General features: G+C 41.8%; 1 protein-coding gene across 1 annotated transcript; it reads left to right on the forward strand.

The window, feature by feature from the left end:
• The first annotated feature begins 39,218 nt into the window (after positions 1-39,218).
• On the forward strand, positions 39,219-117,367 carry NOTCH1 (notch receptor 1). The gene is made up of 34 exons (XM_003339653.4): positions 39,219-39,583; positions 42,460-42,541; positions 73,960-74,222; positions 75,523-75,861; positions 81,169-81,291; positions 82,304-82,537; positions 83,288-83,443; positions 83,727-83,912; positions 84,684-84,797; positions 87,118-87,231; positions 90,035-90,268; positions 90,612-90,722; positions 92,320-92,512; positions 92,869-93,014; positions 94,065-94,178; positions 96,725-96,844; positions 97,533-97,685; positions 98,697-98,925; positions 100,280-100,481; positions 101,262-101,415; positions 101,854-102,038; positions 103,390-103,522; positions 104,064-104,321; positions 104,441-104,553; positions 104,758-105,326; positions 105,723-106,151; positions 106,868-107,016; positions 107,852-108,068; positions 108,386-108,473; positions 108,644-108,809; positions 109,513-109,808; positions 111,925-112,072; positions 112,193-112,290; positions 113,894-117,367. The coding sequence occupies exons 1-34, from the start codon at positions 39,526-39,528 to the stop codon at positions 115,379-115,381; spliced, it is 7,662 nt and encodes a 2,553-aa protein (XP_003339701.3). The 5' UTR covers positions 39,219-39,525; the 3' UTR covers positions 115,382-117,367.
• Positions 117,368-144,179: the final 26,812 nt, after the last annotated feature.

Here is a 144,179-nt window from a genome sequence, read left to right on the forward strand (position 1 = left end):
TTAAAAAAAAATTTTTTTCATTAATTTGTTTGTTGGCTACATCAAAATTCCCAGTTTTCTCCCTACACCAAAGAAGGCATCACTTAATCAAAATAAATGTATATATAAACAATTTTTTAATGTTCCTTTTTATCAATTCTTTCTCTGGAACTAGATATTCACAAGTTATTCTTCAAACATTCATTCTGTAGCTGTATATAATGTTCTCTTGGTTCTATTCATTTCTCTTTTCATAATTTCATGTAGTTATTTCTATTTTTTTAAATTAACCCTCTTATCAATTCTTAAACCACAGTAGCATTCCATCACAATCATATGCTACAATTTGTTCAGCCATTTCCAAATTGATGGACATTCCTTAAACTTCCAGTTCTTTGCCACCACAAAGAGAGCTGCTATGAATATTTTAGAACATATGGGCTCTCCTCTTTTCCTGATCTCCTTGGGAACACAAGTCATCATTCAGAAGTGATCTCTCCCTCCAAATGTCCCTAGGGCACTTTATCCTTTCCTCCTCTCACATGATTACCTTAATCCATATTTGTTTCACAGAATCACAAAATTTATGTACATGCCATGCATCCACTCCCTCTATAAACTCCTTAAAAGCAGGGATTGTGTCTTTGTTCATTTTTGTAACCCCACTGCCAAGTCCAGTCTCTTGAACACTGTAAACCATTCATGTTCATTTATTAGAATCACTCATGTTCTCCTGGTTTCTGGGCTCACAAGCTGGGTTTCCTTAGGCATGATTGACAACTGAAGAAAGCAACATTCTGCATCTGAAAGATCTGGAGGGGCTCTAACGAGATTGGCTAGAGACCCTGAGAAAAGACATTCGAGATTTCTCTTGGCTTGGTCGTTGTTTCCCAAAAGGCCTTCCTAAATCCCAGCAAAACTAGGAAAGGATTATTGGACCTGACTGCAGGGTTCATTTGGGATTAAGACCTCAGAAGTCTGGATTGAGGAGAATTTTGAGCACTTCCCAAACTCCTTAAAGTGAAATTTTTAATTCACCTACACTTTAGTTTGACCCTACGCTAGAGCCATCCCAGGCCTCTGGGGGCTGTGCTTTTTGAGGTCCCTATAACAATATCTAATCGAGTACCAAACCCTGGAGTCCTATGCAACCATAAGAAGGGGTGGGAAAACTGAACAGCAGTTCAGTTTTGAATAAGACCTTGGACCATGGAATCAATGAGGGGGTGGGCAAAGAAGGAAGAGAGACACGTTAGCTTTATATATGCATGTAATAATAATTTTCAACATATGTTTTCCAAACTTATAAGATCCAAATTGTCTCCCCTCCTTTCTCTCTTCCCTCTTCCAGGAGATGGTAAGCAATTTGATCTGGGTTATGCATGTATCATCAGATAAGACATACTTCCATATTGGTCATTGTTGAAAGAGAATACTCATATCAAAAACCAAACCCTCCAAATAAAAGAGCAAATACACTAAATTGAAAAATAGTTTGCTTTTATCTGCATTCCAACTCCAAAAGTTCTTTCTCTGGAGGTGAATAGCATTTTTTGCCCTAAGTCCTTCAGAATTGTCGCAGATCATTGTATTGCTGAGAGTAGCTAAGTCTTTCGCTGCTGATCATAGTATAATATTGTTTTTACTTTGTACAGTGTTCTCCTGTTTCTATGTATTTCACTCTACATTAGTTCAGGTAGGTCTTTCCAGCTTTTTCTGAAATCATTTTGCTTATTATTTCTTTTGGGGGGAGGGGTTTCCAATATTATAATTTTGAATTTTAAATATATAAATTTTAGTCTTAGTATTGGTTCCAAGGCAGAAGAGCAGGCAGGGATAAGCAATGAAGTTAAGTGACTTGCCCAGGGTCACACATCAAGGAAGTGTCTAAGACCAGATTTGAACCTAGGACTTCTTATCTCTAGGCCTGACTCTCAATCCACTGAGCCACCTACCTGCCCCCTAAAAATATTTTTCCATGGTTACATGATTCATGTTCTCTCCCTCTCCTCTTCCCTCCCCATCCCAGAGCTGACAAGCAGTTTCACTGGGTTATACATGTATTATCACTCAAAACTTATTTATGTATTATTCATTTTTATAATAGAACAATCTTTTAAAACCAAACCCCAAATCACATACCCATATAAACAAGTGATAAATCATGTTTTCCTTCTGTGTTTCTACTCCCACAATTCTTTCTCTAGATGTGGATAGCATTCTTTTTCATAAGTCCCTCCAGATTGTCCTAGATCATTGCATTGCTATTAGTTTGCTCATCATTTCGTATAGCACAATAGTATTCCATCACCATCATATACTACAATTTGTTCAGCCATTCCCCATTTGATGGACAGCTCCTCAATTTCCAATTCTTAGCCACCACAAAAAGAATTGCTATAAATATTTTTGTATGAGCAAGTCTTTTCCCATTATTTTTTATCCCTTTGGAATACAGACCTAGTAGTGCTATTACTGGATCAAAGGGTATGCTCAGTTTTATAGCTCTTTGGGCATGGTTCCAAATTGCCCTCCAGAATGGGACACCTTAACATTAACAAAGATGTTGCCTGACACCTGAATGAACCTGGTATATTTGAAAGAAGAAAAGACTTAATTTTATAAGAGCTAGAGTTGAATCTCAGTGGCTAAAGGGAGAGGATGACATTGGAGTCTGATTACCCAGAAGGACAAAAAGAAGAAATCTGAGAAGCCGAATGATCTAAAGTTACCTTCCATCTACTACTCCATACTTGTCTTATGTTAACTCACTTATGTGTGTTTCTCTCTCCCAATAGAATGTAAGCTCCTTGAGGGCAGGGTCTATTTTTGCCTTTCTCTGTTCCTCCTGTACTTAGTACAATGGCTTTTTTTTAAATTAAGAGATGCAGAGTTCACCTCCATATAAACATCTTTAGTCCTCTTCACTCACCCTCTCCTCACCCCCATACTAGCAAATAGGGAATCACTTTACCCCATCTCTCTCTCCTTCCAAGGGCAAACTTGCATAGCCATTCTTTAGCCCAAGATTCTTAGGTAAGAACTAAAGGGGCCAAGGAAATAAAAGTCTTAGAGGATAATAACACCTAACTCACAGAATTGTTGGCTAAATCAGTCAACAAGGACTTACTATGTGCCAGGCATTGTGTATTTTAAGGATTCAATCTCATTCTCTCTTCCAGAGGCATCCAAATTCAGTGTCATGACAAAAGTCTAGTAACTGGTGGTGACCTGGGATGCAATGGACAACTGTGGTCTCTTCCATGTCTCACCAAACTCTAAATATCTGCTTTAGCCACCTTCTTGACTAGCCATTGGAATGAAATGTTCTCATCCACCCATTTCTAGTCTTTACATGCTCAGGGTAGACTTCCCCCTAACTCACCAATGAGTTCAAGACCTCAACTTGGGTTAGCCCATGCTACAGCTTCTTGGAGACACAAGTAAGAGTTGGGTGAAAGGTAGATGAGCAGCCCAGAAAGGCACAGCAAGTCCTCAAACCACAGGTGCTATTCCTTCCCGAATACTCCAAACACTCACCGTTGGGAGGGAGTGAAGAGAGAATAGTCTCAGAGGGAAGGCACTAGCAGTAGGGAGGGAAGACCCTCCTGAAGAAGATAAGATATGATTTGAGTCTTGAAGGAATCCAGGAGAGGGAGGTAAGAAGAGGGAGGGAAAAAACCAATCCTATCCTAGATGAGTTCACAATCTAATAGAAACAACATTTAAACAACTATGTGCAAGCAAACTATATATAGGATAAATTGGAAATAACCAATACTGGAAAGACACACATATTTAAGGAGAATCTAAAATGGCTTCCTGGAGAAGGTGGGGTTTTAGCTGGGACCTGAAGGAAGGCAGGGAAACCCAGAGGCAAAGATGAGGAGGGAAGAATATTCCACACAGTGGGAATCAGCCAAGATTTAAAGCCTGGTCCTCCCAACTCCAGGTCTGGCACTCTATCCACTGTGCTTCCTAGCTGCCCCAAAACTATTAAAACTTAGGAGTACATGGGGAATGGCTGAACTAATTGTGGTATCTGTTGGTGATGGAATACTATTGTGCTCAAAGGAATAATAAAGTGCAGGAATTCCATGGAGACTGGAACAACCTCCAGGAAGTGATGCAGAGTGAGCGGAGCAGAACCAGGAGAACATTGTACACAGAGACTGAGACATTGTGGTACAATCGAATGTAATGGACTTTTCCATTAGTGGCAATGCAGTGACTCTGAACAACTTGGAGGAACCTGCAAGAAAAACCACTATGCACATCCAGAGGAAACACAGTGGGAGTAAAAACACCAAAGAAAAACAACTGCTTGAATACATGGATCAAAGGGATATTGTTGGGGATATAGACTCTAAATGAACATCCTAGTGCAAACAACAACATAGAAATAGATTCTGATCAAGAACACAAGTAATACCCAATGAAATTGCCTGTTGGCTGCAGGAAGAGTGGGTGGAGGGGAGGGAGGGAAATAACGTGATTATTGTAACCAAGGAATAATGTTCTAAATTGACTAAATGAACTTCGTTGTTATTTTATCTTTTCTCCAAATCAAGTACCACCTCCCTCTAGGTGCCATTTTTTTCAATTATGTATAGAAACAACTTCTAACAATTGTTTCCTGATCCAATTTTGATCCTGATTCTGTTTTGCAATCCAAATTCTCTCCTTCACCAACTTCTGGAGGAAGAAAATAGTCAAATGCAGGTTATGCCAGTGCTGTCATGCCATCCATAGTTCCATATTCCTCAGGTGGTGAAAGTCATAGATCTCACATATAAGAAAAAAACTTATGAAGGCAATAAAGTGAAAAATGGTATGCTTCAGTCTGCATGCAGTCTCTGACAGCTCCTTCTACAGCTATGGATGGCCTTTTCCATCAGTGGGTCCCTTAGGGTTATCTTGGATCCTCAGGGTTCATATTAAACTTTGCTACTTCTTGAATTTGTTTGCCATTGCATGGACACTCTAAACCTAACTTTAAGGCATCTGTTTAAGAATCAAACCTTAGCTATTGTTTGGTGGTTATAGTAAAAATATTAACTGATAAAAGTTTGAACAGATGAAACAGATTAAAATTTAAAATCCTTGTGTAAAATATAAAGCACACAAAATACTCTTAGCATGCTAATTGAAACGGGATTTGTGATACAGCATTCCTGCCACAATTGGAAAAATACAATGAGGGACTTGAGCACTGGATCTGTGATGAGATATTTGATCAATTCTCTTGACTCATTGATTCAGTCAAAGAAGATTCTGCCACATTCTAGCAGTGTGATTAGCAAATTGATCCATTTCAATAAGTCTCAGTTTCCTCTTCTGTTAAAATCAGGACAAAAACTGGAATTTCCTTGGCAGTTGAGATTTCATAAAGGATTTTGTATATATTATCTCATTTGAATTTCACAGCATCCTTGGGAGGCAGATCCTCAGTTTGGAGTTGGATGGGAAGTAAAGCATGATCTAATCTGGAGCCAGCTCCAATTCACAGAATATAAAAGAATAACAATAGAATTGGGGGGGGGGGTGCAGCTGGATGGCTCAGTGGATTGAGAGTCAGGCCTAGAGACAGGAGGTCCTGGTTCAAATATGGCCTCAGATATTTCCTAGCTGTGTGACCCTGGGCAAGTCCTTTAACCCCCATTGTGTAGCCCTTACCACTCTTCTGCCTTAGAACCATTACACAGGATTGATTCCAAGATGGAAGGTAAGAGTTTAAAAAAAAGAATTGTAACCATTTCTATCTGAACTCTGTTTTTCTCTTCCATCCTAGACTTTTTTCATTACATGTTTCTTACACTTTTTCAAACCAAGAAAATGTTTGTATTGACTGTGCCATCTGTTATGTTTGGTTAATGCTTCTTGAATTATAAAATAAAGCTTTATTTGTCATTTAGGACCATTAAATATGCGGATTTGTGAAATAATTGTAATACTTTTATGTTCAGATACATAAATTCACAAAATACATCAAAATTCTTCAATGGAATTAAAATTTGAAAATATGTGAATATAATAAAATTCAGAATTTAAAAGGTAGAAAAGAAACATGAATATTGAAAAAAATGGCAAAGGGACAACAATGTAGCACAATGGATAGAATACCAGGTCTGAAGTCTAGAGGACCTCGTTTCAAATATAGCCTCAGATATTTCTTAGCTGTGTGACCTGGGTAAGTCACTTAACCCCAAATGGATATCCTTTCTAAGACAGAAGGTAAGGGAAAAGAAAAGGAAACTGATGAAAGAATAAGGAAGGTCTGTCTAGTGTATTTCATGAACCCCCATAGAACTTTGATGATAAACAATACACAGGATGGGTAGGCATGGATTGATGGGTTGAGTTCTACAGTGTTGGGAAAAACTTGCATTCTCTATATCCCAGGTTTGTTGTGAAGATTCTTTTAAGTTTGAAAGCATTACAGAAATATGAGCTATTCTACAGTTTGCTTCCTACTGCAATCCAATCCTTCTGTGAAGTCTACAATACCTCGTATATTTGGTTGGCCAAATTTACCATCTCTTGATGAGGAAAACAGTGGGCATTCCAACTCTGGCCATGGCATAATAAATCCAGAACTTGGGCTTGGAAAGAGGAAAACCTAAGTGCTTTAGACCCTTGTTTGCTGTGTGACCCTGAGCAAGTCATTTAACTTCCTCATCCTTAATTTCTTCATCTCTAAAATCTCCAAAACGATAGCACCAACCTCACAGGCTTATTGTAAAGATATGCATAGTGTGCTGCAAACTTTAAAATACTAAGTAAATACTAGCTATCATTGGGTAGAAAATAAAGGGTTAGGGTTTCAAATGATGTGAACTGTAGTGAGGCTGCTTACTCTTTACCACTCATAACGTAAGAACCAACTTCTCCAACCACAGATTTGTTTCTGAGTTCCAAGATTTGCAAAGCCCCGGGTGCTTCTCTGAAGTTCCTTATTTGTTATATGTTGTGGTCTTATAACCTCCATGGGTCTTTTCAGTGCCTTCTCTGTGGTATTTATTTTTAATTCTTCAGACACTGTAGTGCTCCATTACTCGAAGACATCAAAACAATTTGAATGACACAATGACTCCGACACTGAGGATGGAAAGAAAAACATGCTCAAAATGGAAACTGAATATAACAGAATTACACAAGCGAGGCTCCAAGGGAAAGAGATGAGGGTTCCTCCTCTCGATCTTCTTTTAAAACTTCCAAGAGTTCATTCCGGGCCTGACATCCTTTCACATTTTCCTTTGAGGCTTCAGACATTTTCATTTTTTCATTGCTGTCCCCTTCTCAGCTTGCATTTTGGTCATCTCTGTTGCTGAAATAGTTTTCTAGTGTCAGCCTTTTTCTTCGTCTTTTGTTCACTTGGGGAGGTTTTCCCCATCATTTTGCCCATATGTTGAAGCTTAGCTCTCTGTTCCTGGGGTAGAGGAAGTACTGTCCTGAATTTGTATTGTGGTCTATTCTAGTACTTGGGGTTAGCTAAGCCATCTCAGATTCCAGACAGTGCTTTGCAGAGGGTGCCTGGATGGCCTGCTGTGGGGCTGTTCTATCCAGATGCTGTTGCCCCAGATCAAACTAGGTTCTATCCTCTACCACCCCAGCCAAACTTGAGTGCAATTTTGGCCTTGGACTGCTGGACCAGGTTCTTCCCTCTCACCTCAGTGAGACGGATCCTCTTTACTGTTGTCCCTTCCCCCTGTTCTGGGCTGGAGCCCTGTGTTCCATTGGTTCTGCCAATCCAGGATTCATTTTGAGGATGTGTGTGTGCACATGCTCATCTAAAGATGGGTTTGGTGAGCTTCAAGTATTCCTTACTCTGCCATCTTAGCTCCTGGAAGCAAGTCTTTTCCTTATTTGTAGAACTAGAATACTCTGGGAATGGAATGTTGGACTTGGTGGATGTATTGGCTAGTTTTTCTGAGCTATTTTACCTTCTTCTTATACTTTGTGATAAGGGATGACTCTTAGGTAGGAAGCAAGATGAAGGATAAATTGGGAAATTAAGAAATGAAGTAAACATATTAAAAATCAACAAAAATAAAAACAATATTAAAAAGATGGGTCTTTTCTGAAGGACAGAGAACATTTGAGATCATTAAGAGAGCTCTGCAACTTTCTGAAAGCAATCCAGCCTGTTTCCATTCTCCTGTTCAGTGTTGGGCTCAATTTACTGTCCATTTGTGTTATCTAAAATGGACAACTTATAGTGGAATTGCTTGTCAGTTCCAGGATGGGGGAAAGAAGAGAGGTGGGAAAGATCTTGAAGCAAGTAACCATGGAAAAACATTCTAAATAGATTAATTAATTTAAATAATAATAATAATAATAATTAAAATGGACAGCTTGTATAATACAGACAAATAAGGTCTTTTGATTATATAGCTGCATGTCATCATTTGTAAAACAGATATTCTTTATCTGCTTGGTTTTTCATTTGGATAGCTTTTTTTTTTTTTAAGTAGTTCTACTTCCTTCACTTTGCATCATTTCATATAAATCTTACCAGGTTTTTTTTGTTTGTAGGCATCTTGTTTGTCATTTTTAAATAAATGATAGTATTCCATTATAGTCATATACTACAATTTGTTCCATCATTCCTCAATTGATGGACATCCTTTCAGTTTCCAGTTCTTTGCCATCACAAAAGAGCTGCTATGAATATTTTTGTATATATAGGTACTTTTCCTTTATCTCTGCTCTCTTTGGGAGATAGATCTATTAGTATATTTCTGGATCAAAAGATATGCACAGTTTTATGAAACTTTGGACCTGATTCCAAAATGCCCTCCAAAATGGTTGGATCCATTTTATTGCTCCACCTTTGGAGATGGCTATATCAAATTCAGAGCAGTTACAAACCTGTTCCAGGAGGCTCAATGATGTTCCAATGCTTGATGTGACCTGTACATTAAAATCTACAAATAGTAGCATGGGAGAGGATTTCCCCATCCTTAGTCAATGGTCAATAAACATTTATGAAATGCCTACTATGTGCCAGGCACTGTGCTAAGCATTGGACATACAAATAAGCCAAAGTCACTGACCTCAAGGAGCTTACAATTGGATGAGAGAAGGCAATACACAAAAGGTTTCCTTAGGAAATCCCTCTATAAACTCTTTCTCTGTTAGATGTCCAGTGGTAAACACCTTTGGTGAGAATTTTCATCCATCTCCATTTTGTAACTTGCTTGATATGAGTGAAAGAGTTCAGATCAAGCTATCTCTGTTAGATCTTTCAAGGCATTTGGCATTATTTTGATCAATGGATGGGGAGACACCTTATTGAAAGACTTTAAAGTACTGTTTTGTTGTGCCAAATCAAATGCTTATTTGTTTGAAATAATAGTCCACAAACAATAAGCCCAGTAGGAGCTTATGTTCTACCTCTTTCTGTCAATTGAAGTAGTCAGGTGGGGCAGTAGGTAGAAACCTATGCCTAAAGTCAGGAATTCATTTTTGGTTGTTTCAGTTGTGTCCAACTATTATTGACTTCATTTGGGGTTTTCTTGGCAAAGGTGCTAGAGTGGTTTGCCATTTCCTTCTCCAGCTCATTTTCCAGATGAGGAAACTGAGGCCAATAGGGATAAGTGATTTGTCCAGGGTCACTCATCTAGTATGTATCTATGTCCAAATTTGAATTCAGGCCTTCCTGACTCCAGGCCAGGAACTCTATTCATTGACTCATTTAGTTACCCAAAAGCCAGAAAGATCAGAGTTTAAATCCAGTCTCGAACACTTACTAGTCTCAGACACTTACTAGTTGGGTGACCTTTGGGAAGTCATTTAACTCAGTTGACCTCAGTTTCTTCATCTGTCAAATGATCTAGAGAAGGAAATGGCAAACCACTCCAGTATCTTTGCCAAGAAAATCCCAAATGGTGTCACAAAGAGTGGAAAACAATTAAACAAAAAGGTCCTTTCCAGCCCTGTAAAATGGAGATAATAATAACACCTACCTCCCAAAATTTGGGGGAAGATCAAAAGAGATTGTCTTTATAAAGTACTTATATAGTACCTGGCAAATAGTAGATACTATATAAATGCTATTACTATTATTAATCGTATCATAGTCAAGATGTAATCTACATGCCTGCTTATTGCTGATTAATACCTTTATTGAAGATATTCTTTATTTTATAGAAGATTCTTAAAATTTCATAGCAATAATAAAGGAGGCGCATGTCAGTAGCTCTTCATGCTCTCTTAGTTATCTCTTTTTTCAAAGGCAATTAGACCTGAAACTTTTTTCCTCCAGGACATTGGGATCTTCCCCTCCTTCAGATGTGAATTGATCTAAGAAGCTTTCACAGTTGTGTCTCCTCTAGACACAAATCTGGGTAGACCATGGGTCAGGTATGCCATAGGGGAAGGGCCAATGGGAATTCTTACCTCCAGGGTGTGTTGGTACTCAAGGTATGGACTTATAATAATCTACTTCTCCCATTTTGATTCTCTTTAGCATCATTATAAGGATATTTTGCTGTGATGTTAGACTTCAACTGTGGTTGCTATATTGTCCTGGGACAGGGAGAGGGGAAAGGAGTTCATTCTTCAAATCTTTACAAATACCATTTTTCTTCTATTTGCTGTCCTTCCATTTTCTTCCTTAAGTGCCTTTAGGAAGATTTTACTTAGTTGACTCTCTTACCATGTATTCTTTTTTTAAAGATTTTATTTAAAAAAAAAAAACTTATCTTCCTTTTCAGCATCAATACTATTGGTTCCAAGGCAGAAGAGCATTTAAGAACGAGGTATTTGGACCTAAGTGACTTGCCCAGGGACACCCAGCTAGGAACTATCCATACTTTCTTTAAACTGGTTTTTCCCTCTACTATCTTTTGGAAATGTTGCTTTCTCCAAAATATTTTATACATGAATTTATATTCTACATTGATGCTGCCTTCCTCTGCCATATCTTTCTGCATTGTAAGTCAAGTGTTTGCTGACTATATTGGTTTTTAGGCTCTTTTTGTCTTCTTGTTATGGAAATTGATTTCTATTGGTTAAATTGCTATATGAAATTATTCCATATTGTCCATAGCTTTTCTTCTGTTTACATCCCATTTTTGTTCATGAATAACTCATCTGAGTTGGTTAGAAAGGGCTTGTTTCTATTGCACCATATCTTTTTCTAGCTTTTTACTGATTTTGATCCATGTTCTAACAAGTTTATGTTCTGGGTGTACTCAGCTGATTCAAGAATGACTCCCATGTCATTAACAAGCCATTTCCTGTCTGTTAAAATATGATCAACTATTTTCTGTTATGTTATTCAAGTGATTGCTATATCTAGCACTTATTTATTCTTTTCTTGAAGAGAATATTCATATTGCATAGGCATGAGGCTTTGGGTCTTTTTTGGTACTTATGCATGAATTATACTTTCCACTATATTTCTCTCCACCCTTACCTACTCCTTCCCTTTACACTGAAATCACTCAATATTAATGCACAAGTTGGTTTAATTTGGGGGGGGGTCCTATGAAGAGCTTTGTAAAATTTCTCTCATTTTCCATCCCCTGCAATGGATGTTAGGGCATAATTATGCTGCAGGTATTTTGCAAATACAAGATGACCAAATGCTCCCTGAATTTATATTTTTGATTGTTTTGGGGAGTAGGTGCAGCTAGACCCATCAAGGACACCTTTGCTTTAGGCAGTCAGAAAAGGAAGGTTTAACAGAATTCAGAGGACAGAGACAGATTGCCTAAAGTCTGGGGAACGCCCTTCTCCTTAGATCCAGGCTCCCAGAGCATCTACAGTTTCTGCAGAGAGCTTTCCATCTTTCTCAAGCACTCCCAGACAGAACTGTCCCCAAAGGAAAAAAGATCATCCTAGGCTCATTCCTGCTTGTTTTCCAGGAGTGCTATTTGCCTCTCCTTTGGGGAGAGACCAATTCTAACCTGAGGTAAGGGGCTTTTTGAAAAGCAAGGGAGGGAAATGAATTAGCTATGGTGATTGGCCTCTCAATAGAGACTTGCTGCAGGGCCCAGGAGGTTGTAAACTGGTGGGAAGATCTCAAATTGTTTCACTTATTGGTTTGGCAGATGGTGAAGGAGTTTGGAAGGAGCCTGCAAGCAAGATTGTAAGGAGGTGTTAAAATAGCCAGGCAGAGCTAATTAAAGGAGTGAGTGAGTGTGTGTGTGTGTGTGTGTGTGTGTGTGTGTGTGTGTGTGTGTGTCCCACTGACAAATGTGAAGAAGGCAAAAGTATATTCTTACTAGGGCAGGGCCTCTGGCAGACAAAAGGGTCAGACCCTCCCTCAGGTATGTGAAATATCCAGATGGTCCATACCTTGACCCTCTCCTCCTATCATCTACTCTAGGAAAAAGTGCCACTGAGGTTCAGGGGTCAGAGGACTCACAGGGTAAGAATACATTACTCAGAAACCAGACTTTCCTGGAGGATCCCCCCACCATCCCACTCCACTTACCTTCCCCTTGTATTTGAAGCTGAGAATAAAGGAAGGAAGAAACTAAGCAACAGCTGGCTTTTCTAGTATCTGCCCTGAGGCAAAGACATTCTGAAGTTTGGTCTCTGTCTCTCTAGTTCTGTCCAGTGCAACCTCTATAACTACTAAAACCAGTAAAGTCCAAATCTTGGCCCTGATGCAGGGAATTTTAATTCAAGGCAGTTTAAATCTTGGTCACTTATTTAATCCCAATCAAATTCTAAGGATTTCCAAGTTTAACCTATATTTTTTACAGATGGGGAATCTGAGATCCAGGGAGAAAAATATCTTGTTCCAGGTTGCCCAGTGAAATTAGTTTCTGGACCTACTCTTGATTCCCAATCCAGGACTCCATCGGACTGGAGTTATTATTAACTTTGCCTGAGAAATGAAAAGTGTAGATAATTTAATGTTTGATTACTATTCCAAAACTCATATTAGCACTTCCAAGGAGAAGGACAACAGTTTCTAACTCCTTATCTTCTGGTAAATAGAGGTCCTATACTTGATATTTAAGGCATTATCTACCCCCAAAGTCCCTATGTTTTCTTGTCAAGATTAACCCTTCTGCTAGTGATCTTGATCCCATCTCTCCCTATCTCCTCCAGGAGTTTACTCCTTCAATCAATCTCTGTTTCTAATCTTTAATATTCCTTTGGTTCCTTTTCTGTTGACAACCAAAACGCCCATATTTTCCTTATGTTAACAAAACTTTTACTTGGTCCTACTATCCCCTCCATATGTCATCCTATATCTTTCCCCCTTTCTCTGCCAGACACCTAAAAATAGCATCTATCATTTATTTGTCTCCATCTCCATAAAGCCTACTAATTTCTCTGTCTCTTGCAATCTAATATAGCTTCCAAATCTACCACTCTCAACAAAGTTATTATCAATTTTTAAATTACTAAATCCAGTGGCCTTGTCTCAGTCCTCATCCTTCTTAATCTCTGGGTAGTGTTTGACACTGTTGATTACCCTGTTCCCCTCCAATACTCTCCCCTCCCTCAATTTTCATGAGAACTATCATCTGGTTCCCTTCTAATTGCTCCTCTCCAGGCTCTTTTCATGGGTCATTGTCTGTGTTCTGACCCTTATACCTGGGTGTACCTCAGTACTCTGTCTTGGATTCCCTTCTCTTCTCTTTCTAAATTCTCTCTCTTGGTGAAGTTTCATTTCCTTCCAGTCTTATGGAATCTTAATGAAGCCTGCTCCCAAATTTATGTCTTTTCTCCCTACCCTCAGTCTCTTTTGGGGGGACTAATCCTCTGCTCTCTACTTCTAGCTGGATGTCCCCTATGGGATATTAAACTCAACATTTCCAAAACAATCCATTCTATTTACTCCTAAACCCACCTCTTTTCTTAACTTCCCTGTGTCTATTAAAGATGCCAGAGGCTCAAGGTGTTAGGGATCATCCAATCAGTCAACAAGTCTTGTTAATTCTTCATCTACATTTTCCTTCTCTCTATTCACTTGACTAGTTTAGAAGATCATCTCTTCCCTGGACAATTGTAATAGCATCCTAAGTGATATTCCTGCATCCAGGCTCTCTTTACCCTTCATACATCTTCAGAATTGATATCGATAAAGCATAATGTGGTCAGAGCATGCACTCATCTGCTAAAGAAACATTAGTGTTTCCTGATTCTAATATCAAATACAACTGCCTCTATTTGTCATTTGGAACTCTTTACAATACAGCTGCAACCAGTCTTTCTAGACTGGTTTCACATGACTCTCCCTAGCACATTGTATAGTACATTCCAACCAACCTGGCCCACTTGTCATTTTCTCTGAAGGCAATATTGCATGTCCATGGCCCTGTGAATTTGTATGGACTTTCCCCCTGCTAGGAATATTGTCTCTCCTCACTTCTGCCTTTTGGAATTCCTAGCTTTCTTCAAGGCTCAGTTTAGATGCTTCCTACTTTAAAAAAAAAAAAAGTGCTTGATTCCTCAGTTGTAAATGCACACCTCCTCAAAAATATTCTATTTATTTTAGTTATATTTTAAACGTTTTCATCTGTGTACACAATGCTTTCCCCTAGTAAGAATATAATCTCTATAAAGGAAGGAGCAATTTTTAAACTTTTTTAATTTTAAAATATTTTTTCATGTTTCCATGATTTATTTTCGTCCCTCCCCCCTCCCAGAGCCAACATGAAATTCCACCAGGTTGTACAAATGTTATCACTTGACACCTATTTCCATATTATTCATTTTTACTATAGAGCGATTTTTAAAAACCTAAACCCCAAATCAAATACCCATATGTACATGTGATAAGGGACATCATATATTGGTTAGTTAGCATTCTTTCATAGAAGTCCTGGCTTGTTGCATTGCTACTAGAAGCAGAGTTGATTACATTGATTGTTCCATAATGTTTTACTTTCTGTGTACAATGTTCTGCTTATTTCACTCTGCATCAGTTCATTGAAGTTTTCCCAGTTCACATAGAATTCCTCCAGATCATCCTTCCTTACAGCACAATAGTATTCCATCACCATCAGATACCACAATTTGTTCAGCCATTCCCCAATCGAGAGACAACCCCTCATTTTCCAGTTTTTTGCCACCACAGAGTATGACTGTGAATATTTTTGTACAAGTATTTTTCCTTATTATCTCTTTGGGGTACAAACCTAATAGTGGTATTGCTGGATCAAAGAGTAAGCATTCTTTTAAAGCCCTTTGGGCATAATTCCATATTGGGAAGGAGCAATTTTTGCTGGGGTTCTTTTCCTCTTTTTCTTCTTAGTGCTGTGCCTAGCACATAGTAGACAATAATTGCTTACTGAATTTCATTCAGATGGATCCATTAGCTAACTAGTTCCTATAACCATGACCTAAATGCTTACTTGGAAGTGACCTTATTGAAAGTAGGACCCTGGCCTTAAGGTAGAGTCACTGTGATCAGAGAAAAGGAAAGGAAGAAAGTCTTAGGCATAACACAGCCTGGGATGGAAGAGAAAGAGAACTTGTGTGGAGAATCATGGGGGAAAGGAGCCTTAAAAGGTGAAGGAGGAGCCAAAGATAAACTGTTTAATTCAAAATCTATCTTGACTAAATCAGCTTTCTTTTGCTAACCATTCTTGCCTGGCATGAGCCTATCTAAAAGGAGGCTGATGGCTGTTTCATTCAGTATCACCAATACTCAGGAATTGTCTGAATTTTCCCACATTTTCAAATTAAAAGAAAAATGGAATTTTTATTATGTAGAGAAATGGAAAGGAGTGTTCTGGACTCCTCTTGCTCAATTTAAGTCTAGATTTCTGGGAAAGTTTGTTATCCCCCCCCCCCCACCCTTTTGTGTTCTTTAATCCCTTTCCCAAGTCAGGAAATGGATTGTCCCCAGCCCAGATGCTTGGACCAGCCTAGAGATGGATCTGTCCTGATGAGAAATGTAATCATATCAACTCAGCTCCTGGCCAAGTCGACAAAGGGAGAGCTTTTCTGGCTGCTTGTTGGAGCAGAGAGAGCCCCCAGGTCAGAGGTAACCTTTGAAGGGGTCAGATAGACACCTCTTTTGGTCCTGAAGCCATATTGAACAAGTGCAGGTGTGAAGCAAATAGCTGTGGGAACCGTGGCAGACCTTTCCCAGGGAAAAAAATAGCTTCTAGGTACTAGAACCTTAGAGGATGGTGATCTGTGGGACGATAGGGTTGGCAAACTCTCAGCGGTTCTGTACCAATCCTCAATTTTATATTGATAGAATTTTTTTGTTGTACTAGAATGGTTTGCCATTTCCTTCTCCAGCTCATTTTATAGATGAGGAAACTGAGGCCAATTGAATTAAGTGACTTACCCAGGATCACAATAGCCAGTAAATGTCTAAGACTGGATTGGAATTCTGGAAGATGAGTCTTCCTGAGAACTTCAGAGCCTTAAGAGACTTTTAGAGATTATCTAACCCATCTTTCTAGAGCAGAAATTTTTAACTTTTTCTTGTGTCATGGACCCCTTTGGCAATCTCAGGAAGCCTGAGGACTCCTCAGAATAATATTTTAAATGCATAAAATAAAATATATAAGATTACAAAGGAAACCAATTTTATTGAAGTACCATATCCTAACAATTTGAAAAACAACTTCACAAATTCCAGATTAAGAAATCCTTTTTGAAAGTCATAAGATCAGGCAGCTGGGTGGCTCAGTGGATTGAGAGCCAGGCCTAGAAACAGGAAGTCCTAGGTTCAAATCTGGTCTCAGACACTTCCCAGCTACGTGACCCTGGGCAAGTCACTTAACCCCCATTGCCTAGGCCTTACTGCTCTTCTGCCTTGGAACCAATACACAGTATCAATTCCAAGACTGAAGGTAAGGCTTTAAAAGAAAAAGAATTTAGAGATCATCTTGTCCAACACTCCTATTCTACAGATGAGGAAACTGAGGCCATGAGAGACAACAATTCCAGCACTTTTTCCACTATGTGAGACACCTGATTCAAATTCCCTGTGACTGGGCTTAAGGGTCAGGCTGTGGCTAGTTCCAGTTAAGTGCAATTCACATTTGAAGGCATAAAAATTATAAAGTAGAGTCTTCTACTTATCCCTAATAGAATCCTCTCACTGATCTTATGGAGGCCTCACTCATTTCAAGATAACAACGGCTCTTCTTTGACCACTCCTTGGCCATCTTCATGGCTAGACACATTGCTCCCTATCCAAAAGCATTTGTCAACTTCTTCCTGTCTACAGCAATGGAATCAAATGCCCATCCCTACAAGGCAAGTCAACGAATTGTCTGGAACTCTACACATAGTCCTTGTGATTTAGCCAACAAAATACCTCTCCTTGACCAGCATTCCCCTGTGGTTGTCTTTCCGCTATTAGAATAAGCTTCTTGGTTTTGCCCTTGGTATTAGATCCTTGGTACTTAACCTGGTGCCTGCCACACAGTAAATGCTTTTTCATTCATTCATTCTTTCATTCATTCACATAGATCAGTAGGTTTTCAGACATACATCTCCCCAATTCATTACCACTATAACTTCCCATAGTAGAATTAATGTTTTATTCTCCAGGACTGATTGACCCAGAGAACTTATGTTAGCATGGAGTGGAAGTAAGTGAGCAATCAAAGCCATCAGCGTCTGTTCTGTTTTGCTATTCTTATTTAGAATTAGAAAAAGAATAAAAACTACTAAAACCCTTTTTTTACTTAACATGTAAAACAGACATGACTGTAAGAGTACAGAAGAAGACCCAGGCTTTAAGGTGAAATCAGCAATCTTCTGGCCAAAGATGCCCATCTACTTCACCTGGAGCTCTGGACTTAGAGCTCAAAACACTAACAATGATGGTGAACTTTTCAGTGACTGAGTGCCCAAACTGTACCCTCATGCCACACGTGAGCTACCCCCTTACTCCAGACAGGGGAGGGAGGAAGTGCTCCCACTGGGCTGCTGGGTGGACGGGTGGGTCATGTGAGAAATGTCCTCAGGTGCATCATGTGCCATAGGTTCACCAAACAGCACTAGGACTTCCCACCTTGGGTTTTTTTAATTATCTTTATTTTTTTCCTCAATTAGATATAAATACAATTTTTAACATTTTTGGTTTTTTTGTAATTTTGGGTTCAGATCCAACCATTGTGGAGGGCAACTTGGAACTCTGCCCAAAAGAGCCATAAAATTGTATATACCCTTCAATCCTGTAATATCACTCCTGGGTCTGTATAACAAAAAAGGGGAAAGGACTTGTTAAAAAAAATTTCTATTTTTGCTCTTTCTTTGGGGGCAAAGAATTAGAAATTGAAAGGATGCCCATCATTTGAGGAATGCCTGAACAAATTGTGGTACATGTTGGTGAAGGAATACTATTGTGCTATAAGAAATGAAAAGCAATATGATTTCAGAAAAAAGCTGGAAAGACCTACATGAACTGATGCAGAGTGAAATAAGCAGAACCAGGACAATGTACACAGTAACAGCAGTATTGTCCAATGACCAGCTGTGAAAGACAGCTACTCTTATCAATGCCATGATCTAGAACATTTTTGAAGGACTTATGACAGGAAATGCTATCCACCTCTAGAGAAATAACTGGAGGAGTCTAATGCAGACCAAAGCAGACTATCCTTCATGTCAGTTTATTTATAATTTTATTTTGGGGTTTTGGTTTTGTAAAAGTATGTTCTTACAACAATGATCAATATGGAAGTGTTTTGCATGATAATAAATGTATGGCCCAGATCAAATTGCTTACCATATCTGGAGTGGGAAAAGAGAAGGAAGGTGGGGAAATGGTTTGGATCTTATAATTTTGGAAAACATGTTGAAAATTATTATTACATGTGTCAACATGGAATCTAGAAACCCCAAACTTGTGGCCTACAGGGATCTGGTGAACCCCAGGTTTTGGGACTAGCTTGTAGGTTGGAGACCCCAAAGTTTGTACTTGTTCCCTGTTCCCATGGGAATCCACCCTGAAGGAAATCCCAGGCTAGAAGTTTCAGACTGAGTGGTGGACCCTCAGGTGAATGACAATCCACTTCAGATGGTCAGATGGGAACTAAGCCCAAGCCCAAGCTGAGGGACTCTTTGGCACAGTAGGCAGCTTGTCAGTAGAGAAAGCTGAAGGTCCTGAGTTCAGAAGGAGTGTGTGACATACTGGGAAAGGCTTCTGAAGACAAGAAGAGTCACTTGGCTTGGGCTTGGGCTTAGTCCCTATCTGAAGTGGATTGTCATTCACCTGAGGGTCCACCACTCAGTCTGAAACTTCTAGCCTGGGATTCCCTTCAGGGTGGATTCCCTTGGGAACAGGGAACAAGTACAAACTTTGGGGTCTGCAACCTACAAGCTAGTCCCTAAACCTGGGGTTCACCAGATCCCACTATGCCACAAGTTTGGGGTTTCTAGATTTCATGTTGACACATGTAATTGGGAAAATAAAATATCTTTGAATAAAGAAAAAGGAGGCCAAAAATAAAACAAACTAAGAATTTGAGTTCCAAATACTCTCCCTTCCTCCTACCCCTCCTCCCTCCTTGAAAAGGCAGGCAATTTGCTATAGATTATACATGTGCAGTCAAGCAAAACATATTTCCATATTAGCCATATTGAAAAAGAAAACAGACCAAAAAAAAAAGAAAAAATAAAGAAAGTTGAAAGTGCCCTTTGATCTGTATTCAGCTTCCACCCGTTTTTTCTCTGGAGGTGGACATCCCACTTTGTCTGAGCTTCTCTCTATATTATATTTTTAAATTCCCATCATTTCCTGCCAGCTATATTTGATTTCAGCATAAAATATCTAAAAATATCTAGGGGAACTGAAGGCCATAGAGGTCACAATGACTTACCCAAAGCCACATAGACTTGGGGGAGAAGACTAAAGGTTTTTGGAACTGGGCTCCTGGTCTATAGCCCTCACTCAGTCTCCTTTTCCTTCCCTCATTTCATGGGAACCATCTTTCAACAGTCAGCCTGAAGCCAAAAAAAAGCTTTGAAATGTATTTTGTTCTGCTTGGTTCTAATTCATTCTCCAGTTGCCTAAGAATAATAATAATAATAATCCTCCTCTTCATTTGTAAAGTCTTTCCCCATCTATTATCTCATTTGAACTTCAATCACATCCTTGGGAGGCCTGCAGAATAGGTATTATTATCCCTATTTTATGAATAAAGAAACTGAAAGGCAGAGAAGAAAAATGATTTGTCCAAGATCAAACAGACTGGGCAGCTAGGTGACCCAGTGGATAGGGCAGCACTGGCCCTGGATTCAGGAAGACTCCCTTCCTGAGTTCAAATTTGGCCTCAGACACTTAACAGCTGTGTGAACCTGGGCAAGTGACTTAACCCTGTTTGCCTCAATTTTCTCATTTGTAAAATTAACTGGAAAAGGAAATAATAAACTACTACAGGATCCACGCCAACAAAACTCCAAATGGGGTCACAGAAAGTCAGACATGACTGAAAAATAACTGAACAGCAACAACAACAAAACAGACAGGAAGTCCAGAAATATATCTCCTAACTCCTGATTCTAGAATTTATTAATAATCAGTACTTTGAGGGGGCTGCTAGGTGACTCAGTGAATTGAGAGTCAGAGGCCTAGAGACAGGAGGTCCTAGGTTCAAATCTGACCTCAGACACTTTCTAGCTGTGTGACTCTAGACAAGTCACTTAACTCCCACTGCCCAGGCCTTGATGCTCTTCTGCCTTAGAACCAAGATGGAAGGTAAGGTTTTGGAAAATAATAATAATAACCAGTACTTTGTGCTAGTTATCAGAGATACAAAGACAAAAGAAAAGCAGTCCCTGCCCTTGAAGAACTTCGGTTCCTGAACACTAGTTGCCTCTGCTGTTTTAACTGTGGGAATGGCCTACAGTTCATGTAGATAACCCATTCCGAGTGTCTAATGGGGAGGGTTTTTTTTTTTAATGAAATGCATGTACAGTATTCCCTGACTCCTTTACAGGCCCTGCTCTGGGCCTGCAGAGCTTCTGGGAACTGGCGATGGAATCCCATTACAGTAGTATTTTGGCCCAGATCATTTTCACATTGCCTCCCCCGTCGGGAAATATTTTTATGCTTTCCTAGTTGCCTGGAGTGATCTACGAGGGGCTGGCTTGATTTATGTTCTTCAAAGTTCTTCAGTGGCTTAGGCTAAAGCATCCTTCCAGTGACAGGGAAGCTAAGATTTGAGAAACCACATGTCTCTACTGAGAAGGGAGGACCTCCGATCGCGGCCACATAAAAGTCTTTGGGTTTCAAAAAATAGATCACCCTAACATATTTATCTGAGAAAAATTGATAGTGATGATAAACTTGGAAGGGGTCAAGAAAAAAGGAGAAAGATTGCAAAAGAGCCCCTCCTTGGTCCACTCTGTAGTAATCGCTTCTCCATTTACAAGCATTTGCCCCTCAAGTGCCTGTTTTTATTTAAATGGCCCAGGGCAAATCTCTGACTAAACCAACATTCCCACGCCAACACTCTCCCGGGCCTCTGGTTTTTGGCAAATTTTTTCCTTAGCTGTCAAGGCAAAAATATAGAAGAATTCTGGTCTCACTTAAGGGCTGGGGTTTTTTTCCTCTCTCTCTCTCTCTCTCTTGCCCCTGGAGACATGAAAATAACTCACAGATGTGCTGTACCTGTTTATATTTGCACGAAGTTTTGCCTGGTGAACACAATTCCCTGTGCTCTCTGTAACGCAAACCTCAGTTTGCTAACCCATTTTTATTTTAACCAAAAGTTGGGGGAGGAAAGAAGGGAATGGGAACCCGGGGGTGGGGCGGAAGTTCTGAACAGGTTTAAATGTGTCTGAAGCAAAGGGAGGCAAAAATCCAGCTGGCTTCATGGAAGCCCTTTCTCAGGTTGCTAGGACTTCTACAAGCTTGGATGCCTAAGAGATTTGTAGAATACCTGAAGTCACACTGTCAGGGAAGCTAGTCACCAAAGTGATTCACACCATTCCTTTTAGATTAGGCTTTGTTGTTGTTTTTTCCCCATAGAAGTCCTCACCTTTGGAAAGAAAAGTTTGTATTGGACTATTTTCTAGGAAAAACAAAAAGGAATTTTTTTGTATTGAAAAAAACAGTTTCTGGGCCTTAACAAAAACAACAACATTTAATTTAAAATGTAAATTGGGAGGCAGCTGGGTAGCTCAATGAATTGAGAGCCAGACTAGGGGAAGTCCTAGGTTCAAATCTGAACTCAGACACTTTCTAGCTGCATGACCCTGGGCAAGTCACTTAACACACATGGCCTAGCCCTTACCACTCTTCTGCCTTGGAACTAATATACAGTATTGATCCTAAGATGGAAGGCAAGAATTTAAAAAAAAATTTTTAATTAAAGGAAAATTTTAATAAATTTTAATTTAACTCAATTTAAATTAATTAAATCAATGGGATAATATTTAAGGGAAGGAAGATTGGACATGTATCATATAATTCTTCTATTTTTAATTAAAAAACCCTTAATTTCAGTCTTAGAATCAATATTGGTTCCAAGGCAGAAGAGTGGTAAGGCCTGGGCAATGGGAGTCAAATGACTTGCCCAGGATCACACAGATAGAAAGTATTTGAGGTAAGATTTGAACAAAGGATCTCCCATCTCTAGTCCTGGCTCTCAATCCACTGAGACATCCAGCTGCCCCCTATATCATGTAATTCTAAAAGTATCAACCTTTTTTTATAAAATAAGGGTATGGTTATATAAAGGAAAAGAACAATAAAATGAACCTGAAGGTTAAGTAATTGTTATGAACAAGTTTGGCCCCTGTGGGGTAAAATGAGAGGGTACCTTACTCTAATTGGAGTAGTGGGAGACAATAGATAAGGAATGAATGAAAAAATTATTAAGCACTTACTAAGAATCAGAAAGGATTTTAAGTTCTGGAGATAGAACTAGGAAAGCTAGCCAGTTTTTGCCCTAGAAAAGCCTATATGGAAAGAAAATATATTTGTGAAAAGGAGAAGTGGGTAGGGAGGAGAGTGTGAGTTCAGGAAGTCCCTGGGATGCTGGGTGGGGTCAGGGTCCCTAAAGATGGCTGTGGCATCAGTATGTCATCTGAATTGGGGCAGAAAAAGTGAAGCCTCACCACAGAGGGCCTTTCAGAATGCTGCAGATGCTGTCAAGTTTTGTTGGTATGCCAGATGGGTCTCATTGATCTTTATTTTTTTAATGGTTCCAGTGGGGTGGCTAGGTGACTCAGCGTATCTCAGTGAGTGTCAGGCCTGGAGTTAGGAGGCCCTGGGTTCAAATCTTAGCTCAGACACTTTCTGGGACAAATCACTAGCGCCTGTTCCCTAGCTCTTCCTGTCCTTCTGCCTTGGAACCAATACTTGTATCAATTCTAAAACAGAAATTAGGGTTTAAAATAAATTGTTCCAAGGAAAATATCCACCCCAAATTCTGACGCACAATGTGATTGGATGAGTGGTACCAAAGTGCAATGTGTCATTTGAAAAAGAAAAGTCTCTATGGGCAGGAAAAGTGGTTAGATGAGGGAAGACTTTCAGGAGAAGTTGGCATTCCAGCTAGATACTGAAGAAAAGAGAGAAATTAAATAAGAATTGAGAACACAAGGTCTCTGTCTTTTGGGGAGGTGACATGTACATGAAATAATTAGAAGACAAAACATGACAGCATATGATCAAATGCTAAAGTTCAAGATTTCAAGGCAGTAACTACTAAATATACACACAGGCGTACCTTCACCCATGAACCACCACCAAAACATTATTTCATTAACATAAGTCAGAACTGACCTCAAAAGCCATCTAATCCATTATCCCTGTTTACCACACACCCCATTTTAAGTATTAGGAAACTGAGACCCAGAGTTTAAGCTATAGGAACACTCCTTATTCAAACAAGAAATTTGCTACTCACCTGCTTGTACAGGCTACCTGTCAGGATTTCTAGGAACATGTCTGGGCACATTATGCACAGTTTCTGTACAGGGCTCACAGCAAGACAAATGCCAGCTATGACCTGGGCCATAGATGGTATGTCAAATATGTATCCAAGTGTCTTCTCATAGATCAGTACTCTAGGTCTATACCTGTCAAAACAATTCTATTTTCTTTTTTTTTAACCCTTACCTTCCATCTTAGAATCAATACTATGTATTGGTTCCAAGGCAGAAGGACTAGGCAACGGGGGTTAAGTGACTGGCCCAGGGTCACACAGCTAGGAAGTGTCTGAGGCCATATTTGAACCCAGGACCTCCCATCTCTAGGCCTGGCTCTTAACCCACTGAGTTACCCAGGTGCTCCCGAAAACAATTCTATTTTCTCCCAAAGGCTATTCATGGTTTGCATGGAGAAGCCCAAAAGGAGCTTTCAAAAAACAACTACCATACCAATGTTAAGAATCTGGAACTCAAATTTTGACCCTGTCACCTGATATAAATCTAACTTTGCATTTGGGCTACTTACTTTCTCTCTTCAGAGTGCCACTAATGAAGACAAGATTGGGAAAGCCAGTTAGTCTGTTATTCAGAGTTTTCTATGAGCCAGCCCCAAACTACTTTCCTGAATCTAATTTTGTTTTTTAGCCAAACTAAACTATTAATCTTTCCTAAAACACTCATGATTTCCACCATTCTCTCAGTCACTAGACTCATTGTCTCATCCCTTTGTGTCCTCGATTTTCAATTTCTGCTGATTCTACCTCTGCTATACCCTTTCCCCCATCCTTTCACAACAGTCTTAGTTTAGACCCACATCTCCTCCTCTCTTAGTCTCCTAAGTGGTTTCTTTGTCTCCAGTCTTTCCTTTCTCTGATTCATCATCCTCACCACTCTCCAAATAGAATTCCTGATGCACTATCTATCATACATCATATAAACTCCTTATTTGATTGATTGTATCTCCTCTATTCAAAAATCTTCAATAGCTTCCAAATGCCTACTGAGGCAAGTATAACCCTTAGAAATGTAGCTTTCCAGCCTGATGTCACGCTTCATTCACTTTCTATTCCAATGGAACGAGATGCTCCTCTATTCCTTTTTTTTCCCCATCCTGCCATCTCTAGTATCCAATGTCAGGAATAGACTCCTTTTCCTTATCCATCTCTATCTATTGATGTGTCTTACTGCAAAACCACTCTCCTAAGAAGCCTTCTCTCTTTCTCCCAGCCAGATGAAACTAGTGTCTCAGGCTTCAAGCATCTCCTGGAACTGTTCCACAAATTCCCCTTTGCACGATTCTCATTCTGCTTTTATCAGTTACCTTGTTGTCATCCTCTCTCCCATGAAGCTGCTGGAAACTTTATGTCCTACAACTTTGTATCTACAGTGCTCCAGTACAGTAACAGCTTGGTGGTGCAGTGGATAGTGTGCCCCTGCCCCCACCCCAGTTGGGAAGGCTCATCTTCCTGATTTTAAACTTCAGACACCACTTACCTGTGTGACTCTGGGCAAGTCGCTTAACCTTGTTTGCCTCAGTTTCCTCATCTGCAAAATGAGCTAGAGAAAGAAATGGCAAACCATTCCAGTAGCTTTGCCAAGAAAACCCCTTTTTTGTTGAATTAAATTCCTACCTCTCTTCTTTTTCATGGTATTCCCTCTTCCACTAACCCCATTTTCCCATCTCTACCTGTCCAGATGATGCTCATCCTTCAAGGCTCTGCTCAGTTTTCAGTTTGTTCATTATGTCTACCCTAATCCTACCAGGCAGAAATCTTAATTTCTTCCTCAGGACTCTTATACCATGTTTGGATATTTACTTCTGGACTTTGTACTTGTTACACTCTGCCAAGTGTTGTCTTTATTTTTGTTTTCCTCATCTCTGTCTCCTACTAGACGCTGAGCAGGAATCTTGTCCTTGTCCTCAGTTTTTAGTTGTGTGTGTGTGTGTGTGTGTGTGTGTGTGTGTGTGTGTGTGTGTGCTTCCTTTATTAAACTGTAAGATCCCTGAAGTCTTATTCCGTCTTTGATTCTCTTTTTTTGTCCTGCTGTAGGGCCTCGTATTGGGCTGGGAACACAGGAGAAGAGTAATTGTTTACTAGACTTCACCCCTAACCCTAGCCAGCCCTCGTCCAGCTTGTATACCACTGATGACAAGGAGACAAGGGTGAGAGAGTAGCAGAGGCTCAGTAAGGCATCTCGGATGCCTGAGACTCGGCTCAGAGTCAAAGTCAGAGTCAGAGTGCTATTGCTGGGAGGTTAGGATTATCATCTGTGTACACAAAGGATTATGCTTTTTAAAGGAATTTGAATGAGATTCTCAGAGTTAGAAAGGAACTGGAGGTCTCCTCCTCTAACCCCTACCTGATCCTTCTCCAGCAGGGAGGGATTCTTAACCTTTTTTGTGTTCTGGTCCCTTTCTCAGTGTTTTAAAAATTCATACGCTAAGGAAAAGTTAACTTCAGCTAGAGGTTGGTGATAATGAATGGGGGGGGGGAGGGGTTCCCATCCAGGTTCACCAGTTCTTCCAATTGATCCACACTCCTGCCCTGCAAGTTAAGAACTTTTCTCCTACATTATCCCTGATAGCCAACCAGCCTCTGTGGCAGAGATTCTTTTTTTTTTTTCTTTAAAACCCTTACCTTCCATCTTAAAATCAGTACTGTGTATTGATTCCAAGGCAAAAGAGCAGTAAGGGCTAGGCAATGGGGGTTAAGTGACTTGCCCAGGGTCACACAGCTAGGAAATGTCTGAGGTCACATTTGAACCCAGGAACTCCTGTCTCTAGACCTGGCTCTCAATCCACTGAGCAACCCTGCTGCCAGCTATGAATTTATTTTTTAAAAATATTCCAACCTAATTTGTTTCCTTTGTAATTCTATGTATTTTACACATTTCAAAACATAATTTTGAGAAGTGGTCCCTAGGCTTTACCAGACTGCCAAAGTGGCTCATGACACAAGACAACCCATTAAGAACCCTTGCTCTCTAGTCTCTACTAAACACAGTCAGTGATTCAGAGCCTAGTGCCTCTTGCTAAGAAGTTCATTTCACTGATGAGAAGTTCTAATTCTTAGAAAGTGGTTGCTTAGGAGGCAGCTGGGTAGCTCAGTGGATTGAGAGCCAGGTCTAGAATTAGGAGGTCAAATTTGGCCTTGGACACTTCCTAGCTGTGTGACCCTGAGCAAGTCACTTGACCCCCATTGTCTAGCCCTTACATAGTATTGATTCCAAGATGGAAGGTAAGGGTTTAAAAAAAAAAGTGGTTGCTTACACTGAGGTGAAACTTGTTCACTGTGGAGCAGCTGGGTGGCTCAGTGGATTGAAAACCAGGCCTACAGACTTCAGGTCAAATGTGGCCTTAGATACTTCCTTGCTGTATGATCCTGGACAAGTCACTTAACCCCCCATTGCCTAGCCCTTATCACTCTTCTGCTTTGGAACCAATATATGGTATCAATTCCAAGATGGAAGGTAAGAGGGTTTTTTTGTGTTTTTTTTTTAAAGAAAGAAACTTGCTCATTACCCTTTGCAGAGAAAGAGATCACATTTAATTGTTAATCATCCTCCCTCTCAAATCTTACTTAGTACATGGTACTTTTCAAAGTCTCTACTTGTGATTTCATTGACTAAGAAACTATCAAAGGAGAATGCAGATATGTATCTGGTCTACAATTTATAGTCAATTATGTCTCTCACTTCTTTAAAGTGTTTAGAATATATATCAATATGGTATATTATATTTATGCATGATTTATTCTCCTTCTAGAATGTAAGCTCCAAGATGCAAGAACCATGTCTAAATTTTGTGCACAGTATTTAGATCATTGTGCTCTGAAACCTTCAGTGGATCCATGTCCATGATCTCATTTGATGGGGATGACCTTTTCTTTTTTTTCTCTTCTTTTCTTTTCATAACCCTTACCTTCTCTCTTAGCATGACCCTGAGTATTGATTCTAAGGCAGAATAGTGGTAAGGACTAGGCAGTTGGGATAAAATGACTTGCCCAGGATAGCACAGCTAGGAAGTATCTGAGGCCTGATTTGAACCTAGGACCTCCCATCTCTTGGCCTGATACTTTATGCTACCTAGCTGCCCCAGTATGGGTAATTTTCTAAAAGCATAGATATTACCTAGTCAACCTTCCATCCTATATCCTTATCTTACCATACATCTTCCCCAGGGAGTCCACCAAATGTGCCAGGGATGTTTCTCTAGCTCTTTAAACATTATTTGGGTTCTAGTGAAAATGCAAGTTGGCAGTCTGTGATACTTTTACTACATCCTCAGTCTAACTTTTTCCAGTAACTCTTCTCGTTGATGTCTTTTATGATCTTTTTGCATGCAATTATTAATATAGTAAAGCCATTTACATACATCAAATGTCTATCTCTCCATTGCCCTGGGAATGACTCAAATCTGATTCTTTGGAAATACAGTATCTCATGATTGCAGTCAGAAAATATAATTAGAAGAATATTGATGTAAAAAAAAAGATAGGTTTTTGTTTCAGAGGATTTGGGGCCTTTGAAAAGGCTGCACAATTTCTCAAATATCAGCTCTTTTTCTTCAGGTCATTTTGGTGCCTAGTTCATTGTTCATTTAAGGCATTCATAGTAACTTGTGCTTTGATTGATTAGCTTAAGGACTGTCTTTCCTGCTCATCATAACATGGGCACTAGTTATTCTCCTTCCATTTAAAAAATTATCTGTGTGAACTGTTAGGCCCCAAACTCTTGAGTGATTTTCTTTCTCTTCTTTTTATTTTCTTTTTGTGAGTGCTTTTCTGTCTCGATGAGGAGACTTTGCTATGCTCTGAGTTAAATGCCAGCAATAAAATGTCATTAGTAAACAGGAGCATCTGGAGGACCTCACTATGGACATCATCCAGTGCCGTGGCAAACATCTTTGGAGGGCAAGGATCTCCCAGTTTTATATCTCCCTTGATAATCAAAAGATCTAAGAATAAAGTTATGTCTCTTGCTGCATCCATCAAGGATTCTTGTATGATCTTAACATTCACAATAGAGACAACAAAGGAAGAAATCCTTTAAGGCTGCATTTTACTCAAAGGAATCAAATGTTTTTTTTGATGGTCAGCAAGCAATAAACATAGTGAGACCTTGTATTATTTATACATTTGTGCATTTCAGATATAGTTTACTACAGAATATCATTTACTGAAAGCCTTCCGGTTGTTCTTACATCTTTATCAAGGATGTCCTCCATTCATGTGTAGAGTAGTCAAGAGGTGTACGGAGGGAGGACCAGAACTCCAGTGTGAGGGCTTCTTGAGCCCTTTTCAAGTTTGCTTATCAGTGGACCTACCCCAGTAAAACTGTCTGGGAAGATGGGCTAAACCAGGCTGAGAGTAACCTACAGGTCTCAAACCTGTCAGCCACTTACTGGGATGTCTACCCCAGGCACGCGAAGACTTTCTCTGGCCGAATGGACAGATGAGAACAGTTTGTTCCAATGGCCATGATGGTGGCTGAAGCAGGGGTTGTGAACTTAGAACATGGTTAGATACCAAAGAAGCCCCAGGCATCTACAATCAGCATTGCATTCCAGGTCTTTGCTAGTCTTCTAGACTTTTGTCTTGCCACCAGACTGTGATCTCTTTGGAAGAAATGATGACTTTGTGCAATTCTGCCTCACTTAAATCCAATTCCCCTGCAGTAAGACATCACCTTGTGGTGTCCTGGGTCCTCTTTGAAAAGGACTATGGACCACAGGGCAAGAATACCACAGTGCAGAGTATCCACTTCAAAGTTGTCTAGAAGTAAGAGAGCACGCGCTGCAAACAGGAGGCACTCAATAAATAAAACTAGATGAATTTTTGTGAATCGACAGGCCTAGCTTGTTCCTTCCTGCGAAACACTCAGTCTGCCCCACATACACTGGAGCTGGTCTGAATTGATTCCTGCATTAGAAAGAGGCAATGGTCCCAAAGCTCCAGGCTGTCTTTGGTGTCCTTGGCTTATTTCATAGCCTCACAACATCTCCCTCCTACCCACCCACCCACAAGCCCAGCTCCTGGCAGGCAGAGGTGTTTATGTTAAAAAGCACCACTGAATGTTGCCTGCTTGTGTGTGTTTAAATTAAAACTGAGGTTCCACAAACCTGGTTGGAGGCTAAAGTATAAACAGTCTGGACAGAGTACAGGGTACTTTCTGAGTACCATCAAAATGTTCTCAGGTTACTTAAGAGCAAAGTTGTTTGTTATGGTCTTAGACAGGGTAGGGCTTCCATTTGATCTGGACAGAGCCTCAGAGGTCATTTAATCCCACCCCCTTACTGCACAAATGAAGAAACTGAGGCCCAAAGGGAGAAAGTGGATTGCCCAAGGTCATACAGTGGGTTGATGGGGGAGCCAGGACTAAAATCTAGGGCTCCTGACTCCTAGATCAATGCTCTTTCCATCATATTACAAAACACTGAAGGGCTATTTTCAAGTTTCATAGGGTAGTAGTCTTTTTTTTTCCCCCCTTAAGTAAGATATTTTGTTGCTCCTGAGCCCACCCAAAAAAAAAAGAGAAAGAAAAAAAGTGAGACACCTTTGGAAGATAATGAACTCACAAGCCTTTAGGGGATGATGATTTAGTTCAGGTCAGATTCCCCTTTCCAACCTTCAAAAGAGAAGGCTTTCTATTCTTTCTTATGCTGGCTGGAATCTTTACCTTTTGGCCCCATTCCTCTGGGACCAGGAATTAGAGAATGCCTTCCTCTTCTCTCTTTTTTCTCCCATCTCTCTGCTTATCTAGATCTTTCCCCATTCTAGAAGGTCCAGTTCAAGCCCCTTCTCCTCTGAGTCCTTCCCTGGCTACTCTTCCCTAGACAAATCTTCCCTTCTCTGATCTCCTTATAGTCTGTTCCTGATCCCTTGGATTTTTATTGTTATTTCTGTTTCCAGTAAATTCTGTGAGGGTAGAAGCAATGTCTAGTTCTAAAAAGCATCAAGTTACAGTAGACAGGAGATTCTAGAAACTTTCAAATCCAGACCAGTCTCACTGTTTGCATGACTTGGGGCAAGTAACTTCAATTCTTTGAACCTCAGTTTCCTCAGTCATGCAAAGAGTAGACTTGATGACTTTCTGTGGCCCCTCCCTTCTAACTTTAAGGCCATTCTCTGCCTCCCTCCCAGCCTAGGGCAGAGTGTTGGATAACTTGTAGGCACCTGGGAAATATTTGTTTTTGAATGGAATACAAATTGTTAATTGAAATAAATGAGCTGCAGTCCTGGGCTTGGAATTTTTTCTCATAAAAAAAAAAAAACTTTGTTCCCAGAGATTTTTTTGGTAACAGGGTATCATCTCTCCATTGGAATTGCTTATGATATAACTGCTAGGAGAAAAGGGTATTTAAAAAAAATAATAAATGCTCATAGAATCAATGGTTTATATTGGTTCCAAGGCAGAAGAGTGATAAGGGCTAGGCAATAGGGGTTAAGTGACTTGCCCAGGATCACATAGCTAGGAAGTGTCTGAAGTCAAATTTGAACCCAGGACCCCCCCCCCCAAGGCTCTAGGCCTGGCTCTCAACCCACTGACCCACCCAGCTACCCCCAAAAAAGGTATTTCAATAGTCCACTACTGCAAAATGTATAGTTTAATTCCCCAAGCCCCTGTGAGATTTAAAATGGTTAAGCCCATAAACTGTAGTGAGTTAAAATGGTGGAAGATATAAATTGTGATAGATATAAGAGAGGGTGAGTAAATTTGACCACAGAAATATAAGGTGGTCGCCAGGGAAATATTCCCAATTATTCAAATACCCAAGTCAATTGGGTTTTATAGAGATTTTAATTAACAATACAATGAGTAATCAAAGAAAGAGAGAGAGAGAGTAAGAAAGGAATAAGTATGAAGGGCCTCAAGCCAATATGGTCTAGACCTGAGTCTTAAGAGAGAAATCAGTCAGTTTTTTAACACTCACCACAAGGTCTGACTAAACAAGGATTCTAGTAACACCAGGCCAGCTCCATCTCAGCTGACTTCATCAGAGAGCCTTCCAGCGAGACCTCCTTAGAGATTGTCCTCCAAGAGCTTCCCTTCTCCAGAACCTCTCTCAAGAGATTCTTCCCAAGCAGTCCTCATCAGAGATCCTCTAAAAGGAATTCTCCAAAAGGATCTCTCCAAAAGGATATCCATCAAGAGATTCTGCTTTTTCTTATATAGGGGTTTTTCTCCCATGTCACCTCCCCTAAGTCCCTACATCTACCAATCACTGTAGACGCTTTCCAAAGGACTGCCCATCTGAATTCCTGCTAAGTCCACAAATCTCCTCAGTAAGTCTGAACCAGTGAAAGCACAGCTGAGTCAACTAATCTCATTAAGACAAAACTTGCCCTACCCTTTTAGGTACCTAGAATCTCATTGTATCAATTCTAAAAACAGGCCTGGCTCAAAGAACTCCTTGCCCCACCATAAGCATGGATCCAAGTACTTTCATTGTTTAGCAAGCAGTTTTTTTCCCCTAAAGCAGTCTTAAGTACGGTTGGAGTAGAGGTCCTCCCATTTCTGATCTCACATCAAAATGGGGAATGTTTCTCAGTAGGGAATTTGTTCCAATTAAGAATTCCCCAATGGGGAAATTTTTAACATTCACAAGTCTGAGAGATTTCAAGATTTACACCCCTCAGGCTAGTATCCTGAGTTCTGAAAAACTTTAATTCGTTCCCTGTCTTCCTTGAATGAGCTCTGCTGAGAACCAAAGTGTTTTCTTCCCAAATCTGTTTTCGGGATAAAACCTAGCAGTCCCCCTTTGTGCTCTTTGCTCATTACCTGTGCAGAAGCTGTCTATTGTAATTTCTTTCTTCTTTTTCTGTTGTTTGCTCGAGTTTACCCCTTCTTTGCTCCCCGTATTTGGCTGTGCTCTTGCTCCTCTCATTTTGTTTTGGTTTTGGGGCTGTCAGTCTCCCCTCTTGGAGCTTTGTCAGATCTCTTGGTACAGTCTCTAGGGGAGGAATGTTAGCTTCCCTGTCCTCTGGGGGCTTTTGATTGGATTGAGTTCAACTGGGTCGGGCTGTATGTGGTATGAAGCTCTGAGGCTCTGAAGACTCCTAGAAGGCTGGGCCGCCCAGGATCTCTCCAATTCTCTCCAGTTGCTTCTCCGCTGTCTGCCCGCCTCCCTAAACTCTGAGGAGTTCTGATGGAATTATATTCAACTGGATTGGTCTGGATGTGCCCCAAGGCAACAGTGAGGCTGGAGCCCAATGGAGGGACCCAGCCATGGCCCGTCTCTCCCTGGCTTCCTCCCCCCGTCCAAGCTGGATGTTCCGAGCCCAGCGCCCCGCTGCTCACAAGGTAGACCCTCCAAACCAGCACCTTTGCCCGCTCAGAGGTTCCCACGGCTGCTGGGGGCTCAGCCCTCTGGGTTGTGGGGGAGGGGTCCTGGGACCTTCTCTCTGCCTTCCCCTTAGCCCTGAGTATTCTCAGATTCTGGCTTTTGGGGGGCATACCTTTTGATTTGAGTCCAGAAAGAGGGTTCCCCGCTTCTGTCCTGTTGTTCAGCTTGAATTTCGGTGCCCTAGGAGCATTCAGTCTGTATCGGTAAGGAAGGGTCTTCCACGAGGTCTGAACTTTTGCTGCTTGCTAAGCTGCCATCTTGACTCCGCCTTCCAAAATGAACTTTTTTTAAAAACCCATCATCTTGCCTTAAAAGGCAGAAGAGAGGTAAGAACTAGGCATTTGGGGTTATGTGACTTGCCTGGGGTCACACAGCTAGGAAGTATCTGAGGCTAGATTTGAACATAGTTTCTCCCAACTCTAGCCCTGTGCTCTCTAGCTACCCCCTATACTTTTTTTTAACACTTATCTTCAGCCTTAGAATTAATACTTTGTATTGGTTCCAAGGCAGAAGAGCGGTAAGAACTAGGCAATGAGGGTTAAGTGACTTGTCTAGGGTCACACAGCTAAGAAGTGAGTGAGGCCAGATTTGAACCCAAGGACCTTCTGTCTCTAGATCTGGCTATCAATCCACTGAGCCACCCAGCTGCCCCTAGTCCATACTTCATAAAGGACACTGATAAACTGGAACACTTTCAGAGAGACATCGCAGAGAAATTACTGAACTGTGAATCAGAAAGACCTAGATTCAAATTCTACTTCAGAACCTATATGACTGAGTAAGTCACTCAGCCTCTTGGTGTCTTAATTTCCTCATTTGTAAAATAAAGGAGTATAAAATAATATATGATTTCTAAGCTCCTTTTCAGGTTTATTTTCCTCTCAAAGAGAAGCATTTACTTAAATGAAATAGTGGGTTCCGGAGCAATCAAACATCCATCTTCCCTATAAGTCTGGGAGTACATTGTCCCCCAAGTATACACAATACAAATGGGAAGCAGCTCTAAATATAAGATACTGAGCATCATCAGACAGGGTAAGCAGATGGTGAGGTCTATGCTAACTAGGATGGATGGAAGGAATTGGGGATCTTTACCCTGGAGAAAAAAGACTAGATGAATGGGGAGGACATGATTATTCTCTTCCAGTATGTTAAAGGCTATCTTCTGGAAAAGACATTGGACTCATTTTTCTTGGCCTCAACGACCAGAATGAGGAATAATGGGAAGCTGCTGAAAGGCAGGTTTTGGCTCTATGTGATGAAAAAAAACACCACCACCCTTTTCTAACAACTAGGGTTATCTAAAAGTGGAATGGACTGCCGAAGGAAGCTGTGAGTCTTGGAGGGCTTTGGGCAAAGACTGGGGCACTTGTTCACTTTTCAGGGACATTGTTAGGAAGATTCTTCTTTAGAAATGGGATGCATTGATTAAAACAGTTGCAAGTTTCCATTTTATTCCCGTTGATTTGGCAAAGATGACACAAAATGGAAAATAACAATTGTTGGAGTAGCTACAGGAAAACAAGTACTCTAATGAATGCATTATTGGGAGAGCTGTGAGTTGGTCCAATCATTCTGGAAAGCAATTTGAGACCATGCTCAAAAAAATCACTAAACTTTTCATATCCTTTGACCATCTGATACTGCTTCTGGATTATACCAGAGGTGAATAAAAGATTCAAAAAATAATTAATTTGTACAGAAATATTTAAAGCAGCACCTTGTGTTTTATTAAAGAACTACAAAGAAGGGGAGTACTTATCAGTTGGAGAATGGCTAAGTTTTGGTGTATGAAAGGGATGGATTCAGAGAAAGACTATACATATAGATGGAATACAGAGTGAAATAAATATAATCTGAGAAACTATTTAACAACTATAATATTGTAAAGGAAATTAACTTAAATTTTTTTTCTTAATTTTTAAAAAAACTTTTACCTTACCTTATCTTGGACCCAATATACACCAGGCAGAAGAGTGGTAAGGGATAGGTAATGGGGATTAAGTGACTTGCCCAAGGTCACACAGCTAGGAAGTGTCTGAGGTCAGATTTGAATAGGCTCTCAATCTACTGAACCACCTGTCTGCCCCTAGTAAAGTAACTTTGAGAGACTTATTTAAGCACTTAGATCAAGCAGGGAACCAACATGCCTCCAGAAGATTAATGGTGAATTATAACTCCCCCCTCTTGATAGACATAAAGGTTCAAAGTAAAACATACATTTTCTGAAATAACCAAAGAATAGATTTCTGTCCTGATTGACTACAGAAATTGTGGGGAGGGGAAGATGGAGAGGTCAAGAAGAAGAGGAATAGTAATAATTATGCCAAAATAAGGAGAAAAAAAAGATCAACATTGAAACATTAAATACACAGAAGAGATCAGAAGGAATTCAGAGAGATAGGCAAACAAGATATCAGAATTACCACGCTGAATTTACTATAGGTTTTAAAACAATAACAACCATAATTTCAGTAATTGAGATTTATGGTTTCATAAGCAATCCTTTTTTTTCCCTGTTCTTTGTATATGGAAACAAACAAGGAGAAAGATGTCACATTAATAAGAATAATTAAAACATTTAAAAAGCTTTTAAAAATATATTTAATTAGATAACCTAGTCTGAGAAAGACCTTCTACTTCCAACCAGGACAAGCAAATTCTGGGATCCATCCTATGATCTTGTGGGATAGAGTGGGTGGAAAGATGGTCACTCAGCTATGAAGCAGCAGTACTTAACATCTTTCTGCTAAAGTAATCTTAATGTCAGACTTTGGTTTCCTTTGATGAAATGATTTTCTAAACAAACAGACTCAAGAATCTAGGAGCCCTCTGCAAAATGCTTCAGAATATAGTTTGTTAACAACTTTGGGGAAATGTCTGTAATAAACTAGAGAAAGTCCTCAAAAACTCAATTTGTAAATGAAAAGGTAACCTGGCCTCTCTGATGAGGATAGTTGTGGTCTCCATATTCCTAAGAATAGGCATCTGCATAAGTTTGCTAAATTGATGGAAAGTGGAGAGGATAGATTAAAATTTTTATATAAATAAATGAATGAATGAATAAAATATCTCCCTAGCACCTGACAGTATATAGTAGATATTTAACAGATGATTGTTGAAAGGAAACAGAGCAAATACAGACCACATACCATGAGGTAAAGAGTTATAACATCTCAATTTATATATTTATTTTATTTAAAACCCTTAGCTTCCATCTTAGGATCAATCCTGAAGATTGGTTCCAAGGGAGAAGAGCTGTAAGGGCCAGACAGTGGAGGTTAAGTGCCCAGCTCAGCTAGGAAGTGTCTGAGGCTAGATTTGAACCCAGGACCTCCTATCTCTGAGCTTGCTCTCAATCCACTGAGTTATCTAGCTACCCCCACTTATTATTTTATTTCTGAGTGACCCTAGTGGCATAGGTTTAAAAAAAAAGAATAAAATATGTTTTTACACATCTCAAATAATTTTTGAAACTTTGTTGAGTCTTTAACACAGAGTCTATTTAGAAGGATACAGCCTCATTATCCTTTGCTCTCAATTGCCTAGCTCTTCATGATGGGCTGACAGGGCCATAAGTTTGGGATGTATAAAAGGCAAGAGTGGGGGATGGGGATAGAGGATGTTGATAATACTATATTCATTCTTTGCCTGCACTTCCTCTCACTTCTCAAATCCTTGCAATTTGGCCCCTGACCTCATTGCTCAAATGAAACTACTCTCCAAAGTTACCAATGATCTCTTCATTAGCCAAATCCAGTGTTGTTTTTTTTTTGTTTTGTTTTGTTTTTTGGGTTTTTTTTGGTCCTCATCCTTCTTGACCTCTCTTTAGAATTTGACATTGCTGACTACTCTCTGCTCTCATCTACCTTCTCCTTCTGGGTGTTCATGGTAGTGTTTTCATCCAATTCTCCACATGCTTATCTGGCCACTCTTTTATCAAGTCTGGGTCACAGTCCATAAGCCTACATTCTAACTGGGTATGCCCCAAGAGTCTGCCCTGTGATTTCTTTCCTTCTCTCTCTGAACCTGACACTCTACCATGACCTCATCAGTTCCCATGGGTTCAAATATCATCTTTTTGCCAATGATATCCAGATCTGCCCTCTTTCCTGACGACCTCTGGTCCATCATCAACTGACTATTGGACACCTCTCCCTGGCTATTTTATAAGGATCTCAAGCTCAACAAGTTCAAAGTGGGCAAAACTCACTGTCTTTTTCTCCAAACACATGCATCGTCCTCACTTCCCTTTTTCTACTGACACCACTACTCTCTCAATAACCCAAGTTGGAAATTGAAATTTTAAGTCATCCTTGAATTTTCCTTCATTGCCCCATTTGATTAGTTGCCAAATTTTCTTTGCTCCTACCCCCCCAAATTTCTGGAACCTGGCCCCTTCTCTCCACTCAAGCAGCTACCACTCTAGTCCAAGGCCTCATCATCTCTGGACTGGGCTAATGCAATGGTTTCTCAATTGGCCTCCTCTTCTCTCCAATACATCCTCCACAGTGCTGCCAAACTATGACCAGATCCTAAAGGCTGAAGATCTATCACTTCTCTGTTCAAAGAGCTCCAGTGGCTCCTTATTGCTTCTTGGATCAAATGCCATCTCCTTTGGTATTCAAAGCTTTTCACAATCTGGCTTCAAAGGACTTTTCCAGACTCCTTGCACATTATTCTACTTCATGCCTACCACATTCCTGCTATACTGGTCCCTTTGCTTCTCTCCCTATAGAACATTCCATCTACCGCTTGTGCACAGGCTTTCCCCCAGCTTGGTGTCCTTTGGCCCCTTCAAGACCCACCTAGGATATCTCATATATAGCCCTTTCTGATGATCCTTTCTTAACCTCCAGTGCCCCTCCCCCACCAATTTTTTTAATTTACTGGGTATGTATTTTGTGCTTATTTGTATATGTGGCTGTTTCCTCTACTGAATTTGTAAGCTTTTTGCTGGCAAAACTTTGGGTTTTGTCTTTGTATAGATCTATAGTGCCTAGTAGATAGTAGGTGCTTAATAAATAAATAAATATTTGCTGATTGCCTGGATTTGGACCAGGGTTCAAATCCTGCCTCTACTAATCATGACCCGCCTCTCTAGGACTTGGTTTCCTTGCTCTGTAAAATGAGAGGTTGGAATAGATGAACTCTGAGGCACCTGGAGCCCTATCTCCCCTAAGAGTCAAGTGCTTGCTGACGTCATGGCCAAAGGTGTTGAGTCCCAGACCGACTTCCAGTAGAAACGTCCAGACCCCTAGAAGGTCCCAGAGAAACAAGGGCCGAGAGAGTGTAGGGATGGGGGCCCAGGACGGGAACACTAGCTTGTCGGTGCTTCACCATTAATTCCTGCGCTGGGAAAAGGGAAAGATTTAGATCACCCACCAAGTCTTACCCCAATCCAACACCCACTCCTCAAGCAAAGCTTTCAGGGGTGGGGCCTGGGAGTACTCTTCCAAACCCAAGTCCCCTGGCCCAGTTCACTGCCTTTTAAGGCATTCAAATCAGTCTTTGAGTCTATCCCGGCTCTGCGTCCTGGATGTCTCTTCTACTTTCCCTATCTCCTTCACCTCTGCAAAACCGAAGCCCCTAGAGAGCAGCCTGCAGAGGGAGGCGGGAGACTAGGTCGGGGAGAAAGGAGGGAAGAGTTGCTGGGGCTAAGCACACTCTAAACACCAGCCTTCTAGCCCCCGGGCCCCCAGTACCAGCGGCTCCTCCATTGACATGCAAATGCGTAAAAGACTCAGCGAAGAACAGACACCTCGTAGCGAGAGCCAAGAATCCTTCCGCAAGCTCTTAACAAACTTTCGGTAGCTTCTGAAACTTTCAAACGAGAAGTAGTCCCTCGGCAAGAGACGCCCTTCCAGTCCCAGAAAAGTGCTTAGGAATCTTCAGAAAGAGTCTTGGACACCCCAGAAGTCATCCTTGGCCCTAGGCCTCTTCAGGGAACTCTTGAGACTGAACGAAGCGGGGCTCTACTGGAAGAGGGGTGGTGGAGGGGCAGCGGAAGGATTCGGGGAAGAGGGAGGTTCACAGCTGGTGGGGGGTGGCGGGGGAGGAGCAGGAGGAGTGGGAGAGGCGCCGGGCTCGTTGCCTCACTTAGTGTCTTGGCCGCTGTAGGTTACGCTGGGTTTAACCGGGCGCGGCGCAGAGAAGTCTTCTAGGGAGCGAGCGAGCGAGCTTTTAGACTCGGGCAGTGCATGCGCTCCCGCCCGCCTGAAGAGAAGGAGAAGGCTAGGGCGAGATTGGTTCTCTGTCCGGGGGATATTGCCTGGGACTCTTCCTGCCCGCCCTGAGACCTTATGTCACTCTGAGCCTTTCTGGGATTGCCCGAGCGAAGCGCCGCTGGGGGAGAGCTGGCCGCTGCGGGAGGCATGCGGCCGCTCCTAGTGCCCGTAGTCTGTCTGTCGCTGCTGCCGGTCCTCGCACGAGGTAGGATGTGGGGCTGCTCTAACGGAGATCGGACTGGGTGGGTCTGGGACTGGGGGACCATCGAGCTGGATGAGCAAGCAAGCCCACAAAGTTTGTTCGCCTTTAGAGAAAACTTTTTCCCCTCCGGAGGAGGGACGCGGCTGCTCCGGCCAGGATTGGGGAGAAGGGGAACAAGCATGAATAATTCTGGGGAGGAGGAAGCAATCTGATTTAGTCAGTACGGGGGGTTGTGTTGGTAGTGGTGGCCGCGGCGGAAAGGTGGGGGGATGTCAATACCTTCCTTGCTGGGATGAGACCCACAGGAGTCACTTTTTCCTAGCTTTGCGCCCCAGGCTACGTTTAGGATGTCACCCATCCCTAGTTTCCTCTCCTTTTTCTGGAGACTCCCTCTACTACTGTAAGAAAGGGCTGACCGAGCCCCCAGTTTGGGGTGGGGATTGAAATGGTGCAGGGAAAGGAAGGTCAGAAGTCAGGGTTGTGTGGTCCCAGCTGATGGGGGGAGGTCTAGGTCGTGGGGAATGCTCCTTCTTGAGCGGACCCTCTTCTCGGTCTGCTTTCTCTACCGCACCCTGCCAAACCTGCATCTCCCAACCGCGGCTAAACCCGCGTCCCCTACCACCTGAACTCGCCACCAAACCCGCATCCTCCCTCACCTCCCGCCCCCGCCCAACATGCACCCCCTCCCCCTCTCCTTGGGTTTCTTCTCCCGCTGGCTGAGACCTTTTTCTATTCGAACTTGAGTCAGGTTTCCTGTTCTCTCTGGCCTTTTCTTCCCCGTCTGCCCACTGCACTTTCGGGTCGAGGGCTGGGGGCGGATGTCAGTGGCGCGGGGTTTTCGGGCTCAGAGCAGTATTGAGCTTTTTGCTAGGAAACCGACGGAAGCCCGCTCCCGGGGCTGTGGGGGTGGCCTATGTGGCCCCACTCCCTGGGGCCACGGGGGCCCTGCACCCCGCCATTCTGCCGACCCTGGCCACCTGGTGAGATAGCTAACGGAGGGTTGCTTGAGGTTTGGGGAATGAATAACTTTTGGGCTGAAAAACCTAAAACTTTTAAGCATCTTCCCTGGAAAAAAGCAAAAAAAAAGTTTCGGAGAACATTTGGTGGCCCCTGTGCTCGCTCTCTCTTGCTCGCTCTTTCTCTTTCGCTCGCTCTCCTGTCGACTTCTCGCTCTATATATACATGCATGCATATATGTATATATATGATTTTCAGAGTTTCCTTTTACGCCTGGCTTTAAGGAATGACAGGACTCCCCGAGGACTGTGTGAACGTTTACTTGCAGGGGGTCCCCCATACGATTCCCTCCTCCTTTTCTGCCCGCCGAGCAGGGACGAGTCAGGCAGCCTGTGCCGGGTTTCCTTCACTCTACCTCCCGCCTCCTCTCTGCTTCCCACGCCTCGTGGGCGCCCCTTCCCGAGCGGTGCAAAGAATGACACTGCCCAATCCTAGTCGCCCTCCTTTGAAAAAAAAGTGTAAACGGGTCCACAACCTCTGGGCATAGCTCCCTCACCTCACTCCAAACTATTTGAGTTGACTGTCCCAGAGAGGAGGCCTCAGGCCAGGACCGATCCACTACTTTCTGTTGACTGATTTATGTAGCCCGAACCCTTAATTGGAGCCTTTGGGATTGAGGAAGCACTTTGCTTCTCTGCCCAGAAACGGAGCGAGCGACTGGGGGCGGAGGGGGGAGGGGTTGGGGGGATTCTGTGAATTGGTCCTGGGTTTGAGGGGTGGGGAGTGGGGGCGGGCCCATTGGTGCCGCTCAGATCTTCCCGGGAGCAGGTATTGAGTGTCCCGGGAGGTAAGGGTATTCAATCCCAGCCCTACAGTCAATAATGCAACAAGAGGTGTCTTTAAGCGAGCTACAATGGGCGGCTCTGATTCCCGCTTTGTTGGAGTTCAGGGGAAGCTGGGCCCCGCAGCTGTCGCATTTTCCCACGAGCCAGGAGGGGAGTGTGTGCGGCTTGCTTTGGGGCTATTCAGACTCCCCCTCCAGGACTGGCTAGATAAGTCACTTTACCATGGATGTTTGAACAGGCAGACAATTCACTGCATTTCTGAGCGCTCACTGTAGTCTCAGCTTCCCCCTCCCTCCTCCCTCTCCTCCCCCCTCCCTTTTCCTCTCCTTCACTTCCCTCCTGGTTGGAGAGATGTGGATCTCCCCTAAAGTATAGGCTTTGGGGTGGGTGGGTGGGAGAGGAGAGATCTACAGAAGCTGGGAGAGTTATGCTGGGGGAATTTTTGAGTACTTGAGTTGGTCCCATTGGCCTCTGGGTAACTGGCTCATCCTTTGCCAAGCTGTTGTGTAATTTAGAGCTAGTAGTCTGGGGTAGACCTTGGGTAGCTGGCATTACAGAAAGAGCCCAACCTTCTGCCTGCCATTCTTCCTACCTCCTTCATTAAGAATATCAAAGGAAGTCATTAGGAGGAGGTCCACCCCTAAGAAATCTGGTACCTCTGTGTGTGCATACACACACATACATGCACATAAATTAGTGGGTATTTAATATTTAGCAAATGTTTTGCATTTTTCTTCTAAAACTGATTCAATAATAATGAACATTTATTAAGTGTTTATGATGGTTTAAATCATAGGACTGTGCTAGATAGAACAGAGAAGATACAAAGTTGAAAACTCAAATAAGAATAAAAAAGATTGGACAAGATGATTTTTAAGGTTTCTTCCAACTAAGATTCTACAAGTTTTCCTGGGTGCAACATGGGAGGGGGATGAGGAAGAAGGGAGTTTTCTGGAAGTTTTAAAGGTTGGATCCTGACTCCTGAATTCTCCAGGGCTGTAACAGGTTGGTATATTAATTAATAGATTCAGACTCATAAATTTGAGCTTCCATGGGCTTCTTGTACATATCTTCTAGGCTTTCGGTGTTCACAACCTTCAGAGACCTGTCTGAATGGAGGCAAGTGTGAAATCCATGACAATGGAACAGAATCTTGCATGTAAGTATGCATGTACCTGAATGGTCTGAGAACCCATTCCTTCTGCTTTTGTGGGATCTTCAGTATATTAATCTTGGGTAGTCTTTACATTAAGTCATTGTCTTCCCTCTGAGATAATAATATAAGGATGAGAGATCATATGGTAGCTTTTATTACAGAAAAGTCTGGCAATCCCTTAGTAAGTACAAGTTACAACATTTGTGGTGGTTGTTTTGGTTTAAAGTTTTTCTTTTCATTTTGGGATAGAGGGACACTTTACAAAACTTTCTTTGTAGCATCCCAAGCATATTCACATCTATGAAATATAGATGACTGTATTATTAATGTGTCTCCGAACATGTTAATGGACTTGTATTGGGCAATAGGTCTCGTGATCAGGTCAAGGTTACCTTCACAAACCTTATCGGTAAAGCCTCATGCTTGGAGACACAGTAATAATACAGTCATCTATATTTCATAGATGTGAATATGCTTGGGATGCTACATTCTTCTTCCCATAAGTATTCCAATAGTTGATCTTCCAGTGGACATAGTTCAATTTTTTTAAGCCCTTATTCTCTGTCTTAGAATTGATAATAAGTATAGGTTCTAAGGCTAGGCAATTGGGGTCAAGTGAACTTGCCCAAGGTCACTCAGATAGGAAGTGTCTGAGGTCAGATTTGAACCTAGGTCCATCTCCAGGTTTGGTACAGTCCATCCACTAAACCATGTAGCTGCCCCAACATAGTTCAGTGTTCCTGAAAGGCATTCTGAGACACAAGTGGAATTGGTATTTAAATTCTAGCCCATCTGGCTCATAAATCTCATCCTAAAGAATGTAGTGACTAGAGCAATGTACCTGGAGTCAGTAAGACCTAAAGTCAGGATCCAGCTTCAGATATTACCCATGTGACTGGATAAATCATTGAACATCTATCAGTCTGCCTCAGTTAACTCAACTGTAAAATGGGGCTAATAATAGAACCTCCCTGGCTGGGTTATTATGAAAGGATCAAATGAGATAATATTAGTAATAGTGCCAGGTACATAGTAGGTGCTTAATAAATGCTTCTTTCTCCCCCCCCCCCCTTCCTTATGTATATAGATGAATTTCTTCTAGGATAAAGTCAGTTTCTATTGTTTTTAACATTTTATGATGTAAGTACCTGAGATTTAAAACATCTGGACTTCTAGTTCAAGGATTGGGTTCTAGAGAGACCTTCTATAATACTTTATTGACACTTTTGGAAAGAAAAACTTCCCCCTGGGGTGGGGGGAACCCCTGATTTGACTTGCTTGGTATTTCACTTCCTGTAAATTATCTGTTAATCTAAACTATTCCTGTATTCTGTATAATTTTAATCCCTCAATTAATGAGAGCCTTGAAGGCAGAGACTGTCTTTTGCCATTTTGTATCCTTAGCATTTAGCACAGGACCTAGTACATAGTAGACATTTAATAAAAATGTTAATTGACTGACTATAACTTTGAGATCAGGATCCCAGTTTCCTAATTGTCTTGAGTAAGATCATGAGTAAGGCAATTCTCTGAGCCTCAGTTTCCTACTCTGCAAAATGGGACTTGTAATTTTTGCTTTCCTTCATTGGGGCTTTTATGGGTTTCAAGGAAGATAAACAATGAACATTGTAAAACGTATTTTTAGAAAACCCAAGATAGCAAAAATAGTTAGGAATTATTATTTGAAACCTAGTTTGATCAAGTTTTGCCTCTAAGCCAGATGCTCTTCAACTTGAGTTCATCCTTGATGTGAATAATGAGGGAAGCATTTGGTAGTTGTGGAGAGGGGAAAAAAAACGATCGAAGGCATCCCTACCACTGAGGCTTCAGATTAAGAAGTAGCCCCTTGCTCTGCATCTCAGAGGCCCTCTCATTCCAACTGTTGACTGGCTGATTTCCTTGACAACACTGGGCATCATGCTTGTGCATCTGTTTCAGTGCAGCTACCCTGCCTAGTTTGGTAGCTCTCTTCCCCACCCCTCCCTACCCCACCCCTTTCACCCCCTTCCTCCCCCAAAACTTCAGCAAATTAATCAGGCCCATGAGCAGTTTAATGGACAAAGACGAGACCTCTTTGTGAGCCACTAATGAATGAACGCCAGGGTTTTTTTTTCCTCCTTTTTGGCTTTTTTTTCCCCCTGCAGAAGCCTCACCGACGCTTGATGCCCTAAATCTTGTTTTCTTTCATTCAAGGACCGACAGCTGGGATTCAGTCGAAATTCGGCAGCTATTGTTGAGGGAGGCAGATTAATGCTGTGTGACTAATCATGTGTGGCTTCCCAGAATGCATAACTCTCCCCATACCCCTCTCCCCACAATCTCTTCTCCCACCCCTACTTTCCATCTTGGTTATTTTATCTTAACCCCCCCCACACACTCCCAGCAGATTTACATAAACCCTACAGAGTTTTCAGTATAACATAATTGGAGATGGAGAAAAACTTTGGAGAGGCAGCCTGGTATTGAAGAAGACCTACATTGCACTGGGAGTTGGGAGACAAGGGGGCCCTCTAATCCTGGCTCGACTTCTGAAACCTTTAACAAGTTCCTCCTCTTCTCTAGACTTAAATTTTTTTTATGCCCTAAAATGGCTAGGTTGGACAAGATGTTCTCCAAGGTCTTCCTTAGCTTTGACATTCTCTTCTGGTCCCAAAACCTTAGGTAAGGATGCTTCAAAGGTGCTACGTGGAAGGGGGGGGGAGGAAGAGAGAGAGAGAGAGAGAGAGAGAGAGAGAGAGAGAGAGAGAGAGAGAGAGAGAGAGAGAGAGAGAGAGAGAGAGAGAGAGAGAGAGAGAGAGAGAGAGAGAGAGAGAGAGAGAGAGAGAGAGAGAGAGAGAGAGAGAGAGAGAGAGAGAGAGAGAGAGAGAGAGAGAGAGGAAGAGGAAGAGGAAGAGAGGGAGGAATCCCTTGGACAGTCAGCAAGCAGTGTTGATGGAGGTTTGGGTTGTTAGACTTGGAGGTTTTCTCCTCTGACTTGCTGCTCTATGTTGGAAACAGAAACTGTTGGGGTAAAGCAAGTGATTTCCCCTCATGATGTCTTTGGTCACCATAAGGTACGACAGTATTGCTAGTGTCAACTCAGCCCTTGTGGCTGGAGCTTTGAATTTTCCTAGTAGTCATAGGCCTTTTCACAGAAGACCCCTTTTCTCATTGGTAGAAGATAATTTGGCTATTGTAGCCCCTAATCCTCTGCCTTAAGTCCTTGAATATGAAGCAAAAGACATGACCTTGAAAAAGCTATCCCTTCCCCACCCCCTCCTGACCTCCTTCCCTCCTCCCTTCCCAAATACCTCTTTACTGGGAACTCTACTTTCAAGCTTCCTAAACGAAGCCCAGTCCACGGCAGAGATAGCAGAAGCTGAGTTGGCCCCTTCCATTTTTGGCCCAGGGCCACACCTCAATTTGGCCTGGCACTTAACATGGTTGGGCCATAAAGGCCCTATTGTGCTTCCCCTCCAAATCCAATTAGAAAATGGAGTGAAATAAATACCCCAGGATGACTCTAGTAGGGCAATGTTCTGGCATTTGGGGGTTCTCAGTTACAGCAGGGAAGCAGGGAGCCGAGACCATACTGAGGCAAGCTGGGTCCAGAATTACCCTTTTTTGAAAAGTCTGGATCAGGGATTCAAAATGTAATTGTTTATGTCGAAGTGACCTTTGTCACTGGATGGAGAACCACTGGGAGATGGTTTTTGCTGCTGTGCATTGTTTTACCAGCAGGGTTTGAAAAGCTTTAATCTTTCTTAACTTGCCAGATTCCCCTGGGCAGGAGAGAATCCTTCTCATTTGATGGGAACTGAGGGTTCCGAGGGATTTGGTAGAGGTTCCGTTTGTGTTTTTGCATGTTTCTGTGAGGTAGACAGGGTGAAGGAACTGAGGCTTGGAGAGTGACTTGCCCAGGGTCACTCAATGGTAAGTACTAAAACTGGGAGCTAAACCCAGTCTCCTGATCCCTGGTTGAATATTCTTTGTACTAGGACTGGGTACCAATATTGTTTAGGATTGAAGGGAGCAAAAGGGGAAGAGAAGTTAAATCTAATCACTGGTTTCAAGCTGGGAGAGAAAAAAAATGGATCTGTTACAGGACTTCCTCTGTTTATGCAGCATTTCTGTCTTATAGTTGGAGGATGTAAGGGTTAGAAAAACACATGCTTAAAAATACAGTGTGAAGTAGAAAGGATTGCCTATAAACTTGAGGGAAGATAATTGGAAAAATAAATATATGGCAAGATAGAGGGTCCTGCAAAGTCTGGATCTATCATTCTGTTTAATTCTGTTCCCAATGTTTAAAAAAGAATATTTTCTTATGGTATATATTGGTTCTATGAATTACCCAACATTTTTTCTGTGAAAAAAAATTAAAGGGGGGTGGGGTAGAGGATTGAACTATAGGCTGGACAGGAAGAGGGTGGAGTTGAATGAACAATGGATAAAAGGAAGCTCTTAAATAACTACACCAAGATCTTTCTGGGTAAAGGAGCTCAGAAGCTGTTACCTCAGTTTTAGGAGAGACTGGGAGGAGATATAAACCTTCAGTTTTGAGGGGAGAGCAGGAGATAAAGGTGATTCTCAGTAGTAAGAATATCCAAGAAACTGTCATGGTAAAGTGGGCCAAGCCACAGGGACTAATCCATTGGTGACAGGTCTCAGAGGTGATGAAATTTGGAGCTTATCTGCCCAGGTCTGTTGAGAAGTTGGGTAGGGGACACTCCACAACAGAAAAAAAAAAGAAACCAACAACAAACCACTTGAGTCTTAGCATTCCACTGCTCAAAATGAGGTTGGGAAGAGTGATTTCTCTCCCCAGTACTTTAGGAGAGGAGGGACCTTTCCTGTTTCTCATGTCTGTTCTATAAATAGTGAAAGGATGTGGCTTTTCTGAGTTGATTTGAGAGTCTAGATTGCTTTCCTCAATAATGTAACAATAATAACTTTGCACTTTGACAGAAGCTTTCATCTGGAGATCATAAAAGTACTCTACAGACATTCTGGTCCCCCACAAGGTGGTGGTGGGTAGTATGATTATTTCCATTTTATAGATGGGAAAACTGAGGCTGGGGAAGATGAAACGATTTGCCTGAGGGTGTGCAGTGTGAGAGAACCAAGGGCTGAACTTCCCAATCCTCCACTTGTCTGCTGGGTCAGATCTTTTTGGTCCAATTATAGTTCTTGAAGCATTCATGCTTTGGGGGATTCCCTACTGAAGTTGGAGCCAGAAGAGGAGGGGTCTTTTTCCTGAACAAATAGCCTATCTCATCTAGCCAATAAAATCAGGGGTAAAGGGAAATCATAATTCTAAGGCTTGACAATTACAGATTTCTCTCTATCTGCAGAAAGTTTAATTTATTTTTGCCTGTCCCCCAGAACCCCAGAAAACCTTCCTGACTGGCCTTCCATGGGCAAGTTAATTATCTAAGTGGGATATTGGCAAAATAATGGATTATGGCAAAATATGGATGATTGTTTTCCCTACAAACCAAATGGCAACAACAAAGACACTATTATTCTCCACCTGCATATGTATTCACGGATACGGATACAGAAATGGAGCAGCTACATTGCAAAGACTAGGTTGGTCAGTTGCTAGCTAATAAAAGTGACTCACCTTTCTGTTAAGAGGGAAGGTCTGGAGCCACCTGTCCATGTAGATTGGGAAAATCCAGGAGAGGAATGTGGATTGTAGGAAGCATAAACATATTTAACTAGCGACTGGCCTCAGGGGACAATTAATGTGGTCTGCCATACTTTTGATCATTTATGGCCTCTTCTTATTACTGAGCTGGTTCTGAGGTGTGGCTGATTTTCTCTGATGAGACTTTAAGGATGGTAGAGAGGAAATCTAGCATTCTCACCTTCATCTCCTTTTCTCCCTACTCAACTCCACCCTCATCCTTGAGACTGGAGTTCTTGTTTCTTTTCTGGTTTGTGGTCAGAGCCAAGCCATTTCCCATGTCTGGCCTTAGTTTTCCCATATGAAAAATGGGGTTTTGACACCTTCCATCTCTAATAAAGCTAAGTAGGATCCTAGGAACTGAGGTGTTGTTATTGAAGGTAATGGTTCTGTTGTTCTGCCAACAAAGGGTGCCAAGAGATTAGACCTTGAGAAGCTGGGTTTCTGCTTCTGCCACCTTGGAGTCCCCATGTGGGTGTTCTATAAATGCTTATTCTTCTTCCTCCCCTCCCTGCCCCATCATGGGTGAGTCTGCAGGGAAATGGGAAAAGCAAAAAAGATTGATTGACAGAAACTTTGGCCATTCTCCATAAAAGACAATTGCACTATGATTTACAAATGCATATCCTTTTCTGGATTGCAGATGTTCAAGGAAAGACTCAGCTTTGTGGAAGCCTTCTCTTTCCTTTCTCCCCAGATCTCCCCAGGAAAACTGGGTTCTGGACTCTGCCCCGGGGGCCTGGGGTACCCTTTGGCTCAGAGATAGTGGTGGCTTTGGAGTAGGGAGCCAAATGCTGAGGCATTTAGAACCCTGCTATCTGGAATGAGGCCCTGCTCTTAGGCACTCAGTTTGTTGAATGAAATTTGAGTATTGTTTTTGGAGTCATTTGAAGTAACATTATTCATAGATTGCTAGGACTTTTAAGAGACTTTAAAATGATCATCTAGTATAAAGGCCCTTGTTTTGCAGATTGGTGAAACTCAGACCCAGAGGCTAGGCATTTTGCTCAAGGTCACACAGTAAGTTGGTAGCAGAACCCAAATTGTGGGGTAGATGGGGGGGGGGGAAGAGTATTGACTACAGAGTCAGAAGATCTGGGTTCAAATTCTACCTTTGGTTCTTGGGTAAGTCACTTAAACTCCCTTGAATTAATTTTCTTTTGTGAAGAAATGAGGGATGTGCAGGGGATGGTAAACTAGCTGCCCTCAGGTCTCTTCCAGTTTAGATTCTATGAATCAGGAAGATCAGCCTCAATCACAGAATTTTTTTTTTTACATTTTTTGACCTAGTAACATCTTAAAACAAGGGCAAGGACTAGGCAATGGGGGTTAATCGACTTGCCCAGGGTTCACACAGCTAGGAAATGTCCCAGGCCAGATTTAAACCCAAGTGCTAACTCCTGGCTTGGGACTCTATCCACTAATCCGCCCCTCACAGAATGTTTTTTTTTTAAAAGGAATAGTTTTCTTTTCAGCTAAGTACAGCAGCATAAACAAGGTTAACAAAAGTATTGTCTGTGCTTTAGTGAACCTATAATTTTTTTAAAAGATTGAATTTCTGGTGCAGTTTTTATTTTCCTCTTGGAGCATTTTACTTATATATGTTTTACACCCCTAGAAAAAGAACCTCAAGATTTTTCCTCCTGTGTTTTCGTCTTGCTTCCTCATGGTCCATGATGCCAGCTGAGGTTGTAAGCACAATGAACCCAAACTGACCTGTTGGTAGTGGATTATTCTGCCACTTTTCCAGACCTTTCAATTGAGTGTCAAATGTGGGGTGGATTACACCACACTTGTTTAACCCACCTGTGAGGTTCACAAAAATTTTTCCTGCTCCCTGCAGAAACAGGAGAACATGGTACATATTAACAGCAATATTATAGAATGAACAACTGTAAATGACTCAGCTATTCTCAGCAATACAATCCCAGAGGATACACGATGGAAAATGCTCTCCACCTCTAGAGAAGGAACTGATAAAGGAGTCTGAATGCAGTTCAAAGCTTGCCAATTTTCATTTTATTTTCTTCACGGGTTTTTATCTATGTCTACATGTCTTCTGTGACATGGCCAATGTGGAAATATGGTTCATATGATAGCATGTATTTTGTTGTTAAATCATATTGCTTACCTTCTGGGGAAGTGGGGCAGAGGAGGGAGAGAGAAGTTGAAACTCAAAATGTTACACAACGAACACTAAAAATTGTTTTCTCACGTAATTGTGGAAAAAATGAAACATTTCTGAAGAATTTTTTTAAAAAGTAAAAAGATTAGGGGACAGCTAGTTGGCTCAGTGGACTGAAAACCAGGCCCAGAGTGGAGGTCTTAGGTTCAAATGTGGCATTAGATACTTTCTTACTGTGTGACCCTGGGCAAGTCACTTAACCCCCATTGCCTAGCCCTTACCACTCTTCTGTCTTGGAACCAATACACAGTATTGATTCTATGATGGAAGGTAACGGTTTTAAAAAAAAAAGTGTTGTTTTTTTAAATTTGTGTTTAGCAACACACTAGCACCAGTTGAAGCAAGAATGGAGAGGCTCTTATTATATTTACATCGTTTGCATGTAAATAAAGTGTTTCTAGAGTGTTTGAAGCAGTTTGCTCTCTTAAGGAGAGTAAATATTCATCTTCTAATCTTGTTTACACTGGTAATTTGTAGTGCCATAGGGGGTCCCCCCCATCAGGTATTACTAAAAGTAAACTCAGTCCAGCAGCACCTACTTAGACCTTGGGTCTGCTGTAGGGGAAACCATCGTAATTGGGTGTTAGGTCCCAGCCCCACCAGTAATTAGCTGTGTGACCGGGGCCAACTCTCTTCTCTTACTTGCACCCTATCCTAAAATGAGGTATAGGACTAGATGATCTTCCTCGGTCCTTTCTTTCATAGAAATCTGTAGTCTTTGAGTCACCTGGATAATGGCCGAAAGAGTGGCCTCCCCTCGTTAAGCACTGGTTTGGGTCCCAGAAACAAGGCTTCCTTTCCCCTCCCTCCTCTCAGTTGCTTAAATTTAAGAGAGTGGAAAGCCAAGGTAGGAGGCTGTTTTGTGTTAGCAGGGGTGGAGGCCCAAGAAGAAAGTTATTTTCCAATGAAAAGTAATGAGGGCTGAACTGTTGAGGTGCTCAGTCCATTATCCTTCCTTTGGGAGTTAATCTCCTGCCCCAGTTTAGATCTCCTCCCCCTGAGGCCTGGGGCTGTCTGGAGTTAATATTAGGAAAGTTACTCAGTGAGCACCAGGCATTTTTCTGGGAGTCGGGACTCTCCAGGCAGGGAGGGCTGGATTTAATAGGGAAAGTTTCATGCTTAATCAAGTTGAGGAGAGAAATTATTTGCCCATCCATCAAGTCCTCTTTAACAAGTTTTCCCTGGTTCCCTGATGGAAGCAGTTGGTTGTTTCAGGCCTTGTTTGCCCACAGAGTGGATATTTAAGGCCTCCCCATTCCTGGATTCGCTAGCTGCAATCTGTCAGACAGACAAATAGGCATGGGATTCCCATTGTAAACAGTGGGAAGAAATAGTGCTTGGAGAGAAACCTAATGCTTTATTTACAAGGTACAGACAGTGGGTGTTTGGGAAGCACCTATCATCACACGGGCCTTGGAAAGATGAGTCCAGATCTGTTAGAAGGAAGCTCATTTCGACACCTACCAGTTACTTTCAGTTTTGGTCAGTAAGCGGAAATTATGTGCTTAGTGGAAATGTGAAGTTTCCAGGGAGATTGGTTTTTTGTGTTTTTCTGGTGACAGCTTTTCTTTAAGAAATATTTAGTGGAGAGAGCACCTAGGTGGCAGGAAATCCTGGGTTCGAATCTGGGCTCAGATATTTCCTGCCTGTGTGACCCTAGGCAAGTCACTTTAACTCCCATTGCCTAGCTCATACTGCTTTTCCACTTTAGAACCAATACATAGTATTGATTCTAAGATAGAAGGTAAGGGTTGTTTATTTTAAAAAAGGCAGGCAGGCAGGCATGTATGTTTAGTGGATAAAGGAGGTTGGTTTGCATCTTCCAATAGGACTCTCTAACTGGAGCTAGTGCTGGCCTGTGATTCTTAGGGCGAGATTGGGGTGGGAAAATGGTGATATTCCGTTCAAAAAACCACTTATTAAGAGTGGGTACAACGGGCAGCTGGGTGGCTTGATTAGATTGAAAACCAGGCCTAGAGACAGGAGGTCCTGGGTTCAAATGTGACCTCAGACACTTCACAGCTGTGTGACCCTGGGCAAGTCACTTAACCCCCATTGCCTAGCCCTTACCTCTCTTCTGCCTTGGAACCCATACACAATATTAATTCTAAGACAGAAGGTAAGGGGTTAAAAAAAAAGAATGGGTTCCTAGTTCTGAGCTTAGCTTCTAGGCAAGAACGAAAGATACCTGTCTTATGTTGCCTCACAGATAGAGCCTCCTGAGCCATGAGACCATCCGATGTGCCGGTCCAGTTCGGGCCCATGGCCCATCGTTTGAGAAAGGCTATGGTTATTCTGCAGCACGGATGATGAACTCCACCCTTCCATAATTACTTCTTGGGGATCACTTGTATAATTACAGAGAACCTCCCAAGTGCCCAGCCCAATGCGAGGCATTGTAGAGGAGACAGAAGAAGGAGGGAACCCAGCTCACTGCTTTTTAGGGAGAAACTGGGCAAGCCAACATATAGGTAACATAGGTCAGTTTAAGACATAATGCCTACGTCAGTTGTGGTTTGGTTCATGCCATAGCTTCTGTTAGATAAGTAAACAGATGAGAAATTCAGAGGATTGTAGGATCATAGACTTGGACCCTAAAAAAGAACCTCAGAAGCCATCCAATCCAACCTTCTCCTTTTATACAGGAGAGGACACTAAGGCCTGGGGAGATGAAGGCACGTGCCCAACGTCACACAGATATACTCCGAGGTAGAATTCGAACCCAGGTCCTCTGACAACAGAGCCAGTGCTGAGGAGGACCACCAACAATGTGCTGCTTTAGAAGAAGCACTGGTTTCTGGGCCTCGGTCCATGTGGGATCTAGCCCAGTCTACTCTCAATAGCTTATCTCCTCTCCAAGCCTCTATTTCTTCATTTCTAGAAAGAGGATAGTAAATGCTTTTGAACCCCCTCTAGCTACCACACAGCTTAAGTCACAGTAGTCAAGGAAGTCTTTATGGAGGATGTACGACTTGAAGTGGGGCGTGCAGGATGAGCGAGGGTTTAAATTGGTCAAAAAACAGAGAAAGCATGAGAGAAATCTGATCCCGACTTTTAACAAGAGCTCATATTTGTGTGGGGCTTTTCAAAGTTGTACAAGTGCTTCTTCAACCTTACTGCCTGCTATTCTGTGTATTTATACAATCTGCTAGTGGGGGGGGGGGTTCCCATGTGCCATTAATTCAGTAAACATTTACTAAATGCTCCTTGTGAAAGCCATTGTTTTTGTTAGTTATTATGGTGGGGGAGGGGGGATACCAAGTTAATAACAGTCTCTGCTTTCCAGGTCTCAAGGAAGTAACAGTTTCACTGGGGAGACAAGACATGCACAATTACAATACTGGTTCCCAAATAGATTGGGACTGTCTTTCTGTATCCTCCATCATTCTGAGCACATAGTTGGCACTCCGGAAAGACTGGTTGGTTGATAGAATTCTTGAATGCTGCTTTCCCAGACCTTCCCATGTTGGTGAATGAATGTTATAAATGTAAAGGAATGCAGAGACTCTGGGCTTGTCTGAGAAAGAAACACCCAGCTCAGTGCCTCAGAGATGGTGGAGGGACCTTGTGAGCCTGTGATTCCCCAAGGCTGACTCAAGGCAGAAGCATCCACGGTCTGGGTAGTCCCACAGATCCCAAGAAATCGGACGCAGCTGAAGCCCAGTGATAGTAATCATTGTTCTCTGCCGAAAGGATATCATAGGGGGGAGATGAGCAGAGCCATTCATGGGATCCCTTCATTCCTGGCTCCTCCTTTTCCCGTTTGTCCAACCTCTGCTCTACTGGCGGAGCATTCCCGGGACGGGGCCATTAGTCTGCTTGGATAGAGAGGAAAAGGGGCTGGTGACAGTTTCTGGCTGGAGAGTGACCCTGTGACAAGCTGACCCTAGAGATAGTCTCCTTGGCCTCTTGGGCTGCTATTAAAATGTTAGACAGGCCTCGAAGTCAAAAGGCGGAGGCGACAGACGGCCCTTTTCACTGTGCCCGCTGTTCCCAGTAAAAGGGGGGGAGGTTTCTAAGGAGCAGCGTGGAAGAATGCAGCAGAGGCCAGAGCCCTACCTATTGTCTTCAGTTTTCTCAGTAAGACTGGCTGACCCAGGGATTTCTGTAGCCTGGAAGGAAAGGACAGAATGTAAAAAAAGTCTTTTTAGCATCTCCAGTGCGCGTGACTTTAGGTAGTAGTATAGCGCATGCAGCTCTCTTTTGGCCCATCTTTCCCTTAACCTTCACCCACCACCTCCCATCTTTCTTCCTCTCCCCAAAAGAAAAAAACTAAAAAACTAAAACACTTCAGGAACAGTGTCAGAACAGGAGTCAGTCTCAAGCGCCTTTATGTTAGGCGTGTAAGATCCTACCATTTTTCTTTTACCTCTCTTTTCCTGGCTGTGTATCTTCCCTTTTCTTGCCTGCCCAACCCCTCCTGCATCTCTTGTTTTTCTTTCCATGCGTCATTTTTATCTGTTACTAACCTCAGTCCCGAACCATATGTCTTTCTTTTACTTGTCAATCAGGGTTTCTCTGTTTCCTCACTCCTTGTCTTGTGTGTCTCTGCCTGTCCTCCTCATCTTGTGCCTCTTTGTCCCCACTTTTATTTTCTTCTCTCTGTCCCATCACCACCAAGATAAAAGACTTGTTGTGTCTTTCCCATCAAAAATGCTTCTTTCTTGCTGTATCCTTGAAAAAAGCTGTCCACACCGGGTCCTTCACTTCTCCTGTCACACTCTTCTAGCCTTTCTATAATCTGGCTTCTGACCTCATCACTCAACTAAAACTGCTCTCCAGAGGTACAAATGATTTCTTAATTGATCAAATCTACTAACCTTTTCTCAGTTCTCATCCTTCTCCACCTCTCTGCAGCATTTGGCACTACTGACTAACTTCCTTGGATCCTCTTTTCCTCTCTACTTTTTTTTCTCTCTTAGTTCTTTTGCTCTCTGAGTGCTCTTCAGTTTCCTTTACTGGATATTCATGTCCTCTCCCCTAACTGTGAATATATTTGAAGGCTCCATCCTAGGTTCTCTTCCCCTTCTAGCCATAATTTTTCACTTGGTGACCTCTTCAGTTCCCACACGTTTAATTATCATCATCTCTATACAGGTCAGAAATCTATATATCCATCCCTAGTCTCTCCTGAGCTCTGGTCTAGCATCACAATTACCTGTTGAAAAATTTCAAACTGGATGGCCCATAGGAATTTCCAAAGCAGAATCTTTTACCTCTGAACCCAACTGTTCTCTCTTAGGACTTCTCTGTTCATGTTGGAGGAACCATCATCCTTCTAGTCATCCAGATTTACCAACTTGAACCCTCACTCCTATATATCTATAATCAACAATTTCTACTCCACAATACCTCTCAAATCTAGCCTCTCCTTTCTTCTTACATGGCCATTGCCCTAAATTACCCCTACCATTTTATTCCTAGATTTTATAATAACCTCCTAACCTAATCTGCCACAATCTTCTCCCAAATCTAATCCATCTTCCACACTGCTGACAGTGATTTTTCTGAGCAGTCCAACCACTTACCTTCCTTTTTGGCAAAGTCCAAGGACTCCCTGATACCTCTAGGATCCAATATATATTCAAGTTTGGTATTTAATCTTTATAATCTGACCCTAACCTCTATATGGTTTATGGACATTCCATTGTCAGCGCTCTTGTTCCTGAACACAATATTCCACATCCCATTTATATCTTTGCACTCATGCCTGAAATGCTTGCTCTCCTTGCCTCTGCTTCTTGGAATCCCAGATTTCTTTCAAGACTCAGCTCAAGCACAGATTTTTGCATGAGACCTTTCCTGGTCTGCCTCACCCCTCCCCATCTACTTGGTACCATGTTTTGTCTGTACCTAGATGTGTTTAGCTAGGTGGCTCAATGGACAGAGTGCTGGACCTGGAGTCAGGAAGACCTGAATTGGGTCTCAGATATGACCCTGGGCAAGTCATTTAACCTCTGTTTATCTTAATCCAATGGAAAAAGAAATGCAAACTTCTCCAGTATCTTTGCCAAGAATGTTCATGTTTTCTCCCCATTAAAATGTAAGTTTTTTGAAGACAGTGGCTGTCTTTTGTCCTTATATCCCTGGCATCTAGCACAATTCATGGCACATTAGTAGGTGCTTATTAAAAGCTTGTTGATTGATCATTTGTCCTTGTCTGCCCCATTTGGCTGGGAGGGGAGGAGAATGAGCTGTTTCTGGCCCCCAAGAAGAGCTCCCTTTTCTCTATTTTGGCTATTGACAAGAGCTCTTGTCTCCCTCCCATGCCTGCAGTGAGTTTTGTGTTTCAGCCTTAGCATGTCAGGATGTAAGAATGCATTGTCTCCCTCCTGGGTCTTTCTCATCTCAGGAGATCAGGTGATGTTGCATAAAATCTGGGTGGAGTGTCCTGGCACAGGAAAACACACAAACATACCAGGAGGGAGGAAAGACTGGCTGCCCTCAGCTGTCATTTGAAAAACCATTCTTTCCCTTTGAGAGCCAAAGGGAAAATATGCTCTCTCCTTTACAGTGGTCTTGGGCCATTAAACAGGGTGAGTCTCCTGGAAAGCCATGATTCAGTTGGGAATCCAGCTCTGTTCAGCCTCACCTATAGAATGGGGAGAGTGATGCCTGCCCTCCTTCCCAGGGCTGTTCTGAACATTAGGCATGTGAAAAGTACTCTGAAAAGCATGAAGAACTTTATAAATGTCTTATCATTAGCATGGGAAGCCACTGGAAGCTTCCCTTCCAGATTTCTACCCCCCAGAATCTCCAGAGTATAACTTCAGCCTCCCAGACTCTTCCCATTTTCAGTGGAATGCAATTGAATTGCCCAAAGTTCATCTTTTTTTAGCAGTGTTAATTTCTTGCTAAAAGAAAACCCCAGGCCTTCTCCAGCTGCCATAGGTCTTTCTTCAGAGAGAAACTTGCTCTTGCTTGTCACTTCTGTGAGATGTTACCAAAACCCTTATCTTGTTTGCACAAAGTGTGACTGAAATTGCTGATTCAATTTTTTTAAAACCTTCACCTTTCATCTTAGAATCAATCAATACTAGGCTTCCTACTGAAGTTAAGTGACATGCCTGAGGTTATATTTGAACCCAGGACCTGGACCTTCCTGTCTGCAGGCTTGGTGCCCTTCCACTGTGCTTACCCACCTACCCCTGCTGATTTACTTTACTGGACTCATCTTTCTTTGCTTAGTATTAACTGAAGGTAATACAAGTGTGTCCTTGTGTGCCTAACCCCATTCCCTGCCTTCAAGAAGTTCAGAGTAGTGAAGAGGATAAAACTTGCATAAAGAATACAACAGTTAATGCAATTCAGTTTAATTCAACAAGCTGTTATTAACCAACTGCCAATTAGGCATTGAGGCTACAAAAGTAAAAGTGAAAGCAGCCCCAGCTTTCTTGCGTATTACTTCACTGGAGAGAAATAAAAATGGGACTAAACACTGTAGTCTACGAAATCTACAGATGGTCAAAAATGGCATTTAGCTGAAGTTTCAGGAAAGAGACTTCAGGAGAGGGGAGAGGGGAGAGGGGATGGATGGGAACTCCATAGAAAAAGTCATCTCAAATGGAAGGAAAGGATTCACATGGCATTTTCTTGTAGTGAACTCCAAAGGTGGCTGTGGGGCCTAGTCCAGAGGGTCCGCATTAGGCAAGGGTTCTGGGGAATCTCCAGTCCTCTTCCTGAGGCCTCCACCACACTGGGCTAAGTGACCTTTGGCAAGTTGCTTGACCCATTTCCCTTGTCATCTCCCTCCCGCCCCTCCTTTCTCCCCCACCCCACCGCCCCATAGACTGGGTAGGCCAAGGAGCCAAGTTCTACACACTTTTGGAGCTGCTCCGAGGAAAGAATAGGGAACAATGAGAATTATTAAGGCATTGTTTTCATGATGGTGGGAAAACAGGCTTCCAGAGATCACCATTCCTAGCTCATTCCTCATCCATTCTCACTGCACAAAGGGATTTCTCCTCTTTTCTCAGGCTGGGCAAGGCCACCACATTTGCTGGGAAGGAAGGTGTGTTTGTTTTCCTACATTTCCTCCTTCCCAGTGGAGGAGGGTCAAACAGTTAAAAACTCCTCTAAGGATGTCACTTATTGAAAAATATCAAAGGGAAAAGATGACAATACTAGCAAACTTATGACACTTGGCAGTGGGGCATTATGAAAAGATCTCTGAACTAGAAGGCAAGAAACAAGGTTTTGATTTGAGCTCTGCTTCTGAGGAGTTCCATGAACTTGGATAAGTTTCCTTTTAAGGTGAGAGCATAGGATCCCGGTATCTTATCCTTTAGGTCCTTTCCAAGCCTACAGTTCAAAGACTATAATTCTGACCTCCACATTGACCATAGTTAATTCCTGGTCTAGATCCCAGCTCATGGCTGGTCTGATTGGGAAAGAATATAGATTCAAAATGTTCTTGAAGCTCTACTCTAACCTTTCTCAACTTTGATCCCTTTCTGTCTTCCCATACTAGGGATGAGAGATATGCAGGCAGGTAGGAGGAAGCATAGGGATTCCCCAGACTTTCTTTTATAGATGTAAACACTTTAGGGATCTGCTGATTGGACAAATGAAAATATCCATACTTGCTATAATGGGTAGGTTGAGAGCTAAGCCCAATATGCAGAATGAGGAAATTTTAATGTGTCAACTTGGAATCTAGAAACCCCAGTCTTGTAGCCTTAGTGAGCTCTGATGAACCCCAAATTTTAGGACTAGCTTGTAAGTTAGACCCCAAATCTTGTACTTGTTCCTTATTCCTTAGAGAATCCATCCTGAAGGGAATATCAGGCTAGCAGTTTCAGACTGAATAATGGACCCTAAGGTAAATGATAATTCCAGTTAGGTGGGGCTAAACTTTGGGGTCTCCAACATACAAGCTAGTCCTAAAATTTGGGGTTCATCAGATCTCACTAGGCTACAAGTTTGGGGTTTCTAGATTCCATGCTAACAAAGGAATTAGAAAGGTTTTATTTTGTGGGAAGTGGTGTAGGGAAGAGGGAGACTGGTAAAGAAGGGAGAAGGGCATTAGAAGCTAAGCAGGGGATTGAGAGAGAAGGGAAGGTTCAAGAGGGTACTGCCCTCCCTTTTGGTGCTTTGTGTTCCAAATGAGTAAGGACACATATACTGGAGGACAGAGAGAACATTCTCATTCCAGTTTCCTCTCTCACTAATCATCAAGGCCTGATCCAGACCAACTCACGACTCAGCACCTCTCCATCCGAGCTGGCTTGAGCTTGCTGACCACTTGGGGCCAGCTTTTCTGAAGCAGTTCACCCTCTTCTTCCTCCGTCCCCTCCCTCCTGCTCTGAGAATCGGCAGGGATCACCCCCAGTCCTTCTGCTTGACACCACTGTCACAACGGCTGAGGCTGAGATGCCAGACACCGCTGAGATGCCAGAGACCGCAGTACAGGAAGGCAGCAGGTGGAGCCTCTCAGTAACTCGATCCCAGCCCTGCCAGGCAGGGACTACTATCTTGATAATTAGCCACCAGAGAGATCAGGTGGAACGAAAGTTTGTGGTTTGAAGGAGCAGGTGTTTGGGGATAACTGCTGTCCCACCACAGCCTCTGCTCAGGTAATCTTTATGATTTGCCTCTCTTTTTTACAAACAAAACCCCCAAGTCTGTCACAGCCGGTTAATGCTGGGTGCCCGTGCTCCATTCCCCTCTGCCCCTACCCCCCAATTCCCTGTTGGAGAAGGGAATGAAAATGGGAGAAAGACAGCGAGATTGAAAACGAATCAACTTTCAAAATCTACTTTCCCATTTCCCTCTACTCTGCTCAGCCCCCAGAAATGTCAGGATAGTCTATATAATTACTTGGGCAGGTGTTGGCACAAAGGCTCCTAAGGACACCAGTGAGGACGCGGGGAGTAAAGCCTAGTTTGGGGAGGAGGAGGTCCAGGGATGAGCATAGCTTGGAGAACAGTTAAATACCAAAGTGTCCATTTTTGTGATCCCTCTCCTCCCACCGGTTCTGAAAGGCAACAGGATTTTGCAGGTGGAGAAAATGAAAATTAAATTAGTGCTTGATGGTATAATGTTTTTCTCTTAGCAATCCTGTGAAGTAGGTAGTGCAAATATGATCACCTCCATTATGCAGGTGAGGAAATGGAGACATTGGAGGTGAAATGATTTGCCTTTATCACACAGCTAGTAAGCGTTGGGACTAGAGTGTGAAGCTCTCTGATTCCCAGTCTAGTTCTCTTTCCACACTGCCTTCCCTTATGTGGCTGCTTCACAAAACGAGGCTTCTGGTGGTGACAGACAGGTGGGATTCCTGATTCTCTTTTAGTCTGCATGGGTTCCAGCTAATTCTTATCAGCCTGTGGGCACTAAAGGACAAGGGGACACGAGGCACAGTTCAGGTGGGCTTTGACTTTTGACTGCTCCTCAGTCTCTTGTGTCAGTCTCTTGGTGGATTTGTAAAAGTGTAAAGGAAGCTGAGGAATTTCAAAGCAGGAAAGTCTGACCAGGGCACTGCCCAGAGAGAATAAAGGATCATTAGAGGCTGAGGTGCCATCCTTGGGAGAGCCTGCTTTCATCTCATTTCTTTCCTGGATGAAATATAAATGGCATTTGAAAGGACTTTTCTCTGTAAATTAGGAAATCTGGGTTCTGTCCAGCTTGACCACTTGGACAATCTATTTATTTCCTTGGACCTCAGTTACCCTGTCTATAAAGTAGTGCTATAAATCCCTGTCCTACCCTTTACCAGGCTTTCATATATGTGAAAGAACTTGGAAAAGTCTAAAAGCACAATCTTAATCTACTTTCCCTGGAGATCTAGAACTCCAGGCCTTGATTTTCTCATGGGAGCATGTTCTGATTTGTGGAGAGAGAGTCCGGGCTTGGATTGAGGATCCCTGCCAGATTGGCATTTTGTGATGGGCAATGTCTGGTTGGGGTTAGGGCTTAGACTGTGGCTAAAGTTTGACCATGGAACATAACTGGACAGCCTGACTTCTGATAAATAGTTTAAACATTTCAAGAAGTATTTTTGAATTGGTATGGAAAGATCATGCCACAAACTCTTCCTGAGTGTGAAGAAGCAATAAAGTATTCTTACCTATGCAGAAAGGAAATCTAAATGGAAACTTGAGAGGTAGAGGTGTAATTCTTTTACCACTGAGTTGGACTCATGAATTGTGCTTTCCGGAAAATTGTCTTCAATTTAAAAAGCATTTATTAAATGGCTTCTATATGCCAGACATTGTAAGTCTGTCTCTTCATATGTGGACAGGGCTTGGCTTAGTAGTAGGTGCTAAGTGCTTGTTGGTAGAGTCATTTAGGGAAAATGAGCCTCTGGGAGAATTTCATATAGGACAGCAATGGGGAAGGCATTCCACAGTTCCCATTTTCCCTCTTCCCAGTGCCAGAGGACATTTTTTGCAGCTCCACTTGCAAGCACTTTCTCCCTTAACTCTCTAGTTATCTGGGGGCTCACAGACAGCTTGAATTTGCCCTCCATAGGAGATAGTAAATAAGGAGCTGAGATTCCAAGAGGTAGAGGTAAAATTGGAGGAGGACAAGTCAAGCCTGAGGGACAGACAGCTGGGCTATCCTTTCCCTCAAAGAACTCCATTTTATTGGGAAAGGATTTCATAGTCTTCTTCTCTTTGGGATGCCATGCCGGTCCGTGGCCATGAGGCATGGAGTCAGGTAGCCCCACACTGATAATATACTCCTATCCCTCTAGGGCTACAGAACAGCTGGGAGGACTGAGGCTCTGGGGCTAGTTTTGGACCAGGATTTTTGAGCTAGAAGGTACCTTGAAGTCTAAAGAAGAAACATCACTGCCCAAGATCACATGGGTAGTGCCAGAAACAGAATCTGAACCCCAGTTCTCTGATGCCATACATACATAGCTATTGCTTCCTCCACCATATTCTTGGCCCATTACTCTGTTCCTACACTGTGTAGTATAGCAGGTATTTATTGTTAGCCCAAGTGGATTGACCTTCTAGGCAAAAGATGATCAAATGATCCCCGCCCCCAGTTTGAAGTCACAGGAAGCCACAAGCAGGCGGACAGAGTCTCTTTGGGACAGCGGGAAGTAGTAGAAGTGGATAGATTTAGGGACTTGGCCTCTCAGCCTTGGTCCTCCTCCAGTGTGAGAGAGACCCCGGTTTTTATGATCTGATAAATAATCCTGAGTGGTTTGGCACATGGCCACTTAGGCAAACTTTGGACTGTGCTCAATGGTGGTAAGAGATGAACAGAGGCACAGAGTGGCCTGGGTAGATCAGTGAGGGAGAAATGTGTGCCTGGCTGAGCCTGGATGGATTGCTGGAGCCTCACCTGCCAACACCTGGAAGTGTTTATAGCTGGCTATTCTTGGGGGGAGGTGGGGGGGAGAATGTTTAGGAAGGAGGTATTATTAATTAATTTGAAAATCGGGCAAGGAAGGAGCCAGGCTAATTAAAGCCATGACCCTTTCCTTCCTCCACTTATTCCCACGGGTCCTTGCACGGCAAGGACGACCTGAAGCAGGGGGTGACCAAAAGGTTACCTGATGGTGCCTGAGAGAGCCTGACTCAGCAATCTCAACTCCACTTAAGGATTTTTTTCTTTTTTGAAACTACCCTTCCCTAGCATGAAGCATGGAAGCCTGCTGTCTTCTGCTGACTTTTTTCCTGAACTACATTGCTTTGTTGGAGGAAAAAAACTGCTGTTCTGTGGGAGTATCTGATAGTATATACCTGCTAAGAGATCTTCTTAGGACTGAGGCTTTCAGGCCTCAGATCATAGTGGACCTCTCCTGATTCTCCAAAATAAATAAATAAATAAATAAATAAAATTTAAATAAAAAATAATGAATTTTAAAATGAATTTGCCAAAGACAGAAACCCAAGGTCAGTCAAAGGAACCATCAGGATCCAAGAAACAGAAATCATTTAGTTCCCAAGGCTTGCCCAAGGTCACAAAACTAGTTAGCAAAGTTAAGACCAGAACTTATCTAATTTCAGCCCAGTCCTCTTTTCTCTATTTTCCTTGAGTCTTCCACTCCATTCATCCATCATTCAACAAGTACTTAATGATTCCTACCAAAAGTCCCAATTTTGTTGTTGTTTCTTGTCATAGGAACTAGTCTAATTACTTTGATTCTTTTCCTCAAATTCCTAGCCTGTACTTGTGTGGTTGATTTACTTCTTAACACAAATGTAGGACTTGACATTTACTTACTTTTGACTGAATGTATTCTAGCATGTCAAGATCTTTTTGGAGACTGACTTTTGTCTTTTGTATACTAGTGATCCTTTTGTGTTTTGTGTCATTCACAAATTTGATAAGCAAACCACCTAGGCCTTGTCTGCCCCTCATTAAAAATGCCTGGAAGCACAAAGCCAAGGACTGAGCCCAGAGGCATTCCATCGGAGACTTCCCTACAAATTGCTCCCTGCTCATTAATTTGTCACTAGTCTTGGTTCCAATCTGGCTCTGCCTCTTAGTTGCTTGTGTGAGATTGAGCAAGTCACTTAAACTCTCTCTGGGCTTCACTGTCCTCATCTTTAAAGTGAAAGGGGTGTGTTAGATAATGAGAGGCCTTTTTCAATTCTAAATCCTAGGGTCTTATGATTTCTTTTTTAAAATGCAGATTTTTCTCACTTTATGCATTAAGGATCTTTCCATTTGAATGTAAATAAAAGTTTTAAGTCACTTTGCATGGCAAATAGATACTCCTAAAATCTTGTTCTTTTTGTAAAATAGGTTCCTTCCATCAAAGAAGCATTATTCTGTGATATCAATTTAGAAGATAATCATTAAGAATCAACTATATATAGGGCTAGTGTAAGGATATCAGGCAAAAAATTAACCTCTGCCCTTACGGAACTTATGTCATATTCACAGGTTAGTGTTGATCTAAAATAGACTGGATTAAGGGGACATTGCATTGACACTAATGGAGAATTCCATTGCGTTCGATTGTACCACAATGTATCAGTCTCTGTGTACAATGTTTTCCTGGTTCTGCTCCTTTCGCTCTGCATCACTTCCTGGAGGTTGTTCCAGTCTCTATGGAACTTCTCCACTTTATTATTCCTTTTAGCACAATAGTATTTCATCACCAACATATACCACAATTTGTTCAGCCATTCCCCAGTTGAAGGGCATCCCCTCAAAGCACTATAAGAAATTTGAGGAAAGAAATCATTTTTAGCCAAGAGACATCAGGGTAGGTTGCATGGGAATGGTGGTGCCCCCCGAGTTGCAATTTGAAGGAAGAGATATTCAAATGTGCAGACATAGAAGGAAGTTGATTTTAGACAAGGAATGCCTAAAGGTTTTCCCTCTCCAAGGTACTCCTTGCCTAAAAGGCAGAGGGGACAGAATGAGACTGGGGAGAACAGTGGGAAGTGTAGTTTGGCTAAACAGAAGAAAACATAAAGGGATGTAGAAATATATATAAGGTAGAAACCATAGGGTGAAGCCAGGTTTTGGGGACCATAATCCTGATTGTCTTGGGCTAGATGTACTTTGTAGTGAAGCAAATAATGGGGCAACTGGGTAGCTCAGTGGGTTAAGAGCCAGACCTAGAGATGGGAGGTCCTAGGTTCAAATGTGGCCTTAGACACTTCCCAGCTGTGTGACCCTGAGCAAGTCACTTAACCCCCATTGCCTACACCTCACCACTCTTCCACCTTAGAACCAATATACAGTATTATTTTAAGATGGAAGATAAGGATTTAAAGGGGGGGGGGGGAAGTGAAGCAAATGTATGGAGTTTTGCTAATTCCCTAAGGCTCAATGCCAGGTGTTTTAAGTGAGGTGCTCTCTTGGACAGTTTGGCCAAGCTTCATCAAATCTCTTTATCTTGGAAACAGGGGTGCGCTCTGACACCTCAAGGAGATTGGTTCTATGCAGGTAGACACGAGTTTCACTGTGCCCATATGGGTTTTTCCAGTAGGTGGTCTCCAGAGAGGTTTCTTGGCCCAGAGACCTTAGGATAAGGAAGTTGGGTTCCCTTGCTCTCCTTCATCCCCCAAGCTTTTGCCCACATTGAACATAGAACTGCATGCAGAAGAGAGAACGCTTCCCCTGTTAGAGAGAAGTCCCTGGTTTTGTGTGGAACAGGTCTCTTCCGTCCCTCCCATCTTCCCTATTCCTTTCTCTCCTTCCTGTCTGTCTTTCCATCCTTTCTTTTCTCCTCATTTAGAGGGTAGAGGGAATTGTCATCTGTCCCCTGGGGTGGCAGATGGCAGCTTAGCTTAGAAAGGAAAACAGCCAAACTTAGAATTAGTCTTGGGTGAAAGGTCATAGCAACATCTGCCTGGGGGTGCTTTCAGGAGTCACATTTCTATAGAGAGCCCGCGAAAGGGGAGCCAGCCCAGTGCTGGTGGGGGAAAAGGCAGGAGCCTAGTACAGGGGAAATATTGAAATGAGGGAACAAAGGGGGAGGCAATATTTGTTGAACAACAGACAGAGCACCATTTAACTTGCATCCTCCCCCCCCTCTGCCGGAAGCCTGCTGCTGCTGGGCCAAGATTGGCTCTGGGGTAGCTTCCTTCAGTAGTCTGCTCAGTTCTCTCCTCCTGTCTCTGAAATTCTCCTTCATCCTCCACAAACCTCCCTTAGAAGTAGTGTGGAGCAGGAACTTTCATCTTCATTTTATCCTCCCATAGAGAAATCAAGGACCAGAACAGTGTGAAGGAAATGGAAAGAGTTTAGGACTGAGAGTTGGTTGTTGACCAAATTCTGCCTTTTGCCACTAATTCACTGTATTCCCTTGTAGGAGTTATTTCAACATCTCTGGTACTTGGGGGGGGGGGGTAAGAGCCCAAATGAGATTAGTGGTTGTGAAAGTGCTTTGAGAAATTAAATGGTATTATTATTGTTAGTCCAAGGAGCAAAACCAATGCCCAAGGGTAGGCAACTTTTTGTTTTGTTAGTGCATATTCTTTACCCACCCACCTCTGCCCCTTCCCAAAATTTATGGCAGTGAAGATCTGTATTCTGTTGGGCACATGGTGGTTGCTTAATAAATCTTTGCTAATTAATGGGAGTTTCTAGCTTGAAAGAGGCTAGCTAGGGAGGTTAGTGAGGACTCCCTATAATATTATTGCTTGAAGTGCTCAACGGGTTGAAAATATTTCTCTGAATATCTTGTGAAGTAAAGTTGGTCCCAAAGCATGGTGCCTGGTGCCAACTCAATTCAAGACCAGCTTAGGACTGTAGAATTAAAGAATTGGAAAAGCCTTCAAGGTTCCTCTAGGTCAAATCTTTTACAATTTTTATACAAGGTGAAACTGAGGCCTAGAGAGGGATAGTGACAATCTTAAGATCACATTGCTAGCCAGTGAGGCAGCCAAGACTTAGAACCCAGGTCTTAGGACTCTTGAGTGCACTGAGCAATTCTTTCCACTTTTTTTCCCCTTAAATTCTTTACCTTCTGTCTTAGGTTCCAAGGCAGAAGAGCACCAAGGGCTGGGCAGTTGGGGTTAAGTGACTTGTCCAGGGTCACACAGCTAGGAAGTGGCCAAATCCAGATTTGAACCCAATCCTCTATACCTGGCCCTCAATCTGTGTCACCTAGCTGCCCCTACCACCACTTTTTAAGAACGGAGGAGAATAGGGGACAGCCAGGTAGTGTAGTAGATAGAGGACCAGGCCCAGTCAGGAATACCTGGGTTCAAACCTGGCCTCAAGACACTTCCTAGTGTATGACCCTGGGCAAGTCACTTCACTCCCACTGCCTACCCCTTACTATTCTTCTGCCTTGGAACCAATTCACAATATTGTTTCTAAGACAGAAGGTAAAGGTTTTAAAGGGGAAAAAAAATAAAAGAATGGAGGAGAGTAAGGGTTCAGAACCTGGTGCCACAGCATTTCACATCTGATATTAATGAAGTGATTTTCCTGAGTGGCATCCATGATTCTCATGTTTAAATCTGACCTCAGAGCCTTATTACCTTTGTGATCCTGTAAGTCTGGGTAAGAACACCCTGTCTACATAAAACTAAAGAAGTAGCAAACAGTGTTCCCTTTATTTGCCTAGAAAACTCAGCAGATAGGGGGTCCATGGGATCATGGGATCATGAATTGTTGGACAATTGAACATCAGCTATGTGCTCAGAGATAGCTTACAGGTTTATCTGGCAAACAGATATAAAGACAAACAGGACATATTTAAATAATAATTCAAAAACATTTATGATTTGCAAACATGAATGGTTCCCACAGTAAATGCCATAGGAGGAACTGAGGATAAGGTAAATCAGTGTGAGCTGGGAGTGAGGGATGGTGATTTAATTACTCTGGGGAATGAACTATAAAGATGAACTAGTTAGAAGGAAGGAGAAGTGGGCCCCTATGGTGCAGAGTCAATGGCATCGTGGCTTAAAATTTAGGTCTCTTGACCTTTAGTCTAGGGCTTTTCTGTGCATTTTCCATGGACTATCCTTAAGGTCTTTTTTTGTCTTCACCTTTCTCTTTCCATGGTAGCCTCATTAATGCTTGCTGGAATACATCAGACCAAAATTCATCCCTAGGGTTCTGGATCATTTGTCTTAATAACTTCTACCTGGGTCTATCCTATCAAGTGATTATTAGACTTTGGCTAGGGTTTCTGGAGGTCTCGAATGTGGAAGTATCCCCTCCTCCCTTGCTTTGGGGTCTAGACATTGTCCAATGGCAGGATTTTGAGTAGGAAGGGACTGTGTGGGGGTAGAAAGGCCTTGCCTTTATGTAGGTTAATATAGAAAAATTAGAAAGGGGAAGGTATTTTTTGCCTCTTGCTTGTTAATAAGTATGGAAGAGGGACAACATGGATAGAGAGCCAAGCTTGAGATCAAGAGGTCAAGTCTGGCCTCAGATACTTCCTAGCTGTGTGATCCTGGGCAAGTCCCTTATCTCCAAGTGTCTAGTCCTTATTGCTCGTCTACCTTGGAAACTATACTTCGCATTAAGACGGAAGGAGAAGCTTTTAAAAAAAATGTGGAAGGGCTGATTTTCATAAGTGCCTCCTTTGAGAAGTTCCTCTACCCTCTTCCCCAATTCCATTTTCTTCATCTTCATCCCCTCCCCTTCTGCTCTCTCCTAGCCTGTTCCCTGGTACATATACATCACACTTAAGAATCAGTCTTCTTTGACAAAAAGAGTCTAGAGTTTTTCTTGGCCATCTTATTACTAAAAGGCAATTCTCACCTAGGAGTTTCCCTTCACAGACCACTGGGACTAGGCTAGGATCTTGCTGTCTTGTTTGCCTACCTCCGGCAAGTGGGGAGATATTTTTCCTTTATGATCTCATCAGAGAAGCATTACTTTATATTAAAGAAAACATAAAAACATTCTCCTTTCTTTCATGACCCAAACCTGTTTTCCCCATGGTGGTTATTGAAGAAACAAAACTAAACTGCCCATCCCCAGTTGGTGAGAGAGGGTAGCGCCCAGCATGTGGACAAAGATGGCGGGAGTTTGGGGACAAGGCAAACATGCCTTCACTCTTTCCTTGCTCCTGGGCCCACAGCCCTGATGGACAATGGTCTCTCTCATAAGAGCAGCCAGCTCCCAGAGGCGGCCTGTTGCATTCTCAAACTGGAAGATACTATTGAGCCACCCAGAAACCTAGCCTCCTGTCCCTCCCCAGCCCCCATTGCCTGGGCCCGGGCCTGGCTATTGGCCGTCAGGCTCAGCAGCTGCTCTTCCTTATTAAAATGTGCACCTGCTCCCTCCAGCCGCCCTTTGTCCGGAGAGCAGATGCCTGATTTATTAGACACATTTTCCTTCACATTGGTCTGGGATAATACAATCTCATTAACTCAAAATGTCCCTGAATCCTTACAAATTCTCACACAATCCTCAACAATGAAATCCGAATTAGAAAAGTGGAGGGGGGAGGGGGGAGGATGGAATATAGAAAGTTGGTTGTATTGGAGTGTGCGCTCCCTCTCTCTCTCTCTCTCTCTCTCTCTCTCTCTCTCTCTCTCTCTCTCTCTCTCTCTCTCTCTCTCCCTCCCTCCCTCTCTCTCTCTCCCTCTTGTCTGTCTGTCTGTCTCTCTCCCTCCCTCCCTCTCCCTCTCTCTCCCTCTCTCTCTCTCCCTCTTGTCTGTCTGTCTGTCTCTCTCCCTCCCTCCCTCTCCCTCTCTCTCCCTCTCTCTCTCCCCTCTTGTCTGTCTGTCTCTCTCCCTCCCTCCCCTCTCTCTCTCCCCTCCTTGTCTGTCTGTCTGTCTGTCTCTCTCCCTCCCTCCCTCTCTCTCTCTCTCCCTCTCTGTCTGTCTGTCTCTCTCCCTCCCTCCCTCTCTCTCTCTCCCTCCCTCCCTCTCTCTCCCTCTCTCTCTCTCCCTCTTGTCTGTCTGTCTGTCTCTCTCCCTCCCTCCCTCTCCCTCTCTCTCTCTCCCTCCTTGTCTGTCTGTCTCTCTCCCCTCCCTCCCTCTCTCTGTCTCTCCCCTGTCTCTCTCTCTCTCTCTCTCTCTCTCTCTCTCTCTCTCTCTCCCTCTCTCTCTCTCTCCATCTCTCTCTCTCTCTCTCTCTCTCTCTCTCTCTCTCTCTCTCTCTCTCCTCCCTTTTCCCCCTTTCTCCCTTTCTATCTGTCTGTCTGTCTGTCTCTGTGTTTACTCCCCCCCCCCCCCTTCTCCTTCTATGTCTGTTTCCATCTAAGTCTGGTTTTGGAAACCAGGTTGTAAAGGGGAGGAGCTCACCCAGGCTTCATCTTTGCCTAAAGCTATCAAGTGTTTGATAAAAGTTGACAAGTTAAAGGATTGATTTCCCCTCCCCCCTTGGGAGTGGAGTGGGTGATGGCTGTTGGGGAATGCGCAAGCTCAGGCACACTTGTGGTATAGGCAGCTGGGTCATCTCTGTGCCTACTATGGGAAATGGAGATGGTTGGAGAGTGAGGGCCCATACATATATGTCCCGGGGGTATTCCTGGGGTTCAGGCAGGTCTGGCCCATCTCACCCATCTCAGCTTCCGTGGACATTCCCCAGTGTTCTCGGTTATCATGAGAGGACAGTCCAGCCAGAGGTGGGATTGACATCTCACGCTGAAAGAGGAGACCGACAGGAGGAAGATGTGTGCCAGAGGGTGTTGATGGGAGGCTCAGAAATCTTTGATCAAGTGCCCTCTGTCTCTTCGTAACTACTCACCCCCCTTCCCTCTTTCTCCTCCCCATCTTCCTGCCCACTCTCTTCCAGCCATCCTTGTCATCAGCTTGGGAAAGAAAAAAGAGGCTTTTTTCCTGTGCCCAAACCCCCTATCTAACAATAGAGGGCATTGACATTCGCTGGGGGGAGGGGAGAGAAGGGGTGGTGAGTGGGTAAAGATCCTTTTTCCTTTCTAATCCTTCTCTTGCCTGCTTTCCAAACTGGCCAGACAGAAGGGCTATGAAGAGGATGAAGGAATGACTGCTGGTAGAATGAACCCCAGCATTCTCTAGTTGCAGCACTGATGATTATAGGGAAAAGACCACTGAAGGAGTTCAAAGCTCTGAGTTTGAATCTAGCACTTGATGCTCTCAGCTTACTCTGAGCCATCTGGTATGACTGGGTTCTGGCAGGATCTTAAGAGTGTAAGAGAAATGGATTTGGCCCCACTGGAGGAGGCAGGCCAGTTTGTTAGTTTTGGCCTCTGACAGAAGCAGGTCTCTTTTCTCTCCCACTGATGACCATTAATGACCACATTCTGCACTGTGTCGGCAAACAAGTTAACTCTCAGGCCATCCCCCTCTCCCTCCCATCTTTGGGGGCTTTTGTTTTCCTCATGCCAGTTGCTTTTGGCCCTTTTGGCTTCTGGTAACAGATGGTGGGGCTGAGTGTCCATTTTGAGTCTCTTTTCTTGCTTACCCTCCCTGAGCCCATCAGACAGAGATAAATGGACAGCAAAGGGAAGACAGATTGCCTCTCCTGGCCCAGCTCAGGTTCAGCTTAGAAAAGAAGTTTTGGTACCAAGGCAATTTATACAGCAGCTATTGAGAAATGCAGCTGTATTCTGGGAAGCCATTATAGGGAGTGACCTGTCAAAAAGAACATATCTCAAGGTTCTCATCCTATAAGCTGGTCTTCATTGATGCTCTGTGGCACATACAATTAGGCCTTAGTTTCTTCCTGTAAAATGAGGACAAAAAGGGATGCTCTGGAAGATCCCTTCCAACTCTTAATTTTTTTCCCCTGAGATTCCTTCTAGTTTTAATCCCAACTCTCATCTGCTGAATGTGTCCCTCTTTCTTATCCATCCTGTGGGTTCCCACAACTCTTGACACCTTCCACCTTCTCTCTGCTGAAGAATAGTTTTTATTTTTGTCTTCAAGCTGATCATGTAGCTGGAAATCAAACTAGAAAGAAAAGAGGAACCCAAAGGGGAAGTTGTTTTTCATATACATATATATATATATTTTCCCCCCTAAAAATGGTTTCTCAACTACTCTCAGCAATACAATGATTCAGGGTAATTTTGAGGGATTTATGACAAAGAATGCTTTCCACCTCCAGAAAAAGAACTGTTGGAGTCAGAATGTAAATCAAAGCATATGATTTTTCACTTGGCTTATTTGGGTTTTTATTTTGGTGTTTGAGTTTTATACAATAATTCTGATAAAAATTAACAATATGGAAATATGTTTTGCATGACAATACATATATATATCCCAAATCACATTGTTTACCATCTTTGGGAAGAGAGAAGAAAGGGAGGTAGGGAGATAATTTGGATCATATAAGTTCAGAAAACTTATGTGAAAAATTGTTATTATATGTAATTTACTAAAATAAAATAGCTTTACAAAACATAAAAATAAAAATGGCCTGTCTGAGTAAGGAGATAAGAGAATTCAGCCTGTTTTAAGAAGAATCTATGAACATTGGCCCAAAGGAGAGTCGAGGGCATGAGGGAATTCTGTAAGACCTCACCTTTGGCCACAAATAAAACCCTATAGTCCTGCCCAGAAAGCTCAGAATTTCTGCTGAAGATGCTGTGGTGTTTTGCATGTGAATGCTAAAATTGACAGGGACAGTCCAGGATGTGCCTTTCATCCCTAGTGACTTGTTAAAGGAAGGCCAAAGAGACACATAGTAGGCTTAACAAAAACTGAAATCTTACAGGAGTAAGTTAGGGCCTTTTTAATCACCAGTTTGATATTCTCAGTAGTTGGTTAACTCCTTTTCATGGCTGGAGAAGCTTTCATTATCCTCTGGGGATGAAAGCAGCTGTGACCAGAGTAATACTCTCTTCATAGAACAGGATTACCAAACATTTGTATGGCATTTAACTTGGCAGAGTATTCTCAAATCCATTTCCACCATAGGATTTAGAACTGGAAAAAGACCTTTAAAAATTATCTAGTCATTTTCCACATGAGTAACCTGAAGCCCAGAAAGTTGAAGTGACCTCCCTAAGGTGTTGCACCTGTAGTGAATCACGGAGGTAAGCAGAGGTCCTGTGATATATTCCACTTACCAGGGTCATTTGATACTTTAGGGACAGAATTTTATGGAAAGATGCATCTTCTTATCCTCATTGCACAGAAGAGTTCAGACCTAGAAAAGTGAATCAACCTTGGCCAACTCACAGTGTTAGAGCAAGGACTTGAGCCTAGGTGCAGCGCCATTCACATATGGGGATTATGAGCAAGGAGGCCACCCTGAGTAGTGTACCTCACTCTGAGCAGCTTGTGTGAATGACACCTGACACTGCCCTGGGCAGAGGTGCTAGGCTGGGAAGGGTGATGCTCTGCTGGTCCCAGGGTTTTTTATTTACCCTTCTCTAGGGGGAGGGGAATGGGAGGCAGAGGCGGCTGAGAGATGACCTATCACTTCTTTTAATCAGGTGATTTATGGCCTCTCTCATGCTCTGGAAAATGTAGCGACAGGTGGCAAAGTAGGCTGGCTGGCTGGTGTAGGCAGGCAGGCAAGCATGAAAGGGATTTCCTTGCAGGGGTATCTGTGGCAGGAGAAAGGAACAGAGGGGACCTGAGGCTTGAGGAGTAAATGTTGGGGTGTGCAGAATTGTAGAGTTGTACGTTAATTGCAGAAACAGCTTTTGCTTAGAATTTCTTTTCTTTTCTTTTTTTCTTTTTTTGGGCCTTCTTGTTTTTTTATTCCCTTGATTTTTGTAGGGTTGCTTTGATTGAAGGTGCTTTTGCTCAAGATCAGGTCCTGTGTAGACAACCATGAAGAAAGGCCCTGTTCTCAAAGAAATCTCCCAGTGTGGTGGGAGAGGACAATCTGTCCCGTTAAGTCTGATGGGAGAAGACATAATCACTTTCCACCCTTTTCATCTGATGGGAAGGGACCAGTGCCTTGCTTTTGGAGAGCTCCTGATCTAAGGGAAAAGGGAAGAAGAATATAGAGGAAATAACTAAAATCCCAGTGAGAACTGCGATTTCTCTATCCTTCCTAAAGTAGCAAGGGACTGGAGTTGGAATTTTATATCAGCAACCTAGGTCATAATTTACTGAGCTGGGGTGGCTCATTTGGTCTTCTCCTGTCTTACTCTTCCCTTTTTGTAAAATTGGCCCCAACAATCCATCTCTGAACTTTGCAGAACCGCTGAGCTGAAGAGCTGGCTGTATTGTCAGGGAGGTGGGGGAAGTGCTGGACTAGGGACCAATCTCTTGTGTGTCTTCCGTCTGACAGTTGCAGTGGGGCCTACGTTGGCGAGCGATGTCAAGCCCCCAACCCTTGCCTCAGTTCCCCATGTAAGAACGCTGGGACCTGCCACACGGTCATCCGAGGCAGCATCGTGGACTATACCTGCACCTGCCGCCTGGGCTTCTCTGACCGGCTCTGCTTGACACCAGAGGACAATGCCTGCTTGAATAACCCATGCCGGAATGGAGGCACCTGTATTCTCAATACACTCACTGACTTCAAGTGTCGTTGTCCCCCAGGATGGTCAGGTAGGAAGGAACCTGAATCTCTGGGAGAGGGGCTCTTAACCTAGTGGGTCTGTGAACTTGAAAAAAAAATCTTAATAACTATACTTTAATATAATTTATTTTCTTTGTAACCCTATATAGTTTATTTTTATGTATTTAAAAACTATTCTGTAAAGGGGTCTGATACAAACAGAAGGAAGAACGTCCCACTCCCCCCTTTAGCTCTCTCCTCACCCTCAATCCTTGACCTGCAGGGGCTGTCCCCACACCCCAATGTCAACATACCCAACAGAAGGTAAATCCCTTGTCCCTTTTAGCCCTTTCTTTTTCATTTCTTTTTTTTTAAACCCTTACCTTTTACTTTAGTATCCATTCTAAGATAGAAGAGCAGTAAGGGCTAGGCAATGGGGGTTAAGTGACTTGCCCAGGGTCACACAACTAGAAAATGTCTTGTAGTCAGATTTGCACCCAAGTCCTCCTGACTCCAGACTTGACACTCTAGACACTCTATAGTCATTGTACCTAGCTTCTCACTTAGTCCTTTCAAGAGGTATAATCACCCCAAACTGGAGTGATGTCAACTGAAAATATCATTTATTTTTTTTAATGGAAACTTAGAATAGCCAGAGGTTATAGCTAAAAGTCTGCCAGCTAGTAAATTATGGATTGGGGCCCAAAACTCAGATCTCTCGATACCTACTTTAGGGGTGACAATCTTCAATAAATTGAATCTTCTTTTCCAGTGGTGGCAAAATGGATAGAGCAACCAACTTAGAGTCAGACTTCTGAAGCCCTTAGTTTCCTTAAATGTAAAACAAGAGTTAGAATTAATTAAAGACATTCCTTCTAGCTTTCAACCTGTGATCCTAAGGGTCATGGCTCTGTTACTTTATATCTATGTGACCTTGGGCAAATGATTTAATGTCACTGGACCTCAGCTTTGTTGGAGAAGATGATGTCTTAAGTGCTAAATCCTCTGACTCACTGTGCTAAAAAAATATTTTTTTCTTTGTTTAAACCTTTATCTCCCATCTTAGAATCACTACTATGTATTAGTTCCAAGATAAAAGAGCAGTAAGGGCTAGACAATGGGGATTAAATGATTTGCCCAGGATCACACAGCTAGGAAATTTCTGAGGTCAGATTTGAGACCTCCCCTCTCTAGGCCTGGCTGGCAATATACTCTGTCACCTCTAGAAATATTTCTGAGGCTCTTAAACAACTGTCTCTTGGGCCTCTAGTTTGAATGACTATATAGATAGGAAAAGCAGAATATTAAGTGAAGGGTTGTCATTCCTTATTTCTTCCTCTTTTCCCCCAGGTAAGACGTGCCAACAGGCTGATCCTTGTGCATCCAATCCCTGTGCCAATGGTGGGAATTGTGTGCCGTTTGAGTCCAGTTACATCTGTGTATGCAAAAATGGTTTCCACGGCCCTACCTGCAAGCAGGACATCAATGAGTGTACGAATACCCCTGGCATCTGCAAGAACGAAGGCACCTGTCACAACGAGGTTGGCTCCTACCGATGTGTCTGCACATCAGCCTATACTGGGCAGAACTGCGAGCAGCTCTATGTGCCATGCAATCCCTCTCCCTGCCAGAACGGAGGCACCTGTCGTCAGACTGGAGATACCACCTATGAGTGTACTTGTCTGCCAGGTACGGAGTTCCCTCCCGGCCTCCTCTTCCTTTTTCTTATACTGCTGTGTGTATTGTCCCTAGTCTCAGGCCCCATCCTTTGCGGGAGATGGGAGTGGAAGGCTGTATATCCTGTCCAGAGTTGGGAAATCAAGGCTGCTCGCCTACTTGAAAAAAATTTGAGCGTTAGTCCAAGATAGTACCCTGGCGTATGGCGTTAGACCATGTGCTCCAGGGAGTAAGTCCAGAACAGGGAGAGCAGCCTGGCTCAGTGTAGAATACACTGGATTCCCATCCTGCTTCTGACGCTGACTGTGTGTGACAACCTTGGACGTGCCCTTCCATTTCTTTGGGTTTCTGCCTCCTCAGATTTGTTGAGACAGGACTTTGGGAAGATCTTGAAAGGCCCCTTTCAGTGCTAGTGTGATGGTTACCTTTTGTCCTTAGAAAGCAAAGCTAGGGTAAAAACCTTCCTGGAAGAGCTCTTCCTCCAGCTCAGGGTACTGCTCTACCAACATTATCTGGCCTGTCAGTTGCTGTTCTTGATGGGGGGATGTGGGGGAGGCGGTATTTGTGAGAGTGAGGAGACAGAACAGACAGAGTCAGAGACAAAAACAGGGGAGAGTCAAAGACAGAGAGGGAGAGCCAGAAACAGAGAGATGGGGAGAGGGAGAGAGTGGGAGAGAGAAGAGAGAGACAGACAGACAAAGAGAGGGAGACTGACTCTGCTAGTGTTTAAAAAAAAGGGGAAATGAGAGGCCCTTCAGCCTCTTAATCCAAGCTTGTGCCCCAACAGTCTGTTCCTCAGAGATTCAGCCACCTTCACAACAGCTGGGGGCCCCCTGCGTGCAGACACTGGGTTTATGCACTTCCTGAGTGTCAACAGACAGCCGGGGAGGCAGAGAGGGGGCTGGTTATAGACAGTGGCTGTGCTCTGAGGTAGGGCTTTCTTGGGCTTGGGGATAGTTTCTTTTCCAATCAAAATTCCCTTTCTTCTGCTTAGGGACACATAGAGAGGAAGCATCTTCCCCCAGGATGGGGAAATGGTATTAGAAGCTAGTACTGTGTGCAATTGTTGTGTGATTGTGTGTATTCAACTGGGGAACGGAAAGGGAAAGCTTTCTGTGAGATGAGCTGAGGAGCATGAAGGACCATATCAGGTACAAGGAAGAGTCCTAAATGGGAGTCAGAAGACCCTGGGCCACATAGCTAGGAGGTGCATGAGGCCAAATTTGAATTCAGGTCCTCCTGACTCCAGGCCACAGCTCTATCCACTGTGCTACCTTGCTGCTCCTTTAAGTTTTTATTGGGCACTTGGGTGCCCAGTCCTATGCTACATGCTATGAGAAAAACAGAAGAATAAAACAAGTGTCAGCCTTCAAAGAGTTTGATTTTTGGTTCTGGAGATATGACAACATATATGAAACCACTAAGAGGTACGGCTGAGTATCCTAGGAGTTTGGCAAAGAAAGTGATCACTGACAATCGCTGATGTAACAATTCATCAAATATTTACCAAATGCTTTTGTGTGCAGTGCAAGGTGCTGGGGGGAGATGTGACCTTTAGATAAGATATGAACCCTGCCCTGATGGGGCTTACAGTTTAGTTACCCCCAGCCCCCACCCCCAGTGGGAGATAAGACATAAACAGAGATAATCACACTCTGAACTGTAGCTAGGGTGGAGTCACTGATGCCTTACTTCTATGTGATAAATGTAGTAATTCCATTGGCAACAATTCTGCAACAATAGAGCTTAACACCTAGTGAGAATAATTAGTTAAAATAGAAAGCTAACGTATTTGGTTGGAGTAGCTCCTCTCCTGCCACCCCCAATGTATCTCTCTCCCTTGCCCCAGTGTCCTTCTTCTCCCTCCTCCACTCTCCACAAACTGATGCTGGAATTTTCACTTTCTGAGCCAGGCAGAGTTTGTGATATTTGCCTTGGGTATGAAAAATCCTTTATAACTTCAGAAAACTTATGATGAAAATTGTTATGATATGTTGTAATTGGTAAAAATTATCTTTAAAAAAATAAATTCCTATCCCCCAATATTTCCTTTTTACAGCTCTGATTATAAGAGGAAATGGTATATAATAATCAATGAGCATTTATTAAAATTGACTTTTAAGTATATTACCTAAGGTAAGAAGGCTGTTACTGATAATCTGCAAAATTCCATGATGAATATCATAGGGAAAATAGTGTTAAGATTTGAAAGAATCCTTGCAGATATCTAGTCCATCCTCAGAATTTTACGCTTCATGATGGGATCATATCAAATGTAGAGTTCACAGCTGGAAGGGTCTCTAAAGATATCTCGTAACTCCTTCTAATTTTGCAGTTCTAGGGAGGTAAGGTGATTGGCCCAAGATAACACAGATAGCACATAATGAAAAAGCTGGGAATTGAACCCAGGCTTTCTGAATCCAAATCTAGAGCTTTCCCTCATGTAGCACAGCTGAGGTGACATTTTGAGTTGGTTTTTCAAGAATTCAGTACAGTTCTGCAGAAAAAGCACATTCATTCTTGTATCAGAGTGGCAGATGTTGAGCATGTTTGAGGTGATGTGACTGGTCCATTCTGGCTGGAGCATGGAGTGTTCAGACAAGAGTCATATCAAATGAAGCCAGACAATTATGGTGGTGCTAGCTTCTGCAATGGAAAAGAAAGAAATAAGAAATGTACTGGATGTATGGAAGGGAGCCAGAATAGATTCTTGAGCAAGGAGTGACTTGTTTTATGGAAGATATAGACCTTGAACTCAGGAAGCCACCAGGTTGGTGTGGGAGACACCAGAAAAAGAAATCACTTTTTCTCAGTACCTTACAGTAGGATGAGTGCTTAGCTCTGATTGTTCTTGTTATCACCATAGGAAATAGTCCTGTGGGTGAGCAGTGGGGTCTGGGTGAATCAATGGAGAGTTTGACATGGGAGAGACATACATATCTAGGTTCTGGGGTCTTCCGCCTTGCCTCTCAACTTGCTTAGCTCTCCCTGCTCCTTCACTGTCAGGGCTTGGAAAGATAGAGTGGTGCCTGTGGCTGTCTTGCCAAAGCCCACTATTGGTCTAATTCTAAAGACCGAGAGCAGAAACCTCTTCTTGAAGGTGGAGTGTCATAGAGGTAAAGGAGACAACAAGACACCGGGGTTTAAAGTGCAAGATCCAAGCTTGGTTTATTAACACTGACTGGGGAAGAACTTGAATGGCAGGTAAACAAAGCATTGATTGTTCTCAGCCCCCACTTCCCTGATTAACAATTAAGCAGACTGGCAGAGTGCAGACCCAACCCTGCACTAGGTACTGAGAGGCATGAGAGCAGATGAGAATCCCTGCCCATCTGGATGGAGCCCACAGTCTATTTAGAGACATAAGACAGCCAAGCCCATACACGTCAGAGTGCTAGAATATGTGGGGGACAGACTCACCCCTCCTGGATAATCACTGCCTAACTTTCCAATTTGGTGTCTTGAGTCTCGTTCAGGTGGGACGTGGGATCAAGTTCACCGATTTGATCTCAGTTTCACTGGGGCACAACATAATGATCTGCCTGCATCAGTCTCTTGTGGTTGGGATTCTTGCATAGCCCTAAGAAGGGGACCGTGCCCTGTCATTTCCTGCCTAGTAATATTTTTCTTGGGGCCATTCCATTGGCAATAGAGCCTTGCATTTCACACCATCGGAGGTGAATGTGTCCAGTCTTTCCTTAGTTAAGGCACCTGGGAATGTTTAGGTTGAATGTTTGTCTCTACGCTATAAGAAGTATCTGACTGTGATAATCCATCTCTTATTTACTATAAATATTACCGTTTGGTCAGAGGAGTACTGGTGATGAGCAGCAGCTTACACATTAACAAATCAGCTTCTATTTCTCTACTTGGCCAACAGATGAATGGCTTGAACTCTAGCTCCTTTTTCTGACCCCTAGTTCCTGCCTTTCCCCATCTCTTTACTGTTAGTGGATAAGGCACTTGACTAGAGATGGGATACGTTGCTTTGGGACCTTTGGGGATCTCTGGTAGATTCATGGCAGGAAACAGGGCTGGCCCTCCTGATTGTCATGTCAACAGATCTGAAAGCCACTTTAAGAATGAGGACTTGGAAAGGTATCATTGTTTTCCAGTCCTGCCCCTAATTTCCTACTTGGCCCTTCCTCAAGGCTCTTTCAGGAAAATTCTCCCTAGCTGGAAGAAGAATGGATAACCCTAAAGAATGGCAGTCTGTTCCACAGAAATACAGCTCAGAAAAACATAAGGTCTTGAGTTTTTTGTTGTTGGGTTTTTTGATGTTGTTGGGTTTTTTTTTTTAATTCAACTGAGACCTTAATTTTTTTTCTTGCTTCTCCTTGCTGCCAATTTCCAGCTTTGAGTGGGCATGGCTGGCAGGCAGGTAATGGGGGCCTGTCATTAACACTCCTGCTCTGGGGCAAAGCCCAGAGGGAAGAGACTGAAGTAGCTTGGCTTTCTCCAAGGGCAGGAGGTAGTTCAAAGGATTCCTTCACTGAGTAAGAGAGTTAATCAGTAACTGGCCACAGGTTTGCCCTGCAGTATAGCCGCCTGAAGCAATTAGGATCAGACCCTCCTGGGTTGATCATTGAGCCAGAGGGAGTGGAGCAGATTAATAGGTAACTTGGCATCCAGAATGCCTGATATTAGCCTCCCAGGTGTTGAAGGGAGTAGGGACCCTAGTAATTAAGGAATTAAGCCTTAGATTGTCCAAAGAGGACTCAAGTGTTCACCCCTCTACCTCCCTAACATTCCCCAAAAGATGTTAGGAATTGAACTGTTGGCATTGGGGTATATTGCTTTGTGAAATAGCCATGTTTCTAAAAAGTCGAATATAAATCGAATTTCTATAGTTTATATTCTTCCTACCTTAGAAAAATCAATTATTTTGAGCTTCCAGTCTCTTGTTGAAATTTGTCATTTTACATGTGTGGGACCTTAAGTCCATAGAAAGGAAATAATTTACTTAAGGATGCACTGAGGTAGGGACAGATCTTGGTTAGAACCTAAGTGTCTCCACTTCATCGAATTCCTTCTTCTACTCCATTAATCAAGCAATTGTGCACCTAGATAGCATATGCCAAGTGCAGAGTGAAATAGACTGTTGTCCCCTAAGTTGTTGGTAAGCTAAGTTTCCATAATAAGAGATTTCCAGAAAATATTCCTGTAAATTCTAGAGAGGATGACAAAGATTCTAAATGGGACTAATTGGGTGGATATTGTTGGTATGGTCTAAATGGAAAAGCTACCCTTTTTACCTTGATTCTTCCCTAAAGGAAGTAATGGAGCCTAATTTATCTCCTTTTGTTTCCTTCCTCTTAGGTTTTACTGGCCAGAACTGTGAAGACAACATTGATGATTGTCCTGGCAATAATTGTAAGAACGGAGGGACCTGTGTGGATGGAGTGAACACCTACAACTGTCGCTGTCCCCCTGAATGGACAGGTAGGGGGCAATTGTCAGAAACCTGACTGAAGGGGAAAGATAGCATGTCCCAGCCCAGGAACTGGGGATGGTTCATTCTTCCACATGCAGTTCAGTTTCATTGGGACTTCTCCAGATCCATAGGTCATTGCAGATGCAAGGTTTAAATTAATACCATTTAGCCAGAACCAGAGCTCTGGAACTAGGAATTTTATGACTAACTAAATCCCATTTTGTCCTTTGTCCTTTCCTTGTGAGCCCTTATCTACCCAACCCTTTTAGCCTTAGCTCTACCAGATACATCAAGCCCACTAATATGGGACTCTGGGTTTATGGTAGTATTGAACACCATTTCCTAGCCAGGTGTTCAGAGACATCCTTTTGCCAATGTTTGAACCCAGAGAAATATTAGGAAAGGGATGTTGTTGACCATGTTAAAAATGAAAGAACTCTGTGTGTCTCCGTGTAGAGTCATACTGATGAACCTGAGTTGTTAAAACAAAATTTAAATAATATTTGGTATATTCTGGTTAAGAAGATAATATGTGGGGGCCATCTAGGTATCTTGAGAAGATAGAAAGGCAGGCCTGAAGTCTAGAGGACCTGGGTTCAAATTTGACCTCAGATGCTTCCTAGCTGTGTGACCCTGGCTGAGTCACTTAATTCCATTTGCCTAGCTCTTATCTCTATGTTCGGAACCAATACTCAGTATTGATTCTAAGACAGAAGAGAAGGGTTATGGGTAATAAAAAGGATAGCATATACATAGGTCTAATTTCTGCTTTTCCTTCTTTTCCTCTCCTCGACCCCATTTCGAAAGGAATAACTTGATTGTTGAATCCTGTGTAATGATCTGCCTCCTTAAGTACCAGCACTTTGTATTTATTTTAGTTAGACATCTTTGTAACATGATTAATGTATGTTGTCCCTGCTATCTCCTGTGAAATCTCTTAGCTTTGGAACAAGCCTTTCTAGTTCTCCCTTCTCCCCAAGGATTGGGTTTGATGTCCTCCTTGCAATCCTTCCCTCCCAGGTCAGTATTGTACAGAGGATGTGGATGAGTGTCAGCTCATGCCCAACGCCTGCCAGAATGGTGGTACTTGCCATAATACCCATGGTGACTACAACTGTGTGTGTGTCAATGGCTGGACTGGTGAAGACTGCAGTGAAAATATAGATGACTGTGCCAATGCTGCCTGCTTCCATGGTGCCACCTGCCATGACCGTGTTGCCTCTTTCTACTGTGAATGCCCCCATGGCCGCACAGGTAATCTCAGGGGAGGACTATCTGCGTACTGAAAAGTGCTTTGAAAATAAATGTATCATAGGAGGACGAGATGTTAGTATTATCCCCAACCCCAAATATTCTGGAAATCCAGATAACTGGAATTTTATCTAGGTTCTAAGCATGACAAGAATTCAAGCTTCTTTCAGAAACTTATTTTAATACAATATAGACACTTTATGTATGTTAGTCACTAAATATTTATTAAGCACAACCCATTGTATTCCAGGGTCTATACTAAGCTCTGGAAATACAAATGTGAAAAAGAAAGGCAATTGCCACCCTCAAGGAGCTTATTAGAGTCCGATGGGGGAAAACACATTCTGTCCAGTCTTCTATGCTGTCTCCAGCTCTACCTGTTGTACCTACAGTGAGCATGGGTCTTCAGTCAAGAAGACTGAGAAATTAAGTCTAGTTTTAATGACAACCTAGTTTGTGTTCTGTCATCAGTTGGATGATGGATCAGTTTTCAGGGATATGGTAGAGAGAGAAGGTATAAGTTGGACTATCTCAGTGGGTCTTTTGGTTCAGAGTTTTTTATGTATATGAAAGTATATCCTGATGTCTTTTTTTTTTTAATGGCAACTCATCTGTTGAAACATAGCATCATTATCAGAGATACTGGAACAACTAGAGCATTTGATCTTCCAGTCATTTGAGAATGTAATGTGTCATGCTAGGGGTAAATTCACATTTCATTAACAGTTTTTTCACCAACCCATTTCACTTAAGGTCTACTTTGCCATCTTAATGACGCTTGCATCAGCAACCCTTGCAATGAAGGCTCCAATTGTGATACCAACCCTGTCAATGGCAAAGCTATTTGTACATGCCCTTCTGGCTATATGGGACCAGCCTGCAACCAAGACGTGGATGAGTGCTCATTGGGTATGTGGCTCAGCAGGTCCATGGTGGGAGCTTCTGGCTGCCAGTGGGATACAAACAGAATACTTGTACTGGTCATACTACTGGGGGAAATAAGCCAGGAGAAAGACTGCTACTGGGGATCCTCCTAGTCAGGATCTGGGCAGAAGAGGCACAGTCTAATCTCTTGTTATTTTTACTTTAATCTTTTGGGCTAAGAAATTGCCATTTAGGGCTCAACTCCCAGTTATGGAAATTTCTTTAAATCTACTTTTATGTTTGTTCCTCCTTTTCCCCCCTTTACTAGGTGCTAATCCTTGTGAGCATGCTGGTAAATGCATCAACACTCTTGGCTCCTTTGAGTGTCAGTGCCTGCAAGGCTATACTGGGCCCCGATGTGAAATTGATGTCAATGAGTGTATATCTAATCCTTGTCAGAATGATGCCACCTGCTTGGACCAGATTGGAGAGTTCCAGTGTATCTGCATGCCAGGTTTGAAATGGGAGTTTTCTCTTACCCCCACTGGGGTGGGCATCCAGTGCTTTGTCCCAGATCTTGCTTGGGGAGTTTAGGCTCCCCACTCTTAGCAGCCATGCACAGGTCCTTGCTGAATGTGGGGCTGAGTTGTGGATACAAGATCAAGGAAACTAAACCAAGGTTGGATGGACTTGGCAGTTATCAAAGGTCAGAGCCTAAATAAGAGTAGGAATATAGGAAAAATGGGCAAAAGCAGAGAGAGCCCTAATAGGCTAGAGCAAGGTGTCAGAAGCCCAGGAAAAGAGATGGAAAGTAGAAGATACACAGGAACTGGTATAAGATGACATACAAGAAGTGTTGGGAACAGAGCCACCTTTTACTCTTCGCTTAGATTTGGGTTTCCAGTGTGATAATAGAACCCTGGCCTGTGTGTAAGGTTCTAGGTCTGGCTCTGGTACTTACTCTTTTGTGTGACCTTGGGCAAGTAATTTCTTCTCTCTGGTCTAGTTTCCCCTTCTAGAGAATGAAGGGGTTAGACTAGATGGCTTCTCTAATTTCTTCCAGCCTTGACATTCTGTGATTAGTAATTATGATTGCCCTTTGCTGTGTCCCAAGAGCTTCCTGTTAAAGCATGAATCTATCCTCAAGCAGGATTCTCCTGGGGCCCATAGGTGGAGAGAAAGGGAAGTTCCTAACAATTGCTTGAATCCTGGGAGCCCTTCTCTCTCCTGCCATCATACTTCCAATACTAACCCCATTCCCTCCTCTCTTCCCCCCACCTCCTAGGCTATGAGGGTGTTTATTGTGAGATCAACACAGACGAGTGTGCCAGCAGCCCTTGCCTGCACAACGGCAACTGCATCGACAAGATCAGCGAGTTCCACTGCGAGTGCCCCACGGGTAAGGACTAAGGATGGGCTGGCTGTGCGGTCGATAGCCTTGCCTCTCAGCGTAAGCCTTTGTAGTGGAAACAAAGTTGAAATTAATCCCCTTGCCAGAGGCAAGTAAGGAAAGGTGGATTTCCATGCTGGCAGCAGGGCCAGCCCCCTAGAGTCCAAGGCAGCCCACTCTCTCTCCTATAACCAAAATCCTTTATCTGAATGGGGGATGCTGCCATTTTGGCTAAAAATGTCACTGGATCATAGGCTCTGCTCTTCCCTGACTCATCCAGATTCTCAGGGGTAGTGTGCTCATAAGGAGAGTGTAGTGTAGTGGCAGGAGCAATGGGTTTGATTAATAGAACCAGGTTTCATCCTAGTTGTCAAGTTTGTCATCTTGGGCATTTAACCTTTGAGCCTCAGTTTCCTCATCTGTAAATTTTAATTTTTTTTTAATTTTATTTAATTAGTTAATTTAGAATATTTTTCCATGGTTACAAGATTCCTGATATTTCCCTCCCCTCCCTCCAATTCCCTCCTGTAGCTGACATGCAATTCCACTGGGTTTTACATGTGCCATTGATCAAGACCTATTTCCATATTATTGATATTTGAACTAGAGTGTTACATCCCCAATCCTATCCCCATTGACCCATGTGATCCTCACCTGTAAATTGAGGAGGTTGGACTGGATTTCTAAGGTCCCTTCTAACTTTAAAAGTCAATGAACCCTATGAATCGCATCCCTCTCACTCCAATCCCCAAATTGAAATTTCTCTTGGAATCATAACTCAAAGTATGGCTGGCCTAAAGAAGTGAGAAAGCCCTGGGATAAGGGTAGAAGGGGAGATGTGGTAGGGGTCTCTGGTATGGTGCAATGAGAAATATATGTAGAAAGAGAGTCTAGGAGGATTGGAATTCCAGTTCAAACTCTTTATCATTAACTATTTGTAACCTTGGGCAAACTGCTTCCTTGCTTTAGCTTCAGTTTTCCCATATGTAAAATGATGGTATTAACCTGAGATGTCCCTTGTAGTCCTGGCTTTCTGTGATTTTAAAGCAATACCTGTCTGGTCTTCATTTGGGAAGAACCTATTGTCACTGAGGAGGTGATGATTTCTCTCCAAAAATTATGCACAATAACTGAGAGTGAGTGAGCAGAGTCTCCGAGTACCAAGGGAAGAAAAGAAAGTAGGAATAAAAGGAATTGGATTGGAGGGGGGGTGCCCTTTTATTGCTCTTCTCATTTTTGAAAGAGCTAGTTAATGTAAGAAAGCTGCCCAAGGAAAGCAATTGGGCTTTTCCTGGGTAGAGCAAAGACATCCAGTCACCTTCCTAATTGAATAGTTAGCTTCAGTACTGCCCGTTAGTGCATGCACATGGTCTGTCTGTCTGTCTGTGTCTCTCTCTCCCCCCTCCCTCTTTTCTCTCCTCTCTCTGTTTCTGTCTTTTTTACCCTTTTGCTCTGAAGTAGAAGAAGAGGGTGGGCTAGGCCTTCTGAAAACAGTTAAAATGAAAATTTTAAAGTTTGTGGTTGAAAAGTCCCCAGCCCCCAGCGTGGGAAGGCTGGAAGAGGGGGGAAAGCCAAAGAGCCGGTTAGGGGCTTGACTAAGGTGTCAGTATCCCAGGGGAGAAAGCAGAATGGGGAGGGGGGAATGGCCAAGCTATGAAAGGATTTCAAAGTTCAAATCCTTCACTCCTCTAGAGATGTAAATAAGATATTCCAGACATTGGGTCAGATCCCCCCATTCACAGCCCTATGTGGCTGTAGCTATGGCAACCCAGAGTGGGTTTGAAAAAAAATACCAGCTTCTATAGGCAGGCGGTGGGGGGGGGGGGGGGGGTGCTGCTTATGCAGAGAAGGGACAGTGATCAGAAGGGAGGGAGCTGAAAGAAATTAAGGGGCTTTGGGATGAGAGCTTTGGGCTAGGGCAGGAGGAGAGACAGAGTTTGAAGAATATCCTGGAGGGTTTGGCTTTTTTTCTGAGATTTATTAGGAGAGTTTTATCCAAGTCTAAGATTTGGAGAGGGAAGAAAGCAGGTATTTGGGAAAATACTTATTGAGCACTCCATAGTGGTATGTGTGAGCAGGTTTTGGGGAATGGGCTGATTTTATATGACTGGACCAGTTTGGGGGTGGGGATGGATGACCGACCTAACTTTATGGGTCTGGGCTACTACTTGAGGAGCTAAAGATGGGAAGGAAGCGCTTGGAATAGCACCAGAGAAGAGAATCCTTGCTGAGTTTCTCCGAAGGATGCCCACTTCCCTAGGATTTGTAGATATCTAGGAGAGGAGAACACAAGTATTTGCTGCTAACTTTTCTCTGCTCTCGATTTCAGGCTTCAATGGGCACCTCTGTCAGTATGACATTGACGAGTGTGCCAGCACACCTTGTAAGAATGGAGCGAAGTGTGTGGACGGCCCCAATACCTACACCTGCGAGTGTACTGAAGGTGTGTGTGCGTTTGGGGATAGAGGGAAGGTGACATGGGCCAGGGAGGCAGTAGGCAAAGGGCTTTGGGAACAGCTGCCAGAGCTCAAAAGACAGAGAAGAACCCAATTCTTGATATCTACTGTAGTCTCAAATAGCAATAATAATTTCTGTGCTGTACTGCACTTTCCAAACAGTAAAAAAAGTACCAAGCCTGAGTAATAAGACCTATGAAGTTGAATCATAGGAGAGATATTCCTTCTCTCCAATCACTTAGTAACTCTAGAGTTCCCATTTTCTCATTCAGAAAGGGGAGAATACTCTTGCACTAAGACCATTACAGAAAGTGCTTGGTTGGTCTCAAAAGGCTATGTAAATGTGAGCTACAATTACATACAGTTTTGACAAGTTTCTGAGTGAATAGCAGATCTTTGGGGCAACACGGGGGGGGGGGGGTGGGGGGGCGGAGAGTAAAAAAACTATTACAAACAGGAAAAATGATCATTTAGAAGATACAATGTGGCTAAGGAAAGGTCTTAGATTCAAACTCTGGCACAATATTTGTATCAACCCTGAAGGTTGGTATATTCCATTTGAGGAGGCAGGGATCATTTCAAATAAAGATTTCCATTCTTCTTTCTCTGGTATTGGAATGGGTAAACCCTTTGCTATCTAAAAAACAGCTAATCCTCTTGAGAGTTCTGGAGCTAAGGTTTTATGCTAATCACAATGATACTAATAAATCTTTTTATATTTGTGGCACTTTTAACTATTCCACTCTCCCTTTCATAACTAAAATGTTTTGTTTATTTATTGGCACTTTTTTTTTAACATTTAAAAAAAAATTTAAAAATGTATTTACCAAAGCCTTTCTCCATCCCCTTTAGACTCCTCCTTTATAAGAAATAAGTGGTCAATCAAAATGATTCATTATATTGACTGTCTGAAAGTACATGTCTCATTCCATATTTAAGGTTCACCACTTTTCTGCTCAGGGGCAGTCAGCATGCTTCTCCGATCAGACACTTTTGATTGAGAGTCTAATCTATCATTGGTAGCCTCCTTTTCAGTGCATTATTGCAGTATCTGAGTAAATTTTTCCCTTGGTTCCTATTATTTCACTCTGCAGCGGTTCAGATAGGTTTTTCTAAGTCAGATATAAGTCCAAGATAAATCTTTATTTCTTATGGTGTATTAATATTCCATTATATTTGTGTATTAAATTTATTCAGGCATTCCCCAGGTAATAAACATCGGTTCCTGCTAGTTCCTTGCACCATCAAAAGTGCCACTAGAAATATTACTACTATGTATGTGGGCCATTTTTCAGTGGCATCCTTGTTGATTCTCTTCCCTATCCAGAGAAAGGTTTTTCTGGATCAGATGCTTTTGTGTTGGGATTTTTTGTCCTTAAGTCATTTTTGTAATCATTTGATTCCCTGACATCCCTGTAATGTAGGAACATTGACATCTCTTGTCCTTCATTTGACAGATGAGGAAACTCACTGGTCAATGCAGGCCCCCTGAGCGATGCTTCCCCATCTCAGGTGAAGCTGCTGTTTCATTCACAGTCCAGTAGTGCTCTTAGAAACACTGGCATTATTGGTTGTTAAAAATGCTTTGAGATTACCGTTTGGGAGCAGCTGTTCAGGGGGTGACTTAGGCAAGCTGTTGCTGGTAGCATAGCACGGGTTTCTCTTCGGCACAGGGCCCAGAGACCTGAGGAACAACTGGGCGAGCCGATGCCGGCAGCCCGGCGTTCAACAGAGCAGCCTTTGTGCAGCTTTTGTGGGGCCTTCCCGCCAGAAGTCAGAGTGGGGCCGTCCCTAATGAGCCTGTACACAGTGCGGAGCCCTGATGAGAGGCGGGAAGTGTTGGGTGGGGGTGGGGGTGCTCCTAGAGACAGTCCGAGCCAAGAGACCAGTCCAAGGGCAGGGGGAACACAAAGAAAGGGTTGTAGTAGGCTGGAGAGAGCCCTGGCTTTAAATCTTGCCTATGCTTCTTATGTTGTATGACCTTGAGTAAGTCATTTTTCTGCTCTCCGGGTCTCAGTCTTCAAGAATCATAGACTTTTGGAGCTGAAAAGGACCTTGGAAATAATCTAATCAAATTCCCCTCGTTTTTACAGAGGAGGAGACAGAGACCTGGAGACATGATGACTTGCCCCAAATCACAATTAGTTGTATAGGTCATATAGACTTGAAGTTGGGCTTTCCAATGCCAGTATTCTTTCTATTATCTGTATAATGAGAGAATTGGACTAAATACGGTCCCTTAAAGGCAATTGGGTGGTGGGGCCTGAAGTCAGAAAGGCCTGAGTTTAAATTTGCCTCAGACATTAGCTGCATGAGTAGGAAATCGATAAACCTCAGTTTCTTCCACTATAAAATGGGGATCATAACAGCCCCCACCTCCTAGGATTGTTGTGAAGATCAAATGAGATAATAGCTGTAAAATGCTTAGCATGTTGCCTGGCACATGCTCTGTGCTTGTGTCTTTGCAATTCTAGAGACTTCCACCATGGCCCCTCTCCAGACCTTGGTCTCTCCCATCTAAGAAGGCCACTTGGTCTTGTTTTGTTCCCTTAAGCCCCTATCTCTCCAGGGTGGGAAGTGATGTGGAAGGGACAGCGGTCTACGGCTTCTAGAGAAAACTGTCTAGAAGAGTGTTTTGGGTACGGTGGGAGAAAGCACTCCTACAGAACAGGGACTCCAGCCACACGCCTTGGTTGGCCTCTGCTGAAAGAAGCGGGAGATGAAGTGCTTAAGCCGTCCAGAACAGCTCCGTTCTGACTGCTCCTTCGGTGGTGCTCCTCTCCCAATCAGGTTTCACCGGCTCCCACTGTGAGGTGGACATTAATGAATGTGACCCCGACCCCTGCCACTATGGAACCTGTAAGGACGGCATTGCTGCCTTCACTTGCCGCTGCCAGCCAGGCTATACTGGGCATCGATGTGAAACCAACATCAATGAATGCCAGAGCCAGCCTTGCCGAAATGGGGGCACCTGTCAAGACCGCCACAATGCCTACTACTGTCTCTGTCTCAAGGGGACCACAGGTGAGAAGTACCTTCTGGGAGTGCGTGGCAAGGCAGGAGAAGCAGAGGGAGGGATAAGGCTGAGCACACAGGATGTGAGGAAGGACAGAGACGGCGAATGTATTTGTTGTATCCGTGTGTGTGGGGGGGGGGGGGGGTTAAGATAAAAAGTTGGAGGCCAAGGGCTGAGGGAAGCTAGACAGGTCGTGCGTATATGTATCTCTACTTATACTGATATTTTAAAACCTAAAATTCACTAAGACTTTTTATAGAGAGTGAAAATCCCTTGGGAGGCAGAGAGTGGGAAATGGAGCAAAGTAGGAATTAAGCCTGACAGTGACCGATGATTCTCTTCCCTATCCAGGGCCTAACTGTGAAATTAACCTTGATGACTGTGCCAGCAACCCCTGTGACTCTGGCAAATGTATAGACAAGATCAATGGTTACGAGTGTGCCTGCGAGCCAGGCTACACAGGTAAGGAGCATGGGGTTCATTCCCCTCTTGTGGTTGGTTCTCTGAACACCCCCAAACCCTGGTCCCATTTTCCAGCTCCTTGTTTTAAGTCATTCCTGCCCTTAAGGCTGACAATCTAATGGGCACACAGAAACAAGCAAGGTTAACCTATGTTTGAAACTTTGATAGATTGCAAATGAGTTGTACAATCAGTCAGGGACTTGGCAGGAGGTCAAGATCACTGAAGGTGAGGTGATTCCAGAAAGCTTCGTGGGGGACATGATCTAGGTTTGAAGAGCAAGTGGGATCTGGCTAGGTGGAAATTGGGAGAAGAACAAAAACCAAAACCTTGATATTTGAAAAATGCATATCATATTTGCAAGCCAGTCATCTAGTTTGATAGAAGAGTAAAAGGAAATAAAATTGGAAGGAGAGTAGGTTGAAGCCAAATATGGAAGGTGAAGCTGTGGCTTGTAGAAAATAAGCAGTTCTTGAAGGCTCTTAATTAAAAAGGGAGCTTCTGGATTGATATCTGTGTTTGACGGAGATAAATAAGGTTGCCTTGATAAAATTGGTTGGAGGTAGAGAAGCCTGATTTAGACTATTGCCAGGCATTCTCTCTTGGTTTTAGGATTACCAGCTTACTTCCTGGTCAGCATCATTATGATTACCCAACAGCCTTCCTCCCTTCTTACAGCTTGGCTGGAGGGGCCTGGGAGAGGGGGGCAGCACAAGGAAGCCCTGAGTTATATTCACAGAAAAAGAGAAGGGGTGGTTAGTGAACCTCATTTAATTTCTATGTGTCTGTTTCTTCCTATAAAATGAGGGGCTGGACTAGATGATCACTGATCTCCATTTGGGTTCTAAATCCTGCGATCCTATGATCCCAATGTTTTGGGTCTCAGGGCTATCAGGTTCCTTCCCTTGTTTGACAGGTTGATTTAATTTCCAAGGGCAGAACTTGGATCAGACTAATACTACTTACTAATGCCTTCCAGGCCTGACTCAAAGACACCAGCAAAGAACTGATAGGTTTTATTAGGACCACCTTGTTATAAAAACAACTCTTTTCTAAAGTTCTTGCATACTTGTTTTATATAATAGTTCACATTACGCTCATGAGATGGGCAGGATACCTGTAATTATCCTTATTTGGTAGATGGGGAAACTGAGCCATAGACAGGGAAAGGAAAATATTCAGAGTCTCACATTGAGTTAGTGGCAGAATTGGAACTAATACCAGGATCCTAATACTCCAGGCCAGTGTTCTATTGCTGTGCTACATTTTATAGGAAGAGGTCTAGGGCAAGCTGAAAAATCCCTATAGCTCCTATGAGTGAGGTCATAGGATTTAGAGCTGCAAGGGACCTTCAAGGTCCAATCATTTTATTTTATAGATGAAGGAAGAACCTTTCCAAAGTCGAATAGCTAATAAGTAGGAGAGCCATGACTGAAACCAAGGCTCTCTGACACCAGAATTACTTCCCTTTCTACTTGACGAAGATACTCATCATCCCTTACCAGGCTGAAGATAGTGAGCAGGGAAAAGTCGATTGGAGAGGGCTTAGAGATCACTATTCCACTGATTCTACCCTCTCTTCTTTCCCCTCAACTCTAGGGAGTATGTGCAACATCAACATTGATGAATGTGCTGGAAACCCATGTCACAATGGTGGCACGTGTGAAGATGGCATCAATAGCTTCACCTGCCACTGCCCGGATGGCTACCATGATCCCACATGCCTATCTGAAGTCAATGAATGCAGCAGTAACCCATGTATTCATGGGAAATGCCGGGATGGTCTTAATGGGTATGTAAAATTCCTGCTTCAGGGAGTCAGATGATCTCAGCTTTTATCTCCACCATATCTTATTAGTGGGACCCCTCTTCTTCTTTTCACAGTATCTGTAGATCCCAATTTCCTACCCTCCTTGGCTGAATTTGGGTTTCTTAACTTGAAATACCAAAAGATCCCTTAAAAGAACATCCCTTTTCTGTATTTCCTTTACATCAAAAAAAAAAAACAAACAAGAAAAATCTCTTTGAGTCTAGCATTGTATCTAACCACCTGCTTATGTTTAATTATGACCCTTCATTTCAAGGTAGTCAATGCGATATGAGAGTATGTTTATTCTAGGTGGTAAAGAGACTTTGCTTTTTCTTTAGGTACAAGTGTGATTGTGACCCTGGCTGGAGTGGTACCAACTGTGACATCAATAACAACGAGTGTGAATCGAACCCATGTGTTAATGGGGGGACCTGCAAGGACATGACCAGTGGCTACGTGTGCACTTGCCGTGAGGGCTTCAGTGGTGAGTATCATCTGGGGCTAGGGGTCTTGATGGCAGGGAGGTTGGAGACAGACTGAAAGTCTCTTTAGCTTTCTCTTAATTCCTTTGCTATTTTCTGATGACCTATTGATCCTTGACTATAATTGTATCCCTGAGAAGCATAGAACTGGTGAGACAAAATTAGGGGACCATCCTAGCAAATGGAATGTTCCACTTGGATTTCATTCGCAAAAATGTTCATTAACAACTGAGTAGAGAGGGCTCTTTATTAGTTGGGAAATATTAATTTAACAACTAACTATTGATGCACATACAGGGCTCTCTGGGAAATGTTATGGGGATTTCAACTATGAATAAAATAGCCTCTACCTTCAAGAAGCTTCCTGTCTAGTTGAGGAAACCAGACTCACATCCCTAGAAAATAATATACCACTGTAAGAATGGTAAGAGATAGCTAGCCACAAGTATCTAGAAGTATAGATGGATGGTTGTCGATATTATAATGTCATTAGGAATGATCTGACACAGCACTATAAATGTGAAATACATTAATTGAGGTTGACTCTCTGGTCAAGACCTTCTTTTACTCTTTGGTGGGGTCTTGCCTGACCAAGACATAGAATAAGGAAAAGAAATTTGGAAGAGGGAAATGAAGGAGGGAGTGCCAAAAAGAGAAAAAGCTTGAGGAGAAAAAAGACTAGAATCATTAACTTTTAGAGCTAGGTGAAACCTTATAAATAGTCTAGTTCACTAATCAATGCAGGAAAAAACCTTAAGGCCTCAAAAAGGGAAAGGGTTTACTTGATGTTACTTAAGTTAGTTCATGGCAGAGCTGGGACTAAAACCCTGGTCTCGTGCTTCTAAGCTAGTACTAGTACTTACTAGTACTCTTTACACTGTCCCATAAAACAGAAAACATGTGCGTAGTATAGGAAGGAAAGGGCCCCTTAAGCTCAGGGACCATTCCCCAAAAGTACCTCTATGGCCCTCTGTACTAGAGCCTTTTTCTTAAGGAAGACTAAGGCCATCTTGAGAAACTGGAACTTGATGGTTTGTTTTTTTCTGTCCTAGGCCCCAACTGTCAGACCAACATTAATGAATGTGCATCCAACCCGTGTCTGAACCAGGGTACCTGTATTGATGATGTGGCTGGCTACAAGTGTAACTGCCTCCTACCCTATACTGGTAAGAAAACACAAGAGTGGAAGGATATGGATAACTGTGATCCCTTACCAACACAGGTGTATGCACTTGCTTAGTCTCCTTTTTATCCAGAATCTTAAAAATATACTCTCTTTCAAAAACTCCCAATCCACTTTTAGGGCCACCCTTAAAGTGATTCTTTTTTAAGGAAAGTAAGTTTGTCCCTAGTTAGTGCCATTAGGAGATACAACCCCCCCCCCAAAAAAAAAAAAAAAGTGACCTACAGTCTGTGTCATGAGAGAATTTAGAATCTAAACCATACTGGGGGAACTTAACACTTTGCAGAAAGGGGGTAATGGCACTTAATTTAATATGAGTTACTTATTTTATTTTTGCCTCTCCCCTTGAGCAGTTGTGTATCTTATGAGAAGACAGCAAGGTGGGATATAGAACTTAAAAACCAAGAAGACCAACTTGTCAGGGATTTCCCCCGTAGAAATATGTCATCAGTTTAGAGATGGGGGTACCAGGCTTAAGGAAGGCAGTTGTCCTCTTTGGTGTCCCCCCTACAGGTTAAAAATAGTTCTAAAACTTGTTAATGCATAGAGTCAGACTCCAGAGTTGGAAGGGCTCTTAGAATATAGTGTCAAAGTTGAAAGGGACCTTAGAGACCTGACCTATTCCAAAAGTTTCCTTTCACGGTATAGGTAAACTGAGGCCCAATAGGCCTTATTCCTTTTCCAAAGGAAAAGATGCCATTACTTTGACCATCCTCATTTTGGACAAAGGGACAAAGTATCTTTGTTTACTGAGACAGCCAACGTAGTGCTCACCAATTTGTCCTGGCTATTGCCTTTCTGATATGTGCTTTGAATCATTTCCTTCTATCCCTTAAAAAGCCTTCAAGATTTCTTTAGCCTGAGAGAATGGCTACCATCCTTTGTTTAAGCATAATTATGGTGGAAAAGACAGAGATTGGAGATTCCAAGGGTTGGAGGAGGCTGGGCAGGATGTGTATATGTTTTTATAGGGGATGAAAACAATGGCTGAAAAACTTTACTGAGTAGAGTTTGTTTAAATGTGGAAAAAATGAGAAAGGACTCCTTTAGAATCATGAGGATTTACTCATCAGCCATGTGTCCAGTGGTAAAAAATACCATGCAAAGGATTGATTCACAAATTCTTTTAAATAAGGCTCTTATGAGTTTTCAACTCTGAGCATGAGAGTGGATAGATTTCTGCAGGTTGTGGGGAGGGCAACAAACATAAGTTCCTGAACCCTGGTCCTAAATCTGTTATTTTAGCTTCAGTGGATGCTGCTAAGGGAACCTGACTCAGAAGGGTTAGGAAGCTTCCGGATGGGCTGTACTTTGATTTCCCGTTACATAAGGCCATAAGAGAAATATTTGCTTTGACCAAAGATAGAGGCCTGCATTCTCAATTGCTCTCCCAGAGCCAGGCGGGTGTTGTTTAAGAAAACAGTGCAGAGTTTTTGTCTGTTGGGGGGTTCTGTCCCTTTCCGGGCTTGTACATGAACAGCATTCTCACTACTGTTGATGCTCCTTTTTGGAAAAACCTACATCAGAACCCCCTGAAAAACAGAGCCTAGGGGCAAATAGTGTGAGGGAGAGGAGAAGGAATTAGTGCTGATCTAGTTCCTGTTGGCCAGCTTCCTGCTTCCTCTTGCACAAAATGGCAACATGTGCACAATTGTAGGAAACTCTGGCGAATTTCCTGTCTGTGCAGATTGCCATGGAAACAGATAGGAAAAATCAGCTCTGGAAAAATCACAAAGGCCTACTTGGAAGATAACAGTTGACAAGGAAGATAAGATTTCCTAGTCATTTTATTCTCTCTCCCTCTGCCCCCCCATGCCCTGTAAACAGGAAAACTATAAATCAGTTTTCATTTTTTAATTAAAAAACATATATAATTGTCTATGTATATATGTAAATGTTTTTCCCATGTATATATTGAAAAGAAAAAAAGGTATTCTAGTAGAACCTAGGGACCCAATGCTAAGGCTCTGTTTTACTCTCAATGTGACAAATAAGAATTACTTTAGGAACCAGGGTGATGCTTCTAAATGATTAGTTATCCTGGAAGACTGCCCAGTGCAATTGGCTAATTCCTAGGCTTTGCTAGGGGGGAATTCCAAGAAGAATTCTGCCATGGGAGCAAAGTCCTTGAATTAGGCTGACCTGATTTCAGAGTAAGGGTATTAGAGTTCCATGGGGAGCAACGAGACCAAAAAGATATAGTGTCAGAGTCAGATAGAATAATGCCATGAAGTTGACATCTCAGTTCATCACAATATTCCTTTTCCCTATTAAAATGTTCATTGATAATGGTTTTAGAGGCATATATCCTCTTTCAGGGGTATTTGGGGACCTTCAAAAGTCTTTGAGAGAAACTAAACTATAATTCTAAATTGATAGTTTGATTGATTGATTGATTGGGAGCAGGGAGGGAAATTGAGTCTGGAACCTAATAGTTCTTGCAAAGGCCAGCTATACAAGGCTCTGGATGCTGAAGTCAAGTAAACTCATCTCAGTTTCTTACTTCGTCTTTTCTCTCCTAATAATCAGGTGCCACCTGTGAGGAAGTGCTGGCTCCATGTGCCAAAGACCCATGCAAAAATGGCGGAGAGTGTAAAGAATCCGAGGATTATGAGAGCTTCTCATGCATGTGCCCCACAGGCTGGCAAGGTAAGGCTCTTTCAGAAAAAGTACTCCATGATGCTTCCTGGGACTCCTTTATCAATTTAGTAGGTTGTATTCAGGAATCCCACAGGACAAAATAAGTCGCTTGAAGTAATAGTTCATAATAGCAGAATCATGAGATGAAATTGGGAGTCTAGGAGGACTAGTCAGACCAGAAGTCAGCTGCCTTTCTGGGTTTTTGGTCTTATTGCCCAGATTCCCTAAAGCACTCCTCTCTGACCAGGGTCTCCTATACCTAGAACAAGTGTCTTCAGCCATTCCAGGAAATAAGAGGTTCTTGGCCTTGCCCTTGGCTTGTTGAAGGATGCGCTTCATGAAGTTACCTTCATTCTTTGGAACTTTCAGAATCAAGATAGAAGCCTTAAATTCCTTCTGAACTCTTAAAGAATTTCCAGAAGAAGGGGGTCTGTGGGAATGGTTCTCCTCAGCTCAATGGGAATGGTTTTCCATGTTTTGAAGTAGCTAACAGTAGCTACTCTGGAAGGCAGAGATAGGCAGGCCCAGGTTTCAAATTCCAGCATTTCTACTTGCTAACAATCTGCAACCTCAAATAACCTACCCTTCCTGGGCTTGTTTTTTTTTCTTTGTAAAATTAGTAGGTTGGTGTAGATGACCTATAAGGTCACTTCTATCTAGCTTGACAGCTATATCCCTGTGATCCTTTATCAACCAGGTCAGACCTGTGAGATTGACATCAATGAATGTGTGAAGAGTCCATGTCGGAATGGTGCTACCTGTCAGAATACCAATGGAAGTTACCGCTGCAGCTGCCGGGCTGGCTACATGGGACGCAACTGTGAGACCGACGTGGATGACTGCCAACCAAGTAAGATGGGGCTGGTATCAGGTGTGGAAAGGGGAAATGTTAGGGTACAGGGAGGGACTGGTAACCATCTGATCTTCTCCATGGGAGCTTCTTCTCTCCTGGTAGTGAGTAGTTAAGGCCCCTTAAGGGTAGTGTGGTGGAATTAGTAATGACTCATCAATAGGAACATATGGACTCTTAGTACCAGCTCTCAGCAGCTAAGTTTAGAAATAAATTTTATTGAAGCCTTTAGTTTTTATATAATGGTCAATAGTTTCCTTTCATTTTTTTTATTTGAATTCTTCTTTGAATAAAAAAAAAACCAAACCTTTAACAAAACCCATCAATTGGTAACCATGTTAGAAAATACATACCACATTCTATCTTGTGCTGTCCCTACTGAAACAGGAAATGTGGTTCATTATTATGAAACAGAGATCATTCATCAATAATTAATTTAGAATCCAACTGCTTTTCTGCAGTTTGAGTCACAGGATATAAATTCTCATTTCATTCCGTTCATCTAAGTCTTCCCACATGTTTTGTATTGCTTTATATTTGATATGGTACAATATATTATATTGGGCTTATGAGCCATAATTTGTTTAGTCATTCCCATTTAATAATAGACAATAATTTTTATCTGGTTTTTTGCTACCACCAAAACAAAACAAGGACGCTTTTATTTATTTATTTTTGGCTTAGTAAGATCTTTCTGCCTTTGACTTCCTTGAAGTAGGATCTCTGAGTCAAATGGTAAATTTAGTGACTTTTCTTACCTAGTTCCAAATTGTTTTTGCAGATTAAGGAAATCAATTCACAGGATTATTAAGTGATATGTTCATGTGCCTGTCTTCCTTTAGCCTTGTTAACCTTTAACCATTTTGTTCTTTTGTTGTCTTTGCCCCTTTGAGAAGTGTGAGCAGAAAGCTTAGAATTACTTTCATTCTGGTCTTTTTGGTGATTTGTAATAATCTTTCATATGATGGTTGATCGTTTTCTGCAATTGATTGTGGCTGTGTGACCCCTTAGATCCTTGCCATAATGGTGGTGCTTGCTCGGATGGTATTAATGCTGCCTTCTGTGACTGCCTACCTGGCTTCCGAGGTCCCCAATGTGAGGAAGACATCAATGAGTGTGCCAGTAACCCATGTAAGAATGGGGCCAATTGCACTGACTGTGTCAACAGTTATACCTGCACCTGTCCATCTGGCTTCAGTGGAATCCACTGTGAGAACAATACTCCAGACTGTACTGAGAGGTGAGAATTGGAGTAAATGAGGCAGAGATCTCTAAAATGCCCCATCTTATTTTGTCAGTTCAATTCCATGGAAATTATAGGGGAAATGCATTCTTCGTGTTACTTAGAGAAATGAGAGATGTGTTTGTTGTGGAAGCCAAACTGGGTAGAGAGCTAAGAGATTTTCTAGTCTTGTGACTAATTTACATGCTTTGAGACTTTGGACAAATGACCTCAGACCCCCCCCAAATCTTCCAACAGTAAAATGGAGACAACAATAAATACTCTGCCTACTTCATGGCATGTGGTGAAATAATGAAAATGAATGTGCATTATAACAAATGTGAAATTAAGTCACAAAAGCATTTGACTGAATCTATTTGTTAACCTTTTTTTTAAACATTATTTTATTTGGTCATTTCCAAACATTATTCATTGGAAACAAAGACCATTTTCTTTTCCTCCCCCCCACCCTCCCACCACCTCTCCCATAGCCAATGCATGATTCCACTGGGTATCACATCTTGATTCGAACCCATTTCTATTTGCTAACTTTCTGACAGATTTCAGATTCACCTGACCTTAAGCAGGTTGCTTCCATTCTTTAAGCCTTGGTTTCCTCTATTTCTAAAATGAAGGACTTCAATTAGATGATCTTCCAGGCAGCCTCCAGCCTTCTAACTGTTATTATTTTTTATTATGTAATAAAGATATACAAGAAAGTATTTTGGGGAATGCACTTGCTTTGGCATACTTTTGTGCTATAAGAAATACAATGTAGAATCATCAAAGAGGCATAGTAGAGAGAACTTTCACCCTTGAACCAAAAAGACCTTTTAGAAGTATTTGGATTCTGATTTCCTAAAGGTAAACAATTCTGAAAGATTTAATTCTGATCAACCCAATGACCAACCATGATTCCAAAGAACTGATAGTGGATAACACTACCTACCTCATGTCAGAAAATTGACAGACTTAACTTGAAAAAGAAAACACATTTTTAGACGTGACCAATATAGGATTTTTAATTTAATTTAAACTTGCTTAATTATCCTTTTGTGATAATATCATAGTTCTGTATTTCTTTATCTTTTTTTTCTGGTGGATAGGGAAGGTGAGAGTGAAAAAAAAAGAATCCCTGATATTCTAATAATAATAATAAATTGAATGTGCCATAGACATCTCAAACTAAAAAGAGAAAGAAAATATACTTGCTGCAAAGATTATTATTTAGACAGTATCTAGTATGTGGAAAGCAAGCATGCCTGTACAGTGAAATGTTTTGCAGATGGCCATGGGATTAGCCGGTTTGAATTGAAGTGTGGTGTATTCATTGTTGTGATTATAACTCATAGTTGTACTCTTTGGCTTTTAGCTCCTGCTTCAATGGGGGCACCTGTGTGGATGGCATCAACACCTTCACCTGCCTGTGCCCACCAGGCTTCACAGGCAGCTACTGTCAACATGACATAAATGAGTGTGACTCACGCCCTTGCCTACATGGGGGTACCTGCCAGGATAGCTATGGCACCTACAAGTGTACCTGTCCCCAAGGGTATACAGGTCTCAATTGCCAGGTAACTGGTGCTCACTATGCTTATGTGTTAGGTTGTTCAGACAGAGCCCTAGTGTTCCTATCTGTTTATACTTTAGGGATTTGTACTCTACATTAAGCAAAAACCTCATGTATGAAAACCTGTAGTTAGAATTAGTAGTGAAGAGGCAAGGTGGACATGGAGGTAGAGTGGAAAGAGCTTTGGACTTAAGTTCTGGGTTCTAGTGTTCGTTTGCCTTTTTGCTACCAAATAGCTGTGTGACCTTAGGTGAGAGTTCATTCTCTGTGGCTTCAGTTTCCTTATCTGTCAAATGAAGAGGTTTGAACTAGATGAGGATTCTGAGATTCTAAAAAAATAATGAAAAACAACCTCAAGGCCCTTAAATTCTTCCTTCAAAAGGAAGGGTAGAATAGTTATCAAGAAGGATGACTCAATTTAGATTTCAAAGGATGGGTGGGTAAGATTTGGCTAGATAGAAGGAAGTAGGGAGGAAGGCATTCCAGGTGATGAGAGGAGTTCGGTTCTAGAAAAGTGGATATGGTATATTTGTGGGGGACAGTGAGGAGATAAGCTAGGGAGTGACAGTTCATTTTGCAAAATGCTTTTTCCCTTTCTAAGAGGATTTAATGCAGATCTCTATTTAGGTGTTTAGCTGAAATACAGTTGAAATTATAACTACTCATATACCTTTAGAAAGAAAATCTAGATGTAAAACATGGTCTGACTATTAGTTGTCCAAGAATTTAATAGATTAAATTCCCATCTGGAAGAAGGATTTGATTTGCCATTTCCTATCCCCAGAACCTGGTGCGCTGGTGCGACTCATCACCCTGTAAGAATGGTGGGAAGTGCTGGCAGACCAATAACCTGTACCGCTGTGAGTGCAACAGTGGCTGGACTGGCCTCTACTGTGATGTGCCCAGTGTGTCCTGTGAGGTGGCTGCCAAGCAGCAAGGTGAGGTGCTCTTCCTATTGATGGGTGAGCAAGGAAGGTATGGAGGGCTTATAAGGTGTTTCATCGCAGGCCCATGCTTGTTGCATAGGCACCATTTCCCAAGGTTTTTTGGATCCAGACAATTGTCTATGGAAACTCCAGAGACCAGCCACTTGACCATGCCGCTGGACCCACAGAGCACAGCTTATGTCTTTACTGCTTATTAATTCACACACAGTGCTTGGGGGCTGAAGTCATGTGTAGAATAATTACAACGAGAAAAATGTCATTTCATACTCGTAAACTTATATCTCCTATCATTGTAGAAATCAGAGGCATACATGGGACTAAGAGTGTTTTGTATTTTCTTTCATGATAGCTAAAGAAAAAAATGCATCTCCTATTAGACAGTTCTTTGATTATTGCCATAGACTGAGGCCTCTTTCCTCTTCTCTATAGATACAGATGTGGCGCACCTGTGCCGGAACTCTGGGCTCTGCATGGACACTGGTAACACCCATTACTGCCGCTGCCAGGCAGGCTATACAGGCAGCTACTGTGAGGAGCAGGTAGACGAGTGCTCTCCCAATCCCTGCCAGAATGGAGCCACCTGTACAGACTATCTGGGAGGCTATTCATGTGAGGTGAGTAGGAACACGAGACACTGGCACTACCAGAGAGACACAACAAACACACTCCCATAGATACTTGGCAATGCCATTAGAGACTCCATTGTCCTGTAAAGGGAGTGCCATCTTCACTGGTGGGACTGTACTAGTTGTTGAAAACTTTGTCAACAAGTCTAACTAGGGCTTACTGTGTCTGCAGCCTATGCTGGGCATATGGCACCAGGCTTTGAGGAGCTCATAGTATTGTTAGGAAGATTCATACTGTGTAATTATTCATATTCTTTGCCATCTTCTTCTAATACCATTACTGCAATACAAACTAAGGGGGATCTCGACTTTTATAGCTAGGCTGGACCTCAGACAACATAATCTCTTATTGCAAACAAAGGCATTTCTGCTCAGTAGTCAGGTTTTACCAGAAGCTTGTTCCCTGCAGAAATAGCCTTTGAGGCATTAGAGAACTTGAGTGTAGGAAAAAAAATAGCTCTTTCACCAGCACAGGGTAAGACTGGTCCAAGAGAGACTAGTAGTACACCTGGGTTTTGGCTCAGACACTTAATTTGGAGGAAAAGGTAAGATAATTGATAGCCAGAGAAGGCTATGGTCTTGAACTGGGCACCAAAATAGATAGATCGCAGGACTTAGGGGAAGGGGAGGTTGACCTAAGTTAGCCTGTGAAAAAAATGGGATACAGACTATTTTAAGGATAATGTGATTTCTATAGGATGTAGAAAACAAATATGTGATTTTCCTGATGGAAAATAGGCATGTTAGAAAGTTTTAGGGAGGTAGAAAAAAAGGCAAGGGAGGAGAGACAGGTGGAATCTGTCCTTGAGCCCACACTGTAGACAGAAGAAAACACTGGCATGCATGAAGCAGTTGCAACAAAATACAGGACATAGTATACAGAGCTTGGATTTCTCACTGTTGAACAAGGTGGTATGGTAGTGAGGGAAGGCTTCTGGGCAGGAATAGATATTTTCTTACAAAGAAACACCCCCTGAGCACTGAGGTAGCTCGGTAGATAGAATGGCAGGCTTAGAATTGGGAAATCTGGCCTTAGATACTTCTTAGCTATGGGACTCTAGGCAAGTCACTTAACCCCAAAAGCCTATCCCTTAGAGCTCTTCTGCCTTGGAACAATACTTAGTATAGATTCTAAGACAGAAGGGAAGGGTCTAAAAAAAAGAGCCCTGACTCTGAACTTTGAAGTCTATTCTGACTTCTCCTTTGAATGTTGCAGGGGCTAGGGAAATGGAAGCCCAGAACAGCTACATTCTGTGTTTATCTCAGCCCTGTAATGGCTAAGCCCCCTGAGGCAGGTGAGTCCATTCAGGACCAAGCAGTGATGTTTTTCCCTTTTCAGTGTGTCGCTGGCTATCATGGAGTGAATTGCTCTGAGGAGATCAACGAGTGTTTGTCCCACCCTTGCCAGAATGGTGGCACCTGCATCGATCTGATCAATACATACAAGTGCTCCTGTCCCAGAGGGACTCAAGGTAAGGGAGGGATCTTTACTCCATAAAAGGTCTTGGGTTTGTTCAGGGGAAGTGCAAATAAAGAATATGCAAGCGTGCAGAAGGCTAGAGAGGAGAGCCAGATAAGCTCTGTAAGGATAAGTGTTCACCTCAGAGTTAGCAGCCTTTTTCAGATCTCTTGCTTGCCAGTGACCACATATCTATGTGTGTTACCACTCATCTCCTCAGTGTGGTAAGTCTTCCCATAGCTGAAGCCATCCCTCCTTTAGGGCTCTCCTTGCCCTCTGTGGCCATGCTTAGGTCAAACCCAAATGACCAAGTCGCCTTCTTATAAACCTGCCAGCTCCCATATCTATGCCTCCTCCTGAATTCTGCCTCTCAATATTGAAATGCAACGTTATGCTCAGGGAGTACTGAGCTCTTAGTTCCAGTCTTGGCTATGCCAGTGACTAGGCAAGTCATTTTTATCCTTTGGGGCCTCATAGTTCTCATTTATTAACTGGAATTGGTATTGTTGGTCTTTTGAGTACTCACTTTCCTCCTTCCTGTGGGGTGTCCGCAGGTGTGCACTGTGAGATCAACGTGGATGACTGCAACCCATTTATTGACCCTCTTACCCGGGGGCCAAAATGTTTCAATAACGGCAAGTGTGTTGACCAGGTTGGAGGGTACAGTTGTAACTGCCCTCCTGGCTTTGTTGGAGAGCGCTGTGAAGGTGATGTCAATGAATGTCTCTCTAACCCCTGTGATCCCCATGGCACTCAGAACTGTGTACAGCGTGTCAATGATTATAAGTGCGAATGTCGGCAAGGATACACAGGTAGGCAGAAAAGGAACAATGGAAGAGAAACGGTTTTAGGGACCAGGTGGGTGGAAGAAGCGTTGGGGTAGAATAAGTAAGAGGGGCTGATTTTCACGTATCCCCTATCACTAATTCAGGGCGCCGTTGCGATTCAGTCATTGATGGATGTAAGGGCAAGCCCTGCAAGAATGGTGGGACCTGTGCCGTGGCCACCAACACTGGACGTGGCTTCATCTGTAACTGCCCTTCTGTACGTAGGATTGTGATTTTGTGGGGTTGGCAGAATGGAGGGAGAGGAGGAAAAAAGACTAAAGATAGGGTGGGTTCTTCAAGACTATCCATCTGATCATCTGGACAGTCCTAGATGTCTCCCAGAACCCCTTGGGATATAGTAAATCTTGGATTATGAGCCTTAGGAAGAAGCGATACCATAAACTCTTTTTTTTCTCCCCAGGGCTTCGAAGGTGCCACGTGTGAGAACGATTCTCGTACCTGTGGTAGCCTGCACTGCATGAATGGGGGCACTTGTGTCTCTGGCCAGAAGAGCTCTAAGTGCTTATGCCTGGGGCCATTCACAGGCCCTGAGTGCCAGTACCCAGTGAGCAGCCCATGTATCTCTAACCCCTGCTATAATCAGGGCACGTGTGAATTCATCCCTGAGAGCCCCTTCTACCAGTGCCATTGCCCTGCCAACTTCAATGGGCTTTTATGCCACATCCTAGACTATGGTTTCTTGGGTGGTGTGGGGCGAGACATCACTCCACCTGAATTTGAGGAGAAATGTGAGATCCCTGAGTGCAGGAAGGACACTGGCAATAAGATCTGTGATGGCAAGTGTAATAACCATGCCTGTGGCTGGGATGGTGGAGACTGTTCCCTCAACTTCAACGACCCCTGGAAGAATTGCACTCAGTCCCTGCAGTGCTGGAAGTACTTCAATGATGGCAGCTGTGATAGCCAGTGCAACAATGCTGGCTGCCTGTTTGATGGCTTTGATTGCCAGAAAGTGGAGGTCCAGTGCAAGTAAGTCTCTTTCCCCGTTCCAGATGCTTTCTTCTTCTATTTTTGGCTTGCTTCATGGGATTTAGAAGGCCTTTTATAGGCTGTCCATAGAAGAGTCAAATTTATTTTTGTGTCCTGATGAGATTTAGTGATTAAGAAAAGTCTGACTTTCCTGTCCTACCCATCCCTCTATGCAATAGGAAGGAGGGACAGTGGGGTTAGTTCTTCTGGTTGAGGAAGAGCATAAGCAAAAGCTCACAATTGAGAAAGCATCTCTGGCTTGTTTGGGGGGAATAGATTTGGGGGCCATTCCAAATGGTATCCTGGTGGTTGGTTCTAAGCAGCCAGGCTGTTGTTCATTTGAGACAGTGGAAGAATCTGTGGCCAGGAGATAACTGTGTCCTCCTCTCCCTCTAGTCCTCTGTATGACCAGTACTGTAAGGACCACTTCAGTGATGGCCACTGTGACCAGGGTTGCAACAATGCCGAGTGCGAGTGGGATGGTTTGGACTGCGCCGACAACATGCCTGAGAAGTTGGCAGATGGAACCCTAGTGGTGGTGGTGCTCATGCTCCCAGAAAACCTGAAGAACAACTCCTTCCATTTTCTTCGGGAGCTCAGCCGAGTGTTGCACACCAATGTAGTCTTCAAAAAGAATGCCAAGGGAGAATACATGATCTTCCCCTACTATGGCAATGCAGAGGAGCTGAAGAAACACCACATTAAGAGATCTGCAGAGAGCTGGGCTGACATGCCCGGTACCGTCTTCAATAAAGTGAAAACTTCTCTCTACTCCCGAGTTGGAGGGAGGCAGCGGAGGGAGCTGGACCAGATGGACATCCGAGGGTGAGAGTAGAGGGTTTTATGGGACCCAACATTCATCATCTTAAATCTTTGTTTTTATATCATTTCCATTTCTCAGCATTGCCATCTTATGATTTAAAAAAAAAAAAGAGGAAGAAAAGCCAGTTCAGTAAAACTTAATCAATGGTCAAAACTGACATTATATGCCCCCTACTCCACTTTGCAAAGAAGGGAAAAAGATAACTCTCATAAGAGGATCAAGTTTAATCAACATTCAGTCCTATTATCATAATACTTCTATCTCTGTTACTACCTGTAACAAGTTCATTTCTCCTGACTTGGCATCAGTTTCTCCATGTTGTACTAATGTGAATATCACATGAGATGAGGTATATATGAAACTACTTTGAAAAGGAGAGATGATCTGAACAGCTCTGAAGGGTGGTAGTTCTTGGAGGGGAGGGAGTTCCTCCTAGAATTTCCTTTCTTGAGTCATATGTCCATCACCATTGAGATGGGGTCATATAGAATCAAATGTTGCTTTGTCTAGAAACTGCCAAGCTTTTCAGTGGCAAAGTTTTCTAGGTCAGAGACTTTTTTTTTTGCCCTATCTGTTCAGAAGGATTAAAAGAAATCTGTTGATTCTGGGATATAGACTACCAAGCAAAGGGTTTAGGGGAAAGAAAAGAAAACTGTACTGCCTTTCTCACTTGTAGCCAACCATCATTCTTACTTTTCCTTGTGCTCTATCCATACAGATCAATTGTCTATCTGGAAATTGATAACCGTCAATGTATCCAGTCATCCTCCCAGTGTTTTCAGAGTGCAACCGATGTGGCAGCCTTCTTGGGGGCTTTGGCTTCTATGGGGAACCTTAATATCCCCTATAAAATAGAAGCTGTACAGAGTAAGTGAACCCCAAAAATCCTAGGGTATGCCTCGTTCAGTGGGATGTAGAATAGAATTTTCCTCCTCCTAGATTTCCTGCCTGGTTTGTTCATTAGCCAGTTCTCAGGTCTATAAAAGCCTTGAATTATTTTTTTTTTTGAGGGAGTGGGTTAAATCTGCCTTAATTTCTCCAAAGACTGGAGCTAAAACAACTTCTCTGCCGGTCTGATGGGTGTCCCACTTATGCTGTTCCAGACTCTGGAAGATTTTCCAGAGCTCTGAACAGAGTACAAGAGAGACACCCCATGGTACCAACAGTGCCAGCTATTAGGAATGGTACATCTTAAGAGAAGTAAGCTTATTGATAAATCATAGTAACTAGAATATCTATCTTTCTGTCCTCATCTACTCTTCACATTCTACTGTCATCCCACCCCCCCGCCAAGCCTTTTTCCTTTGTTGGGTATTATTTCAAAATCATTACAGCTTAAAAAAAAAAGAATTGATCCGTGTCATGTGAGGAGTTGAAGTTTGTATCTTGAAAATCCCCCCTAAATCCTTTGTCTTAACAGCTCAATGCAAGTGCACTGATTTGAAGTTTGCTAATCCTTTTCCTTAAAGGAGAAAAAAGTAAAAGCTGTCTCCAGATACAGTGGGCTAGTGCAGGAGAGAATTTAGTGATATTTTGCAATTCTGATTAATCATGTATAAAATGACCTTATTTTGGGGGAGAATGATATAGAGCTAGTGAGTTACCTTTTATGAACTAATTTCTCTCTATCTGACTACCCCGGTTGCTGGCTTGATATGTAGCTCAATGTTCTGGTGCATTCCTTTGCCCTGTTCCCTTGTAGGTGAGACAGTGGATTCCCCGGAGCCCTCACAGTTGTATCCTATGTACGTGGTGGTGGCTGCTTTGGTGTTGTTGGCCTTCATTGGCTTTGGTGTTCTGGTGTCAAGAAAACGGCGCAGGGAACATGGCCAGCTGTGGTTCCCTGAGGGCTTCAAAGTGACCGAGTCCAGCAAGAAGAAACGGCGGGAGCCTTTAGGCGAGGATTCTGTGGGATTGAAGTAAGTCACACAGCGGGGATTTTAACCCATCTAATTCTAGGGAAAATGGGCAGAGGTCAGGCAGAGGGTGGGATGTTGGGAACAGGCACTGTCCTCTTTAACTGGGGCAGTGGGAAGAGCTTTCCCCCAGGGAAACTTCCCCTTTCCGTTTCTTGCATGGTGGATTATGTTCTGTGAGAGCAGTAGCCATTCAGTGTATTGAGCAATTGTAGATGGGGTCCAGAGGGGAAAGAGCTGGGGAGGAGTCTTGTGAAATGTTCCCAGACTCTCTCAGTGAGCATAGTTCACTCTTATCCTTTCCTCTACCCTTTCCAAAGACCCTTGAAGAATGCCTCCGACGGTGCCTTGATGGATGACAACCAAAATGAATGGGGAGATGATGACCTGGAGACCAAGAAATTCAGGGTGAGCTCTGCTGCCTGCCAGCTGGTGATGGGTCAGTGAGAGGCCCTGATAATGTTGGTTTCTGATGCCCAGGAGTTCCTAGTATTTGGATATATACTTAGTTGAAGCTTTCCTCCCTGAAGTACCTGAAGCCTGATTTCCCTACCTGACTCCCTTCTCTTCTTGTCCAGTTTGAAGAACAAGTCACACTTCCAGACATGGATGACCAGACAGATCACCGGCAGTGGACCCAGCAGCATCTGGATGCTGCTGACCTCCGGATCTCCTCCATGGCTCCCACCCCACCCCAGGGCGAGATTGATGCTGACTGTATGGATGTCAATGTCAGAGGTCCTGGTAAGGAGACGTTTCCTCCCAAAAGCTCCTCACACTTTCTCTACTTTAGCATAGTTCGAAGGTCTATTTATATAAACAGCCCCTGGCACAGTCCTTTCCCCAAATCCATTAGCAGCATCTTCTCTGGCATGCTCTAATTCCCACCCCTTTTCCTCCACCACACACAGAAGGTCAATAGCAACATGGTGTGATCAACATTCTGAAAGCCTGCTCTGTTGAATGGGGAGGGGAAACTCTTTTCAGTTCCGTTAGATTTCAAGTTCAGAAAAGGTTGTGGGAAACTTCTCAAGACTCCCAACACAAAAGTGTGTGTGGTCCACCCCCATCCCCAGCTTTCTCTCAAGACAATTTCAGGTTTTGAGTAGCACATGGAATATCTGAATGTTCTTGCCTCCAGGAACTTACATGTCACCCAGGCTGCCTCTCAAGAAGCCAGAGCATTATTCTCTTAGTCACAGGATTTTTAAAAACATCATTCCATATGGGCAAATGTTGCTTTTGATGGGTGAAGAAACAGAGGTGTGATATTAAATGAAGTGAGATGGTGGGGTCATTGACTGAACTGAGACTAGACTCCATGGGTTCTTTTTGTTAAGCTTCACACTCAAATAAAATTTGGATGAAGAGTTATATTTTGTCTTGGAGTGCAAAACTGACTGCAGCAATATTAGACTAAATGGACATTCTCCTGCCTCTCTCATAGATGGTTTCACCCCGCTGATGATTGCTTCCTGTAGCGGAGGGGGCTTAGAGACAGGCAACAGTGAAGAAGAGGAGGATGCTCCAGCTGTCATTTCAGACTTCATCTACCAGGGAGCTAGCCTACATAACCAAACAGACCGAACTGGGGAGACAGCCCTTCATCTGGCTGCTCGCTACTCCCGTTCAGACGCAGCCAAACGTCTGTTGGAGGCCAGTGCAGATGCCAACATTCAGGATAACATGGGCCGGACTCCTCTCCATGCAGCTGTATCTGCTGATGCTCAGGGGGTCTTCCAGGTAGGTGCCTTCCAGGTGCTCTGAAGCATCATTCTTTGTCTTCCCTGAATTCTTGGGACCAAAGCTGGGTTGGGGGCACGAGATTCATTATGGAGTCCCTCATAAGCCCCAAAAGGTCTTAGGTGAAAATTATTAGTCTGGTTAGAGGCTGAGAAGGTATCAATCAATAAACATTCAGTAGCCAATATGTATTGGGCACCATGCAGAAAGTGACCCTTGAGCAGAGTTTTGAAGGGAACAAAGGTTTCTAATAGGTGGAAGTGAGATGAGCATGTGTACCAAGGGCCAGCATGAAAGATTCAAGAGGGATGGAGAATGGACACCAAACCTCTGTACTAGAACTAGAGAGAGGTGGGGCATTCTCAAAACTTAAACAAGGCAATCATCCTTCACATATTAGGTTGTAAACTTATGGAGCCTGTATTAGAGTCTATAAAGAAGGGGCTTAGATAAATGTTTGATGCAACTATAGCATGTTACTAGAGAAAGCAAGAAATATTTGGGAACATCCTTAATCTATGAGATGATGTCAAGGAAGGTGACCCCTCCCAAATAGTGTCCTCATAGGAGAGTTTGCTAGGGAGTTAAGGGAGAGGGGGGAACCTCGAACTGTGCTCTAGAATCTGGTACCTAGGTGTCCCTGCGAGCCTATGGAACAGTGTATGGGGTCTCTTGGCTCTCCTCCCCAAGCCAGCAACATCCATATCCAGCCAGTCTTTTTCTTCTCTTTTTTTGTGGCTCCTTCCTTTATCTATAGAACTATGTACTTATGCCAGAGTATTACCTGTGGCCGTGAGGTGGGTTTACTGTGGCAATTTCATGTTCTGTGCAATGAATGAATATGAGGCTGGGGAACCTCCAAGGTGATAATAGATTCTAATTTTGAGTTGCTGCTCTGTAGAGGGAATAAGGTATAAGCCATTTTTCCCTTAAGCAGGAAGAATGTTCTTTCCCTGCTGGCCTATCAGAATTATGAAGCAAACTGGTTACATTTGAAAATTGGGATTTAGAATCATAATTAGAAGAAGGACCTCTAGAGGTCATATAGGCTAATTTTAATTTATAGATAAGGACATTGAAGCAGAAAGGTGAGGTCATGCAGTTCTCAAGGTCATATAATTAGTGAGCAGCTGGATTCATGCAAATGACAAAATAAGAAATGATAATTTACTATAAAATGCCAGTATATGATGATGAGCTTTCTTAATGCATCTAAAATAAGATTGATTTACTTATTTATATACCACTGTTTGTGTTGACCATGACCTACTTGAAACCCAGGAGCAGTTTCTAATGGAAATCACAAACTCCCTTTTCCCCATGATTGTCTTTCTTCCTCTTTTCCTCTGTTTGTCCCTTCCCCCTCTATTTCATATCTCCTCCATGCCATTGAAGAGAGTATGACAGTGTTCACACACAGAGTAGACATTTCTGGCTCAGTAGATACTTTTTCTCCTCTTTACCTTTTTCTAAGAATGCTCAGATCTAAATAGGTTGTTGAACCTTGTACTCAGGGTCACCCCTGGCCTAATGGTAATGTAACTGAAGCAATCCTAAGGCTACCAGCCACTAAACTTGGCCTTTTCCCCCCCTCTCTTCTGTATCAGCTTCTCTTCTCAGGAAAATATCATAGACATTAGAACTAGGAGGAATTTCCATGATCATCTACCCCTACCAATTTAACAAGAGAAGAAAACTTGAGAGGCAACTCCGGAAAAATTCTGCCATTAGACACTTAGGATCAATCACTCAAAGTTCAGGAGGGAATTTAAATTGCTGTGCCCCTTCTCCAGGGGAATTTTCATATGATCACCCATCATGGAACAATAATCTTGGCCTCTGAAAAGGGATTTGGCATATTTGGTGTGGTGAGATTGACAGGGGGTTAGAAGAGATACTTTTTTTAAGTCATATACATATCAGATGGCCCTGTCCCTTCCTTTGTTGCACCCCCCATTCTTCATTCAGTTAGGCTCTTTCTATATTTCAGGCCCACTATGTGTCCAACCCTGTATTCTTTGGTCAGGCACCTGATCTTTTCCTGCATGTTTCTTTAGTTGTGTTCTTCTCTGTCATGCCCCTGACTCTTAAATTCTTGTTTTCCTTTGGTACCTAGATCCTGATCCGGAATAGAGCTACAGATCTGGATGCTCGAATGCATGATGGGACCACTCCATTGATTCTGGCTGCCCGCCTGGCAGTGGAAGGCATGCTGGAGGACCTGATCAACTCCCATGCAGATGTCAATGCAGTTGATGACCTGGGTAGGTCCTTCGGGATGGAAGTGGTAGTAAGAAGAGAGCCTCAGGGATGGAGTGGGGTGGTGTTTTCTATTTTCTTAACTGCTTAAGTATGTTTTGACCTACTTCCCTTATTTCCCTTAGGCAAATCTGCCCTGCACTGGGCTGCTGCAGTAAATAATGTCGATGCTGCTGTTGTACTGCTGAAAAATGGAGCAAATAAGGACATGCAGAACAACAAGGTAGACAAGTCTGCATGGCTGCATGCCTATAATGACAGCTTGGGCAGGGTTGTGGGGGAAAGTATTGATATTTTAAAAGTTGAGTTTTATCAGATCCTAGAGTTAGAAGATGGTACAATGTCACAGGAGGACCTGGATTTGAATCCTGACTGCTATTTACTAGCCATGGGACCATAAACACTTAACCACTAGGCCTCAGTTTCCTTATCTACAAAATGAGGATGTTTACTCTAAAGAATTCTATGTACCCGTGTATATGACATATATGTATACATGTGAGTGTGTGTCATTTATGACTAACTCTGTGACCTTAATGAAATCATTTAATGTATTTGGACTAGATGATCTCTTACAATCTCATGCAGTAGTAAATCCTTTGATCCTGGGTCCTTAGGTTCAGCCTTCTGCTATTGTATGGCAATACAAAAAGCAACTCTCATATTCAATCCTCCTGCCCGGAGAGGATATTTGGCCTCATTCACTCCTTCCCTCTCTTTATATATTTGAAGATAAAGGTGAAGTTGTGCCCTCCAGCTTTTTCTTTTCTAAAGAACCTCAGTTCCCTTTTAGGAACACCTGCTCCATAGGTATCAGGATTGGTGAATGTTACCCCAAAGGGTCAGGGAAAGGATAAAGATAAAGGGAGAATGATTTTTGGTTTCAATAGTACTGCTTTTCTTTTTCTCTGAAATAATAATTTTAAAATAAGTAAATAACTAAAGGTAAAAGTATAATGGCAAGATAAGGACTTGTTCCAAAGTCATTTTGGTCTGAACCCTACCAGAGAAGATAAGGAAAATGATGGTGACAAATACTAGTAAAAGTAAGGTTCCTTCCGGTTCTAAATCCTATGAACCAATGACTTCTGAACAAGTAGAAATGCTTTCCCTACCACTTTGAGAGATTAGAATTTCTTCTTTCTCATTTGATCCTCAACCCAGTAGCTCAGTGACTAGGGGAATTGGTATTGTTAGCCCCTTTGTGCACAAGAGGAAGTGGAAGCCAATCTGCCTAGCTTTACCCAGCTTGTTCTGTTGTTCCTTCTGGATCTAGATATAATAATTTGAATCATCATTCAGGGTGCCAAATAATTACTAAGTTTGATGTAGAGAAGCATGAATGTTTGCTTTGAACCATTTTATATTCCTCCCTAATTATGATATGACTAATATTGAAATCCATTTGCCTTTTGTGAACTCACATATCCCACTGGAGAATGGAGAGAGAGCTCCCCTGGGTTAAAACATTTACTTTGGATAAAATGGAAAGTAGACTATTTTGTTAGACTCAGAAAAGCTACCAAACATAATCTAAACTACAGATGATCTGGGTTATTATAGAAACACTGGATTTGGATGAAGACCTGGGTTCAAATGTGTCTCTGCCATCTAGTTGTCACTTCTATTCTTCCAGATCTGAGTGTATTCGTTTGTAAAATGAGGGGTTTGGCCTCTGTAAACTTTTAAGATTCCTTCCAACTCTTTAAGATCCTATGTGCCAGGGCTCGTAATTGCAAATCATTCCAGAGAGTGGGGTTTCAGTTCATCTAAGGTACTATAGACTTCTCTCCTAAACAGCTGTTTGTTCTGTGTCTCTTCTTCAGGAAGAAACGCCTCTGTTCCTCGCAGCCAGAGAGGGGAGTTATGAGACTGCCAAAGTTCTGCTAGACCACTTTGCAAACCGGGACATAACTGACCACATGGATCGGCTGCCTCGAGATATTGCCCAGGAGAGGATGCACCATGACATCGTGCGGCTTCTGGATGAATACAATTTGGTGCGCAGCCCGCCTTTGCACAATGGGTCACTGGGAGCACCCACCTTGTCTCCTCCCCTGTGTTCCCCCAACAGTTACATTGGCAACCTGAAGCCGGCTGTTCAGGGCAAGAAGGCCCGGAAACCCAGCACCAAGGGACTCGGTTGTAATGGCAAGGATGCCAAAGACATCAAGGCCCGCAGGAAAAAATCTCAAGATGGGAAAGGTTGCCTTTTGGACAGTTCCAGCGTGCTGTCCCCTGTTGACTCTCTTGAGTCACCCCATGGCTATCTGTCAGATGTGGCATCCCCACCACTGATGACTTCTCCCTTCCAGCAGTCCCCATCCATGCCCCTCAACCACTTACCCGGCATGCCTGATGCCCATCTAAGCATCAACCACCTGAACATGGCTGGGAAGCAGGAGATGGCTGCTTTGGGTAGCGCCAGCCGCTTGGGCTTTGATGCAGTGCCCCCTCGCCTGTCCCACCTTCCTGTTGCCTCCAGTCCCAGTGCTGTAATGAGCAGCGGGTCTATGAATTTCGCAGTTGGTGGAGCAGCCAGCCTTAATGGGCAATGTGAGTGGCTCTCACGACTCCAGAATGGGATGGTCCAAAACCAGTATAATCCACTCAGAGGAAACATCCCAGCTGGGCCTCTCAACCCACCTCCCCAGAGCCTCCAGCACAACATCCTGGGGCCACTCCACAATGGCCTTTCCACCACTACTCTGTCCCAGATGATGAGCTACCAAGGCATGCCAAACACCCGGCTGGCCACTCAGCCCCACATGATGCAGGCCCAACAGCTACAGCAGATCCAACCACAGCAAAACTTGCAACAGCAGCAAAATCTGCAACAACAGCAAAACTTGCAGCAGCAGCAAAATTTGCAACCACAGCAGCAGCAGCCACCACAGCAGCACAACACAAGCTCCACCACAACTGGCCACATTGGCCAGAGTTTCCTTGGCAGCGAGTTGAACCAGCAAGACGTCCAGCAGCTGGGGAGCAGTAGCATGGCTGTCCACACCATTCTGCCACAGGAGACCCAGATCCTGCCAACAACCCTGCCCTCTTCCCTCTCTCAGCCCATGACTACCACTCAGTTCTTGACACCACCATCTCAGCACAGTTACTCTTCCCCCATGGACAACACACCCAGTCACCAGCTTCAGGTTCCTGATCATCCTTTCCTAACCCCATCCCCAGAGTCACCAGACCAGTGGTCTAGCTCCTCTCCACATTCCAACATCTCCGATTGGTCAGAAGGCATATCAAGCCCACCTACAAGTATGCAGTCACAGATAGCACACATTCCAGATGCTTTTAAGTGAACACATGGTGTTGTCTAACCACAAAACTTGAGATTTTTTTTTTCTTTCCTACGAAACACAAGAGGAAAGAAGACATTTGGGAATGCTATGAGGATGCTGTGATTTGACTGAAGGATTCATTTTTCTTTTCTTTTTTTATATGTTTTTATACAAAATAAAGACAAAAATTTTAATTTTTTTTAGTATTTATTTATGTACTTTTATTTTACATGAAAACACTGCCTTTTTTATTTATATGTTCTATGTAGTGATAAAAAGTCCAAACATTTGTTTCAAAACAAAACTAGATGTTTAGAAAAATGATTTTCTTTAATATGATGATTTTTTGTGTATTTGTAAAGATAAGCAAAGATTCATGATTTAGAAGTTGCTTTTATTTATTGATACTCTTTCCAAACCCAGAGGTAAATGATAGGGAAGGGAGAGAGGAGAAAGTTATTTTTAAACCAGCTATGCAGAAAAGTTTTTAAAAAATTCTGTGAGCCTACAGTTTTCCCTGGCCCCATCCCACACCTACCAGTACCACCTACTGCCTTCTTGATCTTTCCAGTGTTTTCTGTATCAATGGGTTAACATTTGTCTCTGCAAAGTAGAAGTTGTAAAATATACATTTTTCCAAAAACCTAACAGTAGTCAAGGAAAGAGACTTTGAGTCCTTTAGCAGAAGTCCTTTTTAATTTGCATGTCTGGCTTTAATATGAATTTGAGGTATCTTAAAATGGAATGATTTGTATGAAATTTTTTAAAATGTTTCCTTTGGCATGCTGAGGATACATTTTATGGTCCCAATCATGAATCTTTGTTTACAGTTTCAGTATTATGTAGTTTTGGGTTCTTATTCTCTCAAAAAATAAAAGGTTTGGGGTTTTTTAATTTTTATTTAAACACTGATATGCAGGCAATCAATTGGTCCTGCAGACCTGTGCTAATTATTAAGCTAATAGAATTCACAGACCATATGGCACCTGTTCATGAAAAAAAAAAAGAAAGAAAAACAGGACTGTGCATGGCATCAACAAAGGAAAAGAAACACCTCACTTTTTTAATGTCTTTTTTCAAGTTCAGCAAATAATTGACCAAGCAGGTTCTGGGATTGGGGTTTGGTATACCACACCTTGATTTTCTGCTCCTATTTTTTTATAGGAAGTTTGCCAGGACACTTTAACTACCTGCATAAAGGTTTTCTGGTGGGTTGTTTTTATTTTTTTAAACAAATTCATTATACCAGTCTAGGCTGTGTGCTTGAGTCAACCAGACATCCTTTTCAGCTTTGGGATGCATGGTGTTTGTGGTAGCCATGTCTGGTTTGGAGTATGCACTGAAGCCTCTGGTCCTAAGGACTAGAGAAGAGTGAGTGGAAAATGCAGCTGAAGACTTGGATAATGAAGTTGTTTTAAATGTAACTTTGGCCATTGGACCCTGTCTGTTCAGAGTAGTGCATCTCGGTTAGGAGGTGAAATGCTCGAGCATGAGGGAAGGCAAAAAAGAACAACTTTGTAATCTAATGTATAAGCCTATGGCAATTTAAATGTTTGTAAATAAGTTTTTAAAAGGTGGATTTTGTTTCAAAAATCTAAATGAACAAGTCTTAAATATTTCATGCCAATTAGAGATGTCAGAATATTTCTCTGCCTGCAACTGAAGAATCTCCTAGATGTGCAGGGATTATATGTTTATTGACCAAGAAAAGAACTCTCCTCCCTGATGGCCAAGTCAGATGGCCAGTTTTCCAAGCCTGCACCTTCCCAAGCAGTGATGTTGTGGCATCCCTAATGTGCATGACTAAACATCAAATGATGTTGATTCTTTTCATGTTTTATAAACTAGACTGTAGTTTACAGAAGAAGAAAAGAAACTCTTTAATAAAGTTATCTACATGCAAAATTGTAGATTATAAAAAGTTATGTACTTTTTGTTTTGTTTTTGTTAACTGATTTGTAATAAATGATGTTGTTGTCTAGATTTTACTAAATTTGAGCATGGTGATTGGTGGCCTCTCCCTTCCTTTCATTTGGATTATGAAGCAACAAAAGCCGAGTTCTCTTCTATAAATGAGTGGTTGAAGGTCAATGGGAAGTTAGAGCCATCAAACTGCATTCCTAATTCCCAATTCAATGGAGATAACTTAGGGTATCCCCATTATCTCTTCAGAAGTAATGGGAAATCTCAGAACAAACTAGAATGTGTTCAATGTCTAGGCTACCATTTTGAGTGTTCAAATAGAGAAGTCAGTATAGACTATTGAGGTATATAATAGAGTTCAAGAATCTGATAGGAGAGAAAATAACTTTGTTCTATTTGGATCTCGCCTAAATATTCAAATACATTCACTTCCATGAAGATTTCCTTGATCTTACACACTAGTGACTTCTTCCTGCCCTACCATGGACAGCACTTGGCACTCACCTTAGGGCATTTTCCAAATTCTTTCACATATAATAATTCCTCATATATTTATTCTAAGAGTACTCCACCTTGAAACCAAATCCAAATGACACTACCTAAACTTGTTTTTCAATAATGGAAAAACTATACCCAGTCAAAACTTTTCTATTCCAGTGATACTGACAGTCATCATAGAAGGCCCTCAATACCTTCTCTTGTATTCCATTCCCCACAACTGCCCTACTGGACTCTACCAATATCCCATTTTGAAGCTACCTTCTGTTTCTGTGTTCTCTGGAATGCCTGCTCCATAAGCAACAAATTCTTGTTCTTTCCTATCTCTTCAAATTGGGCTCTCGCTGAGGCCTGCCTCCCTCCTCATGTTAGCTTCCCTGGCCTCCCTGCCCAATACTGTCTTCTTTAATGCCAGGGTTTTCCAATATGCCTGCTGATATTCCTTCAGACACCCTCTCTTCACAGTTCCTCAGCTGATTCACTTCATGCAATCTCTTCACCTTCAGCCACACACAAATATGTTTATAATCTTGATCTTGCCATCACTTAGATTGCAACATTCATGACTTCTGAAAGTCCCTTATCTGATCACAACCTATTGTCATACTTCTCAAAACTGTTCTTCCTCTGCATCATGACCTCTAATCCCTCAGTCCCTCTGTTCTTGCATTTTCCTTCCCTATTTTGACCCCTTGGTGCACAGCATAACTCATACTTTTCCTCTTCTCCAGACAATTGACCCATATCTTATTTCCAATATTGCCCTGCCAAGCTTCAGCCCTGAGTCATTACCATCTGCTGTACATTTACATTATGTAGCATCTCAGTATGGCAGGTATGGCTCACCAACTCAACATCCCACCAAACAAAATGATTATTATAAATGTCTTAATCTCTCCCATAGCTCCCCTTCTCCACCCTCAGCTAGAACACTGATTCATATTTTGCTGAAAAAAAAAAGTAGTCATTCGCCAAAAGGTCTCTCTTCTCATCTCACATCACCCAGATGTCATCTCACTTAATGAGGTGGCCCTTTTCCTTGCTAAAGCAAACTCCTATACACCAAAATGACCCCATTCCATCCTATCTTCTCCAGCAGATTCCCCAATCATTTCTACTCTCATCTTCAACCTCTTCTCTGTTTACTACCTACTTGCCCACTTCTACATGCCCATGTCAACACCATCCTCAAAAAATCTTCCTTTGAATTCATTCATCCCCCTCTAGCTATCATCCTTTATTTCTTCTTCCTTTTGTGGCTAAATGTCTTGAGGAGACCTCTTTTCCTCTCACTCTTTAACTCTGCAGTCTGCCTTTTGAGCTCACCATTCACACAAAACTACTCCCTCTAAAATTGCTAATAATCTCTTAATAGCCAAAACTTCTTAGTCCTCAAATTTCTTGGCCTCTCTGCAGCCTTTGACATTAGTGATCATCCTCTTTTCCTTGATAATTCTCTTCTCTCTAGGTCTACTTTCTTCTAGTTTTCCTTCTGACTCTCTTCTCAACTTATTGCATGGATCTTTCTCTGGGTCCCCTTTGCTAAAGGTGGATGTCCCATTGGATTTTGTCCTGAGTCATCTCTCTTGCCTCTGAACTCTTTCATTTGTTGAAGGCATAAACTCCCACAGATTCAATTACTCATCCACATATTGATGATTTTCAAATCTACCTAGCTTTAAACTATCTACTGATCTCTAGTCTCAAATCTCCAACTGCCCATTTCACATCTTAAACTGGATGTCCTTAAAATGTCTTAAACTCAGTCCAAAACTGACCTCATCTTTCCTCTTTGAGTCACTAGTCACTTTGCGACTTCCTAACTTCCTTTTACTATTAAATGGTACCACTATTCTAGGTGTCATCTTGACACCTATTATCTCTCACTCCACTCCTCTCTTCAGATCCAATTTGTTGCCAGGGCTTGTCAATTTTATCCTAAAGAGTGAGTCTGACTGTTCCCCCTGGCTTCCTCTCCCCACTGACTTCCCATCACCTCCAGGAACAAATACAAAATCCTTTGGTAGTTTAATAAAAAAAAAAAAGGTTCATTACCTGCACTCCACTTTGCTGGTCTTCTTGCATTTTATACTTCCTCTCATCCCTTATCCCACTCCTGCCACATACTCTGCCATCTAGAGACACTGGCCTTGCTTTTTTGGAGTGTTTCTTAACCCTTAACTTCTGTCTTAAAATCAATATTGTGTATTAGTTTCAAGGCAGAAGAAAAGTAAGGGTGAGGTAATGAGGATTAAGTGACTTGCCCAGGGTCACAAAGGTAGGAAGTGTCTGAGATCAGATTTGGATTTTACTCTTATCTCTAGGCCTGGCTCTAGCCCTTTGAGCCACCTAACTGCGCACAATGGCCTTGCTTTAATATACTTCATCTCAAGACACTGGGCATTTGTGTGGGCTGGCCCCCATGCCTAGAATGCACTCCCCCCTCATTTATGCCTCCTGGTGTCCCTAGCTTTTTCTAATTCCTAACTAAAATCCTATCTTCTCTAAGAAGTCACTCCTGATCTTCCTTCTAGGGCTTTCCCTCAGTTGATTATCTCTAATTAATCTTGTATATAACTTGTTTGTAAAATCTGTTTGCATGTTGTCTTCCCACCTCCTTAGATTATGGGCTCCCTTAGAGTGAGGACTGCCTTTTAGCATTCTTTGTATATCCAGCATTTAGCACACTGCCTGCACTTAGTAGGTGCTTAATAAATATTTATGGATAGACTGACTAAATCTAGCTGCTTTTTTTTTTTATGGGATTATAAATCCCTTGAGTTTAGTTTAAGTGGCGGATCATGATCTCAGTCCCAAGGGTTAGATGAGGGTCTTTTCATTAACAATCCCAGAAGGGTACCTAAAGCATAAAGAGACAGAATGGTTTAAACAGAGGTTCGGTCACAACAATAGCCTACACCTAAATGAGAACACCATAGAATCCCTAATGTAATTACAGGCTACATTCAATCAATCCACAAACATTTATGTGTCTACTATGTATGTGCCAGGCTCTGTGAGGTCCTATGCATACAGACAACTAAAAGAATCCCAGCCCTCAATAAATTTACTGAGAGGAGCAAAATGTTAATGGCCAACGCATTTCTTTTCTTTTTAAACTATTCTTTCATTTATTATTTATTTTTCATATTAAATAAAAAAAATTTTTTTTGAGTTCCAAATTCTCTTCCTCCCCACATCCAGCCCCTCCCTCACCTTTTGAAAAGGCAACCAATATATCAATTATACATGTGATATCACACAAAACGTATTTCCATATTAGCCACACTGCCCCCCCCCAAAAAAATGGAGGTGAGGCAGCTAGGTGGCATAGTGGATAGTGTGCTAGGGGCTGGAGTCAGGAAGACCCCTCTTCCTGAGTTCAGATCTGATCTCAGACATTTACTTGTGTGACCCTGGGCAAATTTACCAACCCTGTTTCCCTCAGTTTCCTCATCTGTAAAATGAGCTGGAGAAGGAAGTGGCAAATCATTTTAGTATCTTTGCCAAGAAAACCTCAAATAGGGTCCCAAACAGTCAGACACAACTGAAACACAACTGACTAAAAAAAAAAATTAAAAGCAAGAAAAATAAAGTGAAAAAAATACTGGATTTGAACTCTAAATTCATCATTTCTCTCTCTGGAAGTGAACTGCATTTTTTTTTTCATCACAAGTCTTTTGAAATTGTCTTGAATCATTGTATTGATCAGAGTAGCTAAGTCACACTTGATCATGCTATAGTACTGCTGTTACTATGTACAGTTTTTGCCTGCTTCTCCTCACTTCCCTTTGCATCAGTTCATTTAAATTATCCCAGGTTTTTCTGAAATTATCCTGCTCATTATTTCTTATAGCACAAGAGTATTTCCTCATAATCTTATAATACAACTTGGTCAGTCATTCCCTTATTGGCGGACATCCCCTCAATTTCTAATTCTTTACCACCACAAGGAGCTACTATAAATATTCTTGTGCATGTAGGCTTTTTTCCTTTTTCTTTCATCTCTTTGGGATACAGACCTTCTAGTCTTGATTCAAAGGTATACATAGTCTTATAGTCCTTTGGGTATAATTCCAAATCTCTCTCCAGAATGTTTGGATCAGTACATGAATCCTCCAATAGTGTATGTGTCCCTATTTTTCTACATCCCCTACAGCATCTATTTTCTTTTTCTGTTATGTTACTCAATCTGACAGGCATGAGTAATTGCCTCAGATTTATTTTAATTTGCATTTCTCTAATCAATAGTGATTTAAAGCATTTTAATATACCTATAGATAGAATTTAATTTCTTCTGAAAACTGCCTCTTCATATCTTTTGATTAATTATTAATTGGAAAATGGCTTTCTTTTACAAATTTGAATCAGTTCTCTGTATATTTGAGAAATGAGGTGAAAGAAATTTGATGTAATTTCTTCTCTTCCTTCTGGCCCTCCAATTTCCTGCTTCCTTCTAATCTTGGCTGTATTGACTTTGCTTGTACAGAAGTCTCTTTAATTACATATAATCAAAATTATCCATTTTATTTCCTGTGATTCTTTCTATCCCTTGTTTGCATAATCTCTTCCCTTATCCATAGATCTGACAAAAAATTTTCTATGCTTTCCTAATATGCTTATAATCACCTTTTATGTCTCAGTCATGTACCCATTTTGACCATATCTTGGTATATATGAGATGCTAGTCTATGCCCAATTCCTACTAAACTGTTTTCTAGTTTTCCTAGTAATTTTTGTCAAAGAGAGAATTCTTACCCTGTAATAATTAAAAATAATAATAATATTTCTCCTAACCAGAAATATATATTTTAATAAGTTTATTAGGAAGGGTAGACAATCATTCCTAAGAAACCTGACCACGTGATAGCTATCTAGCCTTTATCTTACTCATTCCCCCTCACTTCCTGGTCTCTCTCTTCTCCTTAAGTTTCTCTCCTCGTCTTCTCCTCAGTCTCCCCCAGTTTTCTGGTTGGTCTCCCCTGATTCTGCCTCAAAACCTAACTTTTATTGACTTACAGAATGTACATTGATGCAACCCTGGTGCAACTATGGTATGTCAGGAATGTTTGATAGACAGGTAAAGTTACTCAGGAAGGGGAGGGGATGAGCTTCTTTAACACAATTCCCTCTGTGATCCTTTGGGAGACCCATCTCCCCAATGGATCATTTAAGTTTAAGTATAACTACCTTATAACTCTAAATACCTTTTAGCTAAAAGTACATGCAATATTACATTTTTCTAAGAGGGAGTTACATTAGTTAGAGATGGGAGTAAAATACAAAAATTGATTGATAGACTCGTTGACAAAATTCTAATTAGAGGGCAGTTCCCTTTGGCATAAGAGTTTACATTCAGAATAAAGTATGTTCAATCCTTTCAGTTCAGTTCACTATATCCCAAAGTTCATTCTGGATCTTTTGATTCAGTGTCTAGCTTCTTCAGGCATCTTTACAGCATCTTATCCAAAAGGATCCACTTTCTTGATTTTGGGTGTTGGCAAGTTTTTTTTCCTGAAATTTCTCCAAAAAATTTTAAACCTTGAATTTTAGGATAACTGCACAATTCCCCCTGAGGAGGGTGTTGACCAACACAAGAATCACACTGGGACACATGACTGAGTTATGAGATATATGAAACAATTGTCAAAAGAAAAAAACAAAACAAAAAGAAACCACCCCAAAAATTCCCAAATAAAAAAGTAAAAATTAAATTCTGTATAAAAATAATAAGATGTACAGAATAAAATTTAAAAAAATCTTACATGTATAAAATTCTGAGTAAAAAATAAAAATTAACTGTAACAGGTTCTTGAATCACGGCAATAAAGTGACTCATGTCCCACAAGCCTGTAGGACAATAGAAGCAATACAGCACTTTACCCATTTGCAGCCAGGACTATAGAAAATTGCCAAACTATAAGAGAGAAAGAGCGAAGTTTCAGCAGCAAATGGGAAAATTCATTCCCTGGTCTGATATTATTGATACTGTCAGAGAAAGGGGGAGCCAGGATGATAGCCAAACTGAGGTACTTGTCTCAAAGTATTGCACATGGAGTGTGGTTCAAGGAAGTCCTGCATCTTAACATATGTCAAGTGCCGCAACCTCGATTCACACACCAGGTTCAAGTCCTTTTGTATTGGCAAAGAAGTTCAACAATCCTCCCTGGATTGGATTTGGTCTGTTTTGACTACTTGGCACTGTATATTGCCTCTTTTGTTCCCTTCTCTTGGAATCAGACATAATCATTAAACAAAGTCCCATAACATTTATCAATAAATGGCAGGTTTCCATTGTCAAAAGCCTTTTGGGTATGCATATTACTAGGGCTAATAATAGATACTGTAAACTTATACTATAAACTGTATCCTTCAGGTAAAAAAAATTAATACTGATCTCATGTACTTCAAGTATCACCATGGTTAGGAAAAAAGAAAGAAAAAATCAAATATCCTATTGCAAACATAAAGAAAAAAATAATTTAAAAAATCATAATTTCACAGTTCACATTGCACATGACAATGTGTTAGCTTATCAGACGTACAAAACAAAAGGTGCTCACTCAAAAATGAAATGTATATCACTCTTAACTTGGCCAGGATCCACAGTGTGAGTGTACATAATTTTTTCATCAGGTAAAAGTCTTTTAAGAACAGTAGTACAACAACTAATACAGATTCTGAAAAATACCAAAATCCCCAAAATTATAAGAACCCATTTAAGGATAACTGCAAACAAGCCAAGTAGACTTGCTGTAAGATATGTAAAAACCTTTGAAATCATGAATACTTGTCACAAGTTCTACAGATTTAGCCAATCTTTCAACTTTGGCAAAGATATTACTAACAAAGTCTATTATTACCATAATTCCAAAATTTGGTGGGAGAGAAAACCAGAAAAACCTCTATACAGTTGATGAAGAGTTACAAATATAAGAAATCCATGTCAATGCTACTAGGCTTCACAGGAAAAATCATTCCCACCTACTGGATGAGATTATAACACATCACAGTTTAACTAAGGCACCTCTCCCTCCCTTATGGTATGAGACTATAACAGTATAACAGAACTATCTCCAATATGTACCAACCATTTTCACATGAAGCTGAGAACTAAAAAGTGAAAATCATTTCAGATGTGTCATCCATTAAATTTACAATAAATACAGAGATGGGAAAATACAACAATACCATTGCACTTTACTTCAACTACAAATAGACCTTCAGAGGTAGGGATGCTCCCAGATATCTGAAAATCATGACTGAATACCCATTAAAATCAATTGAGATTATTAGACAATTAAATTCTCCAAAACTTGTTTTATAGGTTGAAACCAATGTGATGGCGTTTATTCATTAGCTCTGTGTGACAATCAACAAAGGCAAAAAAGGAACAAAATACTGTTTTGGGGCTTTTACAATGATATTCCTCTACAGTACAATCATAGCCATAGGGAAGGTACAAATTAAGACAGTTTAACAGAACATTTCAATTTTGATAACTTATAAAGTGGTTATCAGTGCATTACATACATCTTGTATTTAGAATTGAGTTACAGAGACTTCTTCATTCTGGGGAGGGGAACAAGCTAAAACAGTTAACATCAAGAAGGCAATGAGGTCTGAAAAGGCTTAAAATTTCACCTCCAGATTCTTTGAGGTTCCTTCCCCTCCCAAGTACCATCAGTCATCATAATCCCTTGTCCACACCTCTGGAGTCTCCCATGCTGAGGGGAGTTCCCACATTGAGTATAGGTGTTTGGGTGTGAGTTTTGAGTTTCCTCATTCAAATAACTATTCCTCCTATTTATATCATTTTACCTGAAACTTCTATTCCTATTTTGCTGATTCCTCTTCTTACAATTCATAATCACATAACCAACTTTTCCACAAAAATAACGTTAGTGGTTGCTTTGTGGATTCTTGTAAGGTAGCTATGATCTCTCCTTGCTTTACCTTTACAACTGTTTCAGTTAATTCTTTTATTTCCTTCCCCAATGTCTCTACTAAAGTAGTATTCTCCTTATCCTTCTCATCCTGTTTAGAAGTTAATTCCTTTATTTCCTTCCTTTATGCTTCTACTAAATCAGTGTTCTCATTCTCCTTTTCCTTATGTCCCTCAAAAGCATAAACTGCCACTCTCTTCAATTCTTCAAGGTCCATAGTAGGCCAATTTGGACAGCTAGTCATAAAATAATTCCTAACTACCTTACAATTGTTTTTGACAAATTGCATTCTGATTTGTCTAATACAACCTCCCGGCCTGCGAGAGGCTGCAAGGGTGAGAAGATAGAGATAGAGTAGAAGTTTTAGATTCCGCGAAGGGCGTGAACGAGCCGACTTTAGAGATGTGAATAATTGAGTCAGTAGACAATTATTATTTTTAAGAGCCACAGCTGCTCCGACCACTGGGTGTTATTATTCAGGCTATCCCACCCAATGATCTCAATTTAACACTACACTGGTCAGAGGATAATGCTAGCTCAGATATGGAAAGGAGATCAGAAACTAAAGGAGGTAGATAATGCTAGGTAGCATTAGAAGAAAGAGAGAGAGGAAGTAAGGCAGGCCTGGCCTAAAGACCAGGCCTTAGTGAGAAAGATAGAGAGGAGAGAGATAGGGGAGAGATGCTCCTTATCAAACCTGTGGATGTCCTCCAAGTGGGCGGAGCTGACTGTGGCTCGTTTATTTATAGTCTTGACAGCTCAATACATATTGAACAGTTATATGATACCTCAATACATATGGATGAGTTACCTGGGGTATTCCCATTGGATAATGCAACTTATGACAAGGTGAAGGTGGGGTTATTATCCACGGGAGAGTGAGACAAAGGAAAGCAAGGTTTCGCGCCTAAACTTCAGCCACGCTGGCAATAAAATTTATTGCCATGCACAGGATGGCCATGTGCTCACTCACAATCCTTGTCTCCCTATAATGCCTATGGGCTGGACTGCTACATCTAAGGTCCCCCCCCTTCCCTATTTAGCTCAAGCTCAATATATCTTCCTCCTAGCTCAATAAGTCTATCCATAAATTGGGCGGGATTTTTGCTATCTTCCTGCTTAAGATTTTCAAATTTAGTCCATGTACCAGGTCTATCAGAACAAGCTTTCATCGCTTTTATCAATGCATTTCTAGCCTGGCATAGTTGTAAGTAATCTTGCTCTGAATTTGGGTCCCATTTGGGATCTTCGATTGGCCAATGAGCTGTTCCCTCTCCTTGGGCCTGATTAACAAGAGAAAGAATCTTATTCCTTTCCCTTTCTGTTAGCAAGGCCTGGAGCAAATCTTCTACATCAAGCCATGTGGGATTATATGTGCAAAAAATGCTTTCAAACTTATTTATCACCACCACAGGCTCAGCTTCATATGAAGATGTTTTTTTCTTTGAATCTCTCAATGTCCTGTGGAGAAAAGGGTGTATGATGTTCAATGTTTACTAAATCTCCACGTCTGTTATATGTAGGGACAACTCTTAGAGGGAAAAAACCTTTATTTGAATCATCTGTGGCAATTATTGCTTGGCCTATGTTCTGGAGTTCAATGGAGTAGGTTGTAGTGAGACTAGTAGGGGAAGGGGGTGGGGTGGTAGAATGGAGCTGGTCAGCAGGTGGGGAAGTAGAGCAAAAGGATCAAGGGTGGGGCTGTGGGTGGGGTGGAGATGAATGGGGAAGGGGTTTGAGGTGGGGTGGAGAAGAAGGGGGTGGGACCCCATACAGGGTAGAGAGGAGTAGGATGGGTGAGGTCTAGAGGGGTCACAGTAAGGAGGGTAGAAAGAAGGATAAGGAAAAGAATTGAAGTAGGGATGATATGGGTGGAGATAGGGAAGATGGGTGGGCAAAGGAGGGTAGAGAGGTAGACTGGGAGGACAGGGGATGGGAGGAGTAGGGGATGAGTGAGGTCTGACAGGGAGAGGACTTGAGGGGTTCAAGTCCTGGTTTGGATTAGTATGAGGAGAAACCTAACAGGCCAGGTGGGATGACAGAGCATGTTTCTTGCTAGATTTCACTGAAGGAAAGAAAGGTTTCCTCACTGGAGGGAATAGTTGATTCATCTACGAAATATGCCCATAAGTGTCAGCATTTATAATCTTTGGACTCATTGTTTTTAATGGCTAACTTCAAATCTTTTAAGACCGTGAAATCAAAAGACCCATATTTTGGCCAGGTAAAAGATATGCCCATCCATGCTTTACAAAGCTTCCTAGCTTCTTTCTTTGTCATCCAATTCTCCTTAGGCAAATTTGGATCATTTCAGCAATTTAAAAGTTTATACAGGATTGAATCAGGAGGAATATTTCCTGATTTCCTTTGATGCGTTGCAGTATTTCCCATATTGTCTAGTCTGTATGCCCTTTTTAAGCTAGTTTGAGTATTGCTAAATGATCAGCTTAAACAATTAAAATTTCTTAAAACATAAAAAAATGGAGACAGAAAGTTCTTCAATGTTATTGTGGAAGGCAAGAGAAGGTTTAAAACAAAAGGCTAAAGTAAGGAAACAGTAATTATAGCACAGCAATAGTATCAATAATGAATGTGTATTTAGTTTAACAACTGTTGCTATTAATACTCAATAACAATATGCATTTATTATAATCATTAATTGTGCTATTAATAATCAATTTATTAGCATTTATTAAAATCATTGTCAATAATCAATAGGCATAAATAATTTGTATCAACAATCAATAATAACCATTAGTAATTAATAATAATGACTAATAATAGTTATTGAAAATTAATTATTATTGTTATTGGTAATATTACTAATACTATTGTGTTCTAAAATTATTCCTTAATTTGCATGTAATTAATTTGATTTAATGTTGGCTTTGTCCAATTTTAGAAATTTGGTTTTAATTTAAATTCAATATTATTAATATTTCCTAGTAATAATCCTTTTATTTAAATGTATTAAATTTAATAGCATTATTTTAGATCACTAGTAGCAGTAGCAAAGGAATTTTTTTTTCCTGCAGTTTCAATTCTCGACAGTGGGCTGGCTATAAGTGCCTGAAAAGTGGAAGGCACCTGTGGGTAGACCTATCTAAGCAAGCAGTCTGATAAAGAGAAGGCAAAAATTTTTTTAAAAAATGTCTTTTAATATGCTAAAGAACCTGTAGTTACAACCAGTGTAACTTGAGTGCCTTTGAAAATGCTAATAAAGATCAAGTAAAAGGTGGCTTTAGATATGCAAAATAAGCTAGGGGGTCTACAAGCAAAGTTTGGGGAGGGGGGGATTGCAGTTTTAAGCAAAAGAACACTTCCTCATCCCAGTTTAAGGACTGTTTGAGGGGGAAGGGAGAAGGGAAAGAAAAATGGAGTTAAATCCCTTCCCCTGGAAGGGGGGGGGGGAGTTCCATTGGGCCCTAATGCACAGCCTGCAGACGCTGGGCTGGCAAAGATCCGTTGGGTCCTAGTGCCCCTAGTGCCCTTGGTTTAAAATGGGTGGTGGGGAGAGGTGTCTTCGTGAGGAAGAGTGCAGACGCTGGGAAGAAACCGGAGTTTTTTGCGCCTATGGGATCATGCTCTTTAATATAAAGCGGCCACTCTCCTGCCTGGGTCCCTGGTTCTGCTTTGGGCAAAAAGCCTCCTTTCCCTTCTCTACTGTCCCAGGGATCCTCTTAACTCTCTGCACCTCACTAGGATGAGAGAAGGAACTCTAGAACTTTTCCTGCAAGTGGAAAATAAAAGAGCAGGAGTTCCTGTTGGGTCCTAAAACCCACCCAATTCCCTATGGGAAAAAAGGCCCCCTTCACCCCTATTCAACCTGATAGAAAAAATGGGGTGCATTGAGGAGTGGGAGGGATGGGGAATGACACCAGGGAAGGAGTTTTTCTCACCAATTCAATGTGATCTGAACAGGGAAAAACAGCAGGCTGTTTCTTCTCTCCACCAAGGTCTTTTCACATATGAAGGCAGGCTAGCTAACACAACCCTAAAAGTTTGGATCTTTGGATTTATCAAACACTAAATTACTTTAGGTATTTTACTACTGAGTATTATATACTTAGTTTATTCCACTGATCCACCCTCTCTGGTTCTTAGCTGGTACCAGATCATTTTGATAATTACTGCTTTATAATATAGTTTGGAATCTGATACTGCTGAGGTCACTTTCCTTCACATTTTTAAAAAATTGATTCCCTTGATGTTCTGATTTTTATTTCAGATGTATTTTTTTCTAAATATAAAATAATTTGGTAGTTTGATTTAGTATGGTATTGAATAAGTAAATTACTCTTGGATAGAATTGTCATTTTTATTATTTTGGCACAGCCTACTCACAAGCAATTACTATTTCTCCAGGTATTTATATCTGTCTTTATTGGTATGAAAATTTTTTGTAATTCTATTCCTATAGTTCTGAAGTTTGTCTTTGATCAAATAAGTGAAAGTATTGTCTATAGTTATTTTATTCTAGTTTATTTACTTATTTATTTTTAAACTCATACCTTCTGTCTTAGAACCAATATTGGTTGTAAGGCAGAAGAGCATTAAGGGCTAGGCAATGGGGGGTTGGCTTGAATCACAGAGGGTCACAGAGCTAGGAAGTGTCTGAGGTCAGATTTAAACCCAGGACCTCCCATCTCTAGGCCTGGTTCTCTATCCACTGAGCCACTGAGCTGCCCTATACTTATTTTAAATGCAATTTCTCTATCTCTTCCTGCTTTGTTTTGTTGGTAATATATCAAAATCTAGATTATTTGTATGGGGTTATTTTATATTCTGCAGCTTTGCTAAAGTTGTTAATTATTTCAACTTGATTCTTTAGAAAGGGTTATGCCATCATACTATCCACAAAGAGTGATAATTTTGCTTCCTTGTTGCTTATTCTTATCCCTTCAATTCCTTTTTCTTCTCTTATTGCCAAAGCTGGAATTTCTAATAGAATATTGAATAACTGTGGACACAATAATGGACATCTGCTTCATCCTTAATCTTACTGGGAAGGTTTCTAGCTTATTCTCATTACAGATGTTGCTTATTCTTGATTTTAGATAGATACTACCTTTCCTTTCTAGTATTTTAAATAGGAATGGGTGTTGTTTTTTGTAAAAAACTTTTGAGTATCTATTGAGTTAATTATCTGATTTTCATTGTTTTTGTTATAAATATGGTCAATTATGCTTATACTTTTCCTAATATTGAATTAACCCTGCCTTATAAATCCTGCTTGATCAAAATGTATGATCTTTATGATATATTACTATAATCTCATTATTGTGTTTAACATTTTTATATCAATATTAATAGGGAAATGGATCTATAGGGTTTTTTCTCTGTTTTCTCTCTCTGCTTTAGTATCAAAATTATATTTTCAGATATCAGAGAAGAAATTTTATAGAACTCCTTTTTTTTAACCTATTTTTTCAAATAGTTTATTTAGAATTGGAATCCCTACCTTCCTAGAATTGATATTAAGTATTGGTTCCAAGGCCAATTATTAAAAGTATTAAAAGCTTAGAAATTGAAGTCAAGTGACTTGCCCAGGGTCACAGAGCTAGGAAGTATCTGAGGTCAGATTTGAACCTTAGACCTCCTGTGTGCAGGCCTGAGTATTTACCCACTGAGCCAACTAGCTGCCCCTGAATTGTTTGTTTTTTATATTTTTAAATGTTTGATAGAATTTGTTTTAAAATCCATCTGGTCCTGGGAATTTTTTCTTAGGGAGCTCATTTATGACTGCTAAATTTCTTTTTGTAAGATAGATTTATTTAAATATTCTATTTCCTTTTCTAATTATTGTAAATACTTATGCATTTACTTAACTGATTAGTTTAGCTTTATTGGTAATTGGACAAAACTGCTTCTAATAATTGCTTTCATTACATCTTTTTTTTTAATTTATTTATTTTTTTTAATATATTTTATTTGATCATTTCCAAGCATTATTCGTTAAAGACATAGATAATTTTCTTTTCCTCCCCCCACCCCCCATAGCCTACACGTAAATCCACTGGGCATTAGATGTTTTCTTGATTTGAACCCATTGCTTTGTTGATAATATTTGCATTAGAGTGTTCATTTGGAGTTTCTCCTCTGTCATGTCCCCTCAACCGCTGTATTCAGGCAGTTGCTTTTCCTCAGTGTTTCCACTCCCACAGTTTATCCTTTGCTTATGAATAGTGTTTTTTTCTGCTGGATCCCTGCAAATTGTTCAGGGACATTACACCGCCATTAATGGAGAAGTCCATTACGTTCGATTATACCACAGTGTATTAGTTTCTGTGTACAATGTTCTCCTGGTTCTGCTCCTCTCACTCTGTATCACTTCCTGGAGGTCGTTCCAGTCTCCATGGAACTCCTCCACTTTATTATTCCTTTTAGCACAATAGTATTCCATCACCAACATATACCACAGTTTCTTCAGCCATTCCCCAATTGATGGGCATCCCCTCGTTTTCCAGTTTTTGGCCACCACAAAGAGCGCAGCTATGAATATTTTTATACCAGTCTTTTTGTCCATTATCTCTTTGGGGTACAGACCCAGCAGTGCTATGGCTGGATCAAAGGGTAGATATTCTTTTGTCGCCCTTTGGGCATAGATCCAAATTGCCCTCCAGAATGGTTGGATCAGTTCACAACTCCACCAGCAATGAATTAATGTCCCTACTTTGCTACATCCCCTCCAGCATTCATTATTTTCCTTTGCTGTTATGTTAGCCAATCTGCTAGGTGTGAGGTGATACCTCAGAGTTGTTTTTAGTTGCATCTCTCTGATTATAAGAGATGTAGAACACTTCTTCATGTGCTTGTTAGTAGTTTTGATTTCTTTATCTGAGAACTGCCTATCCATGTCCCTTGCCCATTTATCAATTGGATAATGGCTTGATTTTTTGTACAATGGATTTAGCTCTTTATAAATATGAGTAATTAAACCTTTGTCAGAGGTTTCTATGAAGATTTTTTCCCAATTTGTTGTTTCCCTTCTGATTTTAGTTACATTGGTTTTGTTTGTAGTTTGATGTAGTTGTTTGATGTAGTCAAAATAATTTATTTTACATTTTGTGATTCTTTCTATGTCTTGCTTGGTTTTAAAGCCTTTCCCCTCCCAAAGGTCTGACATGTATACTATTCTGTGTTTACCCAATTTACTTATGGTTTCCTTCTTTATGTTTAAGTCACTCACCCATTTTGAATTTATCTTGGTGTAGGGTGTGAGGTGTTGATCTATTCCTAGTCTCTCCCACACTGTCTTCCAATTTTCCCAACAGTTTTTATCGAATAGTGGATTTTTGTCCCAAAAGCTGGGATCTTTGGGTTTATCGTATACTGTCTTGCTGAGGTCGCTTTCCCCCAGTCTATTCCACTGATCTTCCTTTCTGTTTCTTAGCCAGTACCAAATTGTTTTGATGACTGCTGCTTTGTAATACAGTTTTAGGTCAGGGACTGTAAGGCCCCCATCATATGTGTTTTTTTTTTTCATGATTTCCCTGGATATCCTTGATCTTTTGTTCTTCCAAATGAACTTTGTTATGTTTTTTTCTAAATCAGTGAAGAAGTATTTTGGTAGTTCAATGGGTATGGCACTAAATAGATAAATAAGTTTGGGTAGGATGGTCATTTTTATTATATTGGCTCGTCCTATCCATGAGCAGTTAATGTTTTTCCATTTGCTCAAGTCTAGTTTTAGTTGTATGGTGAGTGTTTTGTAGTTGTGTTCATATAGTTCCTGTGTTTGTCTTGGGAGGTAGATTCCTAGGTATTTTATTTTGTCTAAGGTGATTTTGAGTGGGATTTCTCTTTCTAGTTCTTGCTGCTGAGCTGTGTTGGAGATATATAGAAAAAGCTGATGATTTATGTGGGTTTATTTTGTATCCTGCAACTTTGCTAAAGTTGTTGATTATTTCAATTAGCTTTTTGGTTGAATCTCTAGGATTCCTTAAGTAGACCATCATGTCATCCGCAAAGAGTGATAACTTGGTCTCCTCCTTGCCTATTTTGATGCCTTCAATTCCTTTATCTTCTCTAATTGCTACTGCTAGTGTTTCTAGTACAATGTCAAATAGTAGAGGTGATAATGGGCATCCTTGTTTCACTCCTGATCTTATTGGGAATGCATCTAGTTTATCCCCATTGCAGATGATATTAGCTGATGGTTTTAGATATATACTGTTTATTATTTTTAGGAATGACCCTTCTATTCCTATGCTTTCTAGTGTTTTTAATAGGAATGGGTGTTGTATTTTATCAAATGCTTTTTCTGCATCTATTGAGATAATCATGTGGTTCTTGCTAGTTTGCTTGTTGATGTGGTCAAGTATGTGGATGGTTTTCCTAATGTTGAACCAGCCCTGCATCCCTGGTATGAATCCTACTTGATCATGGTGAATGATCCTTCTGATCACTTGCTGGAGTCTTTTTGCTAGTATACTATTTAAGATTTTTGCATCTATATTCATTAGGAAGATTGGCCTATAGTTTTCTTTCTCTGTTTTTGACCTGCCAGGTTTTGGAATCAGTACCATGTTTGTGTCGTAAAAGGAGTTTGGTAGAACTCCCTCTTTGCTTATTATGTCAAATAGTTTGTATAGTATTGGGATTAACTGTTCTCTGAATGTTTGATAGAATTCACTGGTGAACCCATCAGGCCCTGGGGATTTTTTCTTAGGAAGTTCTTTGATGGCTTGTTGGATTTCATTTTCTGATATGGGATTATTTAAGAATTCTATTTCCTCTTCTGTTAGTCTAGGCAGTTTGTATTTTTGTACATATTCATCCATTTCTCCTAAATTGGTGTATTTATTGCCATATAATTGGGCAAAGTAATTTCTAATGATTGCCTTAATTTCATCTTCATCGGAGGTGCTGTCCCCCTTTTCATCTTTAATGCTGTTAATTTGCTTTTCTTCCTTCCTTTTTTTAATTAGATTGACCAGTACTTTGTCTATTTTGTTTGTTTTTTCAAAGTACCAGCTTCTTGTCTTATTTATTAAATCTATAGTTCTACCACTTTCGATTTTATTAATTTCTCTCTTAATTTTTAGGATTTCTAGTTTGGTTTTCTGCTGGGGGGTTTTAATTTGATCGCTTTCGAGTTTTTTCATTTGCATTTCCAATTGATTGATCTCTGCTCTCCCTTGTTTGTTAATATAAGCATTCAAGGATAGTAATTTACCTCTGATTACCGCTTTGGCTGCATCCCAAAAGGTTTGAAAGGATGTTTCGCCATTGTCATTTTCCTCGATGAAATTATTAATTGTTTCTATGATTTCTTCTTTAACTAAACGGTTTTGGAGTATCATATTGTTTAATTTCCAATTGGTTTTAGATTTGGTTTTCCATCTACCATTACTTATTTTTATTGCCTTGTGATCTGAGAAGGCTGCATTCATTATTTCTGCTTTTCTGCATTTGTGTGCTATGTTTCTGTGACCTAATGTATGGTCAATTTTTGTGAATGTGCCATGTGGTGCTGAGAAGGTGTATTCCTTTTTATCCCTATTTATTTTTCTCCATATGTCTATTAATTCTAATTTTTCTAAGATTTCATTCACTTCTTTTACCTCTTTCTTATTTATTTTTTTATTTGATTTATCTAAATTTGATAATGGTTGGTTTAAGTCTCCCACTAGTATGATTTTATTGTCTATTTCTTCCTTCAATTCTCCTAGTTTCTCCATTAGAAATTTGGGTGCTATATTATTTGGTGCATACATGTTGATTAATGATATTTCCTCATTGTCTAGAGTCCCTTTTAACAAAATATAATTACCTTCCCTATCCCTTTTGATCAGGTCTATTTTTGCATTGGCTTTATCAGATATCATGATTACCACTCCTGCCTTCTTTTTATCAGTTGAGGCCCAGAAGGTCTTACTCCATCCTTTAATTCTGACCTTGTGGGTGTCAACCCGCCTCATGTGTGTTTCTTGAAGACAACATATGGTAGGGTTTTGGATTCTAATCCATTCTGCTATTTGTCTACGTTTTATGGGTGAGTTCATCCCATTCACGTTCAAAGTTATGATTGTCATTTGTGGACTCCCTGGCATTTTGATAGCCTTCCCTAATTCTAACCTTTTCTTCTTCAGCTCTACCTTTTAGTCCAGTGATTTACTTTGAATCAGCCCCCTTGTCCCCTCCCTTGATGTTTCCCTTTTTAGTCCTTCCCTTTTTGTTCACTCCCCTTCCCCCCTCTCTTTCCCTCCCTTTTTGTTCTCCCTCTCCCCCTCCCCCTTGGTTTTCCCTTCTCCCTACCCTTGTTGGGTAAGATAGAATTCAAGATCCTAATGGATCTGGGTGTTTTTCCCTCTCAGAGTTGATTTCCCTGAGATTAAGGTTTAAGTAAAAAATCCCCCCTCTCTTCCTCTCCTTCTTATAGGAGTTTTCTTCCCCTCCCCTTCCCATGTGAATCTTTGTGTGAGAAAGATTATTCTATTTGGTCTTTCTTTACCCCCTATTTATACATTACATTTTCCCCCCATGTTAGTATACATAGATTGATATAAATGTAGTCCTTATAGAAGAGAGTTTGAGTAAAAGAAGAAGATAACATTTTCCCCCTTTTCCTTAATATTTACCTTTTCAGGTATTCCTTGCTCTTTGATTTTCGGTATCAAACTTTCCACAGAGCTCTGGTCTTTTCTTTGCAAAAAGTTGGAAGTCTTCTATTTTGTTGAATGCCCAAAATTTCCCTTGGAAGTATATAGTCAGTTTTGCTGGGTTGCTGATTCTTGGTTGGAGACCCAGCTCTCTTGCCTTTCTGAAGATCATGTTCCATGCCTTACGATCATTCAGAGTAGAACTTGCAAGGTCTTGTGTGACCCTGATTGGCATTCCTTTATATCTAAATTGTCTTTTTCTGGCTTCCTGTAGGATTTTTTCTTTTGTTTGAGAGCTTTGGAATTTGGCAATTACATTCCTGGGAGTTGTCTTTTGGGGGTTTAGTGTAGAAGGTATTCTGTGAGCTCTGTCAGTGGCTGTATTGCCCCCTTGTTCTAGAATCTCTGGGCAATTTTCTTTGATTATATCTTGTATCACCATGTCGAGTTTGCTGTTTATTTCTGGCTTTTCTGGGAGTCCAATTATTCTTAAATTATCTCTTCTCCCTCTATTTTCCAAGTCTGTCACCTTGTCGGTGAGATATTTTATGTTCTCTTCTAATTTCTTGGTATTTTGGCTTTGCTTTATTAATTCTTGCTCTTTTACACTATCGTTGTCTTCCAGCTGCCTGATTCTGGCCTTTAAAGCCTGGTTTTCCTTTTCAGTTTCATCACACCGGTTTCGTAGATGCGTGAATTTCTTTTGCATTATTTCCAACTTTTCCTCCCAGAAGGCTTCCATCTTTTTGGTCATTTCTGATTCAAATTCTTCATGGGTTTGTGGACAGTTTCCATTTCCTTTGGAAGATTTTGGAGCATTTTCTTGTATATCATCTTCTATCTCCTCTGTATTTTGTATTTTGGCTCCATAGAATGTGTCCAAAGTCGCCCCTTTCTTCTTATTTTTCTTGGTATTTTGTGGCTTCTGTGCTTCTGTGGAGTTTGCCATCTCTGAATCTGGAGGATTAGCTTTTCTTATCTCTGTCTGGTGTTCAGAGGCTTTAGTCCTGGGCAGATTGTCGGTTCTATGAGGTTTCCCTGGGTTAAATTGAGTATGCCTCACTGGAACTGGAGTGGAAGGGTCGGACCAGGGGGCCACACTCTCCCCTGGCTCTCTGGGTCGGGTTGCTTTCCAGAAGTTGCCTTCAGAATAGCTGGCCGTGAGGCTGTTTCATCAGCCTGCGGGGGGATGGGCTGCGGCTTCCCGGAGCTCCGAGGGCAGTGACTTTCACTGAGACTTGGATAGTAGGATCCAGCCCGTGAGGCTGTCTTGCCCACCCTGAGGGTTCCTGTTGTTTCAGACAACCCTGCTCTCTGCGGGGGGGAACTCCGAGGGCAGTGACTTTCACTGGGACTCGGATAGAAGGCCCTGAGGGTTGTTGTTGTTTCAGATGACCCTGCTCTCTGAGCGGGGTGGGGCCGCGGCTTCCCGGAGCCTTGGACTCTGCACTCCTACCCCTTAGGTCTGAGTGATCTCGGGTTCTAGCTTTTGAGGGGGGCTGTACCTTCTGATCCAGGTCCAGGTCCAGGAGGAGGATTCCCAGGGTCTATGCTGTTGATCGTCTTGAATTTTGGCGCCTTAGGAGCTTATAGTTTGAGATCGGTCGGGAAGGGTTTTCCGGAGATCTGAACTTTAGCTTTCTCTAAGCCGCCATCTTGACCGGAAGTATTTTTTAAATTTATTTTAAAAAATTTTCCATGATTCCATGATTCATGCTGTCTCTCTACAACCCTTCTAGAGCTGACAAGCAATTCCACTGGGTTATAAATATATGTATTTATCACTCACAACTTCTTGTAATACAGTAATTTTTAAAAACCAAACCCCCAAATCATATACCCATATAAACAAGTGATAAATCACATGTTTTCTTCTGGATTTCTACTCCCACAGTTCTTTCTCTCAATGTGGATAGCATTCTTTCTTGTAACATTACATCTTCTTTGGTGGTACATTCAACCTTTTTATTTTCTATCCCACATGCCTGGAAAACCCTCCTTCTTCACTTTAGCTTATACAATGCCTAATTCCATTTGATGCTCAGTTCACCTGTAACTGCCTACACTGATTTCTCCCAAATTAAATGTATTTTGCATTTGCTTATCCTTATACATATTGTTCCCCACTCAGCAGAAAGCAAGCTTCTTGAGGGCAAAGACTACTATTTTTCTGATTGTATCCTGGGGTGTAGCACTGTGCCTAACAAATAGAAGGTACTTAATAAATGCTTGTTGAATTGAATTAGGTTATATTTAGTTCTTTTTATTTTTTATTTTCTTAAACCCTTACCTTTTATCTTAGAATCAGTACTGTGTATTGCTTCTAAGGCAGAAGAATGGTAAGGTCTAGGTACTGGGGTCAAGTGACTTGTCCAGGGTAGGAAGTGTCTGAAGTCAAGTCTGCCTGGCTCTCTATATACTGAGCCACCTAGCTGCTCCTGGTTATATTCAGTTCTAAGAAAGGCAGCATGATGTCATGTCTAGAGAATTGGACTGAAAGTCAAGAAGACCTGAATTCAAGTCCTGTCTCTCTTCCCATACAAATTGGCTGGGACCTGGGACAAATTACTGAATCCTCACTGCTCTAGGACTATAAATTTGTGGAGAAGATGCTCACTTGGCATTGGTAGTAGAGGTAGTTTTGTCACATAAAAATTCTTGCAGGCAGCTGGGTGGCTCCATGAAGAAACAGGAGGTCTTGGCTTTAAATTTAGCTTCAGATACTTGCTAGCTATGTGACTCTGGGTAAGTCACTGAACCTCCTTCCCCACCACCCATTGCCAAACCCTGGATGCTCTTCTGTAGTAGAAATGATACTAAGACAGAAGGTAAGGGTTTTTAATAAAAGAAAAAAGAAAAGACTTAATGGATATACTTGATGTCTTCAAGTATTTTTTTGTTATTTTTTAAATTATTTTTTGTCATTTTTTAATTAATTAATTAATTAATTTTTAAAATTTTAAACATCATTTTATTTGGTCATTTCCAAACATTATTCACTGGAAACAAAGATCATTTTCTTTTCCTCCCCGCCCCCCCCCCCTCCCACCACCTTTCCCTCTCCCATAGCCAACGCACGATTCCACTGGTTATCACATGTGTTCTTGACGTCTTCGAGTATTTTAAATGGAATCTTGTGAAAGGAACTTTGATGCCCTTCTTCTTGGCCCCAGAGGGCCTGGAAGGAATAGAAAGAAGATGTAAAATGACTGATTGGGGTTTGATATGAAGAAAATTTTTCTAAGGACTAGAACTATATAAAAGTATAATAATGTGTTTCCTTGGGAAGTAATAAATTCCACCTTCCTAGAGATATTGAAGCAGTGGCTAAACAGCCACTTTGGTGGTTGTCATTTGTAGAGGGGGATTCTTGGTCAAATATGGGTTGGACTAGATGGGAAATGAGGTCCCTTCCAAACTCTTAGATTCTAAAAAGCAGCCTGTGTCATATCTGCTCTGAGATGTAAGAGTTAAAATGGTTGAAGGCTATAAACTGTAGTGAGTAAAAATAGTTGAAGACTTAAATTGTAGTAGATATAAGAGTGGGTGAGTAAATTGTACCACGGAAAATATGTTTTCACTACAGTGTTTTGTTTTAAATCAAATATAAGGTGGTCGCCAGGGAAATATTTCCAATTATTCAAATATACCCAAGTCAGCTGGGTTTTATAGAGACTTTAATTAATACAAATGAGGAATTAAAGAAAGAGGAGAGAAAGAGAGAAAAAAGGAAATAATGAGAAAGGGATAAGCCGGCCCTGGCCAGTCCTGGCCAACCCAGGCCTAAGCCCTAAGAGAAAAGATCAGTCAGTCCTTAATCACTCACCACAAGATCTGTCCAAGCAAGGATTCTAGTGACACCAGGCCACCTCCATCTCAGCTGACTTCACCAGCTCAATCCTCTATCTGAAATGTCTCCGAGAGAGTCTCGAGAGAGACCCTTCAAGGCAGCCTTTCCCAGCTGACTGTTTTCAGAGAGAGCTTTTCATCTCCTTTTAAAGGGCATTTTCTCCTTTGTCACTTCCCCTAAATTCTTACATCTACCAATCACAGTAGACATTTTTCAAAGGACAGACCATTCTTAGTTCACACCTAAGAAGGTGTGAACTTTTGAGTAATTCACACCAGGAAAGATCTGAGTAAGTTTCTCAGCTCCTTGTTCCTTGTAAATTCACAAGTTGCTTGACCTTCATAGGTACTTAACACCCCTTTGTATTAGTTCTAAAAATAGGCATGGCTTAAGTATGGGTTTAAGTACTTTTCATTGTTCAGCAAGGAGTTTTCTTCCCTAAAGCAGGCTTAAGTACGAGTAGAGTAGAGGCCTCACATTTCTGATCTAAGTAGAGTTCACTGCCCAAATGGGGAATGGTCTTAATCCAATCTTATGAAGTAGGGTCTGGGAATTTTTAAGGTTCACAGAGATAAAGGAAGTAGTTGCTACTCTAGCCACTTTTCAGGCACACCTCTCAGAGGGAAAGCTAAGACTTAGAAAAAGGATTTTTCACTGGATCCAATCCAAGCTTTCATCATAGTCTGTTTCCTTCACTAGGGAGGAAGAGGCTGGAAGCCCATCCCGTGGAGATTAGGGATGTTCACTCTAATTTGGGAATGTAGTGTGTTTCTTATGGCAAAACCATAAAAAAGAGAAACTTGGGCATGCCTCTCTCCGACAAACCACCTTATATTTCCCCCTTTTATTTTCTTTTTCTTTTTTTAAATTTATAATATTTTATTTGATCATTTCCAAGTATTATTCATTAAAGACAAAGATCATTTTCTTTTCCTCTCCCCCACCCCCCATAGCCAACACGTGATTTCACTGGGTATTACATGTGTTCTTGATTCGAACCCATTGCCATGTTGTTAATATTTGCATTAGGGTTTCCTTTAGAGTCTCTCCTCTGTCATGTCCCCTCAACCGCTGTATTCAGGCAGTTGCTTTTCCTCAGTGTTTCTACTCCCACAGTTTATCCTCTGCTTATGAATGGTGTTTTTTTCTGCTGGATCCCTGCAAATTGTTCAGGGACATTACACCGCCATTAATGGAGAAGTCCATTACGTTCGATTATACCACAGTGTATTAGTTTCTGTGTACAATGTTCTCCTGGTTCTGCTCCTCTCACTCTGTATCACTTCCTGGAGGTCGTTCCAGTCTCCATGGAACTCCTCCACTTTATTATTCCTTTTAGCACAATAGTATTCCATCACCAACATATACCACAGTTTCTTCAGCCATTCCCCAATTGATGGGCATCCCCTCGTTTTCCAGTTTTTGGCCACCACAAAGAGCGCAGCTATGAATATTTTTGTACAAGTCTTTTTGTCCATTATCTCTTTGGGGTACAGACCCAGCAGTGCTATGGCTGGATCAAAGGGTAGATATTCTTTTGTCGCCCTTTGGGCATAGTTCCAAATTGCCCTCCAGAATGGTTGGATCAGTTCACAACTCCACCAGCAATGAATTAATGTCCCTACTTTACCACATCCCCTCCAGCATTCATTACTTTCCTTTGCTGTTATGTTAGCCAATCTGCTTGGTGTGAGGTGATACCTCAGAGTTGTTTTGATTTGCATCTCTCTGATTATAAGAGATTTAGAACACTTCTTCATGTGCTTATTAATAGTTTTGATTTCTTTATCAGATAACTGCCTATCCATGTTCCTTGCTCATTTATCAATGGGAGAATGGCTTGATTTTTTTTTTTTTATATATTTTATTTGATCATTTCCAAGCATTATTCGTTAAAGACATAGATCATTTTCTTTTCCTCCCCCCCCACCCCCCATAGCCGACGCGTAAGTCCACTGGGCATTAGATGTTTTCTTGATTTGAACCCATTGCTTTGTTGATAGTATTTGCATTAGAGTGTTCATTTAAAGTCTATCCTCTGTCATGTCCCCTCAACCTCTGTATTCAGGCAGTTGCTTTTTCTCGGTGTTTCCACTCCCATAGTTTATCCTTTGCTTACGAATGGTGTTTTTTTTTTCTCCTGGATCCCTGAAAGTTGTTCAGGGACATTACACCGCCCCTAATGGAGAAGTCCATTACGTTCGATTATACCACAGTGTATTAGTCTCTGTGTACAATGTTCTCCTGGTTCTGCTCCTCTCGCTCTGCATCACTTCCTGGAGGTTGTTCCAGTCTCCATGGAACTTCTCCACTTTATTATTCCTTTGAGCACAATAGTACTCCATCACCAACATATACCACAGTTTGTTCAGCCATTCCCCAATTGATGGGCATCCCCTCGTTTTCCAGTTTTGGGCCACCACAAAGAGCGCAGCTATGAATATTTTTGTACAAGTCTTTGTGTCCATTATCTCTTTGGGATACAGACCCAGCAGTGCTATGGCTGGGTCAAAGGGTAGATATTCTTTTGTCGCCCTTTGGGCATAGTTCCAAATTGCCCTCCAGAATGGTTGGATCAGTTCACAACTCCACCAGCAATGAATTAATGTCCCTACTTTGCCACATCCCCTCCAGCATTCATTACTTTCCTCTGCTGTTATGTTAGCCAATCTGCTAGGTGTGAGGTGATACCTCAGAGTTGTTTTGATTTGCATCTCTCTGATTATAAGAGATGTGGAACACTTCTTCATGTGCTTGTTAATAGTTTTGATTTCTTTATCTGAGAACTGCCTATCCATTTCCCTTGCCCATTTATCAATTGGAGAATGGCTTGATTTTTTGTACAATGGATTTAGCTCTTTATAAATTTGAGTAATTAAACCTTTGTCAGAGGTTTCTATGAAAATTTTTTCCCAATTTGTTGTTTTCCTTCTGATTTTAGTTACATTGGTTTTGTTTGTACTAAAGCTTTTTAATTTGATGTAGTCAAAATAATTTATTTTACATTTTGTGATTCTTTCTATGTCTTGCTTGGTTTTAAAGTCTTTGACCTCCCAAAGGTCTGACATATATACTATTCTGTGTTTGCCCAATTTACTTTTGGTTTCCTTCTTTATGTTTAAGTCACTCACCCATTTTGAATTTATCTTGGTGTAGGGTGTGAGGTGTTGATCCAAACCTAATCTCTCCCACATGTAAAATTGGACTTGAACTCTGGACTTCAATCTCCACAATTCCTTGCTCCACTTCCCCAGAATGCTTTGTAATCTCACCTAGGCCAAGATTGAGAAGGTATTTAACCTGATTGCAAAAGCTTTTAGGGCTCTATTTGGACTTCCGTTTTGGAGGAGATGTGGCTCTTTCCATAATGTAGATGAGGTTGTGTCTAGGCCTCTCTGTGGCCTGGACACGTGTTTTCTTATCGTGTATTTTCTTTAATCCTTAATCCTTAATAAACCTCTAAAAAATATAATACTCCTTGCAGAGAGAAACTAATTTCTACCTGCCTCAGTCTCCCAATATTCCTAAATTTTAATTGTTACAGTTTTGGCGACCACTAGATTGGATGAGAACTTCTCAAATTTTTAGCCTAGAGAATTTTTTTTTTAAAGCCATGGTTCTCCAAGATGCTCTTTAGAAAACCATCTTGATCAGCTCCTGCCTGCCCTCTCCGGCTCCTGCTTCTGCTTCTGGCCTCTCACCTGGTAATATGGTTTTACTGTCTATTTCTTCCTTCAATTCTCCTAGTTTCTCCATTAGAAATTTGGGTGCTATATTATTTGGTGCATACATGTTGATTAGTGATATTTCCTCATTATCTAAAGTCCCTTTTAACAAAATATAATTACCTTCCCTATCCCTTTTGATCAGGTCTATTTTTGCTTTGGCTTTATCAGATATCATGATTACCACTCCTGCCTTCTTTCTGTCAGTTGAGGCCCAGAAGGTCTTACTCCATCCTTTAATTCTGACCTTGTGGGTATCAACCCGCCTCATGT

Source organism: Monodelphis domestica, chromosome 1 (assembly GCF_027887165.1).
Source record: "Monodelphis domestica isolate mMonDom1 chromosome 1, mMonDom1.pri, whole genome shotgun sequence".
Classification (NCBI taxonomy): domain Eukaryota; kingdom Metazoa; phylum Chordata; class Mammalia; order Didelphimorphia; family Didelphidae; genus Monodelphis; species Monodelphis domestica.

What these genes read in the sequence shown, in the direction of transcription:
- NOTCH1 (XM_003339653.4), top strand. Translation starts at nt 39,526, where the DNA reads ATGCGGCCGCTCCTAGTGCCCGTAGTCTGTCTGTCGCTGCTGCCGGTC. An exon ending in TGCCGGGATGGTCTTAATGG is followed by an intron (nt 92,513 to 92,868) that starts GTATGTAAAATT and finishes CTTTTTCTTTAG; the next exon opens with GTACAAGTGTGATTGTGACC. An exon ending in TCATCTGTAACTGCCCTTCT is followed by an intron (nt 104,554 to 104,757) that starts GTACGTAGGATT and finishes TTTTCTCCCCAG; the next exon opens with GGCTTCGAAGGTGCCACGTG.